This window comes from Coregonus clupeaformis, chromosome 1 (genome assembly GCF_020615455.1).
Source record: "Coregonus clupeaformis isolate EN_2021a chromosome 1, ASM2061545v1, whole genome shotgun sequence".
NCBI lineage: Eukaryota > Metazoa > Chordata > Actinopteri > Salmoniformes > Salmonidae > Coregonus > Coregonus clupeaformis.
The window spans coordinates 70,762,999-70,907,177 of record NC_059192.1 but is presented as its reverse complement, the minus strand read 5'-3'; the positions used below and the strand labels follow the sequence as shown (position 1 = coordinate 70,907,177).

The window sequence follows — 144,179 nt, the reverse complement described above, 5'->3', positions numbered from 1 at the left end:
TTGGTCTAGATTAGAGTCTAGATGGATATCTCCATTCATAATTTCTCTGGCGAGGCTGTGACATGGGTCTCTTGGCAGACGGATCTCTCCCTGCTGAATGGGGAGGTGGGATGTGGCCCGGCTGGCGGCCGGGACACGGAGCCCGATGTCCGGATTAATGGTACTGGTGAGACGGCCTGATCCATGGTCTGTGGTCCGTCTACCGCTGCCCACAGACAATCCCATGCTGACGCATATAGCGGAGCCCTGGCACCAATACCAATCTCCTGCCATCTGCAGTTATTAGCTATGTTTCCATTAACTTTTCCAGTGATTTTTTTTGTACAAAGTTCGCATAGAAACTAGATTCGACAACTGCTACGGTTCCATTTAACAATCTTGTGTCAATTAAAAACAACTGGACGTAATGACGTCACACACACACAAAAAAAAACACTTTCGCAAAATCCTACAGTGTCGAATAAAAATAAAGTGGTTGTTTCCATTGCCCACTTAGGCAAATTGTGCATTAATAAATTGGCAACAGCCTGTATGCCCTCCCACTATCTGTTTTATGTCTCTGGTAGCTCAAAAAAGCCAGCATGGATAGAATGCAAGAATTGACTCATATTTGCCATATTCTAATAATTCTCATGTGCCAACGTATCGCCACGGTCCATGCCATGGTGAAACTTGCACTCTGCACTTCTGTATATCTGAAATAATTGGATGGTGAAACGTGCATCCAGCCAACCAGAAAAGCAAGACGAAGCAATTCAGCCATTCTTGAAAGTCAAGACAAGGATCCTGCAAAGAAACATTATTTTTATAGTTGAAAAATAGATTTAGCAGTCAGTAGGCATTTAGAATTAAATGTAAATGGAGCTTCACGTTTTTGTGGAGTGGAGCTTCATAGTTTGGCCTTCGTGTTGACATGTATCATCAAAATTATTCGGCAATCCTCATTTATTTCAAAAAATATAGTTTCCATCATCATTTGTCGCAATAAAGACAGTTATACAAAATAAAAATCCACCCCTGTTGAATGGATAAAAAATTATGTCAGTAACCACGTTTCCATCCAACCTTTTTATGTGCGTAAAGTAGCCTACATTTCGGCAAAAAAATTTAATGACAGCCTGATGGAAACAGAACATTTGGCGGTAAACTTTCCAAATGTCGACAAAAACAAAGGTGTGATCTTTTTGTTTCGGTCAAATGTATTATCATTATTATTATTATTTTTATTTTTTTGTCATTTTAGCAGACGCTCTTATCCAGAGCGACTTACAGTTAGTGAGTGCATATATTTTCAAACTTTTCATTATGTGTGAGAAATGTCAGTGGAAACGCTTTTATGCGCAAATCTTGATATAACAACCATCATATCGAAGTAAACTTGGAGTCACGCGATGTTATGTTGTGAGGAACACGTTTTCGTAAAAACCTAGTGTCGAACATAAATGTAGTGGTTGAAGTGTTTCCATTACCCATTTAGGTAAATTGCCCATTAATAAATTGGCGAAAGCATGTACAGTTGAAGTCGGAAGTTTACATACACCTTAGCCAAATACATTTAAACTCAGTTTTTCACAATTCCTGACATTTAATCCTAGTAAAAATTCCCTGTCAGTTAGGATCACCACTTTATTTTAAGAATGTGAAATGTCAGAATAATAGTAGAGAGAATTATTTCTTTCAGCTTTTATTTCTTTCATCACATTCCCAGTGGGTCAGAAGTTGACATACACTCAATTAGTATTTGGTAGCATTGTCTTTAAATTGTTTAACTTGGGTCAAACGGTTCGGGTAGCCTTCCACAAGCTTCCCACAATAAGTTGGGTGAATTTTGGCCCATTCCTCCTGACAGAGCTGGTGTAACTGAATCAGGTTTGTAGGCCTCCTTGCTCACACACACTTTTTTCAGTTCTAACCACACATTTTCTATAGGATTGAGGTCAGGGCTTTGTGATGGCCACTCCAATACCTTGACTTTGTTGTTCTTAAGCCATTTTGCCACAATATGCTTGGGGTCATTGTCCATTTGGAAGACCCATTTGCGACCTAGCTTTAACTTCCTGACTGATGTCATGAGATGTTGCTTCAATATATCCACATAATTTTCCTTCCTCATGATGCCATCTATTTTGTGAAGTGCACCAGTCCCTCCTGCAGCAAAGCACCCCCACAGCATGATGCTGCCACCCCGTGCTTCACGGTTGGGATGGTGTTCTTCGGCTTGCAAGCCCCCCATTTTGCCTCCAAACATAACAATGGTCATTATGGCCAAACAGTTCTATTTTTTATTTCATCAGACTAGAGGACATTTTTCCAAAAAGTAAGATCTTTGTCCCCATGTGCAGTTGCAAACCGTAGTCTGGCTTTTTTATGGCGGTTTTGGAGCAGTGGCTTCATCCTTGCTGAGCAGCCTTTCAGGTTATGTCGATATAGGACTTGTTTTACTGTGGATATAGATACTTTTGTACCTGTTTCCTCCAGCATCTTCACAAGTTCCTTTGCTGTTGTTCTGGGATTGATTTGCACTTGTCACACCAAAGTACGTTCATCTCTAGGAGACAGAACGCTTCTCCTTCCTGAGCGGTATGACGGCTGCGTGGTCCCATGGTGTTTATACTTGCGTACTATTGTTTGTACAGATGAACGTGGTACCTTCAGGCATTTGGAAATTGCTCCCAAGGATGAACCATACTTGTGGAGGTCTACAATTTTTCTTCTGAGGTCTTGGCTGATTTCTTTTGATTTTCCCATGATGTCACGCAAAGAGGCACTGAGTTTGAAGGTAGGCCTTGAAATACATCCACAGGTACACCTCCAATTGACTCAAATGATGTCAATTATGTAAACTTCAGACTTCAACTGTATGTATGCCTATCTGTTTCATGTCCCAGGTAACCTGCGAAAGCCAGCATGGATAGAATGCAATAATTGACTAATATTTGCCATATTCTAATAACTCTTATGTGCCAACGTATTGCCACAGTTTGTGCCATGGTGAAACTTGCACTCCTGTAGATCTGAAATAATTGGATGGTGAAACTTGACAGCCAATCAGAAAAGCAAGGCCAAGCAATTCAGGCATTCTTGAAAGTCAGGACAATCCTTGTCCTGCAAAGCGACATTATTTTTATAGTTGAAAAAATGGATTTAGCAAGCAGTAGGTTTTTATAATTAAATGTGAAGTGGAGTTTCATAGTGACGGGATGACATCACGTGCCCCGCGTACCTTCAAAAGTATTCAGCGTTCCTAATATATTCTAAAAACACAGTTTCCATCATCATTTGTCGCAATAAAGAAAATCCACCCCTGTCTAACAGATAACAAAGTTGTCAATCTTTAGAACATTTCTCCTATATCTGTCATTTCCATTACACGTGTAGCGATGTAATTTTTTTTTGCGACATTAGGTTGGTCGATTAAACCTAGGTCAATGGAAGCCTGCCTCGTTGCCACTGATTTACTACTCCATAACGCAGATGTGGCGGTTATCGTTTAATCCTGATTGCGTCAACATTTTCCAAGACGATTACGCCATCTGGTGGGTATTATCATCGTAACAATTTAATCCTGCAATTTTAACTGACTAAGGGCGATTGACAGTATCTATTTGACAATCATTCAGAAAAAATGAAATAAAGTATTTAATTTCCTCTTTACCACAGCAAATCTATTATGGCAATGTAGCCTACCCTACACATTTTATTAATGGCAAAATCATGGAGAAGGATACATTTTTATTTTCCAATTTATGTAATCGATTAATGCTTTTACTTGTCTTAAAGGTCAAAATAATGTTTTTCCATGAAATGTGATATTTCGATGAAAACAGATCAAAGTATGATGACCAAAGTATGAAAAATGACTGTTGCTTCTACATTGATAAAGTTTGATCCTAAAGTTACTGGTCCCATACCCCTTGTCAAACACTTGGATTCAGGCGGGATTATTAAGGGGATAAGGTGACATCAACTGACATTCATTTTAATACAACAATGGTAACATGATATTTATTCTCTTACCTAATTTAAATAAGTACCGCCTTGTAACCAACATCAGAGAAGGCACGTTTGCAGAGGGGTGTGGTTTATATAGCTAGGTAGCTACTCTGCTGGTTCCACAATTTGACTGTAGGGTGTCAGCAAATATAATAAAAAGTTTACCCTATTAATCTATGGCAAATATACTTATATATTTCCCCTTTCATTTGTGTCTAGTGTTAACTAGTCACTGGCTAGCTAGGTCTTCATCTGTGTCTGGTGTTAGCTAGTTACTGGCTAGCTACGTCTTCAGCCAGCATGATACTAAAGGAAGGTGAGAGGGTCGTTCAAAACTCTGACGCAGCTGTCATATCAACACATCCATCAGTGCTGCTGTGAACAGCATCACAAAAGAGATGTATAAACATTGTTACATCATTGATGCAATTTTAATGTTCTTTGAGTTGACTTTTTTTGTGTATCACCAAATTTGCTTGAGATAATTTTACTTCAACACTGCTCACTGCATCCAAGTTTCTTGACATAGTCGTTTCAAAGAGCTGTCAGGCAAGGCGAGCTCATGAATATAAGCTCCACGTGCACTCAGCTTGTCTTTTCAAACTTCCTGGTAGTTAACCTGGTAGTCACTCAAAAGGCTTTTTTACATGGGAATCAGAATGACTGTTTGGGACCTTTAATAAAATATGGCCCTTTACATTTTAGTCATTTAGCAGACGCTCTTATCCAGAGCAACTTACAGTTAGTGAGTGCATACATTTTTCATACTGGCCCCCCGTGGGAATCAAACCCACAACCCTGGCGTTGCAAGCGCCATGCTCTACCAACTGGGCTACAGGAGGCCCTTTCTGATCAAGAGGGTAAAAGGAAATGTTCCTTAATTGTAGGCTACACATTTGACATTTGAAACTAAATCATGATTGTGTTGTAGGCTATTTTAGATTTAACTATTGGACAATCATTCATTACAACTAAAATTAAGTATTTAATTTCCTCGTTTACCATGGCAAATGTACTGTGGCAATTTATCCTACACATTTTATTAATGGAAAACTCATGTTGGTGCAGGCTCTTTTACACTGAACTAAAATATAAACGCAACATGTAAAGTGTTGGTCCCATGTTTCATGAGCTGAAATAAAAGATCCTGGACATTTTCCATATGCACAAAAAGTGTATTTCTCTCAAATGTTGTGTACAAATTTGTTTACACCCCTGTTAGTGAGCATTTCTCCTTTGCCAAGATAATCCATCCACCTGACAGGTGTGGCATATCAAGAAGCTGATTAAACAGCATGATCATTACACAGGTTCACCTTGTGCTGCGGATGATAAAAGGCAACTCTAAAATGTGCAGTTTTGTCATACAACACAATGCCACAGATCTCTCAAGTTTTGAGGAAGCGTGCAACTGGCATGCTGACTGCAGGAATTTCCACCAGAGCTGTTGCCACAGAATTGAATTTTCATTTCTGTACCATAAGCCGCCTCCAATGTTGTTTTAGAGAATTTGGCAGTACGTCAACCGGCCTCACAACCGCAGACCACGTGTAACCAGGCCAGCCCAGGACCTTCACATCTGGCTTCTTCACCTGCGGAATTGTCTGAGACCAGCCACCCGGACTGCTGATGAAATTGTGGGTTTGCATACCGAAGAAGTTGTCCTCACCAGGGTCTTGACCTGACTGCAGTTTGGCCACTGGCACGCTGGAAAAGTGTGCTCTTCACAGATTAATCCCGGTTTCAACTGTACTGGGCTGTGGTTGAGCGGTTTGCTGATGTCACGTAAACTGATGTGGATGCAGTGGTGGAGTCAAGCGCAGGACAAGGAGGCTAAGTCCAAAATGACTTTACTTAGAATGCACAAAGTCAAAACAAAAGGCCTCTAAACAAAGGAGGCGAACGATTACGCACACACGCGTACAACACTAAACATCTTACGAGACACCAATCGGACAGGCGGACAATTACACACAACTGCAAACAAACCAAAAGGGAAACTTATAGGTGACATAATCAATACTCAATACGAAACAGGTGCACACACAAGACCAGACCAAACAACTATCGAGAACATCCAGCGGTGGCAGCTAGTACTCCGGGGACGACGAACGCCGAAGCCTGCCCGAGCAAGGAGGAGGAGCAGCCTCGGCAGAATCCGTGACAGTACCCCCCCCTTGACGCGCGGTACCAGCCGTGCGCCGACCCCGGCCTCGGGGACGACCAGGAGGACGCGGAGCAGGGCGCGTGGGATGACTACGGTGGAACTCAGTCAGGAGGGATGGATCTAGAATGTCACTCCTAGGCACCCAGCACCGTTCCTCCGGGCAGTACCCCTCCCACTCCACGAGATATTGTAGACCCCCCATCCGACGTCTCGAATCCACGATGGACCGGACTGAGTACGCCGGAGCCCCCTCGATGTCCAGTGGGGGCGGAGGAGTCTCTCTTATCTCACTGTCCTGGAGTGGACCAGCTACCACCGGCCTGAGGAGAGACACATGGAACGAGGGGTTAATGTGGTAATCAATAGGCAGTTGTAACTTGTAACAAACCTCGTTCAATCTCCTCAGGACTTTAAATGGCCCCACAAACCGCCGACCCAGCTTCCGGCAGGGCAGGCGAAGGGGCAGGTTTCGAGTCGAGAGCCAGACTCGATCTCCAGGTGCGTACACTGGACCCTCACTGCGGTGGAGATCGGCGCTCGCCTTCTGTCTACGGATGGCCCGCTGCAGATGGACGTGTGCAGCGTTCCACGTCTCCTCTGAGCGCCGAAACCACTCATCCACCGCAGGAGCCTCGATCTGGCTCTGATGCCATGGTGCCAGAACCGGCTGATACCCTAACACACACTGGAAAGGGGTTAGGTTAGTAGAGGAGTGGCGAAGCGAGTTCTGGGCCATCTCTGCCCAGGGGATATACCCCGACCACTCCTCCTGCCGGCCCTGGCAATAGGACCTCAGAAACCTACCCACATCCTGGTTCACTCTTTCCACCTGCCCATTACTCTCTGGGTGGTAACCCGAGGTAAGGCTCACCGAGACCCCCAAGCGTTCCATGAACGCTCTCCAGACTCTAGAGGTGAACTGGGGACCCCGATCAGACACTATATCCTCGAGCACCCCGTAGTGCCGGAAGACGTGGGTAAACAAAGCCTCAGCGGTCTGTAGGGCAGTAGGGAGGCCCGGCATTGGGATGAGACGACAGTCCTTAGAGAACCGATCCACAACGACCAGAATAGTGGTATTTCCCTGAGAGGGGGGAAGGTCCGTGACAAAGTCCACCGAGAGGTGAGACCACGGCCATTGTGGAACGGGCAGGGGTTGTAACTTCCCCCTGGGCAGGTGTCTAGGCGCCTTACACTGAGCGCACACCGAGCAGGAGGAGACATAAACCCTCACATCCTTAGCTAAAGTTGGCCACCAGTACTTAGCGCTAAGGCAGTGCACTGTCCGGCCAATACCTGGATGTCCAGAGGAGGGTGACGTATGAGCCCAATAAATGAGACGATCACGGACCTCGAGCGGCACGTACGTCCGACTCACTGGACACTCTGGGGGAGTAGGGTCGGTACGTAACGCCCGCTCGATTTCCGTATCGACCTCCCACACCACCGGTGCCACCAGACAAGACTCCGGCAGTATGGGAGTGGGCTCAATGGACCTCTCCTCTGTGTCATACCGCCGGGACAGGGCGTCTGCCTTACCGTTCTGGGACCCTGGGATGTACGTTATCTTAAACACGAACCGGGTCAGAAACATGTTCCACCTAGCCTGACGAGGGTTCAATCTCCTAGCTGCCCGGATGTACTCCAGGTTACGGTGGTCAGTCAGAATGAGAAAAGGGTGTTGAGCCCCCTCAAGCCAATGCCTCCACACCTTTAGGGCTTGAACTACGGCTAACAGCTCCCTGTCCCCTACGTCATAATTTCGCTCCGCCGGGCTGAGCTTCTTAGAATAGAAAGCACAGGGGCGGAGTTTAGGTGGCGTGCCTGACCGTTGTGACAGCACTGCCCCAATACCGGCCTCTGACGCGTCCACCTCTACCTGGAACGGTAAAGCGGGGTCCGGGTGCGCCAGCACCGGAGCCGAAGTGAACAGGTCCTTCAGTTTACCAAATACCCTGTCCGCTTCAGCCGACCACTGCAAACGCACCGGGCCCCCCTTCAGCAGGGAAGTAATGGGAGCTGCCACCTGTCCAAAACCCCGGATAAACCTCCGGTAGTAATTGGCAAAACCCCAAAACTGCTGCACCTCTTTAACAGTGGTTGGGGTTTGCCAATTACGCACGGCTGACACACGGTCAACCTCCATCTTCACCCATGACACGGACAACCGATGACCCAAGAAGGAGAGTGACTCCTGGAAAAACAGACATTTCTCTGCCTTGACATACAAATCATGCTCCAACAGCCTACCCAACACTCGGCGCACCAGTGCTACATGCTCGGCCCATGTAGCAGAGTACACTAGGATGTCGTCAATGTACACTACTACACCCTGCCCATGCATGTCCCGGAAGATCTCGTCCACAAAGGATTGGAAGACCGAAGGAGCATTCATTAACCCGTATGGCATGACGAGATACTCATAACGACCCGAGGTGGTACTAAATGCTGTCTTCCATTCATCTCCCTCCCTAATGCGCACCAAGTTGTAGGCGCTCCTGAGATCCAGTTTTGTGAAGAAACGCGCTCCGCGTAATGATTCAGTCATACTCGCAATCAGAGGAAGAGGATAACTGTATTTAACAGTGATCTGATTGAGACTACGGTAATCAATACACGGGCGCAACCCTCCATCTTTCTTCTTCACAAAAAGAAACTTGAGGACGCAGGGGAAGTGGAGGTCCGTATGTATCCTTGTCTCAGGGACTCGGCTATGTATGTCTCCATAGCCGCCGTCTCCTCTTGAGACAGAGGATACACATGGCTCCGCGGGAGTGCTGCCCCTGTCTGGAGGTCTATCGCACAATCTCCCTGTCTATGAGGTGGCAACCGCGTCGCCCTAGTCTTGCTGAACACGAGTGCCAAATCCTCATACTCAGGGGGAATGTGCATTGCGGGCACTTGGTTCGGACTCTCCACCGTGGTCGCCCCTACGGAAACACCTAGACATCGCCCAACACACTGGGCAGACCACTCCTTGAGAGCCCTCTGTTGCCACGAAATGGTGGGATCATGGGCGATTAACCAAGGAAGCCCCAGCACCATGGGATACGCAGGAGAGTCGATCAGATATAACTGAATGATCTCCTCATGACCCCCCTGCGTATTCATCTTTAGTGGTGCTGTGACCTCTCTAATCAACCCAGATCCCAACGGACGGCTATCTAGGGAATGGACAGGGAAGGGAGCATCAACGGGCAGGAGAGGAATCCCTAACTTAACACAAAATTTCCGATCAATAAAATTCCCAGCTGTGCCTGAATCGACTAGCGCCTTATGCTGGGAAAGAGATGCAACCTGGGGAAATATTACAGGTATACATAAGTGAACAACAGAGAGCTCTGGGTAAGTGGGGCGCCTACTCACCTGGAATGACTCCCCAGTGCGGGACCTGTTGCCCCGACTCCCTGGAGACCCTCCCCAGCACCTAGCCGCAGTGTGTCCTCTACGACTACAGTTGGTGCAGGGGACGGCCTCCCTCGGGCTCTCTCTCCTCCTCTCTCTAGCGCCAGCACCCCCAAGCTCCATAGGGCTCGGCTCGGAGGTGCTGAAGGATGGAATGGACGGCCCCAACTCGGGACGTCCGCGGGTGGCCAGCAGGGTATCTAGATGGATGGACATGTCCACCAACTGGTTGAAGGATAGATTGGTGTCCCTGCAGGCCAGCTCTCGACGAACGTCCTCACGCAGGCTACACCGATAGTGGTCGATGAGGGCCCTCTCATTCCACCCCGCATCCGCCGCTAGAATCCGGAAATCCAGGGCGAACTCCTGTGCGCTCCTCTTCCCCTGTCGGAGGTGGAACAGACGCTCCTCCGCCGATTTACCCTCAGGTGGATGATCGAAAACCGCCCTGAAGCGGCGGGAGAACTCCGCGTAGGTGATGGTGGCGGCGTCTATTCCCCTCCATTCGGCGTTGGCCCACTCCAACGCCTTGCCGGAGAGACAGGAGATGAGGGCGGAAACGCTCTCGTATCCCGAGGGCGCCGGGTGTATGGTAGCCAGGTAGAGTTCCACCTGCAGGAGGAACCCCTGACACCTGGCTGCGGTGCCATCATACGCCCTCGGGAGCGAGAGCCGAATCCCACTGGACTCCGGTGCTGGTATGGGAGGACTGGCCGATGGTGGTGGTAAGGTAGGAGGAGGTGTGGGCACGCCTCCTCTCTCCCATCGGCGCAGGGTGTTCATCACCTCTTGCATGGCGGACCCGAGTTGCTGGATCCTGGCGTCCTGGCAGCTGACCCGATCCTCCAGCGACTCGGGCGCCGCCGCTGCTCCTGCTGACTCCATAGAATGGTGTGTAATTCTGTCACGTAAACTGATGTGGATGCAGTGGTGGAGTCAAGCGCAGGACAAGGAGGCTAAGTCCAAAATGACTTTACTTAGAATGCACAAAGTCAAAACAAAAGGCCTCTAAACAAAGGAGGCGAACGATTACGCACACACGCGTAAAACACTAAACATCTAACGAGACACCAATCGGACAGGCGGACAATTACACACAACTGCAAACACACCAAAAGGGAAACTTATAGGTGACATAATCAATACTCAATACGAAACAGGTGCACACACAAGACCAGACCAAACAACTATCGAGAACATCCAGCGGTGGCAGCTAGTACTCCGGGGACGACGAACGCCGAAGCCTGCCCGAGCACGGAGGAGGAGCAGCCTCGGCAGAATCCGTGACAGCTGATGTAAACGTTGTGAACAGAGTGCCCCATGGTGGCGTTGGGGTTATGGTATGGGCAGGCAAAAGCTACGGATAACGAACACAATTACATTTTATCAATGGCAATTTGAATGAACAGAGATAACATGACGAGATCCTGAGGCCCATTGTCGTTCCATTCGTCTTCCGTCATCACCTCATGTTTCAGCATGGTAATTCATGGTCCCATGTCGCAAGAATCTGTACACAATTCCTGGAAGCTGACAATGTCTCAGTTCTTCCATGGTCTGCATACTCATCAGACATTGAGCATGTTTGGGATGCTCTGGATCAACGTGTATGACAACGTGTTCCAATTCCCGCCAATATCCAGCAACTTTGCACAACCACTGAAGAGGAGTGGGACAACATTCTACCGGCCGTAATCAACAGCCTGATCATCTCTATGTGAAAGAGATGTGTCGCGTTGCATGAGGCAAATGGTGGTCACACCAGATACTAACTGGTTTTCTGATCCACACCCCTACCTTTTTTATTTAGGGGTCTGTGACCAACAGATGCATATCTGTATTCCTAGTCATGTGAAAGCCATATATTAGGGCCTAATTTATTTATTTAAATTGACTGATTTCCTTGTATGAACTGTAACTCAGCAAAATCTTTGAAATTGTTGCATGTTGCGTTTATATTTTTGAACAGTCGAAGTCGGAAGTTTACATAAACTTAGATTGGAGTCATTAAAACTTGTTTTTCCACCTCTCCACACATTTCTTGTTAACAAACTATAGTTTTGGCAAGTCGGTTAGGACATCTACTTTGTGCATGACACAAGTAGTTTTTCCAACAATTGTTTACAGACAGATTATTTCACTTATAATTCACTGTATCACAATTCTAGTGGGTCAAAAGTTTACATACAGTAAGTTGACTGTGCATTTAAACAGCTTGGAAAATTCCAGAAAATGATGTCATGGCTTTAGAAGATTCTGATAGGCTAATTGACATAATTTGAGTCAATTGGAGGTGTACCTGTGGATGTATTTCAAGGCCTACCTTCAAACTCAGTGCCTCTTTGCTTGACATCATGGGAAAATCCAAAAGAAGTCAGCCAAGACCTCAGAAAACAATTTAAAGACCTCCACAAGTCTGGTTCATCCTTGGGAGCAATTTCCGAACGCCTGAAGGTACCACGTTCATCTGTACAAACAATAGTACGCAAGTATGAACACCATGGGACCATGCAGCCGTCATACCGCTCAGGAAGGAGACGCGTTCTGTCTCCTAGAGATTAATGTACTTTGGTGCGAAAAGTGCAAATCAATCCCAGAACAACAGCAAAGGACCTTGTGAAGATGCTGGAGGAAACAGGTACAAAAGTATCTATATCCACAGTAAAACAAGTCCTATACCGACATAACCTGAAAGGCCGCTCAGCAAGGAAGAAGCCACTGCTCCAAAACCGCCATAAAAAAGACAGACTACTGTTTGCAACTGTACATGGAGACAAAGATCGTACTTTTTGGAGAAATATCCTCTGGTCTGATGAAACAAAAATAGAACTGTTTGGCCATAATGACCATCGTTATGTTTGGAGGAAAAAGGGGAAAGCTTGCAAGCCGAAGAACACCATCCCAACCGTGAAGCACGGGGGTGGCAGCGTCATGCTGTGGGGGTGCTTTACTGCAGGAGGGACTGGTGCATTTCACAAAATAGATGGCATCATGAGGAAGGAAAATTATGTCGATATATTGAAGCAACATCTCAAGACATCAGTCAGGAAGTTAAAGCTTGGTCGCAAATGGTTCTTCCAAATGGACAATGACCCCAAGCATACTTCCAAAGTTGTGGCAAAATGGCTTAAGGACAACAAAGTCAAGGTATTGGAGTGGCCATCACAAAGCCCTGACCTCACACTATAGAAATGTGTGGGCAGAACTGAAAAAGCGTGTGCGAGCAAGGGGAGGCCTACAAACCTGACTCAGTTACACCAGCTCTGTCAGGAGGAATGGGCCAAAATTCACCCAACTTATTGTGGGAAGCTTGTGGAAGGCTACCCGAACCGTTTGACCCAAGTTAAACAATTTAAAGGCAATGCTACCAAATACTAATTGAGTGTATATAAACTTCTGGGAACGTGATGAAATAAATAAAAGCTGAAATAAGTCATTATCTCTACTATTATTCTGACATTTCACATTCTTAAAATAAAGTGGTGATCCTAACTGACCTAAGACAGGGAATTGTTACTAGGATTAAATGTCAAGAATTGTGAAAAACTGAGTTTAAATATATTTGGCTAAGGTGTATGTAAACTTCCGACTTCAACTGTATCTACCTCAATTACCTCATACCCCTGCACATAGACTCAGTACTGGCCAAGTTATCATTACTCATTGTGTATTTATTTATTCCTTGAGTTTTTTTTTTTTTCGCTCTGCATTGTTGGGAAGGGCCCGTAAGTAAGCATTTCACTGTTAGTCTACACCTGTTGTTTACAAAGCATCTGACAAATACATTTTGATTTGAAGAGACAAAGACATTTTTACGTCTTATATATTGTTTTATGTACAGTGGGGAGAACAAGTATTTGATACACTGCCGATGTTGCAGGTTTTCCTACTTACAAAGCATGTAGAGGTAGAGAGACAGAATCTAAAAAAAATTCTCCAGAAAATCACATTGTATGATTTTTAAGTAATTAATTTGCATTTTATTGCATGACATACAGTGGGGAAAAAAAGTATTTAGTCAGCCGCCAATTGTGCAAGTTCTCCCACTTAAAAAGATGAGAGATGCCTGTAATTTTCATCATAGGTACACGTCAACTATGACAGACAAAGTGAGAGAAAAAAAATCCAGAAAATCACATTGTAGGATTTTTTATGAATTTATTTGCAAATGATGGTGGAAAATAAGTATTTGGTTACCTACAAACAAGCAAGATTTCTGGCTCTCACAGACCTGTAACTTCTTCTTTAAGAGGCTCCTCTGTCCTCCACTCGTTACCTGTATTAATGGCACCTGTTTGAACTTGTTATCAGTATAAAAGACACCTGTCCACAACCTCAAACAGTCACACTCCAAACTCCACTATGGCCAAGACCAAAGAGCTGTCAAAGGACACCAGAAACAAAATTGTAGACCTGCACCAGGCTGGGAAGACTGAATCTGCAATAGGTAAGCAGCTTGGTTTGAAGAAATCAACTGTATGTACAGATGAAGTCGGAAGTTTACATACACCTTAGCCAAATACATTTAAACCTAGCCAAAACCCCAACCATCACCTTAACACTAACCCTATATCCATCAAACCGTTGCAGTAGATAGTTTGTTGAACATTTGAGCATCTACACATCACAGGAGGCTGGTGGCACCTTAATTGGGGAGGACGGGCTTGTGGTAATGGCTGGAGCGGTTTGATGCCATTCCATTTACTCCGTTCCAGCCATTATTATGAGCCGTCCTCCCCTCAGCAGCCTCCACTGCTACACATCATCTATAGGGGACTCTCCAAATAAAATGTGACCAAATGTTTTTTAAATCTGTGAATAAAAGCAGGCCCAGCATGTTGCTATGGTTTACAGCCTCCATTCATCCAGCCAGTATACTCTTAGTATAATTACTGATAATTGTCTGTAATGGTTTTGACGGAGACATGAGAGAGAGAGAAGGGAACTCAGAGTCTCTCACAACCCTTCAAGCTTCTCTGCCTCAGCGTCTTCTGTGAACTTGGACCACTGCAAGATAATGGAGTTGTGATTAATTTAGCCAAGCGGGTCTTTCAATTCAGACATTTGAATAACTTTATTTTGATGAATGCATGTGAGATATACCACTAGCAGCGTTCCCTTAAAAATATGAATCATATCTCAATGGCACTAATGGTCTGGATAAACAAAAGGAGAAATAAAAAGAAATGCCATTCTGCACGATGTTACATGATAGGCCTACAACACAGTATAACTACTAGGCCTGGATACCTGACGATTTCTGTATTCAACAACGCTACAGCACATGTTTTTCTGTCCAAAGACAAGTTGGTTGGAGCAGAACCAGACTTGGCACCCAGGCTAACAAGGGAGATTTCAAAGCTTTTCTCCTCCTCACTGTGTTCTCTCCATGGTGGATACTGCAGGTACAAAACAGTCTAGGATCAGATTAATTTCAAAAAACCTTAACCATTAGGTGGGGAAATACATCACTAACTTCAGATCCAGAGTCCAGGGGAAACTTCCTCCTACTTGCCCCTGGACACAGACAGTGGTTAGTGAGTGGGATTCATTATACTCATGCAACAGTGTTTGATTTGTGAGTTGGATTATATGCATTCAAAGTGTGTCTACTCTAGAAGCCTAGCTTGGCACGTACGACTAGACTCATTATGACTTCTCATCATGCTATTTATTCTCAGGCTGGAAAAGTGAAAACGGGGCTGGATGGGAAACACTCAACTGGCCTGGTATGCCAACCCACAGCTTTCATTACCTGTCTGCTCTCTCTGCCCCCCCTCTCACACACACACACACCCTCTCGCTCTCTTTTTCTCCCTGACTGTCTGTTTCTATGTCTCTCTCCAAGTCTATCTGTCTCTCGTCAGTCTCTCTTTCTGTCTCTTTCATACAGCTTCAACTCATGGTATTACCTTGTCCACATCACTTTCCAGCCAGCAGACAGCTACTCCTACAAGTCCTGCTATACTTTAATTACATTGTTTACCATCTTAAACCTAACTCCATCTCTCAGAGGTATCTCCTACTTCCCAGAACTTTTTATGTAAGTTTCCACATGAATAAAACCAAAGCATAGAATAATGAAACCAGCATAATATTCTTTATTGTTATGCTGGTGGTGAAGCTGAGTGCTGCCCACTTTCTTTCCACCATACTGGCCTGCATAGTTCTCTCTCTCTCTCTCTCTCTCTCTCTCTCTCTCTCTCTCTCTCTCTCTCTCTCTCTCTCTCTCTCTCTCTCTCTCTCTCTCTCTCTCTCTCTCTCTCTCTCTCTCTCTCTCTCTCTCTCTCTCTCTCTCTCTCTCTCTCTCTCTCTCTCTCTCTCTCTCTCTCTCTCTCTCTCTCTCTCTCTCTCTCTCTCTCTCTCTCTCTCTCTCTCTCTCTCTCTCTCTCTCTCTCTCTCTCTCTCTCTCTCTCTCTCTCTCTCTCTCTCTCTCTCTCTCTCTCTCTCAACACAACTCATTTCCATGTGAAGTGCTCAGGGAAAAAACAAACAAATTGAAAATGTGGGCGGGGGCAGCAATCAATGCTTTAACGCTTTATTCTCAAGGCAGGTCAGAACAAGTTTGATTGCTACAATAACAACTGTATGTAATATTTTTATGCTTTATCTGCTATTTGGCTTCCCATGGTCTCGGGAGTAATTCAAACCCCAAAAATATAAGAGCAGGTGTTATTATGAAAAATGATATATAATTCTGCCCATCCTACTTTACATGAATACGAGAACAACAACTTTATTTTCTACTCTGGGCAAACTAATGGTTGAGATATTCAGACGTGTGCACGACCCAGTGGCCACAGAGTTTAGATCTCTTTTTATAGTTTCCATCTTTCTAGAGTTTAAACGTCAACTGCCCCTTAGAACCAACTTCTCTGGTTTTAAACGCCCTATGTGGCATCGATATGAGTCAGAAAGATTACTTATAGTGTCAAAATTGACTACAAAGTGATCATTGTGGTCATAAAGTCAGTCTTGTCCAAAACTTTTGTAAGTGAGTTCATCACGATTTACTGGAAGGTTGGGATTAGGATCATGCCTGGAGGGTTGGGTATGGATTAGGATCATGCATGAAGGGTTGGGTATGGATTAGGATAATGACTGGAGGGTTGGGTCTGGATTAGGATCATGTCTGGAGGGTTGGGTCTGGATTAGGATCATGCCTGGAGGGTTGGGTCTGGATTAGGATCATGCCTGGAGGGTTGGGTCTGGATTAGGATCATGCCTGGAGGGTTGGGTATGGATTAGGATCATGCCTGGAGGGTTGGGTATGGATTAGGATCATGACTGGAGGGTTGGGTATGGATTAGGATCATGACTGGAGGGTTGGGTCTGGATTAGGATAATGCCTAGAGGGTTGGGTATGGATTAGGATCATGCCTGTAGGGTTGGGTATGGAATAGGATAATTCCTGGAGGGTTGGGTATGGATTAGGATCATGCCTGGAGGGTTGGGTATAGATTAGGATCATGCCTGGAGGGTTGGGTATGGATTTATTAAGTCAAATGACACCGCTGGTCCTGCTCACACTGCCCTACCCTATGCTTTGACTTCTTAATCCCCTCTCTCTCCAGATCATTTCCGGAGACCTTCTCCCTTACCTCACCTCATCCTTGACCGCTGGCTATGTCCCTTCCGTCTTCAGGAGAGCAAGAGTTGCACCCCTCCTCAAAAAACCTACAGACCAGTATCCCTTCTTTCTTTTCTCTCCAGAACTCTTGAGCGTGCCGTCTCTAGCCAACTCTCCTGCTATCTCTCTCAGAATGACCTTCTTGATCCAAACCAGTCAGGTTTCAAGACCTGGTCCTCTGTAGCTCAACTGGTAGAGCACGGCGCTTGTAACGCCAAGGTAGTGGGTTCGATCCCCGGGACCACCCATACACAAAAATGTATGCACGCATGACTGTAAGTCGCTTTGGATAAAAGCGTCTGCTAAATGGCATATTATTATTATTATTATAAGACTGGTCATTCAACTGAGACTGCTCTTCTCTGTGTCACAGAGGCTCTCTGCACTGCTAAAGCTAACTCTCGCTCCTCTGCTCTTATCCTTCTAGACCTATCTGCTGCCTTTGATACTGTGAACCATCAGATCCTCCTCTCCACCCTCTCCGAGTTGGGAATCTCCGGCGCTGCTCACTCTTGGATTGCGTCCTACCTGACAGATCGCTCCTACCAGGTGATGTGGCGAGAATCTGTCTCCGCACCACGTGCTTTCACCACTGGTGTCCCCCAGGGCTCAGTTCTAGGCCCTCTCCTATTCTCTCTATACACCAAGTCATTTGTCTCTGTCATATCCTCACATGGTCTCTCCTATCATTGCTACGCAGACGACACACAATTAATTTTCTCCTAACCCCCTTCTGATAACCAGGTGGCGAATCACATCTCTGCATGTCTGGCAGACATATCAGTGTGGATGTCGGATCACCACCTCAAGCTGAGCTTCGGCAAGACAGAGCTGCTCTTCCTCCCGGGGAAGGACTGCCCGCTCCATGATCTCGCCATCACGGTTGACAACTCTATTGTGTCCTCCTCCCAGAGTGCAAAGAACCTTGGCGTGACCCTGGACAACACCCTGTCATTCTCCGCTAACATCAAAGCGGTGACCCAATCCTGCAGGTTCATGCTCTACAACATTCTCAGAGTATGACCCTACCTTACACAGAAAGCGGCACAGGTCCTAATCCAGGCACTTTTCATCTCCCGTCTGGATTACTGCAACTCGCTGTTGTCTGGGCTCCCTGCCTGTGCCATTACACCCCTACAACTTATCCAGAACGCTGCAGCCCGTCTGGTGTTCAACCTTCCCAAGTTCTCTCATGTAACCCCACTCGTCCGCATACTCCACTGGCTTCCAGTTGAAGCTTGCATCTACTACAAGACCATGGTGCTTGCCTACGGAGCTGTGAGGGGAACGGCACCTCCTTACCTTCAGGCTCTGATCAGACCCTACACCCAAACGAGGACACTACGTTCATCCACCTCTGGCCTGCTAGCCCCCCTACCTCTACGGAAGCACAGTTCCCGCTCAGCCCAGTCAAAGCTATTCGCTGCTCTGGCACCCCAATGGTAGAACAAGCTCCCCCACGACGCCAGGACAGCGGAGTCACTGACCACCTTCCGGAGACACTTAAAACCCTACCTCTTTAAGGAATACCTGGAATAGTATAACAGTAATCCTTCTACACCCCCCCCAGTGGTGGTTGTCCCACTGGCTATCCTAAGTTGAATGCACCAATTTGTAAGTCGCTCTGGATAAGAGCGTCTGCTAAATGACTTAAATGTAAAACGTAAAAATTAGGATCATGCCTGGAGGGTTGGATCTGGATTAGGATCATGCCCACTTGTACAGTGCTCACTAACACGAGAGAAGCTGTGCTGAATGATTGCACTCTTTCAGCTGTGCATGCTCTATCCAAATAAAGCAGCCAGAACCGAGAAGGGTGTAATTGCAGATTGCAATTAGGGTCGTTTAGTGATATCGGGCGTTTCTTGATATCAAGTTACACCCATTGATGCTTGCCATTGGTCTGTGGACGTTTCTTTTGCGTTGAGGACAACAGTTGTTGACAACTGTAGCACTGTAGCTAAGCCTAACCCTTTTCCTAACCTTAACCTCAGTCTCCTAACCTGCCACGCTAGTTATCCTAACCTGCTATATAAACAAATAATCTGTGTCGAGAAACCATCAATCTCATAACTCCGGAACTGAACAATGGCAGGTATCAATCAATCAAGAAACGTCCTGAACTGTGGTCTGTAATTACACCATATTCCCAGAACCTCCAGACAGTGAGACCGGATCCACAGCAAAGGTTAGAGAGGATGATTATGAGATTGAGTTAAGACGGGAAACCGGGTCGCGAGAAGATGAGTATTGGAACAGGAACGGGAACAGGGACAGGGACAGGTGGATTTAGGAGAAGGAATGGAGGAGGAAAAAGAGGAAGAAGAGGTTGAAGGGAGTGAGGAAAGCAGAGGATGAAGGGAGTGAGGAAAGCAGAGGATGAAGGGAGTGAGGAAAGCAGAGGATGAAGGGAGTGAGGAAAGCAGAGGTTGAAGGGAGTGAGGAAAGCAGAGGTTGAAGGGAGTGAGGAAAGCAGAGGTTGAAGGGAGTGAGGAAAGCAGAGGTTGAAGGGAGTGAGGAAAGCAGAGGTTGAAGGGAGTGAGGAAAGCAGAGGTTGAAGGGAGTGAGGAAAGCAGAGGTTGAGTTTCAATCTGATGGGGATGGTGATAGAGCGGGAGACTGGGGTCAAGTACAAACAGAAGAAGAAGACTGAGGTCAAGTACAAACAGAGTGAGCCGTGCGCCAGACCAAGTTCTGGAAGTGAAATGGAAGTGCGATTTAAGTGAGGTGCAAGGTTTGGTGAGGAGCTGGGAGCCTGAGCCTTGCATCGACGGACATGATTATGATAAAGATGAGTTTGGCCCAGTGGGAGTGAGATTCTTGGAGAAAGCGGATCCAGGCCTTTTGGCTGATCCATTTGTGGGATCAGGTTGGATGGAAAAGATGTTGGCTACTGTTGAGTCAGTGAAGGTAACCTGAAGTGGACTTGTGATGTTTGTTTGTTTCTTCCGCCTAGAGGGAGTGGGCGCTCTGTGCAATGCAACTTGGGTCAAGATCTGTATCTTGCTCTTAGGAACAGGGCACCGTTGAAGGGAGTGATTTCTGGGGTAGTGTTAAGTGTGGAAGTGGAGCAATTGAAGTTCAAGATTCCTGGTGTTTGTGAAGCCCGCCATTTGGTGCGGTGAAACAGAGGTGGCACCTTTTTGTTCTTTTGAGTTTTGAATCAAAGTCTTTACACGACAAAGTCATGTTAGGATATATTTGTCCTGTTAGAGCTTTTATGCCGAACCCATTGCGATGTTTCAGGTGCCACATTTATGGTCATGTTGCAGCAGTGTGTAGGAGGGAGATTCCAAGATGTGGGAAGCGTGCAAGAGGGCATGGGACAGAGGAATGTGTAGTTTCAGTGGAAAAAGTTGTGTGTGTCAACTGTAGGAGTGCCCATGTTACTGGGGATCGGAGGTGTCCGGTGCTAGAGAGGCAGGTTGAGGTGCCAGAGTAGTGCAGAAGGTGTCGTATGCCGAGGCATTGAAGAAAGTAGAGGACGATGGGTCAGGGGTGAGGGATAGGGTTAAATAGTGGAATATGGTGGTGGGTTTTTAATGAGTGTAGGGCAGCGGTTCCCAAACTAGGGGTCGCGACCCCATGTGGGGTCGCCTGATATGAAAATGACATGACAATTATTGTAATGTGGTTAACCTTCAAAATGAAAATGAAAATGATTGAAATCTAAAAGACACAATTCAACCCGAGAGCGCCCTTAGTAGATCGTTGGAAAAGGCCACACTTGATGTTGCACTTGAACCGGAATGATTCAAGTGTGGCCTTTTGAGCTGTCATGTGACCGAATACTGCATTCACGGGTTACTTCGGAGGAGTTTTGGTTCCTGCCTCCAAGGGAATACCCTGCTGTCTCCCTCAGAGCATTAAAACTCATGGTACCCTTAGCCAGCTCATATCTGTGTGAAACTGGATTCAGTGCTCTCGTCTGCTTTAAAACCAAATATCGATCCAGGTTGGATGTGACAGCAGAGATAAGGTTCGCACTGTTGACCACGCCCCCTGACTTTGAGAAGCTCCGACACGACATGCATCAAGCCACACCCATCTCATTAGTGGTGGTGAGATAAGAGACATTATGTCAGACTAATTTGTAATTGACTGTCATAGCCCAAATAAAAAAAGTTTACATTGGCTGTTCATTTTTTTCACATGGTTGGGGTAGTGAGAATTTTCAAAAATATCAAAATGGCGTCGTGGACGAAAAAAGTTAGGGAACCCCTGGTGTAGGGTTACAAAGTATAATGGATTCATACTCCAGTCTAGTTGGTGGCGGTAATGCAACATATATTGGGTGCCAACCATCGTTAAACCCCATCGAAGAAGAAGACAGTGAGACAGACCTGCCCATTAAGCAGCACCTCAGACTTGTTTACATAAGACAACACATCGCCAATGTTGGCCCTAAGCCCCTTTATGGCTCTAAGCCCCTTTATGGAGTGGCCAATTGCTGATGTATTTGATAGTGTCAATCACTCGAGTCTGACAATTTTTTGGGCAAAATGAGAATTCAGACGATCAGAGTGCACTTGTAGGCTATCCCAACTGCAACTTCCAAAACCCATTCGTGAGCATCATGTGTTCCCCGCTACCAGTTTAAGAACATGATTCCCTACGAAACATTGCCAGACACACTCTGGTAATAGATAGTGAGAAAGTAGTAAAAAACAAAATGTCACCAAAGCATACAAGTCTCCACCAATAATGTATATAAACCCTGGATTGCTGATACTACACTATATATACAAAAGTATGTGGACACCCCTTTACTTTTTCCACATTTTGTTATGTTACAGCCTTATTCTAAAACTGATTAAATCGTTTGTTTCCCTCATCAATCTACACACACATTTTTGCAAATGTATAACTAAATAAAAACTGAAATATCACATTTACATAAGTATGCAGACCCTTTACTCAATATTCTGTTGAAGCACCTTTGGCAGCGATTACAGTCTCGAGTCTTCATGAGTATGATGCTACAAGCTTGGCACACCTGTATTTGGGGAGTTTCTCCCATTATTCTCTGCAAATCAGGTCTCTCCAGAGATGTTAGGTCGGGTTCAAGTCCGGGCTCTGGCTGGGCCACTCAAGGACATTCAGAGAGTTGTCCCAAAGCCACTCCTGTGTTGTCTTGGCTGTGTGCTTAGGGTCGTTGTGCTGTTGGAAGGTGAACCTTCGCCCCAGTCTGAGGTCCTGAGCACTCTGGAGCAGGTTTTCATCAAGGATCTCTCTGTACTTTTCTCCATTAATCTTTCCCCCGATCCTGACTACTCTCCCAGTCCCTGCCGCTGAAAAACATTCCCATAGCATGATGTTGCCACCACCATGCTTCACCGTAGAGGTGGTATTGGCCAGGTGATAAGTGGTGCCTGGTTTCCTCCAGACGTGACACTTTGCATTCAGGCCAAAGATTCAATCTGTGTTTCATCAGACCAGAGAATCTTGTTTTTCATGGTCTGAGAGTCCTTCAGGTGCCTTTTGGCAAACTCCAAGCGGGCTGTCATGTGCCGTTTACTGAGGAGTGATTTCCGTCTGGCCACTCTACCATAAAGGCCTGATTAGTGGAGTAATGCAGAGATGGTTGTCCTTCTGGAAGGTTCTACCATCTCCACAGAGGAACTCTGGAGCTCTGTCAGAGTGACCATCGGGTTCTTGGTCACCTCCCTGACCAAGGCCCTTCTCCCCCGATTGCTCAGTTTGGCTGGGAGGCCAGCTCTAGGAAGAGTCTTGGTGGTTCCAAACCTCTTCCATCCTCAGTGACTTTCAACATGGCACTGTCATAGGATGCCATCTTTCCAACAAGTCAGTTCGTAACATTTCTGCCCTGCTAGAGTTGCCCCAGTGAACTGCAATTGCTGTTATTGTGAAGTGGAAATGTCTAGGAGCAACAACAGCTCAGTCGTGAAGTGGTAGGCCACACAAGCTCACAGAACGGGCAAGAGTTTCATGAAATGGGTTTCCAAGGCCGAGCAGCCGCACACAAGCCCAAGATCACCATGCACAATGCCAAGCGTCGACTGGAGTGGTGTAAAGCTTGCCGCCATTGGACTCTGGAGCAGTGGAAACACGTTCTTTCGAGTGATGAATGACACTTCACCATCTGGCAGGCCGATGGACGAATCTGGGTTGGTGGATCCCAGGAGAACGCTACCTGCCCCAATGCATAGTGTCAACTGTAAAGTTTGGTGGAGGAGAAATAATGGTCTGGGGCATTTTTTCATGGTTCAGGCTTAGTTCCAGTGACAGGAAATCTTAACGCTACAGCATACAATGACATTCTAGACGTTTCTGTGCTTCCAACTTTGTGGCAACAGTTTAGGGAAGGTCCTTTCCTGTTTCAGCATGACAATGCCCCTGTGCACAAAGCGATGTCCATAGAGAAATGGTTTGTCGAGATCGGTGTGGAAGAACTTGACTGGCCTGCACAGAGCCCTGACCTCAACCCCATCGAACACCTTTGGGATGAATTGGAACGCTGACTGTGAGCCAAGCCAAATCGCCCAACATCAGTGGCCGACCTCACTAATGCTCCAACATCTAATGGAAAGCCTTCCCAGAAAAGTGGAGGCTGTTATAGCGGGGGGACCAACTCCATATTAATGCCCATGATTTTGGAATGAGATGTTCGATGAGCAGGTGTCCACATACTTTTGGTCATGTAGTTTATGTATTGGCCATTGAGAGGCTTTGAATCCACCGGTCAGCCATATTGGCACTCCCCAGTAGGAGCAGTTCTCCATAGGAATGGTGCGGCAGGTAGCTTAGCGGTTAAGAGCGTTGGGCCAGTAACCGAAAGGTGTGTATTTGTATTTGTATTTATTATGGATCCCCAAGGCAGCAGCTACTCTTCCTGGGGTCCATCAAAATTAAGGGAGTTATACAATTTTAAAAACATTATAATATATTCACAACAGATTTCACAACACAATAAATGTGTGCCCTCAGGCCCCTACTCCACTACCACAATTCTACAACACAAAATCCATGTGTACGTGTGTGTATAGTGCGCATGTTATCGTGTGTGTGTATGCATGTGTCTGTGCCCATGTTTGTGTTGCTTCACAGTCCACGCATTTCCATAAGGTGTATTTGTATCTGTTTTTTAAATCACATTTTACTGCTTGCATGAGTTACTTGATGTGGAATAGAGTTCCATGTAGACATGGCTCTATGTAGTACTGTGCACCTCCCATAGTTTGTTCTGTACTTGGGGACTGTGAAGAGACATCTGGTGGCATGTCTTGTGTTGCAGTCATTTCAGTCGCTGTAGTAGCTGACGTGTATAGTGTTGAGTCATCCGCATACATAGACACACTGGCTTTACTCATAGCCAGTGGCATGTCGTTAGTAAAGATTTAAAAAGTAAAGAGCCTAGACAGCTGCCCTGGGGAATTCCTGATTCTACCTGGATTATGTTGGAGAGGCTTCCATTAAAGAACACCCTCTGTGTTCTGTTAGACAGGTAACTCTTTATCCACAATATAGCAGGGGGTGTAAAGCCATAACGCATATAGTTTTTCCAGCAGCAGACTATGATCGATAATGTCAAAAGCCGCACTGATGTCTAACAAAACAGCCAATCATCAGTCATTTGTGTAAGTCCTGTGCTTGTTGAATGTCCTTCCCTATAAGCGTGCTGAAAGTCTGTTGTCTTCAGCAGAGAGGAAGAGGCAAAACGAGAGGTTTCACTCTCGCCAAAATAAGCCCAATTCGTTTCTATGGGCTTATTTTGTAGCTAAGCTTGTCACCTGCCTTCCCGCCTTTGGGACAACAACTCCTATTGTTAGGGAGGAGACATGAGCATCTCGTCATTATATAGAAATCTCTGGCTTCAGTCATGGCCAGTTGCATTTCACTAGCAATCCAATCTTCAAAACGAGGCCAAATCAGGAAGTGCGATGATAAACTCTAGCCTGGGTTTCAGACTGTTTCTGTATTTCAACAATGTTACCTCACCTTGACAAATAAGACATCTTGACCTGACCGCTAAAAAACTATGTTAAAACAGAGACAGACAGGCACGGTAGCCTTGATAATGTTGAATAAAACAAAACACGAGGGAGACAAAAAATCAATGCACTGAAAACAAACAGGCAATACACAGACTGGACAAAACATTAGGGACACCAGCTCTTTCCATGACATAGACTGACCAGGTGAAAGCTATGATCCCTTATTGATGTCACTTGTTAAATCCACTTCAAATCAGTGTAGATTAAGGGGAGGAGACAGGTTAAAGAAGGATTTTTAAGCTTAGAGACAATTGAGACATGGATCGTGAATGTGTGCCATTCAGAGGGTGAATGGGCAAGATAACAGGGTATGGTAGTAGATGACAGGCGCACCGGTTTGAGTGTGTCAAGAACTGCAACGCTGCTGGGTTTTTCACGCTCAACAGTTTCTGGTGTGTATCAAGAATGGTCCACCACCCAAAGGACAACCAGCCAACGACACAACTGTGGGAAGCATTGGAGTCAACATGGGACACCATCCCTGTGGAACGCTTTCGACACCTTGTAGAGTCCATGCTCTAGGTGTTCCTAATGTTTTGTACACAGTGTATGGTACATACAAAATACACATTTTACACAAACATTACAAAAAACTATAAATTCAATAAATTGTGTTGTCGTGAAAAATTACACAATTGTTATGCTTTTATATAATCCAGTATTTGTGGTTTACAGTCTATAGGTGATGTGTAATCCTTTTAGATGTCTCCCTTGTAAAATAGTTATTCTGACCTCATTGGGACTTCCTGGATAAATAAAGGTTAAATAAGAAATAAAAATAAATGATTCTGACAACCACATTAATCTTTAGACCTCTCCCCTGTCTGGAAGGAGAGTTGTCCTTAAATGTAACCATGATTATGATCCATTTCTGAGGAGAGGCATTAATATGGACCTGACCCTATAAAAGGCTCTGTGGTTTGGACAGAAAAATACATGTCCCAAACAAATCAATAATGTCCTGGGAGGACAAGAGCATAACGTTGCGTTTCTAACCATTTACAAGAGCATAATGTTGCGTTTCTAACCATTTACAATAGCATAACGTTGCGTTTCTAAACATTTACAAGAGCATAACGTTGCATTTCTAAACACTTACAAGAGCATAACGTTGCGTTTCTAACCATTTACAAGAGCATAATGTTGCGTTTCTAAACATTTACAAGAGCATAACGTTGCGTTTTTAACCATTTACAAGAGCATAACGTTGCGTTTCTAAACATTTACAAGAGCATAACGTTGCGTTTCTAAACATTTACAAGAGCACAACGTTGCGTTTCTAAACATTTTATGGGTCAGTGGTAGTTCTGGACAGGTCAATAACTCAGTCCCCTAGATGTTTTATTATGACTCTGCAGTCATTTGTGGCAGAAACAGATCAGTTAAGAGGGACAGGTAGAGGGAGATACTAGAAGACTGACAAACAGACGAAAGAGGGGCGGCACAGACAGACAGACAGGAGGGATGAAAAGAGACCAGAAAGAGCGAGTACCAGATAGACAGTGTTAAGTTGTGTCAATTCAAATCTGGTATTGGAACAAAAAGAGGTCAATACACTTCTAAAATAGACTAGTATTTTAATTAATGCAATACACTTCAATGGTAAATATGATGTTCGTATATACTGGTCCACTGAAATACCACGCAGGGCAGACGGAGAACTGGTCCATTGTTATAAGTTCTTCTTTAAATACTCTGACAGAGATAGTTCCTGCTCCAAGCAGGCCTATCAGAGTAGAGACTGAGCGTGGTTTAGACTTACTCAGCCTATCGTTGGCGCACAGGCTGGTCCCAGACTCTTGGCGCTTCACTGTTGCCAGGTGTTTAGTTGTTTTGCAACTTGTCCAGAGAGTCAGCACTTTTGCAGTACACATGTCCTTGAGTGGTCTAACAAAGAGGCTGTGTGTGTGTATGAAAGTCACAAGTCTTATCTCGGCCTACCCCCTAATGGTTCCTCACATTAATCACAGTTTGTTATGTTAAACAGTCTATATCAGTACAGCACAAACCTATTATGTTTAATCATTAATGCTTTCTTATTAAGCTAACAGCACATCTAAAATATAAGAGAATAATTTCCCACAACAGACAAACCTCCCACACACACATACAAACGCTTTCACAGACATTGAAATTCAGTATTTCTAAAGCTAACCATGGTAATTTTCCAACAAGTCTAACTAATCATTTCCTATCTGTTTTGGTATTCAGTATACCAGTGGGGAAAAGCTCTCCCTCGCTGAGTACCACGTGGATCGCGTCAGCCAGGCTATACAAATACACCTGTTGTTACAGATCAATAGCGATAAACTAAGCTGACAAACTAATTGGATCCCCAGTATCTCTCTCATACATTCGAATCATTAAAACAAGTGTACGTCATCAGTTGTCAGAGATCAGTGCATTTGTACGCGAGGTTTTGATGTGGGAGATATAACAAAGCGCAGGAATAAGTTTACATCACAATCGAAGAGAAAAAGAAATCAGATCAAACTAGTTTCCTCATCATCAAAATGTGGCCTTTTTATTTCATGCAATTCTACATAATTTTACATGACTGGAGACTTAGGAAGAATCCATTTTAATACCGCACAAGTGATCGAAATGACAGGCTACTTTGACACCGACAACCTGAGATCAATAAAAACGACCTTGAATCCATCAATAGCATAGGCCTAGGTGTGGAGACATACTGTCGGCTACAATATGAGGAAATTATAGTCCTAAACACTGACTCACCTGATGATGCGCAGCTCACTCGCCGGTGATAACAGATGTGTTCGTGCCAAAAGCCTCTATCTCGGTCTTGTTTTACTTTGTAAAACATTATTTGGAAGTTGATAAAATATTTTGTTAACCTACAGCAGACAGGTTAAGAGTATTCTCTTTTCAGCAGGAGCCATTTGGTTTCCAACCTGTGTTTTCCCGCGATTGTATTTGAAATATTGCGAAAGGCCTTGTTTTGTCACCGTGCTGTTCACTGAGATATTTGCCGCGCGTTCCCGACTGTAGGCTAGGCCTTGTTATTGGGCTACACACAATCCACAGCTAGGCAGTTTAAAATAAACTTGATCCTCTGTGGCTAAATTATGGGCATTTTAATGGTGTTGTAGGACATTCTGAATTATTTCATTTTTTTTTCTGAACAGACAGCAGTTATTCTACAACTTTGGCAAATGTATTTCAATTCATCAGGGATCAGGGATGCTGCAGCTATGATTCTATAAATAAATAAATTATGAATTGCAACGCTGGAGATGAGAGTTGCAGGCTCATGTCTATCAGAGCAGAGATCATAGAAAGTGAAGCTCATTCTAGTTCTGTGAGAGATACATGCGCGCTACTCACACAGCCATGGCCACACATTGGTCTCAAACATAGGTTACAATGTCACGCCAACCGGAATCAACTCATAGAATATCAGGCACGGGTTGAAAATCTACTTTTTCACATATATTTTTTAACGAATTAACTAAGAGGCAACTCGAATGAACTTTGATCGCTTTTGTTAGAATTTTTACATTGAAAAAAGTGAACATATTTTTCAAACCACGAGAGGTACCGGATCCGGCCAAATAGGTCCCGGAACAAAACAGTCCAAAACGGAGAGGTGCCATCCGGCTCAAATTAAGCACTGGTAACTGATAGATGCACACACACTACATGTTAATGTTTTTGAATGTATGTACATTGTAAAGTATTTTGTCTGTAATATATTTTTCGTTATATGTCAAACCCCAGTAAGACTAGGCGTCACCATGGGGATCCGAATAAATCCAATCAAAATCATAACATTAAAATTCAATACAATCTTCCGCAAAAAATTGTTTTTATTAGTATCAGCATTCTGTGCTTTAGTGGTCATAAATAAACCTAATGTTAAGGAGGGGTCTGTGTGTGTGAGAAATCGGCTAATTGTGCAACTGGTTTAAAAAAAAAAGGCATATTGAGAGAAGACAACAAGAAAAGTCCTGAACAAGCTTCTGATTATCATACATATTTATTTTAAAATCTGATCTTGTGGACATTGGTTCTTAGGTGTGTGTGTGTGTGTGTTTTGTTGAATCCTCAGTGGGTTCAAAGTCTGTCATCATGAGAAAGAAAAAATGAAAGCAAGGGAAAAGTGCATCTTAAAAGGAAACACACGGACACACACGGACACACACAGCCTTCCCACTACAACATTAACACACTCCAGTTGATCATCAGGTCTTCAGTCTACACAGACGATCATAGTCCTAGGTTGCGTCCAAAACCGCACCCTTATTCACTATTTAGTGCACTATGGTTGACCAGAGCTCTATTGGTCAAACATGGAGCACTATATAGTGAATAAGGGTGCCATTTGAGTCGTAACCTATTAAAGTTGACGTCTCAGTATGTTTGTATGTTTCTTTCAGCAGGCAGATGCAGCACTGAGTCGGAGGAGGATCCTCCGAGATGGAGGGATGGGGGTGGAGGGGTGCTAGGTCCCCCTGGCGGAACCCCCTGACATGGTAACTTCCTGTAAGACGGAGATCTCATGGGAATGTTCACATGTTGGTGCTCATTCGTGATTGGCTGTTGGCAGAGTTGAGTTCGCCTTGGCTGCCCTCTCTGGGAGGAGACTGGAGAGAGAGAGAGAGAGGGGGGGGGAGGGAAAAACAAGGTTGAGTGGTGGACATTCTCTATCAGCAAAGATAGGGAAAAAGAGATCTTAATTCTCATCTGCATGCTGATCTGTTTACCAGTCTTCAGACGTAAGAACATATACAGGTAACTGCCAAAATAATGGAAACACTTGAGGAAATGAGGGATACAGAGTATATTGAAAGCAGGTGCTTCCACACAGGTGTGATTCCTGATTTAATTAAGCAATTAACATCCCATCATGCTAAGGGTCATGTATAAAAATGCTGGGCAGGCCATTATTTTGGCTACCATGGTTATTAGGCTTGGGCGGTATACTGTGGTATTTGAAAATAGCCACAGGATGGTTTTTCAATACCGTCAAAAACGCGGAAACTTTTTCTTTGAAGTTTTCCCAAAAAAACAATGATATTCGTAGCTACTTTTTAAGTAAATACCTGCAGTCAACTTGTGCAATATGTTAGGAGATAAAGCAGATCGCGTTCTTCATTTCTCTAATATCAAATTCGACCTGCCACCTTCCAGCTAACCACAGCTAGCCAGAGGCTGTAAGCTGTTTTTGTTGTTTCTATAAATACCTTACATTTGTGATTTTAATTTGATGAAATGTATTTGCCAATTTAATATAGTATACAGTGAGGGAAAAAAGTATTTGATCCCCTGCTGATTTTGTACGTTTGCCCACTGACAAAGAAATGATCAGTCTATAATTTTAATGGTAGGTTTATTTGAACAGTGAGAGACAGAATAACAACAACAAAATCCAGAAAAACGCATGTCAAAAATGTTATAAATTGATTTGAATTTTAATGAGGGAAATAAGTATTTGAGCCCCCTCTCAATCAGAAAGATTTCTGGCTCCCAGGTGTCTTTTATACAGGTAACGAGCTGAGATTAGGAGCACACTCTTAAAGGGAGTGCTCCTAATCTCAGTTTGTTACCTGTATAAAAGACACCTGTCCACAGAAGCAATCAATCAATCAGATTCCAAACTCTCCACCATGGCCAAGACCAAAGAGCTCTCCAAGGATGTCAGGAACAAGATTGCAGGCTGGAATGGGCTACAAGACCATCACCAAGCAGCTTGGTGAGAAGGTGACAACAGTTGGTGCGATTATTCGCAAATGGAAGAAACACAAAATAACTGTCAATCTCCCTCGGCCTGGGGCTCCATGCAAGATCTCACCTCGTGGAGTTGCAACGATCATGAGAACGGTGAGGAATCAGCCCAGAACTACACGGGAGGATCTTGTCAATGATCTCAAGGCAGCTGGGACCATAGTCACCAAGAAAACAATTGGTAACACACTACGCCGTGAACAACTGAAATCCTGTAGCGCCCGCGAGGTCCCCCTGTTCAAGAAAGCACATATACATGCCCGTCTGAAGTTTGCCAATGAACATCTGAATGATTCAGAGGAGAACTGGGTGAAAGTGTTGTGGTCAGATGAGACCAAAATGGAGCTCTTTGGCATCAACTCAACTCGCCGTGTTTGGAGGAGGAGGAATGCTGCCTATGACCCCAAGAACACCATCCCCACCGTCAAACACGAAGGTGGAAACATTATGCTTTGGGGGTGTTTTTCTGCTAAGGGGACAGGACAACTTCACCGCATCAAAGGGACGATGGACAGGGCCATGTACCGTCAATTCTTGGGTGAGAACCTGTTTCCCTCAGCCAGGGCATTGAAAATGGGTCGTGGATGGGTATTCCAGCATGACAATGACCCAAAACACACGACCAAGGCAACAAAGGAGTGGCTCAAGAAGAAGCACATTAAGGTCCTGGAGTGTCCTAGCCAGTCTCCAGACCTTAATCCCATAGAAAATCTGTGGAGGGAGCTGAAGGTTTGAGTTGCCAAACGTCAGCCTCGAAACCTTAATGACTTGGAGAAGATCTGCAAAGAGGAGTGGGACAAAATCCCTCCTGAGATGTGCGCAAACCTGGTGGCCAACTACAAGAAACGTCTGACCTCTGTGATTGCCAACAAGGGTTTTGCCACCAAGTCATGTTTTGCAGAGGGGTCAAATACTTATTTCCCTCATTAAAATGCAAATCAATTTATAAAATTTTTTACATGCATTTTTCTGCATTTTTTTGTTGTTTTTCTGTCTCTCACTGTTCAAATAAACATACCATTAAAATGATAGACTGATCATGTCTTTGTCAGTGGGCAAACGTACAAAATCAGCAGGGGATCAAATATTTTTTTCCCTCACTGTATATCTGAGGAGATCCAAACGGTTCCTATGTAGTGATAAATGCCACTCCCTAAACCCTCACCCACTAGAAGTGTTGGTCACCCTGTACATCAGGTGGCAGCTGATAGAATGTCCGTTCGTGAATTCTCAGAGTGGAGAAGTGCAACTGAAGCACAAAATTAGTCTAATCCCGAGCAGAAATTACAATAAACATTTTAGATCTGCGTTTACAAAACGCAGCAAGATATTTCTTACGAGTCTTTTTTTTTTCTGCGTGGGAAATGCTGAATTCTGCTTTGACGCGACCCCTAAATGTAACTTGCTAGTTATCTCAGTAAGTAGCTGAATTAATAAGTAGACGGGCATCATATTGTGTTAGCTTTCTGCCGTGTTTGAGAAATCTGTACAACTGCCTGCTACAGTGATTTCCTTGCTTTTTCCCCCTCTACATTCCCAGCCAGTCTGCTCCTCCCCCATCTTCTCCGAGCAGAACAGGCGGGCCCGTTGCCCTAGCGACTCCACACAGACACAGCGTGTACACATGCTGCTCCAGAGCCAGTACTGTTCTTCCTTCAGACAAGCATGCGTCAAAACTATGTTCATTTGCACAATGTCTCTCGTTCATATTAGCTTGTAAGTGTTCTAACTCACCCAAAATGACATTCGGTAGATCCTACCTATGTAGAACTTTATGACCTGGATTGCCTGTGTTTGCAATTTGTTTATTTTTGTTTGCGCTCAGTAGCATATTTAGCTAGCAGCCTGGATGGAAGTTGACTATTACTTGTGCACATTTTGGTAGCAAATGGCCTTTTTTAGCGCCCCCTTGTATACTAAGACGGTAATACTGTAAATCTCAGGATGAGAGAAGGACATTATTACGATATGAAAATCTGGATACCGCCCAACGCTAATGGCTATGCCCCCATAGAACGACAATGCCCCCATCCACAGGGCATGACTGGTCAATTCATGGTTTGATAAGCATGAAAATGATGTAAACCATATGCCATCTCAGTCACCAGATCTCAACCCAATTGAACACTTATGGGAGATCCTGTATGACAATGTATGTACTCACTACTGTAAGTCACTCTGGATAAGAGCGTCTGCTAAATGACTAAAATGTAAATGATGGTGCAACACCCTATAGACGGGTTGGTTGTTTAGCAACAAACCCGACACGTACAAACTATGGGGCAAAACAGACGGGGTTGGCTTAGATTGTTGACAAGTCAACTATATTTAGTAATTTGCACAATGAGTGCTTGTTGTCTCTCAAATACATCGTTACAGTTGTTGGTTAGCTAGCTAGCAAATTTTTCCAATATTAGCATTGACCTGAAATCAGTCAAAACACCTCAAAACAAAGACATGGTATCAATAACAAGATAAAACTAGCTAAACGAGCCACCTACGATTCCCCACATGGCAGCTTCTTGTCATTGTTGCTAGCTATCTGGCCATCCAGAATCACAACACACAGCCTTCTGCCCCAAATGGAGCTTTGTTTTGGTGACATTGTCAGCTACCCAGTCTATTAAAACACTTAGTTTTGGCAGTTACCTGGATGTGTGAAAGCAAAATGTACAAAGCATACAATATTAAAGTGTTCGAGTTGGCAACTCGACAGAGGGAGCGGCGACTCTGAATCTAAGGTATTTTATTTCAGAACCCCTGATGTGTGGAAATGAGCTGTGGTGGGTGGCTGAGAGGAGGAGAGGAGAGGGGTTGGACGGCCTGGAGAGAGGACGGGGTGGACCAGAGGGCAACGAGAGAGAGGGAGAGAGAGCAAATGAAAGGAAGACAAAGCAAAGATGGTAAAAAGGGAAAGAGAGAAAGAAGAGAGAGATCTTTATACACTGAAAGGGAGGCTGATTGAGGCATGGATGTCAAAGAAAGAAAGGCTGTTGTGAGGGTTGTCCATATCCCAGAGGAAAAAGAGTAGAGAAGGAAGCCAGAAAACCCCTGGGAGACCCCGTGCACAGCGGTACCTTGACGTGTATCTGGTTGCGCAGCACGGCAGCTCGTAGGATCATGGCTTTGGCTCGCCTCTGGAACTCTTTGCCCATGTGGATCGACTTCTCAAAAGTGTGGCTCCGCTGATCGACATCCCGCGCATACAGGATCTGAGATGAGGAGAGAGAGATTGCTTCAGTCTGTCTGTAGAGAAACATGCTTGGCATCTCAAAGAGAGAAGGGAGGAGAGAGACAGGCTAGGGATAAGAGCGCTGTGACAAACCATTTGGGTCACTGTCAAATCAACATACCGTGTTGCATTATAAGACGGGAAGCAGTTAGACAATGATAGATTGATCTGAGCTCATCTTGTGTGTGTGTGTGTGTGAGAAAGATGGGGGGGGGGGGATATGTGTCTTGACTCTTGAGTGTGTGTTACCTTGCTGTGTGAGTCTATACGTGCGTTGATGAGTCCCTCCAGTATGAGCTGGGTCAGTTCATCCTCCAGAGCTAACACTGTGGTGTTGAAGGACTGGGACATCTTAGTCATGTCTGCAGACACGTACGGGCTGAAGTACTGACTCACACACACATTAACATCTTAGTCATACATCAGCATGAAAAGTAGAGGAACTGTCTGCACGCGCCCGCCCCCACACACACACACACAAAACAACAGTGTAGATTAGAGCAGACCTTACGGAAAACACACCCACTAATACTGGCCATGGGAGCAGGGGACAGAACCTGCTCTGAATGTTTCAAGGTCATTTTACAACCTTCTAAATAACACAACACCAGCGTAGCTCACACCCTCATCCCAACCCGCATCCCAACCCGCATTCCAACCCGCATCCCAACCCGCATCCCAACCCGCATCCCAACCCGCATTCCAACCCGCATCCCAACCCGCATCCCAACCCGCATCCCAATCCGCATCCCACTGTGGTAAAATGGAAAATGCACACCAAAATGTCAAGCAGAACTAATTTTGATTAAACAGCGTTAGCAGAACCACCATTTTGGTGCCATCCACTACCTGCTAGTCCAGTTAACCCAGGTTGTCCATCCACTACCTGCTAGTCCAGTTAACCCAGGTTGTCCATCCACTACCTGCTAGTCCAGTTAACCCAGGTTGTCCCAAGTGGCAGCCAATTGACACCCTAGGGCTCTGGTCATAAATAGTGCACTTTATAGGGAATAGGGTGCCGTTTGGGACTCATCTCCTGTAGATATTTGCCCCCAGGGGTCAGAGTCATTCAGAGTCCTCAGCTAAATGAAGTTTTGATCTGCCTGAGCTAGAAGTATTGTATCGGATTCTTTCCCTCCAGACGCATCCATTGCCTATTTTCTAAGTCGATGGGGGAGCCCTTGATTGACAAATTGATTATTAGAACTCACCCGTGAGTGTACAAGAAAGACAACAGAATACTCCATGGTGATGTTCAGTATTATATGGAGTATTGGAGGAAAAGTGTTCCTGTCCTGTCCGTCTCACCCGTCCCGTCCGTCTCACCCGTCCAGTCCGGTCTGTCTCATCTGTCCCGTCCGTCTCACTCGTCCTGTCTGTCTCACCTGTCCCGTCCCGTCTGTCTGTCTGTCTCACCCGTCCAATCTGTCTCACCTGTATGAGGGCTCTGTTCCTGATCAGTGTGTAGAGGGTCTGTACGTGGGGGGCCAGGTACATGTCTAACAGCAGGTTATCCTGAGAGAAAAGAGAGGCAGTCTGCATTTAGGACAGCTTTCAAACACGTGTTATCAACATCATCATCAACATAATGAAAATACATCATAGTTTTCAATGTATCAAATCATGTTACCTGCTTTAGTTACTTTGTTTCATTCCCGTTTTCAACTTCTACACTACCTGTTTGTATTATTCACATCAATGCATCATTAAAATACATCAATCTCACCTTGATCTGGTCCAGCATTTTGAGACAGGAAGCGTACTTTGACTCGTAGAATTTAAAGATGATGTCACGGACCTGAGGTTCCAACTCTAGGAATAATTTAAAGGAGCTGGGAGGACATAAAGACATGAATCGTAGGACATCTAAATTACTATACATGAACATCTCAATTACTATACATGAACACACAGGGTGGGTTGCACCAACATGGTTTAAATTAATCTAGGATTAGAGCTAATCTAGGTTTATAATTAATCAGAGATGTTTTGCGCCACTTAATTTTAAATTTGGATTAATTTTAAATTTGGATCAGTAAATCTATGATTAACGGTTTTAAACTATGATTAGTGACACGTTACACAAATGAGGTATTTCGTGAGTTGCTAGCCTACTTGACAAAAGAGGCCACAAAGTTGCTGTTCCTTGATAAAATAAAAACAATGTAACGTTAGAACTACTGCAACTCCATCGTGAAAGGTTCTCATTGGTTGGCTGATTTGAAATAAAATCCGTTATTTACCAGTACTAGACAGAAAACTCATTCGTTAGCTAACGTTAGCTACTGGTCCTCTGTAGCTCAGCTGGTAGAGCACGGCGCTTGTAACGCCAAGGTAATGGGTTCGATCCCCGGGACCACCCATACACAAAATGTATGCACGCATGACTGTAAGTCGCTTTGGATAAAAGCGTCTGCTAAATGGCATATTATTATTATTATTATTACTGTAGCTAGCTAGTTTATAAACCTAGCTAGCTAGCATAAAATATAATATATTATTGTCATTACTTAACGTTAATTAGCCGTTTATTATTTGTCAGCTCGCCACCTGATCATGGCACGTCAAAGAAGTTCACATTTCTCCGCTTACGAAAAAGACCTCTTGTCGGAGCTGATGGAGGAATTTAGTAACGTACAGGAGGATGAAAAGACAACACGACGGTCAAAAAGAAGGAAGACACCTGGGCTGTTTACGCCACAGATTTAATGGATCGACACGGATTAAAGAGAAGAGGGACCCAAATCGGATGAAGGCGTGCTGGAAAAACTTACAAACGAAAGTCAAAAAGGATGCGGCAGAGGAGAGGCGGGGGGCTATTTTAGACCGGAGGGGGGCCTCCGTCCAAGGGAATTGATCCTCTCTCCCAGAAGATATGCGAGATGATTCCCCAGCAGTTTTCCCCTCTCCTTAACCCTTATGATGACGACGGACAACTCGACCTACCAATATTTAGTAAGGATAAATAACTGGTAACTATCAATGACTATAATGCACGTTAAAACTAACGTTAATGCTACTTCACTACAATGTTACCGTTATCAGGCCCATTACAGCATGTTGCATAACATCATCATTCGTAGCCTACTAATAATGAGTAAATGTTTTTCCCTTTCCTTTAGTTGAACTGACACCCTGTGCCGTGGAGAAACAGCAGTGCCTGGATCTTGCACCAGCAGCAAAAACACCAGACAGGCCAAGCAAACGCCCCAGAACTGACATAAACCAAGCTCATATTGATGTTTTGGAGCTGGAGAGAGAAAAATCTACTGCAGATTGAGATCCTGAATTTACATAAAGAGCTACTGCAAATTCAGAAACAGAAACTCCTTCAGGGAAACAAATGCCCACTGTGTAAAGAATGCTGATCGTTTTATTTATTTAAGCAATTATTTATTAAAACAATTATTTATTAAAACAATTATTTATTAAAACAATGCTTTCCCAAGCAATTTGGTGTCCTCCAGTCTTGTCCCCACTCTTGTGTTCTGGTGCTTCCAGATCCACCCTGTATGGTATTGAGAATAAAGTCTAAATAATACATTTGAATACAGATAGCCTAATTAGGAATTGTATGTGTCGATCAAAATATAATATTGCTTTTTACATGTTACCAATGTTACATTATATACACCTTAGGCTGCAAAATGGTTCTCAATCAAGGTTCTCCTCACAACATTCCCATTTGCATTGGCAGCATGTTGCACCTGGCCATCTTCTGCATTCTCCTCAGGTAGCTCGTCTCCTTGTCTCTTGCCAAAGTTATACAGAACTGCCACTGCAATAATGATTGTCAGTGTAGTATCCATCTTCGTGCGGAGCCCCTCCGTTAGGCACAGGAATCTTTTTTTCCACACTCCAAAAACTCTATGAGACCTCTTGCCAGGATATGAGAGGTGTTGTATTCTCTCTCTTCAGGTGTCTGGGGGGTTTAAAAGAGGAGTCACAAGGTATCCATGACAGGCATATCCATTGTCACCTAGTAGGTGGCCTTCATATGCCCCCCTTTCCAGCATTGCACACAGACTACTATTGTCAAAGATTCTGCTGTCATGGGTGGATCCTGGCCGTCTAGCTACGATGTTGGTGAGCTGACCTTTGTCGTCACAGACAGCCTGCACGTTGATGGAGCAGTAACCTTTCCGATTACGGAACAGTTCTCCATTCTCACCTTGACTTGTGGAGTCCAAAAAGGTCCCCATCCACCATCTGGAATCATCCAGTTGCATAGAACCGTAGGGTCACCAAGAGCTGAAGTCGTGGGGGTACAGGTCTCCCGAGTGGCGCAGTGGTCTAAGGCACTGCATCGCAGTGCTAGCTGTGCCACTAGAGATCCTGGTTCGAATCCAGGCTCTGTCGTAGCCGGCCGTGACCGGGAGACCCATGCGACGGCGCACAATTGGCCCAGCGTCGTCCAGGGTAGGGGAGGGAATGGCCGGCAGGGATGTAGCTCAGTTGGTAGAGCATGGCGTTTGCAACGCCAGGGTTGTGGGTTCGATTCCCACGGGGGGCCAGTATGAAAAAATATATATATATTAAAAAATAAACAATAAATAAAAATAAAAAACATAATGAATGCACTCACTAACTGTAAGTCGCTCTGGATAAGAGCGTCTGCTAAATGACTAAAAATGTAATGTAATGTACAGCCGCATTCCTATCACTCCCATGCTTAATGGTTGGTCCAACCTTTCTTTCCAGTTGCAGTCTTTGTAGAAGCGGTATCGCCTTGAACTCATCATTATCATAAAACTCAACAGGATTTAACCTGTCTCTAATTATTCTCTGAGGAACTCTGTCGTTTTGGTCTCTCCACAGTAGATATACCTGCCATTATATCAGTTAAACCACCTCACATGGCAGTTTAGAATTAATCTCCAATCTAAATATATTGATATTACGTATTTTATACAGTATTTGTTCATGTTTGGAATATTGAGAGCTGCATAAGGATTTGGAGGATGAGGACATTCCATGTATTTATTTCTGTCACTGGTGGGTGCCAGAAGGTATGCAGGCCAAGATAGCTGGGGGGGCCACTGGTGCTAATCTTGGAAGGAGTACGTGATGGGATATCCTGACTAGGGTGCAACACGATACCATATAGGGTGATCCTATATGTGGCGAGGAGTGACACTCAATAATGGTTGGCACCTGTTGGATAGAATTAGCTTGCAAACAAGCATATAAGCTAAGAGATTTCCTTTGTTCAGTTAGTTCATATAGCAATGGGCCACCCACGGGCCATTTGCCATGTGAACCCGGTACCGCAATATGAAATACTTTGAATCAACTCTCCATGTAAGTGTTTAACTATTCTCTTGCATCCTGAATTACTCAATACCAGAAAACTCATCATAACAGATTGGCGTCACGAACAGATGCAGTTTACGGCCGAACTAACAGGTAAGCAGACTTTCATTTTTTTGATTATGTCAAATTCTGCTTATCTGTGGTAAAGCTGAGCTGTAACGAACGTTTAAAATGCAATATTTTTTTTAGGGTAATAGATGAGTGGTATTCAAGTATGTAAACAGATGTAAGGAGAAATATCAAATTAGACAATGACATGGTGCTATGATTCTAAACAGGGTTTGTTCAGAGTAATAAGTAAAACATTACAGAGGAGAAGGACATTATAAAGATAGAGAGTTGAGAGGTTTGAGTCCTTTGGTGTTGAATCATCATAAAGTGTGATAAAGTGAGGTTTGGGTCCTGTGGTGTGTAAGAATCATCATAAAGTGTTAGATTTGTTAAGAGGTTCAAGTCCTCAACAATGTTTGTTAACGGTTAGAGTCCTTTGTAAAAGCCCTATGAGAGAATGAGTCCTTTGTGAATTACTCAAAATGGTCAGGAGAGAGAGAGAGAACAATAACTCATACTGCATAAAGAATCAGAGCCGATACAATTAAGCATGTTGAATCATGACACCAATGACAAAATAGGCAAACAACATTTTAATAAAGATCAAGTTGGGGATTTGATTCACGTATTTGATTACTAATATTGCATGAACTAATAGAAGCAATGGATAGCCAACTTAGTAGACTGGTATCTGGAAAGACTAAATCAGAGCTTCAATTACCTCGAAGGGAGCGAATGGAAATTACGAAATTATTACAAACAAATACGCATTTAAAACAAGTCCCTTTTTAAAGTATGAAATCAGACAATGTGCGAATGGATGTTAAGTACATTAGGGTTTTTCTATGTGGAACCATATATCAGTGATTTATCAGCATGGACAGATGAGTATCCTCAAGAAGGTATTTTTAAAGGGAATAAGTTAAAGATAGCGCGAAAATATATCATTGACAATATCACCGTAAGCAACACGAAATGGGATTTAGATTATATGAAAGAGGCGAATAAAGCATGCGATTTAATGAGCGCACGATGGCCTGGAAATATAATTAATAAGGAGCAAAAGTCAGCTAACGAAGTTAAATAATTGAATGGAACAACATAGGCTACCTTATGAACAAAGAGCAGAAAGTAATTTTAATCTGAAGGGTGCATAATAAGTTATATAAGTTTTGATAATTTGATATACATTTGGATAATAAGCTTTGATATAATGTTATCTTGTGGTTCCGTACATCAATGCCCATCATAGTATATCACGAAGTGGTATGACAGTGGGATGTAGTTACAGAACCGGTGAGGATCCCATGACAGGAAGGTCAGTGTCCGGGAAGAGAAAGTTGTTGTTGTTTTTTTGGGGGGGGGTTTGGTTCCGCTGGGAGTATGTTTGAAGAAGCTGATTTGTGTCGATTGAGAATCGTTAAAAAAACACGAAGGGATTGTTTGATGTGAGTACCTAGGAGTTTCTAACGTTCTTTATTGGATTATGTGAAGATATGAAAATAGGATGCATTTTATGTGTGTAATCGATTACTAGAGAGGTGATAAAGTAATAATTAGAATAATATTTATATATTAACTTGCTTACCCAAACGTAGACGTAACGTCAGGGGTGGGAAATAATAATTAAAGGTTTTCTGAGTTGGTGCCGTTGATGGATCATTTGATGGAGATAAGGTTTAAGAAATAAACTGCCCATAAGGAGTGGAATTTATAGACGTAACTTATAACATAGTACAAAGCTAATTTAGGGTTTACATTAAACTAATTATAATTGCGGAGCTAAGGTGATGAAGTGAAGGAATTTCATTTTGTATCAGATGTTAAGACGACCAACCATTGTAATTGGGCTATTTGCGGGATTTCTTTGTCATTTCAATAGCATTGGGTATATGGCTATTTGCGGGATTTCTTTGTCATTTCAATAGCATTGGGAATATGGCATAGACTAAAATCTGGGTTTCTGAGTGTAATTCAACTGTTGGTATGTGTTGCTTAGACAGATACTGCAGACAGTATTTGGTTTGGTGATGTAGAATGGACGATTTAACAGCGTGCTTGGTTCATATTGAAAGACTCACTTATGCAATCGGAATAGCGAGACGATTTCGAGGTAGTCATTTTCTGAGTTACTAGCTTAAACTACTGTGAATGGGGTCGTAATATCAATCAATAGATTGAATATTAATAATATGGATATAAATTGAATGTATGATCATACAAAAACAGTAGATGTTTGTTTTACTACCTGTAGCCAAATCAGAAAGGCCAGTTACCTAGATCTGCTGACTTCTAATAATGGCGGATTGGTGGTTTCATAAGAGCTGTGGCTATGATCTTAGTTGATAACAGGGGAAAATAAGGGTATAGTGCCTAAGCACAGGGAAGCGAGTGTCTTATGTTAATGGGAAGTGAAGCACGGAGACAAGAGAATCAAGAGTATTAAAAACACCAGGGATAAAAAAAAAAGCATTTTTGGAAAGAAGCAGTGTATGAAAAGATAACATTAACTGAGGAATATAGAAACTTTTAGCTGAGATCACTACAGAAATATTACTGACCCAATATCGTAACAGAGACACTGAACCAAAACATGAAGAAACCACAGCAATCTAGGATTGTGAAAGTTGTCAAGTTAGTTTTTTAACCCTATGATAGAGGTAAATGCAGAACACTGTTTGAGAATGGTTTTATTTTTTTGTCTGCTAGTAAGAATAGGAGAGTTTCCAGGTGTTGGTCTGCGGGTGTTAGCAACTGGGGCTCGCTGAACGTGAGAGAGCTATAAGGGACATAATGGGTTCAGTTTGGTCTAGTGGGATCACTGGTTGCTGCGGAAAAGGAGGAAGTCAAAGTGTTACCGGTGTGAAAAGGAGGTGAGTGTTACCGGTGTGAAATGGCTAGCTACTTAGCGGTGCGAAATAGTAGCATTTTGATTGGTGACGTAACTCGCTCTGAGACCTTGAAGTAGTTGTTTACCTTGCTCTGCAAGGGACGCAGCTTTTGTGGAGCGATGGGTAACGGTGCTTCGAGGGTGACTGTTGTCGATATGTGCAGAGGGTCCCTGGTTCAAGCCCATGTAGGGACGGAAGCAAAACTGTTACAGTGATGATGTTGACATGGATCACTGGTTGCATTGATTAGATTATACGAAATCTAATTAAAGTGGCCTCCCTGTGAATAGATGTTTTGTTTGTTTTGACTATAACTTAACAATAATTTGTCACCTGCTAAAGTAACATTGGATGGAAAGACAGAGGTAGAGGATAATAGAGATTGTAGAGGGTTTTCTGTGTTAAAAGGAAAGTAGGTTAATTGGGAAATGAGAAATGTCAAATTGGATTGTTTGAGTAGACTGGTATTAAAATAATGCTTTCTAGTAATGTGAATGCAAATATGTTATTAGGTAGTACGGGTTTGTGGATAGAATTGACTAATGCCATGATTTAGTCAGCGGGTGAAAGAGTCGTGCTGGCTGGGCTATATCGGGATGTAAAGGATGCAGGGGGTAATGTGAAGCAGGGATCTGAATAGTTGAATAGGCAACGTTCTTTTACAATTTTGTATTATTATTATTCAATTCTATAGTTTGCGTAACTCCAGTGAGTTATGTAGACAGTTAATTAATTCTAAAACGATAATCTGTTTCTGATACGTTGAACAATGGGAGGTAGTTTTGACTATTACACTCATGGGGAAGTACCAATTATTTTTAGGTTCTGGATTTATTAAACAATAGGTTTGTATTTTAATACATCAATGCAACAGGTTGTGATGATTACATTACCGGAAAGGGGTTATAGGTTTATATTACAAGGTGTCTAGTCAACTTAATGAAACGTGGCATTATCTGATGTGTTTTAGGTAGGATTATTTCTTATAGGATTGGTGGAAGTACCCTACAGTATATATGTTAAGGAAGACGTAGGAGATCACATCTCAAACACCTTTTTGATAGATGCCTGGGATCAAATACCTTTATGCGTAGTAATTGATTATATTTGCGAATGACTAAAATATTACATTTAGAGGGGTGACAGGAACAATCTAAGGAGAAACAGATATTACCTATGTCGTTGGACAGTGATCCAGTAACGATACCATGATGATTTGATATGGGATCAAATGGAGCCGATTTTGGGGTTGAATAATCATTGTGAGAATTATAGATAATGAAGTCTAAAGGGTAATCAATTCAAAAATACTCACTGTAAACGCAAAGAACCTTGAGTGGTTTTCATATTTTGAGAGATTTTATGTAATCTTCTTCTGGAGTAGTTATGAGGAATTATATTGAAACAAACGATTATTGATGTGAGGTAGGACAGTGTATATCTGCATCATGTTTTGTGTGTAATTACTACTTTTGGATTGCTGATAATAACTGAATGTTAACGAAATGTATACTTTCTCTTCCAGGAAAATTTTGGATTTCCTTATCTCTCATTGGAATGTTTCCCAAGTCTGTGGGCTGGGGGGAGCAGTTAGTCAAATTCGGCAGGCTTATAATTAGGCCGTAAGAGGGAGCTACCAAATTAAATAAGGCCTGGCCATTTTTGTTTGTTGTTTTCCAATATGCTTTTTCAAATAACCATACACAACCCACATATTATTATGGTTATATAGGGTTTTATTTTGATTTTAAGGGGTTTTAACAGGTTAGAGATGATAAGTCTTAAACGGGCACACACATGGAATTTTCTGAAGTTTTATGAGTTCGTTTTGGGTAAACACATGATTTCTTTTGAGAATAAATGTAATTTTACATTAACATTTTAGTCATTTAGTAGACGCTCTTATCCAGAGCGACTTACAGTTAGTGAGTGCATACATTTTCATACTAATGAGGACTTCCTGTACACTTGAGATACAAAATGTATGAAATATTTTGACTGTTGTTGATGATTAGTCTACTATAGAATTAAACACTTCTTTGAAGGGTATGAATGACTTCTGACCTCTGTCCTGACTTTCTAGTGTGATTTGATCACCCACACTGGAAAACCGAGAGACATAGGATGATGAATCCTATATATGATTCGGACCATGACATGGACAGAGTGAGAGAGCTAGTCCTGAATGAGGGACACCTGTCGCTAGTCAATTTTACTATACCTTGAATTACCTTATGGGATACAATTAAGTTAAGGTATTATCAAAGGTTGTCATTTTAATTTAATTTATTATTTTGGTTTAACAGGCAATGTTGTTGTTTTGTTTTTTGAACGCCTGAATCACGATGTGAGTCATGTGTCCAAAGGGGGGAAGTACTGGTCGCATGGGGCTTTTTGGTAAATATGCTAATTGTATTAAGAATATGAGCAGTAGTAATTAATGTGTTATGGGTTAGATTAAATATTTTAGGTGCAAGTGTATTTGTGGCAGGAGGCAGGGTGTAGAGGAGGCCTGTCTATGAAACTAGTGGACTGCAACAAGCTGCAAGAATATGCACTTCCTAATCTAAAGGCGTCTCCTGACTGATAAGAAGACAGGGTATAGTAGCATACGGTGTCTCACCTAACAATGTTCTTAAGACTTTCTTCCCACGGGTGAAGGCTTCTCTGCCCAACCTAGCAGGAGAATCTGAGCATTGTCTGCGCCCTGGAGACTGGCGGTAAAGGATTACAGAAGTAAGAGATGGACAAACCCTAGGTGGGGAGGTCAGTACTAGGTGTTGCTGGCTACCTCGATGGAGGGGAAAGTAGCAGAGAGAGATAACTGCATCCATGTGTCCCACTGTAGGCGTGTTCAAACCCAGAGGAGGAAGATGGCACCGCCAATGCGGAGCATTGTTTCCTTTTGTGTTGGTCTGTGTCTGTGTGTCTTTGCAGCAGGGACTCTTAACTTCCCTATTGGTACACTGCCGGAAGGACACACTCCACAGAACAATGTTGGTGGATTGAGAGGGACTCTGCATGATCCGAGACCCTAGTGACGGAAGAAGGTTCAGTGCTAAATGGATCATACATCGTCACCCAGGCTACACCAACGGCTGTACGGATAGAGGGGAGATCGACATGGTATCATCTAAACCACTGCAACAGAGTACTACGAGGAAACCGATGACCTAGAGATGAGGGAGCTGAGGACGCTGGAGCTGACCAGAATCAGGTGATGGGAGACGATGGCAATGGGAATGCTACAGATGAGCTACGCACTCTGGCTGATTCCCTCGGCGGAGGGTCAGACCTCCGAGAACATCCATGAACTTCAAGATCTTCCAGAAGTTCAAGAATCACCTGACTTTCACACCATTCATTTCTCTGTCTTTGGAGGGTTTCCCTAACAGAAATTGAGGTCTAACTTCGATCTTGTGAATCTGCGGTGTAGTTGATAGGGTGATAAGGGGAGTATATTAGAAATTGGTATTGAGAATAATTGGTCAAACATAATAATTTGTCATATAGTCAATGCTTATATGGATTTCTTGGATTAGAAATGAACTCAACTAAACTGTTATGTTCTGTCTTCTCTTGAGGTAAATACAGATGGTGTCTTGATGCATAGCAGGGATAATTCGGCCTAGAATGGTGCAAACCAAAAAAATCATAATATCTAAACCGGCTGAAGATGAACATCAGAGGCGTTGAAGACGTTCCTGTACAGCACTACTTCTACCTGCACCCGGTGTACAACAGCCAATCAAAGCCATCAACTGCTTTTATCTCTTGCTTTTCTCGGGAGTGGGACAGGAGTCCACGAGGAGTGAGAATTGAGAGAGATCTGTTCAAATACAACATTTCTCATGTTGGTATACTGCTTGGCAAATGGACAAGACAGAATGGGATGTAGAGATGGTGGTAACTCGGATGAGACATTGAAGTTGGGACATTGTCATGGGCAATTCATTTTGAACTATGAAGCTGTCTGAAGAAGATAATGAACAGAAGCCAGAAGATTGATTGCCGGTGAAGGAAGGGGTTGGTTAGCTGTGTCGATAATACATTTGGATTTATCTAAATTTGCTAATTTGGGTAGGAGGTACAGTGAGGGAAAAAAGTATTTGATCCCCTGCTGATTTTGTGCGTTTGCCCACTGACAAAGAAATGATCAGTCTATAATTTTAATGGTAGGTTTATTTGAACAGTGAGAGACAGAATAACAACAAAAAAATCCAGAAAAACGCATGTCGAAAATGTTATAAATTGATTTGCATTTTAATGAGGGAAATAAGTATTTGACCCCTCTGCAAAACATGACTTAGTACTTGGTGGCAAAACCCTTTTTGGCAATCACAGAGGTCAGACGTTTCTTGTAGTTGGCCACCAGGTTTGCACACATCACGGGAGGGATTTTGTTCCATTCCTCTTTGCAGATCTTCTCCAAGTCATTAAGGTTTCGAGGCTGACGTTTGGCAACTCGAACCTTCAGCTCCCTCCACAGATTTTCTATGGGATTAAGGTCTGGAGACTGGCTAGGCCACTCCAGGACCTTAATGTGCTTCTTCTTGAGCCACTCCTTGGTTGCCTTGGCCGTGTGTTTTGGGTCATTGTCATGCTGGAATACCCACCCACGACCCAGTTTCAATGCCCTGGCTGAGGGAAGGAGGTTCTCACCCAAGATTTGACGGTACATGACCCCGTCCATCGTCCCTTTGATGCGGTGAAGTTGTCCTGTCCCCTTAGCAGAAAAACACCCCCAAAGCATAATGTTTCCACCTCCATGTTTGACGGTGGGGGTGGTATTCTTGGGGTCATAGGCAGCATTCCTCCTCCTCCAAACACGGTAAGTTGAGTTGATGCCAAAGAGCTCGATTTTGGTCTCATCTGACCACAACACTTTCACCCAGTTCTCCTCTGAATCATTCAGATGTTCATTGGCAAACTTCAGACGGGCATGTATATGTGCCTTCTTGAGCAGGGGGACCTTGCGAGCGCTGCAGGATTTCAGTCCTTCACGGCGTAGTGTGTTACCAATTGTTTTCTTTGGTGACGATGGTCCCAGCTGCCTTGAGACATTGACAAGATCCTCCCGTGTAGTTCTGGGCTGATTCCTCACCGTTCTCATGATCATTGCAACTCCACAAGGTGAGATCTTGCACGGAGCCCCAGGCCGAGGGAGATTGACAGTTCTTTTGTGTTTCTTCCATTTGCGAATAATCACACCAACTGTTGTCACCTTCTCACCAAGCTGCTTGGCGATGGTCTTGTAGCCCATTCCAGCCTTGTGTAGGTCTACAATCTTGTCCCTGACATCCTTGGAGAGCTCTTTGGTCTTGGCCATGGTGGAGAGTTTGGAATCTGATTGATAGATTGCTTCTGTGGACATGTGTCTTTTATACAGGCAACAAACTGAGATTAGGAGCACTCCCTTTAAGAGTGTGCTCCTAATCTCAGCTCGTTACCTATATAAAAAGACACCTGGGAGCCAGAAATCTTTCTGATTGAGAGGGGGTAAAATACTTATTTCCTTCATTAAAATGCAAATCAATTTATAACATTTTTGACATGCGTTTTTCAGGATTTTTGTTGTTGTTATTCTGTCTCTCACTGTTCAAATAAACATACCATTAAAATTATAGACTGATCATTTCTTTGTGGGTGGGCAAACGTACAAAATCAGCAGGGGATCAAAAACTTTTTTCCCCTCACTGTATATACACTGCTAAATTAATAGTACTAAGAATGCATTGAGATAATGATCTGTAGTTATTCTCAGGATGAGGAAGGTCATAATATAGTTATGGATATGTATACTGTATGTTAATATGTGTACATTCTGACAGTTGTAATGTGTGATAAAGTTGAGGGTTTTCATTTTGAGTGATAGGACCAATGTGAATCACTAAGAATTGTCATTCTAAATTTGGTTGAGATAACTAATTTGGTTTTGGTTATGATTCATAAGATGACAGTGATTTATATAAATCATTAGTATATATTAGTAACTAAAGATGTTGAAACTATTTTCAGCATGACTGGTATTGCTTGTACAATCGCGAGATAACTGTCTTAATTCGATATTATTGTTAAAACAGCGATACATTATTTTAATGTGTTAGGATACACTTATAAGATTTCTTTTGAGTAGAAATGTTTGAATCTTACTGTTTGAAACATAGAGTTAATGCAAGGATTGTGCCTGATATCATGAACATGTTGATTATTAGGTTACCATATTCACATATTAGTCACTATATACAGTGGGGGAAAAAAGTATTTAGTCAGCCACCAATTGTGCATGTTCTCCCACTTAAAAAGATGAGAGAGGCCTGTAATTTTCATCATAGGTACACGTCAACTATGACAGACAAATTGTGGGAAAAAAATCCAGAAAGTCACATTGTAGGATTTTTAATTAATTTATTTGCAAATTATGGTGGAAAATAAGTATTTGGTCACCTACAAACAAGCAAGATTTCTGGCTCTCACAGACCTGTAACTACTTCTTTAAGAGGCTCCTCTGTCCTCCACTCGTTACCTGTATTAATGGCACCTGTTTGAACTTGTTATCAGTATAAAAGACACCTGTCCACAACCTCAAACAGTCACACTCCAAACTCCACTATGGCCAAGACCAAAGAGCTGTCAAAGGACACCAGAAACAAAATTGTAGACCTGCACCAGGCTGGGAAGACTGAATCTGCAATAGGTAAGCAGCTTGGTTTGAAGAAATCAACTGTGGGAGCAATTATTAGGAAATGGAAGACATACAAAACCACTGATAATCTCCCTTGATCTGGGGCTCCATGCAAGATCTCACCCCGTGGGGTCAAAATGATCACAAGAACGGTGAGCAAAAATCCCAGAACCACACGGGGGGACCTAGTGAATGACCTGCAGAGAGCTGGGACCAAAGTAACAAAGCCTACCATCAGTAACACACTACGCCGCCAGGGACTCAAATCCTGCAGTGCCAGACGTGTCCCCCTGCTTAAGACAGTACATGTCCAGGCCCGTCTGAAGTTTGCTAGAGTGCATTTGGATGATCCAGAAGAGGATTGGGAGAATGTCATTTGGTCAGATGAAACCAAAATAGAACTTTCTGGTAAAAACTCAACTCGTCGTGTTTGGAGGACAAAGAATGCTGAGTTGCATCCAAAGAACACCATACCTTCTGTGAAGCATGGGGGTGGAAACATCATGCTTTGGGGCTGTTTTTCTGCAAAGGGACCAGGACGACTGATCCGTGTAAAGGAAAGAATGAATGGGGCCATGTATCGTGAGATTTTGAGTGAAAACCTCCTTCCATCAGCAAGAGCATTGAAGATGAAACGTGGCTGGGTCTTTCAGCATGACAATGATCCCAAACACACCGCCCGGGCAACGAAGGAGTGGCTTCGTAAGAAGCATTTCAAGGTCCTGGAGTGGCCTAGCCAGTCTCCAGATCTCAACCCCATAGAAAATCTTTGGAGGGAGTTGAAAGTCCGTGTTGCCCAGCGACAGCCCCAAAACATCACTGCTCTAGAGGAGATCTGCATGGAGGAATGGGCCAAAATACCAGCAACAGTGTGTGAAAACCTTGAAGACTTACAGAAAACGTTTGACCTGTGTCATTGCCAACAAAGGGTATATAACAAAGTATTGAGAAACTTTTGTTATTGACCAAATACTTATTTTCCACCATAATTTGCAAATAAATTCATTAAAAATCCTACAATGTGATTTTCTGGATTTTCTTTTCTCATTTTGTCTGTCATAGTTGACGTGTACCTATGAGTAAAATTACAGGCCTCTCATCTTTTTAAGTGGGAGAACTTGCACAATTGGTGGCTGACTAAATACCTTTTTCCCCACTGTACATATGAAGTATTTGGAGGTGTTGATATGGGACTATTAATTCCCAAAGGGGGGGATTGATGTGGATTTTTAGAGTGGTACATATCTCTGTTGCTAGGCAAAAATGTAATTGGTTCCTATCATGGGGTTTGGTGTGTGTGACATAGGAATGTTTATACTATTTTCATCTGATCTGACCTTTGGTTGAATTCCTCAATCCTAACTAGTCCAAGGCTGTACTGATTTATCAGTGATTGAAACCAGAGTGTTATCCTTGGTATCTCTCCTCAGGCATATTATGGGAACAGAGTCAGGGTTGAACAGAGTTGAACATGGTACCTATTAACAGTCTGAAATGTCACTCATTGAACAATATGCAATTGATAATCGCATAGCATTGGATGCTATTACAGTAGATAAAGGGGGAATGTATGCGATTATAGGGGGAGATGCATGTTGTACATCAGAATAGGAAGGTTTTGGGAATTTAACTAAAGCTATGGGAAATATTAGAGAAATACAGGATGGGATTAGTGATTACAGCTAGAGATGTATCATTCAATATTAACGCAAGGAGGGAAAGTACAAATTAATCTATATCATGATATTCAAGTGTAGAGTCCATTGATAATGTTGATTGAGGAGTGGGGAATGTGATGTTGGAACTGTATAACGGTGGATATAAGGTTTACAGGATTGGAAATGTGGAAACAATACTACCTCAGTCGATCAGATAGTGCCCCAAGTGGCCAGAGAAAAGCTTGGGGGTCCTCTGAATGAAGAAATTGATAATGTATTTGAAGTTATTTTTATTGTGATATATTAATCTACCTATATTGTAGTCTACATGTAACGTAGAAATTGTCATGAATCAATGTATTTTCTGGGATGATGTCATGAGGTTAGGAATTCATTTGTATGTTTTGTTTGTTTGGTTCAAGTAATGTTATATCTGTGGAATTTTACTTACAACAGAAAAAGAATGGAAATGGGGGATTGATATTACGTATTTTATACAGTATTAGCTCATGTTTGGAATATTGAGAGCTGCATAAGGATTTGGAGGATGAGGACATTCCATGTATTTATATCTGTCACTGGTGGGTGCCAGAAGGTATGCGGGCCAAGATAGCTGGGGGGGCCACTGGTGCTAATCTTGGAAGGAGTACGTGATGGGATATCCTGACTAGGGTGCAACACGATACCATATAGGATGATCCTATATGTGGCGAGGAGTGACACTCAATAATGGTTGGCACCTGTTGGATAGAATTAGCTTGCAAACAAGTATATAAGCTAAGAGATTTCCTTTGTTCAGTTAGTTCATATAGCAATGGGCCACCCACGGGCCGTTTGCCATGTGAACCCGGTACAGCAATATTAAATACTTTTAATCAACTCTCCATGTAAGTGTTTAACTATTCTATTGCGTCCTGAATTACTCGATACCAGAAAATTCATCATAACATTTGTTCATTTTTTTTTTTTCATTCACTTTTTTTTTATTGCGCAACAGGCTTAAAATTAATCTAGGTTTAAAGTGAAAACTAAACTTAGATTAGAGGAAGGATTTAATTTAACTAGGATTATTTTAAAACCTAGGTTTAAAATTTGGTGCAACAAGATTAATAGATAAACCTTGATTTCACCAAGTTTAACAGTTCATCCATGTTGGTGCAACCCACCCACACAGTTTATACACACACACCTGCTTGAGATGACGTTGTTCTGCAGCTCCTGTCTGTCGAAGGTGGCGAGGGCACACATCCCACCGTACACCGCTACATTACTCGGGGACAGGAGCTGGACACACAATCAATACCGCCATGCAGTACAGGAGGTTGGCACATCAACAGAAACAATCATTAGCATTTGTCTAGTAGCAATTGTTGATAAACAACAACACATTATGGAAAACTCTCCCCATTCATCAACAGCAACATTTTGTTTTCTATGTATGTTCTTCCTTTCTCCGGCCACAGGGGACAGCGAAAGTACAGAGTTCACCTTTAAAAAGGCAGACTGAGACAACTCAGGGAAGTCACAGACTTCACCTTTAAGGTACTACACAGACAGAAAGACAAGCAGACAGGCAAGCAGACAAGCAGACAGGCAGACAGGCAAGCAGACCGGCAAGCAGACAGACCTCAGTGAAGTCACAGACAGGCAGACTAACCTCAGCAAAGTCACAGTGGTCGAAGGAGGCCAGCAGGAAGCACTTGGCTGCTTGTTTGTACTTTCTGGAGGCCAGCTCAGCAAGGCCTGGGGGACAGACAGACAGACAGATGGGGAGGAGGAGGAACAATGAGAAAGAAGGAGAGGTCTAATTAACCTGTTAGAGTGTGTGGGGAGAAAACCCAGTAAAAGCACAATGGATTAGTCAGTTTAAAACTAAATCATTAGCATGAGCGTCTGCACCCTTTGAAGGTTGGCATCTGTTGTTAGTGTGTTTGTTGAAGGTTGGCATCTGTTGTTAGTGTGGTTTTATACTTTCTAGAGAACAACAGGTGAAAACACTTAGTACACAGCAAATTGGCCATTGTTACCTAGTGTTGATTTTTCAGTGTGTTAAATTAATACTCATTGGTGTAAAAGAACACCCATCATTGTCATATTTCCCAGCATGCTCTATTGCAGGTATATTTTTAGAATTGTTTGTTTCAAAATCTATGTTTTTGCACATTGATTGATTAATTAATCTTATGCTATTCAAATATAAGGACATACATTTTCTAAACTAATCCAATATATTACTTGGATTATTTGCATCCATTACAGAAATGGTTGTTCCAGTTTAGATACTTTAGGTAGTCTCATATCTTACTCTTCCCAACCCTGGCAGTCGTTGTGAATGCAGGTTGCGGCTGATAAAAAATGCCAAAGTTTGAATATCCCCACTCTGGCTGGATTCCAATAGGAATTACACATCAATTTGCAAACCAGCATTATGTGACTTGCAGGCATGCAGTGGCCTGTAAGACACAAGTTTCAGGCCCTAAAAGTAAGGCCTTATGAAATAAGTATTCTATTGTGTTAAAGGCCCAGTGCAGTCAAAATTCAGTTTTTCCTGTGTTTTTTATCCTATAGTAGCACAGCTAGTGAAACTAACACTTTAAACGTGTTGAAAGATTAGATCAGTGTTATTTACTGATAGTTGCTGGTTGAAAATACAATTTACAAAGAACCTTCTAATCAGCCTGTTTGCATGGGCAGGAGTTTCGGCTTGCATGGTGACATCACCAGGCGGTAAATTGATTAATAAATGGAAGATGTAATATGTTATTATTCAAATGAAAATAAAGCTACTGAATTAGTCGTTATTTTCTTCACTCTCTCTGGTAAATTTTACATACACAAAAACAAACATTTGAAATCTGTCCCGAAATGTAATATATGTTTACTTGAAATAAAATATTTAGTAAAATCTCTAGAATGAGTCAATAACAAAACATAACTACGTATTCTTCCAACTCTATAATTGGTTTATACCACTATAACCCCCTGACCTTATTCAATTTATTTTATTTGAGGTACTGTGATTTTTATTTATTTGTTTTACTTTAATGTTATTGTATGTTTCTTAAGAAAAAATATATACTTGTAGTGATGTCCTATTTTTATTTGCTATTGTATTGTAATTTGAAATGCAATAAAAAATTAAAATTAAACTATAGAAGAGTTCCAAACCTCTCTCCCAATAACAGCTAGTTAAGTTTTCCCTTCCCCACCTCAGACCACTCCCAGACAGTCCTAGCAAGATTCTTGCTTGAGAAATAGTTTTTGTGCTAACAAGCTATTTTTGTCCATTTTAATGGAGAACTATTACAGTAAGGTACATAATTGTTACCCAGAAATTATTTGATATAAAAATGGCTGCATTGGGCCTTTAAATAATTTAATTTTAATGTTGACATATTCGCTTAGAATCGGACTTGGTGAAGTCCACAGGACTGAAAATGTATGAATGCAACAACCATGTCTAGGTCACTAACAAAAACGGTAATGGGTGGTAACTCTACAATTCACTCGAAAGGCAAGGCACTCTGGGGAATATGCAAATAAGGCATTACACTAAGCAGTGTGTTAATTTAACACTGTCCCTCTGTCTATACGGGTCCACACTTTCAGAAATAGTTTTGGCCTCAGTGGCCAATCAGAATGTGCACCATGGCTAAATATTTGGTTGCTACATTTACAGTCTTATGTATCGAGTTGTCATCAACTCCAATTCGAATGTTAGTCCGTTATAGCCTAGTTCGTTAAATAAGATCCAATATAAAGAGAAAGGGGGTATGTCCACTCACCGTTGTACTGCTATAAATGTAATGTTTTATAAACATCATGGAACCATCTTGGAGATCTTATTTGCACTTCTCCAGAAATAGCATTGCATTCGAGCCATGTACGTTCTCACCATAAACCCATGGATGGTAAATCTTTCTAATAAATTCATCAAATTAAACAAAAACACTCAATCTGTCTTTTAAACCAACAACAATATTTCTAAATAGGATTGGGTCAGAAGCATGATATCATAAATCACATCTCTCATTCCATGAGCATAAGGCACTGTGTGCACACGTAGGCAAAAGGGCTCTATGGCAGGAGGCATGGTTGTTTGTCCTATCCATTGAAAATAGTTTGTTAAATAGTATTCACTAACCCTACAATAGACCTAGTTATAACAAACATGTAGCCAACTGGCTTCAACATGGAAATATTTGTTTACACACATTGCATTCGCATTTTGAAAATGCACTGCATGTTCGAGCCATGGACAATTGGACATTGCCCAAATGTTATAATAAGATTAGCCTACGATAGCCGTTGATATGGCCTGTTATTGACTTTGCCACGTGAAAGGTAAACAAACGAACAGGCTAATAGCCATGGCTACAAGTGGATTCAGCACCAATGACAGTGATCGGAATTCCTGCGATTTGACAGTTTAGGTGCAACAGATGAAAGTGGAAGACTAGGCTACCGTGCGCCTCCGCTGGCAAAATCGATGCCATAACCAATTGCGTTACAGCTAAGACCAGCTTTTGGTGAGTCTTACATTTTACCAGTAGCGCTGCTTGAAATGTGCACATTGGCGCACATTTAAAGAAACACCTCAAATATCTCCACCCCTCCAACCTCAGTGCAAGCGAGCTGATATGACTGGTGACTTACCAACCCTGGCGCCAGAGTTGGAAAGTAGCAGACTGCTGGCTTTTACAAGTCAAAATTGCCAAAGAGCGTGCATTTGAAAATAGAGCCCTCATTGTTGATTTAACACTGGAAAATGTGATCTGTACATCTCTTTGTAGCACAACAAAGACAGAGTGAATTACCTGCAGCACATTTTAATTTGGTGAGGACTGACTGACTCTGGCAATCTCTCTCCCCTCGTTGCTGAAACAAAAATAACAAAGATATTCCCTCAGTAAAGAAGAAGATATTCCCTCAGAAAAGAAGAACACTTCTGGGTTTGTCTTTTAGAAGACAGTAGAAGACTTAAAGTTGTCTCTCTCAGAGGAACCCATGACTTACCTCTGCTATCTCTGGAGTGGATTCGGCTTTGCTCACATAACTAAGGACGTGGGACCAGTTCTGGAGGTAGACACTAACCTGATGGATGAAAACACACTCACTTCAGTAAGAAACCCTATAGGACACAAATATCAAGACTGCCCTCTAGTGTTAGTCACTGGAGTTAATCAGATCACAGAGAAAGCGAGAGTTTGAGCGAGTGAGGGAGAGAACGAGAGAGGAATATCTCCCTTCTGCCCTCTGGACAAAGAATAATACATCAGAACATTGACCACTAACTATAATGATGACATACCTTGATGACATTAAGACACATGTTTATTACATGCTTGGCGCTAGTGCAGTAGTCTCGGGCTCGGGAGTAGCACTTGAGGGCGTTGCTGAGGTCACCGCAGTCCAAGTAGTGGTCCCCAAGATCATCATGACCCCGCCTGAAGTGAAAATAAATAGTATTAAGAGGGTTCGGGTCAGAACCAGAGGGGCAGCAGGTAGCTTAGCGCTTAAGAGGGCTGGGCCAGTAACCGACTAGGTGAAAAATCTGTCAATGTGCACTTGAGCAAGGTACTTAACCCTAATTGCTCCAGTAAATCGCTCTGGATTAGAGCATCTGCTAAATGACTAAAATGTCAAATGTAGGAAGAGAAGGCAGGAAAGGAAAATGTATGTTTCTCCCCCTTTGGCCTGAACAAAACACTACGCAGAATGACTGATCTACAAATTTACTTTACAACTTTTCATTGCAAATGACCTTACATTAAAAACTACTACTACTAGTCAACTACTCAGTGATTACTTCTAAGTGATCAAGATTTACAAATCAATCCAGCACCTTACTCAGGCCGATCCTCTCGGAGGTGAGGATTAGATTTACAAATCAATCCAGCGCCTAACTTAGGCCGATCCTCTCGGCGGTGAGGATTATTCAAATCTAAATATAAAGCCAGGTTTATTATCTACTTGCAAACAACCATAGCTTCTCCCACCCACCTGATGCTCTCTTTGATGGAGTTGCCTTTGTAGTTCTTCAGGTCAGTGTCCAGTTTCTCCAGTTTGAGCAGAGCCTTTTTCCTGGTCGACTCGGCCCACGCTGTGTCCAGAGGAGGGGGGTCCACTGCCCCGCCCTCCACAACAGCATCTGGAGCCACCTGGACCTCTCTGAACACACCTCAAATGAATAAAACACTAAAAGAAAATCACAAAATACACTTTCCAACAACAGGCTAAGCTAGGGTTGTCCTCCAGCTACACCAACAACAGGCTAAGCTAGGGTTGTCCTCCAGCTACACCAACAACAGGCTAAGCTAGGGTTGTCCTCCAGCTACACCAACAACAGGCTAAGCTAGGGTTGTCCTCCAGCTACACCAACAACAGGCTAATCTAGGGTTGTCCTCCAGCTACACCAACAACAGGCTAAGCTAGGGTTGTCCTCCAGCTACACCAACAACAGGCTAATCTAGGGTTGTCCTCCAGCTACACCAACAACAGGCTAAGCTAGGGTTGTCCTCCAGCTACACCAACAACAGGCTAAGCTAGGGTTGTCCTCCAGCTACACCAACATTTTACATTTTAGTCATTTAGCAGACGCTCTTATCCAGAGCGACTTACAGGAGCAATTAGGGTTAAGTGCCTTGCTCAAGGGCACAGACAGATTTTTCACCTAGTCGGCTCGGGGATTAGAACCAGCGACCTTTCGGTTACAGGCACAATGCTCTTAACCACTAAGCTACCTGCCGCCCAACAACAGGCTAAGCTAGGGTTGTCCTCCAGCTACACCAACAACAGGCTAAGCTAGGGTTGTCCTCCAGCTACACCAACAACAGGCTAAGTTAGGGTTGTCCTCCAGCTACACCAACAACAGGCTAAGCTAAGGTTGTCCTCCAGCTACACCAACAACAGGCTAAGCTAAGGTTGTCCTCCAGCTACACCAACAACAGGCTAAGCTAGTGTTGTCCTACAGCTGCACCAACAACAGGCTAAGCTAGGGTTGTCCTCCAGCTACACCAACAACAGGCTAAGCTAGGGTTGTCCTCCAGCTACACCAACAACAGGCTAAGCTAAGGTTGTCCTCCAGCTACACCAACAACAGGCTAAGCTAAGGTTGTCCTCCAGCTACACCAACAACCGGCTAAGCTAGGGTTGTCCTCCAGCTACACCAACAACAGGCTAAGCTAGGGTTGTCCTCCAGCTACACCAACAACAGGCTAACTAGGGTTGTCCTCCAGCTACACCAACAACAGGCTAAGCTAAGGTTGTCCTCCAGCTACACCAACAACAGGCTAAGCTAGGGTTGTCCTCCAGCTACACCAACAACATGCTAAGCTAAGGTTGTCCTCCAGCTACACCAACAACAGGCTAAGCTAAGGTTGTCCTCCAGCAACACCAACAACAGGCTAAGCTAGGGTTGTCCTCCAGCTACACCAACAACAGGCTAAGCTAGGGTTGTCCTCCAGCTACACCAACAACAGGCTAAGCTAGGTTTGTCCTCTAGCTACAACAACAACAACAGGCTAAGCTAGGGTTGTCCTCCAGCTACAACAACAACAGGCTAAGCTAGGGTTGTCCTCCAGCTACAACAACAGGCTAAGCTACGGTTGTCCTCCAGCTACACGTACCTGGTGGCCTCTGTGAGTTTGCGGTGGATCTCCTCGTACACGTCAACGTTGAAGGTCCTGTGGACGAAGGACAGTGCCATCTTCAAGGCTTCGGCCCGGAGCTGGGGACAGTGCTCTGCTATGAACTGCAGCCTCTCAATGCGCATCAGTCCACTGTAGCTGGACACATACTGCTCCAGGTCCTACAGAGAGAGAAAGACCGAGACACACACACCTCAGTGAGACAAATGCCTAAAAAGGTAGATTTTTCACTCAATAGTCTACATACCCATTGTATAGATTCATTTGATCTCAGTAGAAACGTGTCATTTGTATGGTATTGGAGTCCAGTCTACATGAAATAAGTGGGCCTTTACAATGTTAGTAGGGGGAAACCCTGGATAGATTCATACCAGCGTGGGGTTTTCCACCACATAGTTGACATCTGGTGCATTCTGCTGGTCCTCCTGTGGGTCAGCATCTATCTGCATGGGCTCCACAACCCCCTGAAGAAGAGAGGACATACACTGATAAGTGTCATATAACAGTGTGGAACAATCAATGAAGGGAATACTGACTGTCTGCAATAGGGCTGTCCCCGACCCAAAAAAATATTGGTCGACCTAGAGGGAGTCCGACCAGTAATTGATTTGATTGTGCCGGTCCAGGCTCAGACTTGCTGCGCAGTGTTAAAAAAAAAAAAGACAGCGAGTGACTGTGTGACTAGCACCCATTGTCTCTCTCTCTTTCCTGCTGCAGGAAAAACATGACCTATTCCTTCAACCTTTGTTCTCTTTACGTGACACATGTATGTATTGCATGCACGTGACCAATAGGGCCTGACCTATAGCATATCATAATCACATCAATAAATAGGTTATAACAAACGGCGAACACCGTAACAGCAAAACGGATGCAGAGGATGTGACAAACTCGAAAAACGGGGGAATATTTACTGGTTGCTCAGGAGGTAAAGGGGAATTCAGATGTGTGGAATAAATGTGACTAGTTGTGGAACATACTGGAGATCAAGAAACAGAAGGTAAGAAGCTTTGCTGCATATTATGTGAGCCAAACAGGTGCTGGTAGATTACAATATAATGTTTCTGACCGCTTAGAACAATGTAAACAACACTAAATAAATTATAAGCGTACCAGAGAGTCTGTTGTAATGTTTTTTTGGTAAGCCTTTATTAAAGCAAAGACTAAAAACAGTCGCATTCATTCGTGAATGCAATTTCCGAAATGGAACGATTTATTTATAGTTTAAGCTAATTATTCAAGGCTCGTTTTATTTTATTTAAAAACTAAAATGTTTGATTGCATTTACATTTTAGTCATTTAGCAGACGCTCTTATCCGGAGCGACTTACAGTTAGTGAGTGCATACATTTTCATACTGGTCCCCCGTGGGAATCAAACCCACAACCCTGGCGTTGCAAGCGCCATGCTCTACCAACTGAGCTACACAGGACTACATTTCAAATCATGAATGACTTGTTTGCTGTGTGATGACATGAACGAATGAATGATTGATACAGTAGTATTGAAATATAGGCCTAAGTAAGTTACAGTATTAAGACTAATCAGGATGCGCTCTTAGACAAACAGCTCGATGGTGGTTATACAAGGCTGCTATACTAAGCCTACTAATGATAATGACATCACTTATTACAAAAAGTAAAAGTAGTGTTATTATTATTAGTATTATTATTATAAATATTATTTTTTAGACAATTTGGAACAGTGTAAACACTAAATAAATTATAAATAATACCAGAGAGGCTGTTCTTTTTCTTTTACCCCCTTTTTCTCCCCAATTTCGTGATATCCCATTTCGATCTTGTCTCACCGCTGCAACTCCCCAATGGGCTTGGGAGAGGCGAAGGTCGAGTCATGCATCCTTCGAAACATGACCCGCCAAACCGCGCTTCTTAACACCCGCCCGCTTAACCCTGGAAGCCAGCCGCACCAATGTGTCGGAGGAAACAACATTCAACTGACAACCGAAGTCAGGCCCGCCACAAGGAGTCGCTAGAGCAAGCCCCCCCTAGCCAAACCCTCCCCTAACCCATGGCCAGTGATTTCAATAGGCAGCAGCAGTCTCTAATGTGCTAGTGATGGCTATTTAACAGTTTGATGGCCTTGAGATAGAAGCTGTTTTTCATTCTCTCGGTCCCAGCTTTGATGCACCTGTACTGACCTCGCCTTCTGGATGATAGCGGGGTGAACAGGCAGTGGCTCGGGTGGTTGATGTCCTCGATTATCTTTTTGGCCTTCCTGTGACATCAGGTGCTGTAGGTGTCTTGGAGGATGGGTAGTTTGCCCCCGGTAATGCGTTCGGCAGACCGCACCACCCTCTGGAGAGCCCTGCGGTTGCGTGCGGTGCAGTGCCCTTACCAGGCAGTGATACAGCCCGACAGGATGCTCTCAATTGTGCATCTGTAAAAGTTTGTGAGGGTTTTAGGTGCCAAGCCCAATTTCTTCAGCCTCCTGAGGTTGAAGAGGCTCTGTTGCGCCTTGTTCACCACTTTCTCCACTGCGGTCCCGTCGATGTGGATAGGGTGGTGAACCCTCTGCTGTTTCCTGAAGTCCACGACCATCTCCTTTGTTTTGTTGACGTTGAGTGAGAGGTTATTTTCCTAGCACCACACTCCCAGAGCCCTCACCTCCTCCCTGTAGGCGGTCTCGTCATTGTTGGTAATCAAGCCTACTACTGCGGTGTCATCTGCAAACTTGATGATTGAGTTGGAGGCGTGCTTGGCCACGCAGTCATGGGTGAACAGGGAGTACAGGAGGGGGCTGAGCACACACCTTTGTGGGGCCCCAGTGTTGAGGATCAGCGAAGTGGAGATGTTTCTTACCTTCACCACCTGGGGGCGGCCCGTCAGGAAGTCCAGGACCCAGTTGCACAGGGCGGGGTTCAGACCCAGGGCCTCAAGCTTAATGATGAGCTTGGAGGGTACTATGGTGTTGAATGCTGAGCTATAGTCAATGAACAGCATTCTTACATAGGTATTCCTCTTGTCCAGATGGGATAGGGCAGTTTGATGGCGATTGCATCGTCTGTGGATCTATTGGGGTGGTTAGCAAATTGAAGTGGGTCTAGGGTGACAGGTAAGGCAGAGGTGATATGATCCTTGACTAGTCTCTCAAAGCACTTCATGATGACAGAGGTGAGTGCTACAGGGCGATAGTCATTTAGTTCAGTTACCTTTGCTTTCTTTGGTACAGGAACAATGGTGGCCATCTTGAAGCATGTGGGAACAGCAGACTGGGAATGGGAGAGATTGAATATGTCCGTAAACACAACAGCCAGCTGGCCTGCGCATGCTCTGAGGACACGGCTAGGGATGCCGTCTGGGCCGGCAGCCTTGTGGGGGTTAACATGCTTAAATGTCCATGTTGGCCATGGAGAAGGAGAGGCCACAGTCCTTGCCACAGACCTTGTTAGTGGGCCTCGTCAGTGGCACTGTGTTATCCTCAAAGTGGGCGAAGAAGGTGTTTAGCTTGTCTGGAAGCGAGACGTCGGTGTCGGCGACATGGCTGGTTTTCCTTTTGTAGTCCGTGATTGTCTGTAGACCCTGCCACATACGTCTCGTGTCTGAGACGTTGAATTGCGACTCCACTGTCTCTATACTGATGTTTTGCCAGTTAATTGCCTTGCGGCGTGAGTAGCTACACTGTTTGTATTCTGCCATATTCCCAGTCACCTTGCCATGGTTAAATGCGGTGGTTCGCGCTTTCAGTTTTGCGCAAATGCTGCCATCTATCCATAGTTTCTGGTTAGGGTAGGTTTTAATAGTCACAGTTGGCACAACGTCACCTATACACTTCCTGATAAACTCACTCACCTTTTCAGTGTATTCATCTAAATTATTTTCGCAAGCTACCCGGAACATATCCCAGTCCGCGTGATCAAAACAATCTTGAAGTGTGGATTCCTATTGGTCAGACCAGCATTGAATAGTCCTTAGCACAGGTACTTCCTGTTTGAGTTTCTGCCTATAGGAAGGGAGGAGAAAAATGTAGTCGTGGTCAGATTTGCCGAAATGAGGGCTGGGGAGGGCCTTATAACCATCCCGGAAGTTCGAAAAGCAATGGTTGAGGATTTTGTCAGCGCGAGTACAACAGTCGATATGTTGATAGAACTTCGGCAGCCTAGTCCTCAAATTTGCTTTGTTAAAATCCCCGGCTACAATAAATGCAGCCTCAGGATGTGGTTTCCAGTTTGAATAAAGTCTAGTGAAATTCTTTGAGGGCCGTCGTGGTATCGGCTTGAGGGGGGATATACACGGCCGTGACTATAACCGAAGAAAATTATCTTGGGAGATAATACGGTCTGCATTTGATTGTGAGATATTCTAGGTCGGGTGAACAGAAGGACTTGAGTTCCTGTATGTTACTACAATTACACCATGAGTCGTTAATCATGAAACACACACCTCCGCCCTTCTGCTTCCCGGAGAGATCTTTATTCCTGTCTGCGCGATAAACTGAGAACCCATCTGGCTGGACCGATTTTGACAGAATATCCCCAGAGAGCCATGTTTCCGTGAAACAAAGTATGTTACAGGCCTTGATGTCTCTCTGGAAAGAAATCCTTTCCCGGAGCTCGTCGAGCTTGTTAACCTGAGACTGAACATTAGCGAGTAGTATACTTGGAAGCGGTGGGTGGTGTGCCCGCCTCCTAAGTCGAACCAGCAGGCCGCTCCGAGTGCCTCTCCTCCGCCGGCGATGTTTTGGGTCAGCCGCTGGAATCAGTTCAATTGCCCTGGGGAGAGCAAACAAAGAATCTGCTTCGGAAAACTCATATTCCTGGTCGTAATGCTGGTGAGCTCTGATATCCAATAGTTTTTCCCGGCTGTATGTAATGATACAAAACACTTTCTGAGCTAATAATGTAAAAAATAATACATAAAAAAACAAAATACTGCAAAGTTTCCTAAGAGCTAGTCGCGAGGCCGCCATCCTCGTCGGCGCCAGGCATAGTAAATTCGATCAGACGTATCCCTTGAACAAACAAGATTAACCAACTCAAATCCCAATATGAGAGGTCCACCAAAGTCCTTGTCAATTCCCTGACAGCCCAACAATGTGCAATGGAGTGTTCACTGAGGATAGCTTGGGTTTTGGGAAAACACAAAAAAACATTTTCAGATGCTGAGATGGTAAAATAATGCATGTGTGAAGTTGCTAGCACCTTGCTTGAAGGTAAACTAAAAGATGAGCTCAGGGAAAAGATCAAACAGATCCCACTATCAGATTCCACAGCAATGAGGAGAACTGAAATATTAGCTGAAGATTTAACTTCACAACTTGATGAGGCCATTCAGAATGCACCACGCATTTCATTAGCTGTGGATGAAGCAACAGATAACACTGATAATGCCCAGCTTCTGGTGTTAGATTTTATAACGAAACAAATAAGTAATTCTGTGCGGAGCTGTAGCGCTTAACTAATCTAGAAGTACACACATGGGGAGAGGATATCCATGAGGCCATCAAAGGGATGCTGACAAAATGGGGATAGATCTGAAGTCTGTGGTCTCCATCACCACAGATGGAGCTCCAGCCATGATAGGAAGAGGGAGGGGACTGGTTGCACATTTGAAAGAGAACCACCCTAACCTGACGACATATCAATGCATCATCCATCAATCTGTCCTGTGTGCCAGTCTGGGAAAATAGTATTCTGAGGTCATGACAAAGATGATGAAACTGAACAGCTTTTTGAGAGCAACATCATCCCTACAACACTGCCTGCTACGAGGCATTCTGACAGAGGCCAATGCCAGTTTTGATGACTTACTACTGCACAACAATGTCAGATGGCTCAGCAAAGGCAAGGTTTAGGAACGCTTTTGGGCCATTCAGGAGGAAATCAAAGCTTTCTTATCAGAGCAAAAGAGTGACAAGGCAACTCAATTTTCTGAGTTTTTGGAAGATGAGGGGAAGATGGAAACAGTTGCATTTTTTTTACAGACATTACATCACACCTTAATCAACTGAATGTTAAGCTGCAGGGACGGGACAACACAGTGTGTGATATGATAACAGCAGTCGGGCTTTCCAGAATACCTTTGAGCTTTTCAAGAATGATCTCCAGGGAGAACTTGTCCACTTCCCCAATCTTCTGGTGCAAATGCAGGGAGACAAAGATGTTCTCAACCATGTTGATTTCATCCAGAAGCTGATGGATAACTTCAAGGTTCCCACAGGGGCCAGTATGAAAAATGTATGCACTCACTAATTGTAAGTCGCTCTGGATAAGAGCGTCTGCTAAATGACTAAAATGTCAATTGGATCACTAAAAAAATACAACTTTGTAGTCCCGTGTAGCTCAGTTGGTATAGCATGGCGCTTCCAACGCCAGGGTTGTGGGTTCGATCCCCACGGAGGACCAGTATGAAAAAATGTATGCACTCTAACTGTAAGTCGCTCTGGATAAGAGCGTCTGCTAAATGCCTAAAAATGTAAAAAGGTTCGCTTTGATGACTTCACTGTTGGAAGAGAACTGCTGCTGCTCATCCAGAACCCCTTCTTGGTCACAAATGTGACAAAATTGTCAGAAGAAGCAAAACAGATCTTCAGATGGGTAGCTGTTGCATCACTGCAAATGGAGTTGATCGAGCTGCAAGAAAATGTGGCCTTGAAGGAGCAGGCTGGTGATTGTGACCCTGTCCCTTTCTGGGGAAAGATGGTGCCTGCAGCTGATGTCCCTGTTCTCAGGAAACTGGCACCATACATCCTGACCATGTTTGGCTCCACAAACAGCTGTGAATCAGACTTCTCCACAATGAACTTTATTAAAAACAAGGCCCATGTACAATGGTTCACAGTGCACTTTTTGCATAGACAATTATGCAACCACTTTCGTTCTTCAGCAATGTTGCACAGCCTTTATTATTATTATTATTATTATTATTATTGTAATTAATTCAAATTCTTAATCTCATTTCATGTATTTAATGTACATTTTATATAACAAAATGTTTCCTAAGTCGTAGACGACTATGTTTGTTACTATGCTGTACCACAGCGCCGATAAAGGACGATATCCATCCGGACCTTTGCCACCTAGGAAATGTGTGTTACTGGACCTTCTCAAATAGTAGTTGAGTAACACTGGTCTAGGAAAAGGCGCCAATTCAACAGCACACTAATGTGTTTCAGAACCATGGGCAGCGAACACTATCCAACGCAGGAGAAAGCGCATTGGTTATAAAATAATAATATTTTTATTAGTGTTGCACCATTGTTCTTATGTAATATAACCATATACAATTTCAGTAACACATGTCTTAGAGTGATGGACTGTGCCATCCCCACATTGGATTAGTCAAATCAGAAAGGCGCTAATCAGACAGGTGGCTTAGTGGGTAAGAGCGTTGTGCCAGTAACCGAAAGGTCGCTGGTTCTAATCCCCGAGCCGACTAGGTTGAAAAAATCTGTCGATGTGCCCTTAAGCAAGGCACTTAACCCTAATTGCTCATGTAAGTCGCTCTGGATAAGAGCGTCTGCTAAATGACTAAAAATAAAAAAATAAAATATATATATTATGATACGACCAACAGCCTATCGACCAAACAATCGACCAGTCGACTAAATGGGGTCAGCCCTAGTCTGCAACCAGGTTAGCAAGGTAATCAATAATAATACACTAACGTTACACTCCCACAATTGGCAGATCGCTCACGTCCTACTGGATATTTACATTGGAGACACATTGTGCAATTTAAAAAAGGGCTTGCTAAACGAACGTTACTAGCTGACTAACAAGTCAGCTACCTAGCTAGCTACAATAACAAAGTTAGCTAGCTACGTCAGCTAGTTAACTAACGTTACCGCATGACTGTCAAAGTGCCTGAAGCCATAATTACCAGCGAACAACTTCCTGAGCTACATAGGCACCTTTCTCAAAAACGAGTAGATAATTCTAACACCTAGTTGGTACAGAATAACAGTGAATGGAAATATAACGATGTAGAGTTAGCTATATGAACTTGCGAAAGTTAGCCTAGCTTGCCAGTACTGCTAGCGGCCCAAGCTAACTAGCTAGCTAGCTACCCAATTTATGCAAGGAGGCTCTCGTGCTTATCGGATTTTCCATGCTCCCAGGTAAACGCCGGCACAGCCTTCTCCGCGTGCATCCCCGCCACACTGTTGTTGTGCATTCAAATCGATGATTAATTACCTGAAAGTTGAATACTTGCACAGGCAAAGGCATCTTTTCCCGTTGCTGTCGTTCTGCAGCAACAGCGTCTATCACATCCGGCGCATGGGTTCACAGCAGGGATCGTTACGTAATGACGTCTGCTCTGCTCCAGATGTGTCGGATGCAGAAGAAAAAAATATTATACATGGTCGCAAACTGATTGGTATGCACATTTGTAACCGTAAAGATACTACTTAGTTCATAAAGGAAAACATGAATAACTTAAATTGTAAATAAGAACATTTTGAGATCAACCTTGCGATGAATACATGTTTTACTTTGTCACACTACTTTAGGGTTTGTTGTCGTTTTGTCGCGAGTTTTTGGTCTGACAACTTTTCAATTGTCAGCACAAAATAGTTTACGACAGCCTTCCATACAGAGCGAAAATAGCAACACAGTGGCAACAGCTGTAGCCTGGGGTGTAATCATTTGTCCAAACAGTTGGCAACTAAAACGAGAGTTTCTAATGGACAAATTCAGGTACTGTAAATCCATCCCCGATTCGTTCCGTTTGCTTCTGTTTAAGAAACGTTTTGCAACATAATTGGTGTAATGAATATGCCCCTAGGATACTACGCTACAGGGACAGATGCACTATGCTCCGCCATTATCTGGTTGCTAAAATTCTAATAGTACGCCTAATTTCAGTTTGTGGCAAAACAAGCAGTAATTGTGCAGAGAATGACCGCTGTGAAATATATTTTCCATAACCAACAATATTGTGTATTCCGCTGTTTGAAGCTGGTGTACAAAACCGAAAGTAAAATACGCAAAAACGAAACTGCATAGAAATATCACACATAGAACATATCTACCGCTTCTTAGACTTGCTTTCAACGGGAATGAAATATCTATAACTCATATTTCTATGTGAATTTGGTCGGGTATCCCAAAAAGTTACATATTGTAGCAAGGGCCAAGTCAGCATCACCAGCCAGAGGGCGCTCAGTTTCAGATGTTGGAGAGGAAGAAGCACCGGGTTAATAGTAGGTGGTTTTGAGAGGTGTCCGAGAAACAGAAGTCGTTTATAATCGCAATGGAACCCAATGATGTTGTTTGATTCACTTGCGGTTGACTGGCGGAGTGCACAGCTTGGCTACTTTGAATCACGGTCGTATAAACGAGCTGCTGAAAGCGATGGTTAAAGTTTGAGTCGAATCAAAGTCAGGACGAGGAGACAAAAAATAGACGATCTTTGAAGAGGATTAAAAAAGCGCCTGGAAAACCTTTATTAATCTCTTCATTGATCCGATTCTGCTCACTTCATTCAATTTCGGTGACCAGTTCCCTGGTGTTTTGTTGTTGCAGTTGGGAGGAAGCACATCGGAGGAAGGTGTAAAACCACAGCCATGTGGTTTATTTTTTTCCATGTAAGTATTAGCCCTACGCTGTAGCTATTTTCTTTATCACAGAAGAAGTGTTTTAAGTAAATCGGCATACTCAGGGTTATTGTACATTACTGCCACAAGATCGACTAGGAAGTGCTACATTTTCATATCATGTAGCCTAATTCAAAATAATTGATTAGACCACAGACTCTAGCCTCTCTTTTGTTTACCGTAGCACAGCCTATGGACACGAGATAGACACGAAACAACTCCTAAACATCCCTTTAAACTTTAAATTGACCCTTTTAAGAGCCAATAATGTTGCTTAATCGCGTTGTTTTTGTAGTCATACGTTTGTTATGAACTCTACAGTTGAATCACAGAGCCAACACCAGTCAGACATGTTTCTATTGGCAGTGCCCCAATCTGGCAGATTTGCATTGCCTAATCTTCAGAGAAAAAAAGCTATATTTCTATTTTTGATAATCCCGAACCAGGCACATTAACATTTATTTTATGAATTAGGATTATTTATTTACATCCCTCTTGTTCATGCTATATCCACATATCTATATGTGCTAAGAGCTCATATTTCACTAAGGAGACACATTTTAGTAAAGAAAAAAGGGTTGGATTACATCCCTGTGCTTCCTACAACTGACATCTGTTACTGGTTGAAGTATCAATCCCTCTGAAAATAGCAGCAAACAGGAAATTGCTCACACACTGAAAATAAGTCTGGCTATTAAATGTGACACTATAAACCGACTGGCAAATTGCAGGGCATGAGTGACTATGTGCCAAGAGGAGAACTTCCTGTCTTTGCCAATTCAGCAAAAGTTAGTGGTCAGACTGAGAAGAAATAGCATTTGCCAATTGAGAGGGACTCAGTCAGAATATGTATAGAGTTGTACAGCGAAATCTTGGTTATTTTACGCAGAAACAGACTGGTCTGTCTGGCAACCAGGCTACATTAAATCCAGTGCAGGAGCCAGTCTCCATACACTCAACTAGATTATGTTCTCAAGTGTGTCACTGTCATCTTATGATGAGGATGATGATGATGATGTGTGTCGAAGTCTCTTCAGGTTCCCGTGTGAGGTCATAAAGATGGGACGCGGCGGTCCAGGGAGCAAAGCTGGCGCTGGCGGCTGACTGGCCCCTCCAGCAGCCAATCAGGATGCATGTCTCCTCGATGGGTGTCAGCAAGCTATGCTTCCTGTTCTCCCTGGCTCTCTGTGCCCTGCTGCTCCTCCTCCCCACCCTCCAGCCCTCACAGCACCAGGGGGACCTGCCCCAGCCCCGGGCCCACAACAAGCCTGCCCGGCGCCCTGGACGTCTGGTGGTTCCTCTCCAGGCAGATATGGGGAACGGGACAGTGACAGTGGGGCGTAAAGGGATTGATGGTGTCTCTATGGAGCAGAGCACACCCAGAGAGACCAAGAGGACTGGGGATGGGGACTGGGTGTATACAGCTGGTCGAGGTGACACCCAGGGCACTGGGAAGTATACACACTCTCAGATACGGTCGGAGGGGAACTTCCTCCACAGAGCTGGGGGTGTGGCGGGGGCTGGAGGGTCTCGGTCCAGGAACCCTCTGGAGCTGAAAGACATTTTCATAGCGGTGAAGACCACCAGGAAGTACCACAAGTCCAGATTGGATCTGTTGTTCCAGACCTGGGTGTCCAAAGCCAAAGAACAGGTAGGGAGGAACACACACGCAGGCATACACACATGTTTTGTCTACAGGGTAGATCATCTCCTTTGTCTTGTACTGTTACCAAGTCCTCCAGACAGCATGTTTCCAAAGTACACAATGACCTCTCTCTCTCCCCCCCCCCCCCCCCCCTCCTCCCCCCCCCTCTCTCTCTCTCTCTCTCTCTCTCCTCTCTCTCTCTCTCTCTCTCCCCCCCTCTCTCTCTCTCTCTCTCTCTCTCTCTCTCTCTCTCTCTCTCTCTCTCTCTCTCTCTCTCTCTCTCTCTCTCTCTCTCTCTCTCTCTCTCTCTCTCTCTCTCTCTCTCTCTCTCTCTCTCTCTCTCTCTCTCTCTCTCTCTCTCTCTCTCTCTCTCTCTCTCTCTCTCTCTCTCTCTCTCCTCTCTCTCTCTCTCTCTCTCCTCTCTCTCTCTCTCTCTCTCTCTCTCTCCTCTCTCTCTCTCTCTCTCTCTCTCTCTCTCTCTCTCTCTCTCTCTCTCTCTCTCTCTCTCTCTCTCTCTCTCTCTCTCTCTCTCTCTCTCTCTCTCTCTCTCTCTCTCTCTCTCTCTCTCTCTCTCTCTCTCTCTCTCTCTCTCCTCTCTCTCTCTCTCTCTCTCTCTCTCTCTCTCTCTCTCTCTCTCTCTCTCTCTCTCTCTCTCTCTCTCTCCAGCAGCTGTAGTAACATTACAGTGGCATGGGCTGCATCTCACTGAACTACACTGCAGGTCCATTTCTCTGAACACTTTACTGTACTCCTTCAACGAGGGTTTGATATCATATAGAACACATCATATACAACATACTCTATCATATAGAACACATCATATAGAATATACTGTATCATATAGAACATACTGTATAATATAGAACATACTGTATCATATAGAACATATCATATAGAACATACTGTATGATTTAGAACACATCATACAGCATAGAACATCATATAGAATGCATCATATAGAATATACTGTATCATATAGAATATACTGTATCATATAGAACACATCATATAGAACATACTGTATCATATAGAACTCATCATATAGAACATACTGTATCATATAGAACTCATCATATAGAACATACTGTATAATATAGAACATACTGTATCATATAGAACACATCATATAGAACATACTATATCATATAAAACTCATCATATAGAACATACTGTATCATATAGACCATGTCATATAGAACATATCATATATATTCACTCATCCATTTATATGCATATGATACAGTCTTACACTCAGCTGGCCCCTCCCCGGATTTTGTGTTAAACATTCTACAACAGCTTTCTTACTGTCCAACAAGCTTTCTCTGCCCTTAACTGTCTCCCGAGTGGCGCAGTGGTCTAAGGCACTGCATCGCAGTGCTAGCTGTGCCACTAGAGATCCTGGTTCGTATCCAGACTCTGTCGTAGCCGGCCGCGACCGGGAGACCCATGGGGCGGTGCACAATTGGCCCAGCGTTGTCCAGGGTAGGGGAGGGAATGGCCGGCAGGGATGTAGCTCGGTTGGTAGAGCATGGCGTTTGCAACGCCAGGGTTGTGGGTTCGATTCCCACGGGGGGCCAGTATGAACATTTTTTACAAAAATAATGTAAGTCGCTCTGGATAAAAGCGTCTGCTAAATGACTAAAATGTAATGTAAATGTTAACATTGTTCTGAACACCTCCAAAACAAAGGTCTTCTGGTTTGGTAAGAAGAACGTCCCTCTCTCCACCGGTGTGATTACTCTGTAGCTCAATTGGTAGAGCATGGTGCTTGTAACGCCAGGGTAGTGGGTTTGATCCCCGGGACCACCCATACGTAAAAATGTATGCGCACATCTGCTAAATGGCATATTATTATTACTACCTCTGAGGGTTTAGATCTTGAGGTAGTCACCTCATACAAGTACTTGGGAGTATGGGTGGTTGGTACACTGTCCTTCTCTCAGCACATATTCAAGCTGCAGGCTAAGTTTAAATCTAGACTTGGTTTCCTCTATCGTAAATCGCTCCTCTTTCACCCCAGCTGCCAAACTAACCCTGATTCAGATGACCATCCTACCCATGCTAGATTACGGAGACGTCATTTATACACTGCTCAAAAAAATAAAGGGAACACTTAAACAACACAATGTAACTCCAAGTCAATCACACTTCTGTGAAATCAAACTGTCCACTTAGGAAGCAACACTGATTGACAATACATTTCACATGCTGTTGTGCAAATGGAATAGACATTATAGGCAATTAGCAAGACACCCCCAATAAAGAAGTGGTTCTGCAGGTGGTGACCACAGACCACTTCTCAGTTCCTATGCTTCCTGGCTGATGTTTTGGTCACTTTTGAATGCTGGCGGTGCTTTCACTCTAGTGGTAGCATGAGACGGAGTCTACAACCCACACAAGTGGCTCAGGTAGTGCAGCTCATCCAGGATGGCACATCAATGCGAGCTGTGGCAAGAAGGTTTGCTGTGTCCGTCAGCATAGTGTCCAGAGCATGGAGGCGCTACCAGGAGACAGGCCAGTACATCAGGAGACGTGGAGGAGGCCGTCGGAGGGCAACAACCCAGCAGCAGGACCGCTACCTCCGCCTTTGTGCAAGGAGGAGCAGGAGGAGCACTGCCAGAGCCCTGCAAAATGACCTCCAGCAGGCCACAAATGTGCATGTGTCTGCTCAAACGGTCAGAAACAGACTCCATGAGGGTGGTATGAGGGCCCGACGTCCACAGGTGGGGGTTGTGCTTACAGCCCAACACCGTGCAGGACGTTTGGCATTTGCCAGAGAACACCAAGATTGGCAAATTCGCCACTGGCGCCCTGTGCTCTTCACAGATAAAAGCAGGTTCACACTGAGCACATGTGACAGACGTGACAGAGTCTGGAGACGCCGTGGAGAACGTTCTGCTGCCTGCAACATCCTCCAGCATGACCAGTTTGGCGGTGGGTCAGTCATGGTGTGGGGTGGCATTTCTTTTGGGGGCCGCACAGCCCTCCATGTGCTTGCCAGAGGTAGCCTGACTGCCATTAGGTACCGAGATGAGATCCTCAGACCCCTTGTGAGACCATATGCTGCTGCGGTTAGCCCTGGGTTCCTCCTAATGCAAGACAATGCTAGACCTCATGTGGCTGGAGTGTGTCAGCAGTTCCTGCAAGAGGAAGGCATTGATGCTATGGACCGCCCGTTCCCCAGACCTGAATCCAATTGAGCACATCTGGGACATCATGTCTCGCTCCATCCACCAACGCCACGTTGCACCACAGACTGTCCAGGAGTTGGCGGATGCTTTAGTCCAGGTCTGGGAGGAGATCCCTCAGGAGACCATCCGCCACCTCATCAGGAGCATGCCCAGGCATTGTAGGGAGGTCATACAGGCACGTGGAGGCCACACACACTACTGAGCCTCATTTTGACTTGTTTTAAGGACATTACATCAAAGTTGGATCAGCCTGTAGTGTGGTTTTCCACTTTAATTTTGAGGGTGACTCCAAATCCAGACCTCCATGGGTTGATACATTTGATTTCCATTGATAATTTTTGTGTGATTTTGTTGTCAGCACATTCAACTATGTAAAGAAAAAAGTATTTAATACGATTATTTCATTCATTCAGATCTAGGATGTGTTGTTTAAGTGTTCCCTTTATTTTTTTGAGCAGTGTAGATCGGCAGATAAGGGTGCTCTCGAGCGGCTAGATGTTCTTTACCATTCGGCCATCAGATTTGCCACCAATGCTCCTTATAGGACACATCACTGCACTCTATACTCCTCTGTAAACTGGTCTTCTCTGTATACCCGTCGCAAGACCCACTGGTTGATGCTTATTTTTAAAACCCTCTTAGGCCTCACTCCCCCTATCTGAGATACCTACTGCAGCCCTCAACCTCCACATACAACACCTGTTCTGCCAGTCACTTTCTGTTAAAGGTCCCCAAAGCACACACATCCCTGGGTCGCTCCTCTTTTCAGTTCGCTGCAGCTAGCGACTGGAATGAGCTGCAAAAAACACTCAAACTGGACAGTTATCTCCATCTCTTAATTCAAAGACTCAATCATGGACACTCTTACTGACAGTTGTGGCTGCTTCGCGTGATGTATTGTTGTCTCTACCTTCTTGCCCTTTGTGCTGTTGTCTGTGCCCAATAATGTTTGTACCATGTTTTGTGCTGCTATCATGTTGTGCTGCTGTCATGTTGTGTTGCTACCATTATGTTGTCATGTTGTGTTACTATCATGCTGTGTTGTCATGTGTTGCTGCCATGCTATGTTATGTTATGTAGTGTTGTGGTGTCTCTCTTGTCATGATGTGTGTTTTGTCCTATATTTTTATTAGATTTTTTACTTTTAGTCCCCGCAGGAGGCCTTTTGCCTTTTGGTAGGCCGTCATTGTAAATAATAATTTGTTCTTAACTGACTTGCCTAGTTAACTAAAGGTTAAATAAAAATAAATATAGAACACATCATATAGAATATACTGTATCATATAGAACACACTATCATATAGAACATACTGTATCATATAGAACACACTGTATCATATAGAACATACTGTATCATATAGAACACACTATCATATAGAACATACTGTATCATATAGAACATCATATATAACATACTGTATCATATAGAACACACTATCATATATAACATACTGTATCATATAGAACACATCATATAGAACATACTGTATCATATAGAACATATCCTATAGAACATACTGTATCATATAGAACACACTGTATAATATAGAACATGTTATTTTTGTTTCATATACATTTTAAAGTGAAAAATATGAGTCAGCATAATTATGTTGCCATGGAATTGCCCATTGCCAAGAGTATCAGCTCATGTGGTTCAGAATGAAAAGAAGTGCGTCAAGAGCACAGAGGCCATTTGGAATCAATTGACTCCTTGGATCTGGTTCTATAACTCTTCTAGCAAACCACATGCGGAACTCATCTCCATGAATTGGCACCAAGCCATCTTATTGGCTCTTACACCAGTCTCTGTTGTTCTTATGGTAGTTTGGTGCGTTATTGGGTGTTCCCATATAACAGTTAGAATCCTTCGATGATGTTCTGTGGAGCCATAAACTTAAAATACATTTCCTGAGAAGAGAACTCCATGTCTTCTCCACCCCTCTTAACCTCAGTCACTAGGGCCCAATCCCCAATCCTAACACATTGTCCCATCAATGCATGATTTATGCTTAAGTTTGAGTTACCTGTATCTCATGTTAGGATTCAGTGATCTGTATATACAGGACCATAATGAGACACAGATGTTGGAGTAGAGATGGTATAGAAGGACAGAACAGATGTTCTACTGAACAGTGGCCGTAGGTTCTGAAGTGTGTGTGTGTGTGTGTGTGAGGACTCATGGCATGGACATGGAAAGGTTAAGCACATGACAGCGTGTGTGTAGGAATGGTGGAAAGGCATGGCAGCTGCTGGTTGCATGCCCTGTGTGTGCCTCGGGATGTGCAGGGTTGGGAAGCGTGTGTGTATGGTGGTAGACCCTGGGACCCCAGAGGGAGGATATTCCTGAGAGAGGAGAGCAGGAGACGTGAGTAGGAGGAACACAGTGCTGTGTTTGTTCTCTCTCTCTCTCTGCAGGAATCTGCCCCCTCCACCTGCTCCACCACCACCCCTTTAAAAGGCTGGGGGTGCATGGGGAATCTGTGGGAGCAGGGTTGGTTTTGTGAACTGGGAAGGAAGTGGGAGTGGGTGCTGGGTGGGTTGGGGAGAGGAGATTGTCTTTAGGTAAAGGGGTTGGGATAGGGGGCAGGAGGAATGTGTTTAGGGGATAAGTCAGGGTGAATAGTGAGGCAGGGAGAAAGGGGGAGAATTCTCTGGTGTAATCCCTCTCCAAACACAGGGATCTATAGGAGGCTGTAGAATATATTATATATCAACAGTCCCCACCCAGGGATCTATAGGAGGCTGTAGAATATATTATATATCAACAGGCTAAAGAGCACAGCTGGGGATAACTGTGTTATAGGGTAGAACCAGAACTGTGTTATAGGGTAGAACCAGAACTGTGTTATAGGGTAGAACCAGAACTGTGTTATAGGGTAGAACCAGAACTGTGTTATAGGGTAGAACCAGAACTGTGTTATAGGGTAGAACCATAACTGTGTTATAGGGTAGAACCATAACTGTGTTATAGGGTAGAACCATAACTGTGTTATAGGGTAGAACCAGAACTGTGTCATAGGGTAGAGCCAGAACTGTGTCATAGGGTAGAACCAGAACTGTGTCATAGGGTAGAACCAGGACTGTGTCATAGGGTAGAACCAGAACTGTGTCATAGGGTAGAACCAGGACTGTGTCATAGGTTAGAACCAGAACTGCGTCATAGGGTAGAACCAGGACTGCGTCATAGGGTAGAACCAGAACTGTGTCATAGGGTAGAACCAGGACTGTGTCATAGGGTAGAACCAGGACTGTGTCATAGGTTAGAACCAGAACTGCGTCATAGGGTAGAACCAGGACTGCGTCATAGGGTAGAACCAGAACTGTGTCATAGGGTAGAACCAGAACTGTGTCATAGGGTAGAACCAGGACTGTGTCATAGGGTAGAACCAGAACTGTGTCATAGGGTAGAACCAGAACTGCGTCATAGGGTAGAACCAGGACTGTGTCATAGGGTAGAACCAGGACTGTGTCATAGGGTAGAACCAGAACTGCGTCATAGGGTAGAACCAGAACTGCGTCATAGGGTAGAACCAGACCTGCGTCATAGGGTAGAACCAGACCTGCGTCATAGGGTAGAACCAGAACTGTGTCATAGGGTAGAACCAAGACTGTTTCATAGGGTAGAACCAGAACTGTTTCATAGGGTAGAGCCAGAACTGCGTCATAGGGTAGAACCAGAACTGTGTCATAGGGTAGAACCAGAACTGTGTCATAGGGTAGAACCAGAACTGTGTCATAGGGTAGAACCAGAACTGCGTCATAGGGTAGAACCAGGACTGTGTCATAGGGTAGAACCAGGACTGTGTCATAGGGTAGAACCAGAACTGTGTCATAGGGTAGAACCAAGACTGTTTCATAGGGTAGAGCCAGAACTGCGTCATAGGGTAGAACCAAGACTGTGTCATAGGGTAGAACCAGAACTGTGTCATAGGGTAGAACCAGAACTGTGTCATAGGGTAGAACCAGAACTGTGTCATAGGGTAGAACCAGGACTGTGTCATAGGGTAGAACCAGAACTGCGTCATAGGGTAGAACCAGGACTGCGTCATAGGGTAGAACCAGGACTGCGTCATAGGGTAGAACCAGGACTGTGTCATAGGGTAGAACCAGAACTGTGTCATAGGGTAGAACCAGAACTATTCTATTATTGAAAGATTCCCATGTGTTAAATAGTATGTAGCGTAGAATTGTGTTTAAAGTTGGAATGGGTTCCCATTTGGCAGTTCTGAGTAACTTGAAGAGAAAGGAGTGAAGGGATAGGCTACTTCATACTCTTTTCCATAGCCAACATACGTCACACTAAAACACACTTTCACACCTATGCTTATTTCACACCCAGAACACTTTAAACACACTGCATCTTGAAACACACATAAAGTACACTACTTCACACCTATGCTACCTTTTTATGCCAGCACATATTTGCACTGCTTGAGTAAACAGCAGGGGTGTTAGCACAGCTGCTGAAGTTTAGGGACCAACCAGAAACCGATGCGCGTCCCAAATAGCACCGTATGGACCCTGATGTACAACATGTGCACTATATAGGGAATAGGGGGCCATTTCAGTCAGAGAGTATGTGACTGTGGTTAATATCCGCGGTCTGTTCCGGGCCTATAAAACAGACCAGCAGTGAGGCCCTTCAACAAAGAGTTCCATTGTTCAGCTGCACATTAACAGGACCAAACACACTGGCCCACTTTGCTCACTAACTAACGTCACTGACGTTGGATCACCGTCAGGTCTCTAACCAGCTCCTTTTGTGTTGACATAAAAATATTCTACCTTCCAGGCAGCTCCAGCGGTGTTCCAAATAGCCCATAAGATGACTGTTCAAAGACTGCATTGTGCTGGAGGCCCACTGTGTGTCTACTGTCCACCTGCACAACTAGCGACTAAAAGACTAGCCTTGTTGTCCAAGTGTGACAACCTACCAACCGTTTTGACTGTTGGCTCAGACTGGTGTAGCTCTAATAGCCTTTAGGTCAACAAGGTCAAGCCACTCAACAGACAATTTTAGGAGCATCCGTAAAGAGCAGCAGCTGGGTAGTTCCACTAATTTATAGATAATGTGGATGTGTCAGGCTCATCAGTTGTTTTACTGTTTGTGAACCCAGATGGTTTGAAGAGTAGTGGGATCTACAGAAGGGCAGGGCTCTGATTGGTGTCTGGGGTCCGATGGAATGGAACTTTTAACAGTCAGTCTGGCTCATGCAGGGTTTATGAAGTAGTATGAAGTTGCTACAAGACACTGATCTAAGGTCTGTTTTGTGTTTCTTCTCACTAATGGTTAAGGTTAGGATTATGGTGGGTAAGCTGATCCTAGATCTGTGACTACGGGCAATGTCTACCTAGAGCGAGTTTAAAGGATGCCTGCTGGGTTTATTTGGGCCTGTTAAAACCCTATGAGAGAGCAGCTATCTCTCTTCAGCCCCCATCTTGCTGAGTGAACACAATCTCAAGGCTAACCTTCTCTCCGTATACGTTTCTCTGAAGAAAAAAGAGAAATGGAAGACACTGAGTCACAGCTTTAGTCTCTGGGTCTTTCAAATGTGGAAACTTTTCTAGGAATCCTTCTACAGTGTTCATAATAAAGTTGGTGGAAAATGACTTGAGGGAAGGAGGAAAGTTACTGAAGGGATTGGAAGCTTTCTCCTGCACGGTATAGCAACTTTGAAAGAACTAGAGTAGAACCATGGGTATTTTGAAATGTTTATACAAGATGTTAATCACTTTTGTCATGGGTGCGTTGTTTCAATAGCCTGTCAGAGAATGTACAGTGCCTTCAGAAAGTATTCATACCCCTTGACTTATTACACATTTTGTTAAAGCCTGAATTCAAAATGGATTTTAAAAAATGTATATCACCCATCTACACACAATACCCCATAAGGATAGTTTACATTTTTTATTTCAATTTTATGTGGGAACATTCACTGTCTTCTTGCTAAGCAACGCCAGTGTAGATTTGGCCTTGTGTTTTAGGTTATTGTCCTGCTGAAAGGTGAATTAATCTCCCAGTGTCTGGTGGAAAGCAGACAACCAGGTTTTCCTCTAGGATTTTACCTGTGCTTAGCTCCATTCCGTTTCTTTTTTTATCCTGAAAAACTCCCCAGTCCTTAACCTTTTCACACGTACCAACAAACGGGTGTGATCATTCTACAGTGCTCCCTGCTGCGTACGCTCAAACCGGTGTGATTAGAACGCTTATTTAGAATGTCCAGTTTCGATTGACGCAACAGTCAGCATTTGAGCTAGCAACAGTGTTTTTTCACAGAAACATTTTGCACAAACACAGTCCTTACAAAGTTATGTCCTGAATGTGACCAGTACATTTTTTGGATGCATGTTACGACAGCATACACAATCATCTAAATCGAAAAATGTAGGTTACATTAGTCCTAGCGCTAACTGAGGAAAGATTGACTAACACAAGCGGTCATATTTAGATATTTAGATAACTCTCAGCTTTCAGAAACCACAATATGAAATAGCTAATAGCAATTACTATTTATAATACATCACATCACGGGTGAGCTCACCATTGATCAAAATAATTGAGTAAAACACTTTCTAGAAATCGAAAGTAATCCGACGATGGGTAGTTTGTGCGCGCCGCCTTGTTAATTTTTTTCGCCTCAACCAAAGATAATAAGAGGAGACAAGACGAGTTTGGTCTGTTTGCAGTATGCATGTTGACAGACATTTACGTGACACCCAGAATGCATTGTATAATGTCAACAAACATGGCGCCACACATAGCTGGCAAATAGCTTAGCATTAGCTCATTAAAAATCAATAGAACCTTCAAAAAAGTATTTTACACACATCATAGGTGTCCATTACAATTTATGCAATAATTGGAATGCATTATTTGTCACCAGTACTTGTGAATAAAACTGTAAATACATTATGCTCCATACATACAAAACATACAAACTGTATGCTATAGTAGAAACGACAACACGGTATACAGAAAATAAGGCACTAACTTTGATAGGAACGCACACATGTCCAAAGTTATTATTTGTAAGGAAAACAACAAGGCAATGCGAGCGCCAGCCAGAAAATGTTCCAATTCGAGCAAGACTGCGCAAATGTCTGCATACCTGATCTGCGGAAGCATTGATGAAGACGTGCTTGGGCTCTCCTCGAAGAAATAAGTTTGTCCGGCTCAGTAAAGCCTCAAACATAAATTGTCCGCAACAGTGAAATGGGCTACTTCTATGTGAATTAATGAGGAGGCGGAACACACCTCAATTCAAACTGTTAGAAAATAAAACTTGTTAGAAAATAATTTGAAATTGAGAAGTTGAAACAGCCTATAACCGGTGCCCCCGCACATTGACTCTGCACCGGTACCCCCCTGTATATAGCCTCCCTACTGTTATTTTACAGCTGCTCTTTAGTTATTTGCTTTTATTCTTTAAAAAATAAAAAATGCATTGTTGGTTAAGGGCTTGTTGGTTAATGTGGCAAATTTGATTTGATTTGATAATTAGCAGGCAGCGCGTGTTAACTGTCCTGTTGCGTAACAATCACATTTTGGAACAGTGAGTGCATTCTGACATCACGTCCATAAAACAACTCACGCTGGGGCGACCGTTAGAGGTATTTGGAACTCACGTGTGAAAAGGTTAACGATTACAAGCATACCCATAACATGATGCAGCCACCACTATGCTTGAAAACATGGAGTGGTACTCAGTTATGTGTTGTATTGGATTTGCCCCAAACATATCACTTTGTATTCAGGACCAAAGGTTAATTGCTTTGCCACATTTTCTGAGCAGTATTATTTTAGTGCCTTCTTGCAAACAGGATGCATTTTTTTGAATATTTTTATTCTGTACAGGTTTCCTTCTTTTCACTCTGTCAATTAGGTCAGTATTGTGGAGTAACTACAATATTGTTGATCCATCCTCAGTTTTCTCCTATCACAGCCATTAAACTCTGTAACTGTTTTAAAGTCACCATTGGCCTCATGGTGAAATCCCTGAGCGGTTTCATTTTACATTTACATTTTAGTCATTTAGCAGATACAGGTTTCCTTCCTCTCCGGCAACTGAGTTAGGAAGGACGCCCATATCTTTGTAGTGACTGGGTGTATTGCTACACCATCCAAGTGTAATTAATAACTTCACCATGCTCAAAGGGATATTCAATGTCTGTTTTTTAAATGTTTTACCTATCTACGAATAGGTGCCCTTCTTTGCGAGGCATTGGAAAACCTCCCTGGTCTTGTGGTTGAATTTGTGTTCGGAATTCACTACTCGACTGAGGGACCTTACAATTTTCTGTATGTATGGGGTACAAATCATGTTCAACACTATTATTGCACACTGAGTGAGTCCATGCAACCTATTATGTGACTTGTTAAGCACATTTTTACTAAGGGAAGGTATTTGTTTGCCTGGCATGGTCTGACTCGGCCTGGTGGGCTATTTGTGTGTGTGCGTCACCTGCCTGTGGTGTCCTGTGTAGTTTTTTGCCAGTTCTGGCGGGGATGCCCGGCGTCTCCCAGGGCACACAGGAAAAAGAGGGAATGCCTCCGGGCCGAGGCTGGGATGAGATGACTGCCGGATAAAAGAAGGGAGAACGAAAGAGCATGGACAGGATGGAGGGAGGAGGACTGAGGGAAGAATAAATGACAGGAGGAAAGAGAGAGAGGGAGGAGGAAAGGAAAGAGGAACCATGATTGAGGTAAAGGAGAGGGAGAACGGGGCCAATGTTGAGGCGAGCAGGGAAAAGGAGAGAGAGAATGGGGCCAGTGTTGAGGCGAGCAGGGTAAAGTAGAGAGAGAATGGGGCCAGTGTTGAGGCGAGCAGGGTAAAGTAGAGAGAGAACGGGGCCAGTGAGGCGAGCAGGGTAAAGGAGAGAGAGAATGGGGCCAGTGTTGAGGCGAGCAGGGTAAAGGAGAGAGAGAACGGGGCCAGTGTTGAGGCGAGCAGGGTAAAGGAGAGAGAGAACGGGGCCAGTGAGGCGAGCAGGGTAAAGGAGAGAGAGAATGGGGCCAGTGTTGAGGCGAGCAGGGTAAAGGAGAGAGAGAATGGGGCCAGTGTTGAGGCGAGCAGGGTAAAGGAGAGAGAGAACGGGGCCAGTGTTGTCTGAGTTAGAGTATGGTCATACATTTGGCAGGAGGTTAGGAATTGCAGCTCAGTTTCCACCTCATTTTGTGGGCAGTGTGCACATAGCCTGTCTTCTCTTGAGAGCCAGGTCTACCTACAGCGGCCTTTCTCAATAGCAATGCTCACTGAGTCTGTACATAATCAAAGCATTCCTTAATTTTGGGTCAGTCACAATGGTCAGGTATTCTGCCACTGTGTACACTCTGTTTAGGGCCAAATAGCATACCAATTTGCTCTGTTTTTTAAAATTATTTCCAGTGTGTCAAATAGTTGTCTTTTTGTTTTCTCATAATTTGGTTGGGTCTAATTGTGTTGTTGTCTTGGGGCTCTGTGGGGTCTGTTTGTGGACAGAGCCCCAGAACCAGTTGACTGAGGGGACTGTTCTCTAGGTTCATCACTCTGTAGGTGATGGCTTTGTGGTGAAATGTGTGTGCATCGTTTCCTTTTAGGTGTTTGTAGAATTGAACGTCTCTTTTCTGGATTTTGATAACTAGCGGGTATAGTCCTAATTCTGCTCTGCATGCATTTGGGGTTTTACATTATACACAAAGTATATTTTTGCAGAATTCTGCATGCAGAGTCTCAATTGGGTGTTTGTCCCATTTTGTGAATTCTTGGTTGGTGAGTGGACCCCAGACCTCACAACCATACAGGGATTGATGGTTTCTATAACTGACTGAAGTAATCTTTAGACAGATCCTAATTGGGATGTCGAGTTTTATGTTCCTTTTGATGGCATAGAAGGCTCTTCTTGCCTTGTCTCTTAGATCGTTCACAGCCTTGTGGAAGTTACCTGTGGTGTTGATGTTTAGGTTGAGGTAGGTATAATTCTTTGTGTGCTCTAGGGCAACGGTGTCTCGTTATAATTTGTATTTGATGTCCTGGCAACTGGACCTTTTTTGGAACACCATTATTTTTGTCTTACTTAGATTCATTGTCAGGGCCCAAGTCTGACAGAATCTGTGAAGAAGATCTAGGTGCTGCTGTAGGCCCTCCTTGGTTGGGGACAGAAGCACTAGTTCATCTGCAAACAGTAGACATTTGATTTCAGAGTCCAGTAGGGTGAGGCCGGGTGCTGTAGACTATTCTAGTGCCCTTGCCAATTCATTGATATACACTGAGTTTACAAAACATGACATAGACTGACCAGGTGAATGCTATGATCCCTCATTGAGGTCACCAGTTAAATCCACTTCAATCAGTGTAGATGAAGGGGAGGAGACAGGTTAAAGAAGGATTTTTAAGCCTTGAGACATGCATTGTGTATGAGTGCCTTTCAGAGGGTGAATGGGCAAGACAAAAGTGCCTTTGAATGGGGTATGGTAGTAGGTGCCAGGCGCACCGGTTTCAGTGTGTCAAGAACTGCAACGCTGCTGAGTTTTTCATGCTCAACAGTTTCCTGTGTGTATCAAGAATGGTCCACCACCCAAAAGACATCCAGCCAACTTGACACAACTGTGGGAAGCATTGGAGTCAACATGGGCCAGCATCCCTGTGGAACGCTTTCAACACCTTGTAGTCCATGCCCCGATGAATTGAGGCTATTCTGAGGGCAAAAGTGGGTGCAACTCAATATTAGGAAGGTGTTCCTAATGTTTTGTACACACAGTGTATATGTTGAAGGTGGGGCTCAAGCTGTGTCCCTGTCTCACCCCCCTGAGGAACAAAATATGTGTGTTTATTGCCAATTTTAACTGCTCACTTGTTGTTTGTGTCAATTTGTATAACAGACCAAACCTTTTTTTGAAATCAACAGAGCATGAGAAGACTTTGCTTTTGTTTGTTTGTCAATAAGGGTGTGCAGGGTGTATACGTGGTCTGTCGTACAGTGTGAGGTTGGTGTTTGGATTGGAACAGTGAGGAGGCAATATGAGGAAGATGTGTTTTTTTCTTGCCCAGAGTGAGGCTTCTATTAGCAAACGTGAAGATAAGCCGGCGACTGTACAAGTATTAAAAAAAACAAATAAATAGGACGATGAACAAAAAGTAGGCCTAATCAACTCAAAAGAAAATCCAGGCTCAATAATTACACTGGATGAGCTACAGGACAAAATACAAACCCTCCAACCCAAAAAGGCCTGTGGTGTTGATGGTAACCTAAATTAAATGAGAAAATATACAGACCACAAATTCAAAACAAAAGTGGAGAAAAATGTTACCCCAATAATGACAGTGGAATCTGTGTCAACAGCAATCTCGGAAGACTCCTCTGCAGTATCATCAATAGCAGACTCCAACATTTCCTCAGTGAAAACAATGTCCTGTAATTATTGCCTGTTAACCTGGCAGCATGCTGATCTGACCCTGTTTGTCTGTCTCTCAAACAAAGTAATCACATGCTTCTTGTAACAACACCCATTACCCAGAATGCATCACAAACCCTACCAATTACATAATTGACAATCAACTTCAATAAAGGCATGAAAAGGTATACAAACACATTCAGGTAGTATATTCCACACGATAAATATCCCCACATTATTATCAATAAATAAATGTTATTCTCATCAACCGTAAATCATCAGTGTCTGGTTATTCAAATAGGCATGTCTTTAGATTAGGTGACGGAGATCACATACGGTATTTTGGTTAAAAGCCTATTTGACATTTGCTCAGGATGTTGTTTTCACCTAGGAAATGTTGGAGTCTGCAGAGGATTCTTTCTGAGATTGCTGTTGACACAGATTCCACTGTCATTATTGGGATCAAATTTGTCTCCACTTTGTGGATTGGGGTGACCAGACCTTGGTCCCAAATATTGGGGAAGATGCCAGAGCTGAGGATAATGTTGAAGAGTTTAAGAATAGCCAATTTGAATTTGTGGTCTGTATATATTCTCATTTTGTTTTAGTTACCATCAACACCACAGGCCTTTTTGGGTTGGAGGGATTGTATTTTGTCCTGTAGTTCATCCAATGTAATTGGAGAATCCAATGGGTTCTGGTGGTCTTTAATAAATTATTCTAAGTTTAGTAAATTATCATGTATATGTTTTTGTTCTTGGTTCTTAGTTATATGGCCGAAAAGGTTGGAGAAGTGGTTTATCCATACATCTCCATTTTGGATAGATAACTCTTTGTGTTGTTGTTTGTTTCCCAGAAGTGATTTGATTCTATGGATTCTTCAATCACATTGAGCTGTTTTCTAACATGCTGTTCCTTTTTTTTTTCTTAGTGTATTTCTGTATTGTTTTAGTGTTTCACCATAGTGAAGGAGTAAGCTAAGTTTTTCTGGGTCTGTGTTTTTGGTTGGATTGTTTTCTCAATTTCTTTCTAAGGTTTTTGCATTCTTCATCAAACCATTTCTCATTGTTGTTAGTTTTCTTAGGTTTTCTGCTTGAATATTTAAATGTGATATGTTAGCTGAGAGGTCAAATATACTGTTCATGCTTCCTACTGCTAAGTTTCCACCTTCACTATAGCTGGGCAACATTTTGTCCAGGAAGTTGTCTAGGAGGGATTGGATTTGTTGTTGGCCAATAGTTTTTCGGTAGGTTGTGATTTTGCTGTGGTCTGATAGGTGTGTCAGTTGGCTGACTGTGAACGCTCTGAGAGACTCTGGGTTGAGGTCAGTGATGAAGTAGTCTACAGTACTACTGCCAAGAGATGAACTGTAGGCTGGTGTACCTACCGTATGAGTACCATTGACTATGTACAGACCCAGTTTGCAACAGCTGCTGGAATTGTGACCCTCATTTTTGCCTCATATGACATTACAGTAGGCTACCGGTAGCCTGTATCAATTACGCTTTTCAGACAATGGAATGTGGCCCCTTGAAAGCTCTACAACCTCCATAGAGGATGACCTTTCCTCACAGGAAGCGGTGCAGGTCCTAATCCAGGCACTTGTCATCTCCCATCTAGACTACTGCAACTCTCTGTTAGCTTGTCTCCCCGCTTGTGACATCAAACCCCTGCAACTTATCCAGAATGCTGCAGCCCACCTGGTGTTCAATCTTCCCAAGTTCTGGGAGGACCTATATAGGGTGTGGCCAGGGTTGGTTTGGAAGGGGTGTCAACTGGTTGGAGTGGGGATGTGGATAGTGATTAGGTTTAGGTCTAGGAGGGAGTCTGGCAGGTCTGGGTCAGGTGCTCATCTCTCTATTGCTCCTGTGTGAGGTGCTGGGGCTGCGGTTGAGTTCGATGTCTTGGCCTTGTAGAGGTGTACCTGGTCGTAGAGGCTGTCCAAATCCAGGGTGGGGTGATGGGCCAGGTAAACATTGGTTTTGAGGCACAGTCACGGGAAATGCTTGTATTCACCCGCTGTATGATGACAGGGTGAAAGTATTTTCGTGGAGGGTGGAGATGACCACTCGTGTGGTAGAGAAAGTGGAAGAAGCTTTTTCAATCACTCCCTTGAGTGCTGTGGCCACCCTTTCCTGCTGGGCCCTCAGGTCGTTTGTGCCTGTGTGAATTATGATGTGGCTGGGGGACCCTAGTCGGTCCTCTGACCGCAGCTCCAGGGCGTGCCACGTGTTTGGAGACCACAGTTTAGCCACTTTGTGTAGGAAAGAGTTTATTTTCCTTAGCAAATTTCCTGTTTAAGTCTATTAGGAGACTGAAAAGATTTGGCATGGGTCCCCAAAAAGTTATACAGCTGCACTATCGAGAGCATCTTGATCGTTAGCATCACCGCCTGTTGTGGCAACTGCTAGGCATTCGACCGTAAGGCGCTACAGAGGGTAGTGCGTACGGCCCAGTACATCACTGGGGCCAAGCTTCCTGCCATTCAGGACCTCTATACCAGGCGGTGTCAGAGGAAGGCCCAAAAAAGTGTCAAAGAATCCAGTCACCCAAGTCATAGACTGTTTTCTCTGCTACCGCACGGCAAGCGGTACCGGAGCACCAAGTCTAGGTCCAAAAGGCTCCTTAACAGCATCTATCCCCAAGCCATAAGACTGCTGAACAATTAATCAAATGGCCACCCGGACTAATTACATTGACACCCCCCCCTTTGTTTTTACACTGCTGTCCTTGGCAGCCTTTATCTGCTGGTTGTTGTGTTGCTGGGTAGTCCTTGGCAGTCTTTATCTGCTGGTTGTTGTGTTGCTGGGTAGTCCTTGGCAGTCTTTATCTGCTGGTTGTTGTGTTGCTGGGTAGTCCTTGGCAGTCTTTATCTGCTTGTTGTTTTGTTGCTGCGTGGTCCTTGGCAGTCTTTATCTGCTGGTTCTTGTGTTGCTGGGTAGTCCTTGGCAGTCTTTATCTGCTAGTTGTTGTGTTGCTGGGTAGTCCTTGGCAGTCTTTATCTGCTGGTTGTTGTGTTGCTGGGTAGTCCTTGGCAGTCTTTATCTGCTATTTGTTGTGTTGCTGGGTAGTCCTTGGCAGTCTTTTTCTGCTAGTTGTTGTGTTGCTGGGTAGTCCTTGGCAGTCTTTAACAGTAAGAGTCCTTTCCAGGTATTTTTGTCCAAATTCAAGGTTGTACGCTTGAGTTCCGTTAACACCATCTCTCTCTCTCTCTGTGTGTTTGTGTCCTCTAGACCTTTATATTGAGTTCTGTTAACACCATCTCTCTCTCTCTCTGTGTTTGCGCCTTCAAGACCTTTTATATTGAGTTCTGTTAACACCATTTCTCTCGCTCTCTCTCGCTGTTTGTGTCCTCTATACCTTTATATTGAGTTCCGTTAACACCATCTCTCTCTCTCTCTCTCTCTCTCTCTCTCTGTGTTTGTGTCCTCAAGACCTTTATATTCACAGATGGGGAGGATCAGGAGCTGAGGAGGAGAGCAGGTAAAACAATACACTCTTCAGGTGGACAATGGAAGTACAAATAGGAGAGCAATTATTGTGTCACTGTACCTTTGTGATTGATGTTCTTAGAGAGACTTATAATATGTTATCAGGCATATGTGTATTTGATACTCCGTTATAAAGGTCTCAGTAGTAAGATAAGTGGGCTCAGCACCGTTTCTCTTTCTCTCTGTCAGGTGCTAACGTCGTCAACACCAACTGTTCAGCAGTACACACGCGGCAGGCCCTGTGCTGTAAGATGTCTGTGGAATACGACAAGTTCATCGAGTCACAGAGGAAGTGAGTGTTCAGTCACACTTTACCTTACTGCCTGTGTAATCGGTGGGATTTGAACCTAGGTCTCCCACGGGAGAAACCCACGTCTTGACCATTACACCAAAAGGAAATTCCCTCTTGGGACGACCACTGATTTTGATGTCGCTGGCGGGGCTACCTCATCACGTGACCATGAGCAACCATGTCTGCTACACCTGCTATTCCCCATCACATTGCATGCTAAGATAAGAACTTAACTATAGATGAAGTCATTTATTATAATCGGCCAATAAGTAGCCAATTCAGAAGAAGTGAATGTTTTCTCCTGCCCTGATCAGAGACCTGAAGTAGTCCCACTTGCTTGGTGTTTAAAGCCCAGTGCAGTCAAAACTGGATTTTCTGGTGTTTTATATATACTGTATTTCCCATACTATGAGGTTGGAATAATACTGTGAAATTGTAAAATGTTTGAAAAGACTGCCTGAAATTTCAGCCTGTTTTGGTGGGATGGAGTTTTGGCCTGACTGGTGACATCACCAAGCGGTAAATTAGTTAATAGACCAATAAAAAGAGTTCCAAACCTCTCTGCCAAAAACAGATCGTTTTCAGTTCCCCTCCCAACTCGGACCACTCCTAGACAGTCCTAGCAACATTCTTGCTTGTGAAATGGCTCTTTGGTAAGAAGCTATTCTGGTTTCCCTTTGACCTTTTTAATTGAAAACAATCACAGTAAGGTACTTAATAGTTACCCAGAAATTATTTTATATTGAGATAAAAACGGCTGCATCGGACCTTTAACCCTGCTGCCTTTGTCAAGAGTACTGAGCCCCACAGTTTCAGCAGACTGCCTGTCTTATGTAAAGAAATACAGCTATTTCTTTACTGCTGAGATGAGGCCTTTTTTGAGAGTACATCTCACACATAGACATACATTGTATATACAAAAGTATGTGGACACCCCTTCAAATTAGTGGATTCGGCTATTTCAGCCACACCCATTGCTGACAGGTGTATAAAATCGAGCACCCACTGCTAGAGCTGCCCCGGTCAACTGTAAGTGCTGTTATTGTGAAGTGGAAACGTCTAGGAGCAACAACGGCTCAGCCGCAAAGTGGTAGGCCACACAAGCTCACAGAACAGGACCGCCGAGTGCTGAAGCGCTTAGCTCGTAAAAATAATCTGTCCTCGGTTGCAACACTCACTACCGAGTTCCAAACTGCCTCTGGAAGCAACATCAGCACAATCATTGTTTGTTGGGAGCTTCATGAAATGGGTTTCCATGGCCGAGCAGCCGCACACAAGTCTAAGATCACCATGCGCAATGCTAAGTGTCGGCTAGAGTGGTGTAAAGCTCGCCGCCATTGGACTTTGGAGCAGTGGAAACATGATCTCTGGAGTGATGAATCACACTTCACCATCTAGCAATCCGACGGACGAATCTGGGTTTGGTGGATGCCAGGAGAATGCTACGTGCCCCAATGCATAGTGCCGACTGTAGAGTTTGGTGGAGGAGGAATAATGGTCTGGGGCTGTTTTTCATTGTTCGGGCTAGGCCCCTTAGTTCCAGTGAAGGGAAATCTTAATGCTACAGCATACAATTACATTTTAGACGATTCTGTGCTGTCACGCTTGTTGAATGACGGGTCAGACCAAGGCGCAGCGTGATATGCATACATGTTTATTTTAACTGAATAAACACCACGACAAAACAATAAATGAAACGAAACGTGAAGTCCAAGGTAGTACAGAAAACAAACCTTACACGGAACAACATCCCACAACTAGACAGTGCCAATAGGCTGCTTAAGTATGGGCCCCAATCAGAGACAACGAGCGACAGCTGCCTCTGATTGAGAACCACACCGGCCAACATAGAACTAGACATACTAGATCCTCATACATAGAACAAGCACAACAAGGAATATACACACCCTGACTCAACATATAAGCGTCCCCTGAGTCAGGGCGTGACGTGCTTCCAACTTTGTGGCAACAGTTTGGGGAAGGCCCTTTCCTGTTTCAGCAAGACAATGCCCCCGTGCACAAAGCGAGGTCCATACAGAAATGGTTTGTCGAGATCGGTGTGGAAGAACTTGACTGGCCTGCACTGAGCCCTGACCTCAACCCCATTGAACACCTTTGGGAAGAATTGGAACGCCGACTGCGAGCCAGGCCTAATCGCCCAACATCAGTGCCCAACCTCACTAATGCTCTTGTGGCTGAATGGAAGCAAGTCCCTGCAACAATGTTTCAACATCTAGTGGAAAGCCTTCCCAGAAGAGTGGAGGCTGTTATAGCAGCAAAGGAGGGACTAACTCCATATTAAAGCCCATGATTTTGAAATGAGATGTTCGATGAGCAGGTGTCCACATACTTTTGGTCATGTAGTGTATGTCTTAGATTCTCTGTGTGTTTGGTTAAGGAGGTCAACAGTTGAATAGGACTGTATGTCTCCACATACCTCTGCCAATCACAGGCCTATTTGAAAACATGGACACATTCGTTCCAGTCCCATGTCCTGTATTTGTTCCAGTCCCATGTCCTGTATTTGTTCCAGTCCCATGTCCTGTATTTGTTCCATTCCCATGTCCTGTATTTGTTCCAGTCCCATGTCCTGTATTTGTTCCAGTCCCATGTCCTGTATTTGTTCCAGTCCCATGTCCTGTATTTGTTCCAGTCCCATGTCCTGTATTTGTTCCAGTCACATGTACTGTATTTATTCCAGTCCCATGTCCTGTATTTGTTCCAGTCCCATGTCCTGTATTTGTTCCAGTCACATGTACTGTATTTATTCCAGTCCCATGTCCTGTATTTATTCCAGTATTTGTCTCCACATACCTCTGCCAATGACAGGCCTATTTGAAAACATGGACACATTCGTTCCAGTCCCATGTCCTGTATTTGTTCCAGTCCCATGTCCTGTATTTGTTCCAGTCCCATGTCCTGTATTTGTTCCAGTCCCATGTCCTGTATTTGTTCCAGTCACATGTACTATATTTATTCCAGTCACATGTACTGTATTTATTCCAGTATTTGTTACTTCTATACATTGATGAACACCATCACTGTTGTGATAATGTGATGTTAACAACTTAACATGTCAGTAACACTTTATAACATTTATCGATAACAACTTTATAGTAACTGTATTTATGTAATAGCTTGCATCTCCCCCCCCCCCCCCAGGTGGTTCTGCCATATGGATGATGATAACTATGTGATTGTACCCAGTCTGCTGAAGCTGCTGTCCTCCTACCACCACACCCAGGATGTTTACCTGGGCCGGCCCAGCCTCGACCACCCCATAGAGGCCGCAGAGAGGGTCAAGAGTGACGGATCTGTGAGTACATCCAGTGTCTGTATGTCTGTCTGTCTCTCTCTTTCTCCATCCCTTCTGTCGTTCTGTCTATACCTCCCTTCCTGTCTCTCTCTTTCTCCATTCCTTCTATCTGTCATTCTGTCTATACCTCCCTTCCTGTCTCTCTTTCTCCATTCCTTCTATCTGTCGTTCTGTCTATACCTCCCTTCCTGTCTCTCTCTTTCTCCATTCCTTCTATCTGTCGTTCTGTCTATACCTCCCTTCCTGTCTCTCTCTTTCTCCATTCCTTCTATCTGTCGTTCTGTCTATACCTCCCTTCCTGTCTCTCTCTTTCTCCATTCCTTCTATCTGTCGTTCTGTCTATACCTCCCTTACTGTCTCTCTCTTTCTCCATTCCTTCTATCTGTCGTTCTGTCAATACCTCCCTTCCTGTCTCTTTCTTTCTCTCTATCCCTCTCTTGTTCTCTTACTTCTGACCTCTGACCCTTGTTTTCTTCTCCCAGGTGTCAGTGAGGTTCTGGTTCGCTACAGGAGGAGCAGGGTTCTGTATCAGTCGTGGTCTGGCCCTCAAGATGAGTCCATGGGCTAGGTGAGTTTGAACAGTTCAACATTTTCAATGTTCTTCAGATGCACATATTATTGTGGCTGTTTAAAGGGTAATTTAAATGTAAAGGCAGAAATGTAGATTTCCGCCTAAATAGACACACCCAAAAATAACTACTTTTAATGAACAGTTATATGATAAGGACATACATAAACTTGGTATCACACCTGGGAGATAAGGAAATGGTCAGAACATAGGAATGGCACAGTTCAGATCACACAAGATCAAACACACACAAAGTAACCTTTTTTTAAAATGTAATCTTTCATGGACAAGCTATAAGTAAATGATCGATGAATAGAGCTGGAAACTCCTCAGATGGCTTCCACAACAACTCAAAAACTTATGTGGAAAAAATGTGATTGATAGACACAACAGCTATAACTTTATAAACGTTTTAGTAAGGGGTATAAAAACAAAATGTCTACAATATCAACTTCTCTCAAACATTGTGGTTGTGTCAGGGGACATCCAAGTGTCCTTTCAACCTCCCAAACATCATCATCCTCCTCATCCTCCTCATCATCCTCTCTGTGGGGAATAAAATACAGGAATATAAAGGGATCAGTATTGCAGTTGACAAATCTTACAAAACTACATTATTCAAATATAAAAGCAATATGCTAAAGGCTAACACCCAGCCTAAACTGTGTTACAAATTCCCTGCTGGTGACTTTTAGCATCTCACAGCCCTCTCTCAGAGACTAACTCTGTACATGTCTAACTCCTTCAGTAGGTTCCCCTCCCCCACTGGACATAGCAGGCCAGGGGGGTGGTAGACTGGCCCTTCACAACTTGCCAGGTGAGAGAGCAGCAAGCTCACCTGTCCACAAAGCATCTCAGAGTAAGAGTGCTGATCTAGGATCAGTTTGGCTTTTTAGATCATAATGAATAAGATTATTTGGACACTGTCTGGAGAGTGGCTCACACAGAGGTGTGAAACACAGACGCACACACACACACACACACACACAAAGCCACAATGCAAACAGTGGGACACATAAGAGACAAGGGTGGGTGGGGGGTGCTGAGTAGTATTTTTGTTGTAATAATGTGTTGTTTTTGCTCAATCTGATTGGGTGGGCCTGGCAGGGCCTGGCTCCCCAGTGGGTGGGCCTCTGTCCACCCAGGCCCACCCATGCCTACGCCCCTGCTTCCCAATGGAAAACTAATTTGAAATATATTGCACAAACAGGACACAGTTACATAGGCCTATACTGTGTGTAAGCTATACATACAGTTGTGGTCAAAAGTTTTGAGAATGACACAAATTCTAATTTTCACAAAGTCTGCTGCCTCAGTTTTGATTATGGCAATTTGCATATACTCCAGAATGTCATGAAGAGTGATCAGATGAATTGCAATTAATTGCAAAGTCCCTCTTTGCCATGAAAATGAACTTAATCCCAAAAAAAACATTTCCACTGCATTTCAGCCCTGCCACAAAAGGACCAGCTGCCATCATGTCAGTGATTCTCTCGTTAACACAGGTGAGAGTGTTGACGAAGACAAGGCTGGAGATCACTCTGTCATGCTGATTGAGTTAGAATAACAGACTGGAAGCTTTAAAAGGAGGGTGGTGCTTGAAATCATTGTTCTTCCTCTGTTAACCATGGTTACCTGCAAGGAAACACGTGCCGTCATCATTGCTTTGCACAAAAAGGGCTTCACAGGCCAGGACCGTCTCCTAAAGTTGATTCAGCTGCGGGATCGGGGCACCACCAGTGCAGAGCTTGCTCAGGAATGGCAGTAGGCAGGTGTGAGTGCATCTGCACGCACAGTGAGGCGAAGACTTTTGGAGGATGGCCTGGAGTTAAGAAGGGCAGCAAAGAAGCCACTTCTCTCCAGGAAAAACATCAGGGACAGACTGATATTCTGCAAAAGGTACAGGGATTGGACTGCTGAGGACTGGGGTAAAGTCATTTTCTCTGATGAATCCCCTTTCCGATTGTTTGGGGCATCCGGAAAACACCTTGTCCGGAGAAGACAAGGTGAGCGCTACCATCAGTCGTGTGTCATGCCAACAGTAAAGCATCCTGAGACCATTCATGTGTGTGGTTGCTTCTCAACCAAGGGAGTGGGCTCGCTCACAATTTTGCCTAAGAACACAGCCATGAATAAAGAATGGTACCAACACATCCTCCGAGAGCAACTTCTCCCAACCATCCAAGAACAGTTTGGTGACTACCAATGCCTTTTCCAGCATGATGGAGCACCTTGCCATAAGGCAAAAGTGATAACTAAGTGGCTCGGGGAACAAAACATCTGAATTTTGGGTCCATGGCCAGGAAACTCCCCAGACCTTAATCCCATTGGTCAATCCTCAAGAGGCAGGTGGACAAACAAAAACCCACATATTCTGACAAACTCCAAGCATTGATTATGCAAGAATGGGCTGCCATCAGTCAGGATGTGGCCTAGAAGTTAATTGACAGCATGCCAGGGTGGATTGCAGAGGTCTTGAAAAAGTAGGGTCAACACTGCAAATATTGACTCTTTGCATAAACTTAATGTAATTGTCAATAAAAGCCTTTGACACTTATGGAATGCTTGCAATTATACTTCAGTATACCATAGTATCATCTGACAAAAATATCTCATAACCCTGAAGCAGCGAACTTTGTGAAGACCAATACTCAAAACCTTTGACCACGACTATTCAGTCCACAAAAAAGCAGACCACAACTATAACAAAACAACATTACTGTAATGTAAAAGCTATACTAGCCTAAACAAAGCAAACAGTGGGACACAGGTAGCCTACCTTTTAGAGACAAAGTAACAATGGCCATGAGAATCTGGTGGCCTCTCCAAAGTTAAACAGAATATATCCAACTTTTAGCAGCAAACTAATGTGAAATATATACAATATGTAAGTACTTTGGAATGATAGACAGGATATAGGCTACACAGGAAAGGACACCGCTATTCTAGAAATACAAAGCACAAAGGAGCAGACCACAACTAGATAAAACATACTAAATACACTGCTCTAAAAAACAAAGGGAACACTAAAATAACACATCCTAGATCTGAATGAATGAAATAATCTTATTAAATACTTTTTTCTTTACATAGTTGAATGTGCTGACAACAAAATCACACAAAAATTATCAATGGAAATCAAATTTATCAACCCATGGAGGTCTGTATTTGGAGTCACCCTCAAAATTTAAGTGGAAAACCACACTACAGGCTGATCCAACTTTGATGTAATGTCCTTAAAACAAGTCAAAATGAGGCTCAATAGTGTGTGTGGCCTCCACGTGCCTGTATGACCTCCCTACAACGCCTGGGCATGCTCCTGATGAGGTGGCGGATGGTCTCCTGAGGGATCTCCTCCCAGACCTGGACTAAAGCATCCGCCAACTCCTGGACAGTCTGTGGTGCAACATGGCGTTGGTGGATGGAGCGAGACAGGATGTCCCAGATGTGCTCAATTGGATTCAGGTCTGGGGAACGGGCGGGCCAGTCCATAGCATCAATGCCTTCCTCTTGCAGGAACTGCTGACACACTCCAGCCACATGAGGTCTAGCATTGTCTTGCATTAGGAGGAACCCAGGGCCAACCGCACCAGCATATGGTCTCACAAGGGGTCTGAGGATCTCATCTCGGTACCTAATGGCAGTCAGGCTACCTCTGGCGAGCACATGGAGGTCTGTGCGGCCCCCCAAAGAAATGCCAACCCACAACATGACTGACCCACCGCCAAACCAGTCATGCTGGAGGATGTTGCAGGCAGCAGAACGTTCTCCACGGCGTCTCCAGACTCTGTCACGTCTGTCACATGTGCTCAGTGTGAACCTGCTTTCGTCTGTGAAGAGCACAAGGCGCCAGTGGCGAATTTGCCAATCTTGGTGTTCTCTGGCAAATGCCAAACGTCCTGCACGGTGTTGGGCTGTAAGCACAACCCCCACCTGTGGACGTCGGGCCCTCATACTACCCTCATGGAGTCTGTTTCTGACCGTTTGAGCAGACACATGCACATTTGTGGCCTGCTGGAGGTCATTTTGCAGGGCTCTGGCAGTGCTCCTCCTGCTCCTGCTTGTACAAAGGCGGAGGTAGCAGTCCTGCTGCTGGGTTGTTGCCCTCCTACGGCCTCCTCCACGTCTCCTGATGTACTGGCCTGTCTCCTGGTAGCGCCTCCATGCTCTGGACACTACGCTGACAGACACAGCAAACCTTCTTGCCACAGCTCGCATTGATGTGCCATCCTGGATGAGCTGCACTACCTGAGCCACTTGTGTGGGTTGTAGACTCCGTCTCATGCTACCACTAAAGTGAAAGCACCGCCAGCATTCAAAAGTGACCAAAACATCAGCCAGGAAGCATAGGAACTGAGAAGTGGTCTGTGGTCACCACCTGCAAAACCAGTCCTTTATTGGGGGTGTCTTGCTAATTGCCTATAATTTCCACCTGTTGTCTATTCCATTTGCACAACAGCATGTGAAATGTATTGTCAATCAGTGTTGCTTCCTAAGTGGACAGTTTGATTTCACAGAAGTGTGATTGACTTGGAGTTACATTGTGTTGTTTAAGTGTACCCTTTATTTTTTTGAGCAGTGTACATACAGTAAAGAAAGTTATACAAAATAATTTACTTACAGATCTAAAACGGAATCTAATCCTTCTAGAAAACATTTTTCTAAGCCCAAGTCATAGTCATCTTGGTCCAGGTTGCTCTCAGCATCTGTGTCTGACTCACGAAACAGTTCCTTCAAAGCCTCTTTCTCTGTATACCTGGTTTTGTCATATTTTTACCCCCCTGTTGGGTAGTTTCCAACTGTTGCATTCGTTAGAATTGTTGTTAAAACCTTTAAAAAATGTTGATGACCGTTGCTACATATACTGTAGATACAGTACACATGAAAACATGAAATGACCTCGGGAATCGATAGAACATCGCTCAGAGATACATAAATACGATATAACATTCAAAATGGGGGAATCTTACCTTTAAGCTATTAAGCCAAACTGTTTTGAGCAGTTCACTCACTACCTCACCTCTTCCCTCCCCTTTCTTCTCTCTCCCTCCCTCCTTTCTCTCCCTCTCACCCTCTCCACTCCTCCTCCTCCTCCCTCCCCCCAGTCTGGGGAACTTCATCAGCACGGCGGAGAAGATCCGTCTCCCTGACGACTGCACCATCGGTTACATCATCGAGGCGCTGCTGGAGGTGAAGCTGACACATACACAGCTCTTCCACTCCCACCTGGAGAACCTGCAGAGGCTGCCCACAGACACCATTCTGGAGCAGGTAGGGGTGGAGGAAGAGAGAGAGAGAGGGAGACAGAGGGAGAGAAAGAGACAACCCTCCTTTGTCTTTTTGTCTGTGATGCATACAACAGCTTCCAATTGTTTTCAGCCATCAAAGACAAACTGTGTGTGTGTGTGTATGTGTCTAGGTCACTTTGAGCTACGGGGGTTTTGAGAACAGGAGGAATGTGATCAGCATTGGCGGAGCCTTCTCTCTGGTGGAGGACCCGTCACGGTAAACAGACAAACATTACCCCAACATTCACCCAACATTGTCAGGCACAAGGAAATTACATGACACTGGTTTGCTAAACCTCTGCCTCAGTGCATTTTGCTCTAGCTGAATTGTGAATGACATGTAAATGGTTATCCTCTCTCTCTCCCCCCTCTCTCCCCTCTCTCTCTCTCCCCTCTCTCCCTCCCCTCTCCCTCCCCTCTCTCCCCCCTCTCTCCCCCCTCTCTCTCCCCCAACTCTTTTCTCTTTGTCTTACCATCTTCCTCTCTCTCCCCCTCTCTCTCTCTCTCCCCTCTCCCCCCTCTCTCTCCCCCAACTCTTTTCTCTTTGTCTTACCATCTTCCTCTCTCTCTCTCCTCTCTCTCCCCCCTCTTTTCTCTTTGTCTTACCATCTTCCTCTCTCTCCCCCCTCTCTCTCTCTCCTCTCTCTCCCCCCTCTTTTCTCTTTGTCTTACCATCTCCCTCTCTCTCCCTCTCTCCCCCTCCATCTCTCCTCTCTCCCTTTCTACCCCTCCATCTCTCCTCTCTCCCTCCATCTCTCCTCTCGGCCTCTCTCTCTAGATTTAAGACTGTCCACTGCCTCCTCTACCCAGAGACTGACTGGTGTCCTAGTAAGGGTCACCATTGATGGCCACTACAGTACAGCATATCTACAATACTTCCTACCAGCCTGGTTGACTGGTGTCCCCATGTATGCTAGCTATGGCAAAATAATGACAAGGCCAAAACAGGTTCACTGGCACCCAGGCTAACCCTACAGAACCACTTCACTCAGACGCTTGTAACGCCAAGGTAGTGGGTTCGATCCCCGGGACCACCCATACACAAAAATGTATGCACGCATGACTGTAAGTCGCTTTGGATAAAAGCGTCTGCTAAATGGCATATTATTATTATATATAAAACAGGTTCACTGGCACCCAGGCTAACCCTACAGAACCACTTCACTCAGATAAAACAGGTTCATTGGCACCCAGGCTAACCCTACAGAACCACTTCACTCAGATAAAACAGGTTCACTGGCACCCAGGCTAACCCTACAGAACCACTTCACTCAGATAAAGCAGGTTCACTGGCACCCAGGCTAACCCTACAGAACCACTTCACTCAGATAAAACATGTTCACTGGCACCCAGGCTAACCCTACAGAACCACTTCACTCAGATAAAACAGGTTCACTGGCACCCAGGCTAACCCTACAGAACCACTTCACTCAGATAAAACAGGTTCACTGGCACCCAGGCTAACCCTACAGAACCACTTAACTCAGATAAAATGGCTAGACGTCTGTGGGTCTTTGAGAGGACATGAGGCGAGACAAGACGAGGTAACTGGAGTGAGGATCACTTTGGTCATGGTGAGATGATGACGAAACATCCCACTACCGTTAGCGGTTGCTGTGGCGATGTTTCACCACTCGTTGCTTTGATTGTAGCTTTAAATCCCAAACGTACTATTGTGGTCCAGAGATGTCTTTTGAAGGAGTGTTAGTTAATGTACTTAAATGACTGTTGAAAAGGTACCTTAAGATGCTGAACAGGGTGAAATGTAAATGTATTTGTTTTTAGGTCTCAAAAATGTACTGGACTGGTGTTTTATTATACAAGGGCTCATGACCAGAATTAATCAGAGATGAATATCTGATATCAGTGTTACAGGAAGACAAAGTTAAAGTAATGCGTGAGAGCCGTTTGTGATTGTTTAACGGAGTTAAGAACATAGCGTAAGCTCACTCCACAGCTAGCTTGAAATGTTGCAGATGGAGCCATCCCATTGGATACTTTTGTATAGGTAAATCGATTGGTACGTTGTCAAGGAGAGCGGTCACGTGTGTTTGCGAGCAGAGGATCACTAGTCCCCCGGTGTGGGGACAGGGACAGTGGAGGAAGCCATACTGTTAGCAGCATACTGACGTCAGTTTCACTTTACAGAGCCTTGTTGTGCCCCTCATGTCCTGAAGTTAATTTCTTACCAGAAGAGGTTTCAAACTGGTGTGTGCACATGTGTGTGTGCAACCTAACCACAATCAGAATGATTTTAACATCTTAACAGCCAAAGATGATGCCAGTCAACTAGACTTTGGAAATGCATATGACACATTTATTACAGGAATGAAACTGTGATAGTACTGTATGAATAAAAATGAGTGTGCACCACACACACACACACACACACACACACACACACACACACACACAGCCCTGCAGTGAACAAAACCGAATCATTAGAACTCTTTCTTTTTTTTTTGCCTCTAAGTGTTTCCCCCAATGCATGTTGCATGTTATTTCTCTGTCAGAAACACTACACGTTTTGCACTCATCTCAATTCCTGTGTATAATATTTAGTTGTATTAAAAGTTCCAGTAGTGTTGTAATGTGTGAGCTTGAGCTGGAAGTACAACATGTATTTTCCTGATGTCTCACGTTCTCCTTTTTTGCACAAAAACACTAGAATCCAAATGCAGAATCTCTCCCCGCTGCAGGTCAGTGGCAGAGAGAGAGAAGAGTCTGACTCAGACTCGAGTCAGGATGTGATTTTTCCTCTCATCTTCTCCTGTCCTCCTTTTTACCATTTATGTATTATTTTGCTCTGTGTTGAATAAAGAATGTTTTGCAGCATTACCAAACAACTCCACTCCTCTCTCGTCCCTTTGCTTCAGATTCATAGTTGATTTTATCAGTCTAATTATTAAGACAATCAAGTACAAACACAGTGATGTACAATAGGATAGTGGACCAATGCTGGTATACTTACTGTTCTTATTACAGAAAATACTAATTAAAGCGGCAGATGTGTTTGAGGTAACATAATCTGCTTGGTTCTCACCCTTTGGAACAACATGTGCTTGGCCCATGAAGTTTGTCAGTGAGCTAATGCAGTGTTTCCCAACTCCCCAACAGTACACATTAACATTGTAACCCTGGACAAACACACCTGATTCAACTTGTCAATCAATCATCAAGCCTTACCCCTATACATATCTACCTCTATCACTCCAGTATCCCTGCACATTGTAAATATGGTACTGGAACTGACCCTGTATATAGTCACCTTACCCCTATACAGTGAGGGGAAAAAAGTATTTGATCCGCTGCTGATTTTGTACGTTTGCCCACTGACAAAGACATGATCAGTCTATAATTTTAATGGTAGGTTTATTTGAACAGTGAAAGACAGAATAACAACAAAGAAATCCAGAAAAACGCATGTCAAAAATGTTATAAATTGATTTGCATTTTAATGAGGGAAGTAAGTATTTGACCCCCTCTCAATCGGAAAGATTTCTGGCTCCCAGGTGTCTTTTATACAGGTAACGAGCTGAGATTAGGAGCACACTCTTAAAGGGAGTGCTCCTAATCTCAGTTTGTTACCTGTATAAAAGACACCTGTCCACAGAAGCAATCAATCAATCTGATTCCAAACTGTCCACCATGGCCAAGACCAAAGAGCTCTCCAAGGATGTCAGGGACAAGATTGTAGACCTACACAAGGCTGGAATGGGCTACAAGACCATCGCCAAGCAGCTTGGTGAGAAGGTGACAACAGTTGCTGCGATTATTCGCAAATGGAAGAAACACAAAATAACTGTCAATCTTCCTCGGCCTGGGGCTCCATGCAAGATTTCACCTCGTGGAGTTGCAATGATCATGAGAACAGTGAGGAATCAGCCCAGAACTACACGGGAGGATCTTGTCAATGATCTCAAGGCAGCTGGGACCATAGTCACCAAGAAAACAATTGGTAACGCACTACGCTGTGAAGGACTGAAATCCTGCAGCGCCCGCAAGGTCCCCCTGCTCAAGAAAGCACATATACAAACATGGAGGTGGAAACATTATGCTTTGGGGGTGTTTTTTGCTAAGGGGACAGGACAACTTCACCGCATCAAAGGGATGATGGACGGGGCCATGTACTGTCAAATCTTGGGTGAGAACCTCCTTCCCTCAGCCAGGGCATTGAAAATGGGTCGTGGATGGGTATTCCAGCATGACAATGATCCAAAACACACGGCCAAGGCAACAAAGGAGTGGCTCAAGAAGAAGCACATTAAGGTCCTGGAGTGGCCTAGCCAGTCTCCAGACCTTAATCCCATAGGAAATCTGTGGAGGGAGCTGAAGGTTCAAGTTGCCAAACGTCAGCCTCGAAACCTTAATGACTTGGAGAAGATCTGCAAAGAGGAGTGGAACAAAATCCCTCCTGAGATGTGTGCAAACCTGGTGGCCAACTACAAGAAACGTCTGACCTCTGTGATTGCCAACAAGGGTTTTGCCACCAAGTACTAAGTAATGTTTTGCAGAGGGGTCAAATACTTATTTCCCTCATTAAAATGCAAATCAATTTATAACATTTTTGACATGCGTTTTTCTGGATTTTTGTTGTTGTTATTCTGTCTCTCACTGTTCAAATAAACCTACCATTAAAATTATAGACTGATCATTTCTTTGTCAGTGGGCAAACGTACAAAATCAGCAGGGGATCAAATACTTTTTTCCCTCACTGTATCTACCTCAATCACTCCAGTATCCTTGCACATTGTAAATATGGTACTGGAACTGACCCTGTATATAGTATGCTTACTTACTTTCTTGTGTTCTTCCTATTTTTATTTATTGTGTGTTTTTGTTCTACCTTATGTAATTTCTGGTATTACATTTATTGATTACTGCATTGTTGGGTTTAGAGCTTGAATGAAAGGCATTCACTGTACTTGTGCACATGACATTAAAACTTGAAACTTGATTCAACTCAAGGGATTCAAGTGTGCTTGTCCAGGGCCACACCAAAAAAAAGTGTTTTGTTGGGTGTTCTTAAGAACTGGAGTTGGGAAACACTGAGTTAATGCATCGAGGCCTATGTAATGTTTGTTTGACTGGAACATAATGGCCCAGATGGCATTAGATTAATGCCTGATTACATCACTCTCCCTTTTACCCTATCACAAACTGCCATCAATCCAACCTCATTTTCAGCAGTGTGGAACGATTACTCTGAGATAATTACTTTATGCACTGGGGTAGTAATTTCTCTCTCACGAGCTAGGTTTCCATCCAATTGGCCACAGATTTTCATGTGAATATTCTAAAATTGGCATAAAGACAATATGCACATTTCCATCAAATTGACTTGCTGCGGGTGAACGTTTGTGCGTGATGACGTAGTGCACATAAAAATACCCTTTGCAGTTACATTTCCATGTACTGAATAAAAAATAGAAGTGAAATATACTTCCATCGCGTTTTCTACTGGTGGTTTTCTCACAAAAAAATTTGGGTTCTATAGCGAGTGCTCCCACTCACATGGCACATGCGCTGTTGCCAACAACTGGCAGATGCAGTGTGGGTATAGCCTACAGGATGATGTTATTATGGACAAAAGAGCGAGGTTATTGTTATTTGTTAAACGGCAGCCAAACATTAATGATAATATCACCAAAATAAAACCACCCATAGTTATTGGAAAGGAGCATCAAGCACCTTGCACTTTCACCACCCTGTGAAGTTCATAATGTATTTAATCTGTAGCCTAATAAACTGCGTGGTTTCCCGAGTCTTACTTGGAGGACTAAAAACCATATCATCTTGTGACTCCCAAATGTACTTTGTTATGATGGTTATTATATCAATATTTGCGCATTAATGCATTTCCACCACCATTTCTCGCATAATTAAATTTACAGACAAAAAAAGATCCCATCATGTCGATCAAACAAATTATCTGTCTGCATTTATAAAATTGTACCGAAACTTTTCCATAAAATAAAAGCTGTGGTGATTTTTTTTATAACTGTGGATGAAAATGTAATTAGTGAGACGATTGCTCATGGCCCGTTTTCATAAATCATGTCAGAGTAGGATTGCTGATCTAGGATCAGTTTAGCCTGAATAATTAATAAAACAGGTGGGGACCTGATCCTAGATCAGCATTTCTATTCTAAGAGATACAGCTCGTTTTAGCATAGATGTTGCCATGCTTCTGCCATTTTAAAGGTCATGAACAGTCAAAATCATGTTTTTCATGAAATTTGATGATATTTGAATAAACTAGATCAAAGTATGATGACCAAAGTATGAAAAATGACTGTTGCTTCTACATTGATAAAGGTTGATCATAAAGTTACTGGTCCCATCCCCCATGTCAAACACTTGGATTCATTATTAATAAGGTGATATCACCCTAACTCTAACTAATACACCAATGGTAAAATGATATTCTCTTACCTAATTGAAATAAGTACCGCCTTGTAACCAACATCGGAGAAGGCGTGTTTGCAGAGGGGCGTGGTTTATATAGCTAGATAGCTACTCTACTGCTGGCAAAATTTGACTGTAGGGTGTCAGCAAATATTTACTGAACAAAAATATAAACGCAACATGTAAAGTGTTGGTCCCATGTTTCATGAGCTGAAATAAAAGATCCCAGAAATCTTCCATACGCACAAAAATCAAATATATCTCAAATTTTGGGCACAAATTTGTTTACATCCCTGTTAGTGAGCATTTCTCCTTTGCCAAGATAATCCATCCACCTGACAGGTGTGGCATATCAAGAAGTTGATTAAACAGCATAATCATTACACAGGTTCACCTTGTGCTGGGGACAATAAAGGCCACTCTAAAATGTGCAGTTTTGTCACACAACACAATGCTACAAATGTCTGAAGTTTTGAAGGAGCATGCAATTGGCATGCTGACTGCAGGAATGTCCACCAGAGCTGTTGCCAAAGAAGTGAATGTTAATTTCTCTACCATAAGCCGCCTCCAACGTTGTTTTAGAGAATTTGGCAGTACGTCCAACCGGCCTCACAACCGCAGACCACGTGTAACTACGCCAGCCCAGGACCACCACATCCGGCTTCTTCACCTCAGCTTCTTCACCTTTGGGATCGTCTGAGACCAGCCACCCGGACAGCTGATGAAACTGAGGAGTATTTCTGTCTGTAATAAAGCCCTTTCGTGGGGAAAAACAAATTCTGATTGTCTGGGCCTTGCTTCCCAGTGCCCTCCCAGGCCCACCCATGGCTGCGCCCCTGCCCAGTCATGTGAAATCCATAGATTAGGGCCTAATTTATTTATTTAAATTGACTGATTTCCTTATAAGAACTGTAACTCAGTTAAATTGTTGAAATGGTTGCATGTTGCGTTTATATTTTTGATCAGTACAATTAAAAGTTTACCCTATTAATCTATGGCAAAGATACTTATATGTTTCCCCTTTCATCTGTGTTTGGTGTTAGCTAGTTACGGCTAGCTAGGTCTTCATCTGTGTCTGGTGTTAGCTAGTCACTGGCTAGCTAGGTCTTCATCTGTGTCTGGTGTTAGCTAGAACCTGGCTAGCTAGGTCTTCATCTGTGTCTGGTGTTAGTCTCCCGAGTGGCACAGTGGTCTAAGGCTGTGCCACTAGAGATCCTGGTTCGAATCCAGGCTCTGTCGTAGCCGGCCGCGACCGGGAGACCCATGGGGCGGTGCACAATTGGCCCAGCGTCGTCCAGGGTAGGGGAGGGAATGGCCGGCAGGGATGTAGCTCAGTTGGTAGAGCATGGCGTTTGCAACGCCAGGGTTGTGGGTTCGATTCCCACGGGGGGCCAGTATGAATAAAATAATAATGTATGCACTCACTAACTGTAAGTCGCTCTGGATAAGAGCGTCTGCTAAATGACTAAAATGTAAATGTAAAAAAATGTAAATGGTGTTAGCTAGTCACTGGCTAGCTAGGTCTTCATCTGTGTCTGGTGTTAGCTAGTCACTGGCTAGCTAGGTCTTCATCTGTGTCTGGTGTTAGCTAGTCACTGGCTAGCTAGGTCTTCATCTGTGTCTGGTGTTAGCTAGTTACCGGCTAGCTAGGTCTTCATCTGTGTCTGGTGTTAGCTAGTTACCGGCTAGCTAGGTCTTCATCTGTGTCTGGTGTTAGCTAGTTACCGGCTAGCTAGGTCTTCATCTGTGTCTGGTGTTAGCTAGTTACCGGCTAGCTAGGTCTTCATCTGTGTCTGGTGTTAGCTAGTCACTGGCTAGCTAGGTCTTCAGCCAGCATGGAACTAAATGGGGGGAACATCAGTGATGCTTTGAACCACATCACAAGAGACATGCCAAACTGGAGATAATACAATATGTCATTGATGCAATTTCAATGTTGTTTGAGTTGCTTTGTGTATCACCACATTTGCTTGAGATGATTATACTCCAACACTGCCACTACATTTCTTGACATAGGCGTTTCAAAGAGCTGTCAGTCAAGGCGAGCTCATGAATATAAGCTTCCCGCCCACTCAGCCTGTCTTTTCCAACTTCCTGGTAGTTAGCCAGAATTACTGTTCAGGACCTTCAAAATAGTAAACTGGGTGGGGATTCCTATGGGTTGTAGTCTCAATGGTGCTGCCCATGCTGTCACATGCGCTATAATGGCACAGATATAAATATGTCCAATATCTATCTCTATGACGTAGACCCCAGCACAACAATGACTCAACTGGCTGCTAGTGCATGATCCCTGCCTGCCTTGAAGAGACTGGGGAAATTAAATGATATGTGGAGCAGCATGCATCATTATCATCAGTGTCTTCTTCCGCTAGCTAGATTATTAAATATAGAAGAAAAAAAATATTTGTATCTAAAATCTAACCCCCCCCCTCCCAAAAAAAAACAAAATGTGGGTTAATCTTAGAATAGATTTACAACATTGCAAAGTCTATACACATGAAAAATATTTCTATAATGTATTGTAATATTTAGTGAATTTGATGTTGGTTGTTGAATAATCTGTTCTATGATGTAAGAACTTTAACTTGGAACAGTTACATTTTTGTCCATTATCTTTTTGTGTAACTTTGTTTCCTGCGAGAGGAGCAGTCCTAAACTGAATTTCTCCCTACATACCACATCCGCAAGGAAAGACGGAATAAATTACTTTATAGACCTCAATAATGTTGCACTGTTCATACAACAATTCGATTGAAGAAGATTTACTTTAACGCGACATTTCTAACGATTTGAAAGTGAGGAGGGCCTGTAGTATCGATTTCACTGTTGGGAGATTGTCTCTTTTGTTGCACGATACATTGTGTCTCGCTCCCTTCTGTGCAACATTTAGCTGAGTTCAGAGGACTCGGGCCGTAAATTCGCCTTGAAGGTCTGAAGAACCATGGAAATATATTTTGCAGGCAAGCGGGTCCTAGTCACCGGAGAAGGAAAAAGACAACTACCACCATATTTAAAGATACAGTGACACCGTCTGGTTTGCAGCAACAACACATCCAAATGCACTTACAACAAGTAAACCAAACTTCTCCATCTCGTTTTGAGCACAAACTAAGAGTCATCCATTGTGTCCTGAAAGACCCACTGCCTTCATTACAGTGTGTGTGTGTGTGTCTGTGTGACCGAAGAGCCTAAACAAGAAACGGAATGTGTGTGTCAGGTTGGCCGTCACACTGAGAACTCTGGTGAATAATGAGCATTGTGTTTATGAATATTTTCACACAGGCATCGGTGGGCCCCAGCACTCGCTCTGGCGTGCTGCAGGGCAGAGGTCATGGCTGTCACAAGCACGCAGGCTGACCTGGAAAGCATTCTGCTGGAGGTACCCCTCCCCCTGCACCACCCGTTGCTTGCTCTATTGTCCCTCTTTAGGACCTCTCCTCTCCACCAGCCCTATACACATACCATCAGAGGCTGACTAGTTTCCCCGCTGCTCTCTTCATCTCCCATTGTTTCTGCTCCACTACATGATGAGAGATGATGAGAGATTCGTTGTGGTGATTCTCCTCTCTGTGTGATTGGTTCTGGTGGTCCGTTCTCTCTGTGTGATTGGTTCTGGTTGTCCGTTCTCTCTGTGTGATTGGTTCTGGTGTCTGGTGCTGGTTGTTCCCTGCGGTGTCCGTCAATCAGGCCGGTGTGTGTGGACCTAGGGGACTGGGGGGCCACAGAGGAGGCGCTACGGGAGGCTGGTGGTAACCTGAATCTCCTGGTGAATAACGTGGCCTGCGTCATGCTGGAGCCCTTCCTAGAGGTCACCCCCGACCAGTTTGACATGTAAAGAAGCTCTCTTCGCTGTCCTTTGATTCATTTATTGATTCATATTCATTAAAGTGAAACACAAGTGTCACGCCCTGGCTCTGGGGACTCTAATATGTTGAGCCAGGGTGTGTAAAGTCTATGTGTTTTGTTCTAGGTTTCACATTCTAGTATTGTTGTTCTATGTTGGCCAGTGTGGTTCTCAATCAGAGGCAACGTGATTCAGCTGTTGCTTGTTGTCTCTGATTGAGAACCATACTTTAGCAGCCTGTTTCCCCACAGAGTTTGTGGGATCTTGTTTCTAGTCTGTTGTGTTAGACCGTGAACTGTCACGTTTTCGTTTTGTTGGTTTTGATCGTGTCTCTAATAAAGAGTATGTTTGCCTGCAACGCTGCGCCTTGGTCCTCCTCTGTTCCCGACGAGCGTGACAGAAGATCCCACCTGAACTGGACCAAGCAGCGGGTCGAGGAGCCATCGCCAGGGAAATCCCTAGCGGATATCCAGCGCCTCCTCGACTGGGTCAAGCCGGGTGAGGAAGAGAGGGGCCTGACGTGGAGGCAGAAGGGCGAAAGGCTGGCGAGAAGCATGGAGACCTGGTCCACGGGTAGGAGTGAAGCCCATACATTTTTTAGGGGGGGGGCTAACGCCGTGGACGACGGGGCAGCAGGAGGCCGCCAGGTTACGGGAGTCACTGGTTACCAGGGGGAAGGAGGATGTAGAGGCACGGCGAGAGGTACTGGCGTGTGTTGCCAGTCCGGTCCGGCCTGTTCCTGATCCCCACGTAGGGCCAGTGGTGTGTGTTCCCAGTACGGTCCGGCCTGTTCCTGCCACTCGCACCAAGTCTGTGGTGCGCGTCGCCAGCCCAGTCCGGCCCATTCCTGCTCCCCGCACCAAGTCAGTGGTGCGTTTCGTCAGCCCTGTCCGGCCCGTTCCTGCTCCCCGCACCAAGTCAGTGGTGCGCGTCGTCAGCCCGGTCCGGCCCATTCCTGCTCCCCGCACCAAGTCAGTGGTGCGTTTCGTCAGCCCAGCTCGGCCCGTTCCTGCTTGGTGCGCTTCGTCAGCCCGGCACGGCCCGTTCCTGCTCCCCGCACCAAGTCAGTGGTGCGCTTCGTCAGCCCGGTCCGGCCCGCTCCTGCTCCCCGCACCAAGTCAGTGGTGCGTTTCGTCAGCCCGGCTCGGCCCGGCTCCTGCTCCCCACACCAAGCCAGTGGTGTGCGTCGTCAGTCCGGCACGGCCCGTGCCTGTTCCACCGGTGGCTGGTCCGCACCGGTCAGATGCTTCACGCCGGAGCTAGAGCAATCCGCTCCACCAGTGTGCAGTCCAGCTCCGGCCAGCGGGGCCAGACCGGACCAGGGGTACTTTGGGGGGTTGGAGAGGAGCGGGGATCAGGCCCGAGCCGGATCCGCCGCCTAAGCGGAGTGCCCACCCGGTCCCTCCCTGTGGTATTTGGTGGGCGCGGTCGGAGTCCGCGCCTTTAGGGGGGGGGTACTGTCACGCCCTGGCTCTGGGGACTCTAATATGTTGAGCCAGGGTGTGTAAAGTCTGTGTTTTGTTCTAGGTTTCACATTCTAGTATTGTTGTTCTATGTTGGCCAGTGTGGTTCTCAATCAGAGGCAACGTGATTCAGCTGTTGCTTGTTGTCTCTGATTGAGAACCATACTTTAGCAGCCTGTTTCCCCACAGAGTTTGTGGGATCTTGTTTCTAGTCTGTTGTGTTAGACCGTGAACTGTCACGTTTTCGTTTTGATCGTGTCTCTAATAAAGAGTATGTTTGCCTGCAACGCTGCGCCTTGGTCCTCATCTCTGTTCGACGATCGTGACAACAAGTCACTCAAGACAAGGTATAAGGACTTTGATTTAGACCTACAGTGGCTTGTGAAAGTATTCACCCCCCTTGGCATTTTTCCTATTTTGTTGCCTTACAACCTGGAATTAAAATGGATTTTTGGGGGGTTTGTATCATTTGATTTACACAACATGCCTAATACTTTGAAGATGCAAAATATTTTTTTTGTGAAACAAACAAGAAATAATACAGAAAAACAGAAAACTACAGCGTGCATAACTAATCACCCCCCAAAGCCACCTTTTGCAGCAATTACAGCTGCAAGTCTCTTGGGGGTATGTCTCCATAAGCTTGACACATCTAGCCACTGGGTCTTTTGCCCATTCTTCAAGGCAAAACTGCTCCAGCTCCTTCAAGTTGGATGGGTTCCGCTGGTGTACAACAATCTTTAAGTCATACCACAGATTCTCAATTGGATTGAGGTCTGGGCTTTGACTAGGCCATTCCAAGACATTTAAATGTTTCCCCTTAAACCACTCGAGTGTTGATTTAGCAGTATGCTAAAGGTCTCTTTGTTGCCTCTCTGATTATTGCCCTCCTTGCATGGTCCATGAGTTTTTGGCAGGTTTGTTGTGGTGCCATATTCTTAAAAAATTTTAATAATTGATTTAATGGTGCTCCATGGGATGTTCAAAGTTTCGGATATTTTTTATAACCCAACCCTGATCTTTTGATTGGTACTGTATATGCATGTATTAGACCTACAGTACATGTATTAGACCTGTATTTTAGACCTACAGTTGAAGTCGGAAGTTTATTTACACCTTAGCCAAATACATTTAAACTCTGTTTTTCACAATTCCTGACATTTAATCCTCGTAGAACTTCCCTGTCTTAGGTCAGTTAGGATCACCACTTTATTTTAAGAACGTGAAATGTCAGAATAATAGTAGAGAGAATGATTTATTTCAGCTTTTATTTATTTAATCACGTTCCCAGAAGTTTATATACACTCAATTAGTATTTGGTAGCATTGCCTTTTAATTGTTTAACTTGGGTCAAACGTTTCGGGTATCCTTCCACAAGCTTCCCACAATAAGTTGGGTGAATTTTGGCCTATTCTTCCTGACAGAGCTGGTGTAACTGAGTCAGGTTTGTAGGCCTCCTTGCTCGCACACGCTTTTTCAGTTCTGCCCACACATTTCTATAGGATTGAGGTCAGGGCTTTGTGATGGCCACTCCAATACCTTGACTTTGTTGTCATTAAGCCATTTTGCCACAACTTTGGAAGTATGCTTGGGGTCATTGTCCATTTGGAAGACCCATTTGCGACCAAGTTTTAACTTCCTGACTGATGTCTTGAGATGTTGTTTCAATATATCCTCATAATTTTCCTTCCTCATGATCCCATCTATTTTGTGAAGTGCACCAGTCCCTCCTGCAGAAAAGCACCCCCACAGCATGATGCTGCCACCCCTGTACTTCACGGTTGGGATGGTGTTCTTCGGCTCGCAAGTACCCCCTTTTTCCTCCAAACATAACAATGGTCATTATGGCCAAACAGTTCTATTTTTGCAAACCGTAGTCTAGCTTTTTTATGGCGGTTTTGGAGCAGTGGCTTCTTCCTTGCTGAGCGGCCTTTCAGGTAATGTCGATATAGGACTCGTTTTACTGTGGATATAGATACTTTTGTACCTGTTTCCTCCAGCATCTTCACAAGGTCATTTGCTGTTGTTTTGGGATTGATTTGCACTTTTCGTACCAAAGTACGTTCATCTCTAGGACACAGAACGCGTCTCCTTCCTGAGCGGTATGACGGCTGCATGGTCCCATTGTGTTTATACTTGCGTACTATTGTTTGTACAGATGAACGTGGTACCTTCAGGCGTTTGGAAATTGCTCCCAAGGATGAACCAGAATTGTGGAGGTCTACAATTTTTTTTCTGAGGTCTTGGCTGATTTCTTTTGATTTTCCCATGATGTCAAGCAAAGAGGCACTGAGTTTGAAGGTAGGCTTTGAAATACATCCACAGGTACACCTCCAATTGACTCAAATGATGTCAATTAGCCTATCAGAAGCTTCTAAAGCCATGACATCATTTTCTGGAATTTTCCAAGCTGTTTAAAGGCACAGTCAACTTACTGTATGTAAACTTTTGACCCACTGGAATTGTGATACAGTGAATTATAAGTGAAATAATCTGTCTGTAAACAGTTGTTGGAAAAATTACTTGTGTCATGCACAAAGTAAATGTCCTAACCGACTTGCCAAAACTATAGTTTGTTAACAAGAAATTTGTGGAGTGGTTGAAAAACAAGTTTTAATGACTCCAACCTAAGTGTATGTAAACCTCCGACTTTAACTGTATCAGGTACATGTGTTAGACCTGTGTATTTACAATGGTTTAAATAAACAATCTTTAAACTAGGTTCTATCTAGCGGTACGTCTGTGTTACCTCCAGGTGGCTGTTACACAGCATACATTTTCCAAGCTTAGCCTTGTATCTGGACATTAATATGAATGTCTCATAAATCCCACTAAAATATAGGGAATCCTTCTCCTTCCCAGATCCTTCAACATCAATGTGAAGGTAGCCCTCCATGTCTCTCAGGTAAGAGGAGGCCATCTGAAATGTAATTTGTGCTCTGTAACATAGTTTCTTCATACTCACTGTGCCTTTGTGTGTGTGTGTGTGTGTGTGTGTGTCTGTTTGTGTGTGTGTGTGTGTGTGGGTGTGTGGGTGCGTGCGTGGGTGGGTGTGTGGGTGCATGTATGCGTGCGCACAAACGCATGTGTGTGTGTAGATCATGTGTGTCTGTAAATCATGGCCCGGGGTCTGAAGGCCAGAGGAAAAGGAGGCTCCAAAGTGAACATCTCCAGCCATGTGTCTCAATGTGCTCTCAGAGAACACATTCTCTACTGTGAGTTATTAACAGACAGAGACACATACGTACTATTGATAAGACTTACAAAGCAGGGTTTTAATTCCCATAACAAGCCAGGATACTCTAATACAGGCCAGGGTTCGACAGAGTACTGCACCTTTTCTTACCAAAAGAGACAACAGAATCCCATCAAAACTCACAGCAGCTCCATTATATCAATTAACTCTAGATATAGTTGCACCTAGATATAGTTATTTGAAAGCCTATGTCTATCATAATGGCATGTTTGTCATTAAGGTGTGTGTGCAGGTGCCACTAAAGGAGCTCTGGACATGCTGACTAAGGTTATGGCCCTGGAGCTGGGACCCTATCAGGTAACTAGCTGGGACCCTATCAGGTAACTAGCTGGGACCCTATCAGGTAACTAGCTGGGACCCTATCAGGTAACTAGCTGGGACTCTATCAGGTAACTAACTGGGATCCTATCAGGTAACTAACTGGGACCCTATCAGGTAACTAGCTGGGACTCTATCAGGTAACTAACTGGGACCCTATCAGGTAACTAGCTGGGACCCTATCAGGTAACTAGCTGGGACCCTTTCAGGTAACTAGCTGGGACCCTATCAGGTAACTAGCTGGGACCCTATCAGGTAACTAGCTGGGACTCTATCAGGTAACTAACTGGGATCATATCAGGTAACTAACTGGGACCCTATCAGGTAACTAGCTGGGACTCTATCAGGTAACTAACTGGGACCCTATCAGGTAACTAGCTGGGACTCTATCAGGTAACTAGCTGGGACCCTATCAGGTAACTAACTGGGACCCTATCAGGTAACTAACTGGGACCCTATCAGGTAATAATAATAAAATAATAATAATATGCCATTTAGCAGACGCTTTTATCCAAAGCGACTTACAGTCATGTGTGCATACATTTTTACATATGGGTGGTCCCGGGGATCGAACCCACTACCCTGGCGTTACAAGCGCCATGCTCTACCATGGCTCTAACTGGGACCCTATCAGGTAACTAACTGTGACCCTATCAGGTAACTAGCTGGGACCCTATCAGGTAACTAGCTGGGACCCTATCAGGTAACTAACTGGGACCCTATCAGGTAACTAACTGGGACCCTATCAGGTAACTAGCTGGGACCCTATCAGGTAACTAACTGGAACCCTATCAGGTAACTAGCTGGGACCCTATCAGGTAACTAACTGGGACCCTATCAGGTAACTAACTGGGACCCTATCAGGTAATAATAATAAAATAATAATAATATGCCATTTAGCAGACGCTTTTATCCAAAGCGACTTACAGTCATGTGTGCATACATTTTTACATATGGGTGGTCCCGGGGATCGAACCCACTACCCTGGCGTTACAAGCGCCATGCTCTACCATGGCTCTAACTGGGACCCTATCAGGTAACTAACTGTGACCCTATCAGGTAACTAGCTGGGACCCTATCAGGTAACTAGCTGGGACCCTATCAGGTAACTAACTGGGACCCTATCAGGTAACTAACTGGGACCCTATCAGGTAACTAACTGGGACCCTATCAGGTAACTAGCTGGGACCCTATCAGGTAACTAACTGGAACCCTATCAGGTAACTAGCTGGGACCCTATCAGGTAACTAACTGGGACCCTATCAGGTAACTAACTGGGACCCTATCAGGTAACTAGCTGGGACCCTATCAGGTAACTAACTGGGACCCTATCAGGTAACTAACTGGGACCCTATCAGGTAACTAACTGGGACCCTATCGGGTAACTAACTGGGACCCTATCAGGTAACTAACTGGGACCCTATCAGGTAACTAACTGGGACCCTATCAGGTAACTAGTGGATGGAGCCAGTAGCAGAGAGCGCACATCCAGACACACATGGTTCTGCTCGTCAGACTAGTACATTACATCTCTGTCTGCAACATTTTGAATGCTGCTGATCTGTGTTGATTGATTGACTAGTGTACTAATTGATTTATTGATGTGGTGTACAGGTTGATTAATGTATTGATTGATTAATGTATTGATTGATTTGTATATTGATTGGTTTATTAATTGATGTGGTGTTCTGGTTGCTCGCTTGATCCGTGTGAACAGTGTAAACCCCACAGTGGTGTTGACTGAGATGGGGAGGCTGGGCTGGCGCAACCCTGACAAGGCCAATACCATGACCTCACGCATCCCTCTAGTACTAGATGTACTACTCTTTAATAACACAGAATATCTGATCACCCATAGACTACTCAACACAACTCTTTATCATATGATAGCGGCACATGGTGATTACTTTACATGGTGTTACTTTATGCTTGTGCAAGTGTATTATTTTATGATGACCTGTGTGTGTGTGTTCCTTCCTGCCGAGGTGGATGGCGTTGTGAACTCTATCCTCCTGTTCCTGCTCAGTGATAAGAGTTCTATGACCAACGGGGTCACTCTGACTGTGGACAGGGGCTTCCTGGCCTGCTGACCTCTCACCTCCTCACTCTGCCTCCTGATTGGCTGGCGTAGTCATATCCTGTGTTCCATGGTGTCCACTAGTACCTTTTTCATTCTACTTCAACCACTGATTATAGTCAGACTGGATTTAGTTTTATGTTACTGATTACATGTATCACCCAGATCAATAAAACCTTTATGAATATTTATGAGATTCTCTGTTTGTTTTTACCAGATTGTGGTTGCAGATTGTTTGTCTGTGTTCACTTCTAGACAAAGCTGCTGGATAAGACTAGTGTAATGTACAGTATGTATGACACAAACAACAATGTTTTTACAAATACACATTTCTATTTATTAGTAGACATCAAAATGTTTCACTGACATGAAGGCATACAAAATCAGATAAACAATTACACCTTCTTATAGTACATTAAAGCTTTCTTCTTAATCAATAACAATGCACTCGAAGCACTTGTTCAGTAGTACTGTATTAATATTTATTTTCAGAATTCAAATCTGACACTGTCAGTATATTAATAACATATATAATTGTAATATTATAACATGGATACTTGAGCATGTCATATAACATGTCTGTGTTCATATCAAAGTTCATCGCTGTATTGGTGTCAGTATCTTCACAGATGACCCATCATTAACATAGAACCCAGCATAGAGGGGCTGAGTGAATGTGGTCTGGACTCTGTGGAGGAGGGTTATAGTGTCAGAGACGCTGTAGAAGGACAGAGTTCCTGCCCTGTGGTCCAGATACACTCCTACTCTGGAGGAGCAGAGGACAGGTATGGCAGTCTGTTTGTTATTATGCCAGAAAGACCAGCCAGAGGGATGACATCTCAAACACCAGGACTGATCACTGCCTCCAAACCTACACTCAGCACCACCTCCTCTCCTGCTGATCCCTTTATATGAGACAGCTATATCAACCAAGAACCCGCTCCACTCTACCTCCCAGTAGCAGGATCCAGACAGACACTCTCTACACAACACCTAGGGGTAGGAGGTAAATCTATCTGGATGATCAGGATAGGACTGGATATTATCACTCCTTGTCACCTTCCTGTTCCCCTCAGACAGACACAGATATGTATTAACTGTGTTGGGATCCAATGAGAGCTGGCAGGAATCTGAGGACAGAGAAAAAACAACAGGTGAAGTGTGTGTGTGTCTGTGTGTGTGTGTGTGTGTGTGTGTGTGTGTGTGTGTGTGCGTGTGTGTGTGTCTGTGTGTGAGTGCGTGTGTGCGTGTGTGAGTGCGTGTGTGCATGTGTGAGTGTGTTTCATCATGTATAGTCCCGTGTAGCTCAGTTGGTAGAGCATGGCGCTTGCAACGCCAGGGTTGTGGATTCGATTCCCACGGGGGGCCAGTATGGAAATGTATGCACTCACTAACTGTAAGTCGCTCTGGATAAGTGCGTCTGCTAAATGACTTAAATGTAAATCATGTGTTTGTGCATGCATGCTTTACTCACATTCCAAGAACTTCTCTCTGGTCTTTGGTTCAGGTGGAATAATGTGAAATCATGTCACTACGGAGACATAACATTAATATCATTGGTCCACAGTGATAATGACATAAACATACAGGAAGTCAAAGAGAGGTTCTCCACTGAGAACAAGCATTCATGTTAGATCACCTACAGTGAGGAAAAAAGTATTTGATCCCCTGCTGATTTTGTACGTTTGCCCACTGACAAAGACATGATCAGTCTATAATTTTAATGGTAGGTTTATTTGAACAGTGAGAGACAGAATAACAACAAAAAAATCCAGAAAAACGCATGTCAAAAATGTTATAAATTGATTTGCATTTTAATGAGGGAAATAAGTATTTGACCCCTCTGCAAAACATGACTTAGTACTTGGTGGCAAAACCCTTGTTGGCAATCACAGAGGTCAAACGTTTCTTGTAGTTGGCCAACAGGTTTGCACAAATCTCAGGAGGGATTTTGTCCCACTCCTCTTTGCAGATCTTCTCCAAGTCCTTAAGGTTTCGAGGCTGACGTTTGGCAACTCGAACCTTCAGCTCCCTCCACAGATTTTCTATGGGATTAAGGTCTGGAGACTGGCTAGGCCACTCCAGGACCTTAATGTGCTTCTTCTTGAGCCACTCCTTTGTTGCCTTGGCCGTGTGTTTTGGGTCATTGTCATGCTGGAATACCCATCCACGACCCATTTTCAATGCCCTGGCTGAGGGAAGGAGGTTATCGCCCAAGATTTGACGGTACATGGCCCCGTCCATCGTCCCTTTGATGCGGTGAAGTTGTCCTGTCCCCTTAGCAGAAAAACACCCCCAAAGCATAATGTTTCCAACTCCATGTTTGACGGTGGGGATGGTGTTCTTGGGGTCATAGGCAGCATTCCTCCTCCTCCTCCAAACACGGCGAGTTGAGTTGATGCCAAAGAGCTCGATGTTGGTCTCATCTGACCACAACACTTTCACCCAGTTCTCCTCTGAATCATTCAGATGTTCATTGGCAAACTTCAGACGGGCCTGTATATGTGCTTTCTTGAGCAGGGGGACCTTGCGGGTGCTGCAGGGTTTCAGTCCTTCACGGCGTAGTGTGTTACCAATTGTTTTCTTGGTGACTATGGTCCCAGCTGCCTTGAGATGATTGACAAGATCCTCCCGTGTAGTTCTGGGCTGATTCCTCACCGTTCTCATGATCATTGCAACTCCATGAGGTGAGATCTTGCATGGAGCCCCAGACCGAGGGAGATTGACAGTTATTTTGTGTTTCTTCCATTTGTGAATAATCGCACCAACTGTTGTCACCTTCTCACCAAGCTGCTTGGCGATGGTCTTGTAGCCCAATCCAGCTTTGTGTAGGTCTACAATCTTGTCCCTGACATCCTTGGAGAGCTCTTTGGTCTTGGCCATGGTGGAGAGTTTGGAATCTGATTGATTGCTTCTGTGGACAGGTGTCTTTTATACAGGTAACTAGCTGAGATTAGGAGCACTCCCTCCTAATCTCAGCTCGTTATCTGTATAAAAGACACCTGGGAGCCAGAAATCTTTCTGATTGAGAGGGGGTCAAATACTTATTTCCCTCATTAAAATGCAAATCAATTTCTAACATTTTTGACATGTGTTTTTCTGGATTTATTTGTTGTTATTCTGTCTCTCACTGTTCCAAATAAACCTACCATTAAAATTATAGACTGATCATTTCTTTGTCAGAGGGCAAACGTACAAAGTCAGCAGGGGATCAAATACTTTTTTCCCTCACTGCACACTGTATGGCTGATTAACTCTCATGGGATAAAGCAGATTTAAAAAAAAATACAAGACATCTTGGAAATGTCCCTACTTTGTGAAGATATCATGACAATTTCCACAGAGCAGATATCTTCCAGTTGTTTTTTCAGCTCAGAAACAGATTTCTTCACACCCTCAAAGGAGACGTGTTGGTTGACAGTGATGCTGGGTAAGTCCTCAGATCCAGGAAGGACACAGAGAGACGGGAGACTCTACAGAGACAGAGAAAAGAGGATGGTTGAGAAAATACTTTCAGTATTGACACCTGCTGCTGTGGACAGAGAGCCAGTGATGTCACCTGGAGGAAGTGGATGTGATCCTCTGTGTGTGAGAGCTGCTCCAGCTCAGCGTCTCTCCTCTTCAACGCAGCCACTTCCTGCTCCAGTCGCTTCAGGAGTCCTTCAGCCCGACTCACTTCAGCCTTCTCCTGGGCTCTGATAATCCCATTCACCTCAGAGTGCCTTCTCTCAATGGAGTGGATCAGCTCAGTAAAGATTCTCTCACTGCCCTCCATTGCTCCCTGTGCAGAGTGCTGTTAGGACACAGAGAGAGGAAGGGTTCCATTTCAACCAGCCCATTCACTCAGCTCTCACCAGGACCCCAGTCAGCCTGTTCCCTAGTAGGGCTCAGTGGGAGAGGAACATGGCCCAGCACTGGGCTCCTCACTGGCTCCAGATTTACAGCACTTTGGAGGAGTAAGTCCTTTTACAGAGGACTATCTGTTAAGTGAATACGTGAAATGGTCAACAACACTCACCTTGAGAGACTTCACAGCCTGTCTCACCTCCTGAATCCCTTTCTCTCTCTTCTGGATTCTCCGTTTGGATTTCTGCTGTGTCTCCCCCAGCTGCCTCTGTAGAGAAACACGTCATTTTAGTTAATTTGTAGAACTGGTTTTATTGAAAGCACTTCATGACTTTATGATAAGCACTTCATGATTTTTTAAAACTGAAAGCACTTTATGATGGGTCAATGACTTTGTGTGTATGTGCATCTGTGTCTATATCTCTGTCTTTATCTGTGTCTGTGTGTCTGGGTTCGTGTGTGTATTTGTGTGTGTGTATTTGTGTGTGTTTGTGTTTGAAAATAAGTAACATTGTGATGATTCACTTCTTTCTTATCTCTCTCTCTCCATACTAGCTGTCATTCCATTGTTAATCTGTTCGTTTTTTAAAGTTGTTGTCATACAGAAATTGACAACTACTTTCAAGACTTTCACAGTGATATTCAGAATGAACAGTTAACAATGAGTTTTGACCTTACCTGTCTGTCAGTCCTTTCTGATTCAGCTGGGACTGTATCATGGCCTTTATGTACACCCATTGTACAAAGATAACAGATAAACTGCTGATCGTTACGGCAGTAACTCTCCAGCAGTTTGTCATGACGAGAGCAGATCTTCTCCTGTAGTTGTGTGGAGGCTTGGACCAGCTTGTGCTTCTTAAAGGCAGGCGATTCATAGTGAGGCTGGAGGTAAGTCTCACAGTAAGAGGCCAGACACACCAGACAGGACTTGACAGCTTTGAGTTTTCTCCCAGTACAGGAGTCACAGGCCACATCTCCAGGTCCAACATAATAAGTGAACAGGAGGAGCAGCTTGGAGTCCTGTCTTCTTCAGATTCTCCAACAATTCAGTCACCAGAGTGTTTCTGTTCAGAACAGGCCTTGGGATGAAGGTCTGTCTGCACTGGGGACAGCTGTAGACACACTTATGATCATCCTGATCAAAGCAGTCCTTAATACAGTCCATACAGTAGGTGTGTCCACAGGGAATACCCACCGGATCCTTCATTAGATCCAGACAGATGGGACAACTGATGGAATCCTTGTATGTTGCCATGTTGGATCTGACACTACAGACTGACCAACAGAGTATAAGAGATACTTTCTGTTTCTCTAGAAGTATATGTGCTTATAAGTGGGAATATTTCCTGGTTGAGTAGGTGTACTCATACCTTTACAAGGTGTGGTGTTGGACTGAGGCCAGGAGGTGATAGCTGTGATTGTGATTGGACAACCAGAGGTGGCTGTGAAAGGGGAAGACTGGAGTATTTGGTCTGGAGTCCTGCCTCCATTCTTCAGAATCAGACAACTGTAAGTATGCAGAAGAACCAGACTTGATTTGGATCATGACAGAAAACTCCCATTGGTCTGGGAACAGGAGACGTGGTTTCTTGCTGAAGATGAAAACCCACACATATCACAAAGATTGATTAAATTAATTAAACACACTAGTTCACTTCAGGACACTTGACACTAAAACTTGTTACATATACATTTGTCTTGTATTTTACAAAATGTAAATATTTCACAACACTGACATGTGAAGTCATAAAAAAAAGACAAAGAATTAAACCATTATACAGGTCATCTTACAGTACATTTCCAGGGCATTAAAAAAGCTTTCTTCTTAATAACAACGAGTTTGAATCACCAGTTCATATCCATGCAGTAGTATTTAGTAGCTTTTCAGAATTCTGATCTACATTACTGAGGAACAGGATGAAGTTACCCCTAGACGCTGATCTAAGATTAGTTTTGCGAATCCCCCCTAATGGTTAAGGTTATTATTGAGGAATGGCTAGCTGCTCCTGGATCTGTGCCTGAGGAAAAATGTCTACCCAGAGCCAGTATTGACAAGTTGGACAGGATCAGAGACTCATTATTCAACCAAACAAAAACGTTATATGCCAAACAAAAACGTCTTGACAGAGAAGAATGCAGTCCTATATCTCACCACCAAATGGAGACTACAACAACCACAGAAACGCACTCGTTAATTAACTACATTGTTTTGCGATATGATACCTGTAGATGCAAAGTGAATTACTAGCTAGGTTTCCATCCAATTGGCGACAGATTTTTATGCACATATTATAAAATCCACATAAAAACAATATGTGCAGTTTCCCATCAGAGATGTGTTTCAATCCAATTGATTTGTGGATAAACGTGTGCGTGATGACGTAGTGCACATAAAAATTACTTTTGCGGTTAAATTCCCATGTACCAAATAAAAAATACAAGTTAAATAGGTTTCCATTACATTATCAACTTGAAACCCTTTTTATTTTTTTATATAGCGAATGTGCCGACTTTGGTATGGGCACGTGCGCTCTAGCCAACAAGTTCACAGATGCAGTGCGGGTATAGCCTACATGATGAGATCATTATGGACAAAAGAGAGATTATTTGTATTTGTCAAAACGGCAGCCAAGCATCGATCATCATGTCACCAGAATAAGACCCTCAATATTTATTGGAAAGGAGTATCAAGCTCATCACCTTGCACGTTCACCACCCTGTGAAGTTCATCATAACTTCTTTCATTCATCTGTAGCCTAATAAACTGCATACTTTCCCGAGTCGTAGTGGGAGAACCACTCAATACGTATATCAATATTTGCGCATAAAAGTGTTTCCACCGCTATTTCTCGCATTATAAATTGTACAGACAAAAAAAGATCCCACCTTGTCTAGCATATTTTGTTTTGTTGACATTTGGAAAGTTTACCGACAAATGTTCTGTTTCCATCAGGCCTGTCATTACATTTTTTATCCGACATGAACTTTACTCGCATAAAAAGTTTGGATGGAAACCTGGTTATTATTATCATCCTTCTATTTTGAATTGTGTGGAATTAAAGAGCTAAATATTCAGGTCCATAATAAATAGATATATCCATAATGCATTCCTCCTCTAAGTGTTATTTTGTACATCATCACTAGACTTAGTTTGTGTAACACCTAAAACAGACCACGGTTGTGATCATCCATTTACCTTTTATTTTATTTTGTTGAGTCAACAGTTTGTAGCAAAGTCTTGTGTGTCACTACAATACAGTAATAGTACCAGAAACTTGAAACTGCTTGAAACCTTACTCTCTCACACATACAGTGACATGCATGAACGAGCACACACACACACACACACACACACACACACACACACACACACACACACACACACACACACACACGCACACACAAACACACACACACACACACACAAGGAAGTAGATTAAAAAAATTGGAAAATAAAGACAGATTGTTTAAACCGATGCAAGCACCTCCATCAGAGGCATTCCTCAGGTAGCCAGGTTGTACAGCTCCCATGTTTGACATGCTTGTTTGTTTGTCACATTATTCACTTCACAGAGTAGGGTGAAATTGCCCCTAATCACTGATCTAAGGTCATGTGTTTTTTCCCCCTAATGGTCAAGGTTAGGATTTGAGGCGGGAATGCTGATCATAGATCTGTACCTAAGGGCAATTTCAACCTAGAGCCACATATTCACAATACAGGCTGTTTTGAGTCCTGTATCAACTCAAGCAAACAGGACTGAGAGGGATGAGGGTTGTATAAGTGAGAGTAGACACCTTAACTGTCCACAGAAGAGTGATTTCCTCTGTGTAAAACAAACAAATGGCAACTTGACGACGCATATCTTTACACCTGATCAAATGGTTTTCCTATTGTAAAAAAAAATCCAGTATTTATTTTTCTCTTAGGGCCGAATCCTAACTTGAGATCAAATATTCCATTGACATGAATCCATTATTTACACAAACGTCAGTTAAATTGCCGTTACGTGGTGTCTCAAGTTAGGACTCGTCCCAAAGAGAAGTAGTGGTTGTTATGGTGATGTTTTAGTGTACCAGACGTATCGTTATGACAACGGCCACCATGTTGGAGGTTTCTCCTGAGCCCTCAGAACACTGTGCACCTCTTGCCCCTCTTCTTGACGGGCGGGGGGCACAGCACAGCACGGATGGCCTCGTCAAACACCGTCTTCAACCCTCGCTGGGTCAGGGCCGAGCACTCCAGGTACTTCACAGCACCTGACCACCACACACAAACAAACAAACAACAACATCTTTATTACACATCTATAAACATTGAAAAAAACTATTTTATCCATTACTTCATCTGACTCTTGGTATGTAGATGAACGGCTTAAATGCCAACATCTCGCACTATCCCTTTAAAGGTACAGACTCAGAAATATGACATTTATACTTTCGTATCATGTCCCCTAATCTTTTAATGGGCTTCACGATTATATCATCAAATTCACTATTATATATTATTATATTATTATATTATTATATTATATTATATTATATATTATATTATATATATAGTATATTATATATATTATATTATATATTATTATTATATTATATTATTATTATATTCACGATTATATCATCAAATTTGTTCCGAATGTGGGCATGGATGGGCAGACACCCACACAGACTGACCTATCTCCCGTGCCATGGCCAGGCCCTGGGGGTAGGTGATGGGGGACAGCTTCTTGTCCCTCAGCCTCTCCATGGTGTCCTTGTCATCTCTCAGATCCAGTTTGGTGCCCACCAGGATGATGGGGGTGTTGGGGCAGTGGTGTCTCACCTCTGGGTACCACTGAGACACGACACACACAGAGGATAAAGGTCATTATGTCAAATATGGAGATCAAGGCTGGGTGGAACAGAGCTATAGAAATAAAACCTCTAATCTGATCTAGGGACATAGATGGCTGATAGGACTATTATGGCTAGAGTAGAACAGAATATCAGAACACAGTAGAATAGAATAGAACACCATTAGACACTGCTAAAAAAAAACACCCATCCTTTAAAAACACTAAATCACCTTTATGAATCATCACTTTGAAACAGAGTCATATAGTGCCTTCGGAAAATATTCAGACCCCTTGACTATTTCCACATTTTGTTACATTACAGCCTTATTCTAAAATTGATTTAAACAAAAAATCCTCAGCAATCTACACACAATACCCCATAATGACAAAGCGAAAACAGTTTAGATGTTTTAGCAAATGAGATGTTTCTACAACTTCATGGGAGTCCACCTGTGGTAAATTAAATTGATTGGACATGATTTGGAAAGGCACACACCTGTCTATATAAGCTTCCACAGTTGACAGCGCATGTCAAAGCAAAAACCAAGCCATGAGGTCGAAGGAATTGTCCATAGAGCTCAGAGACAGGATTGTGTCGAAGCACAGATCTGGCGAAGGGTACCAACAAATTTCTGCAGAATTGAAGGTCCCCAAGAACACAGTGGCCTCCATCATTCTTAAATGGAAGAAGTTTGGAACCACCAAGACTCTTCCTAGAGCTGGCCTCCTGGCCAAACTGACCAATCGGGGGAGAAGGGCCTTGGTCAGGGAGGTGACCAAGAACCCGATGGTCACTCTGACAGAGCTCTAGAGTTCCAGAAGGACAACTGTCTCTGCAGCCCTCCACCAACCAGGCCTTTATGATAGAGTGGCCAGACAGAACCACTCCTCAGTAAAAGGCACATGACAGCCCGCTTGAAGTTTGCCAAAAGGCACCTAAAGACTCTCAGACCATAAGAAACAAGATTCTCTGGTCTGATGAAACCAAGATTGAACTCTTTGGCCTGAATGCCAAGCGTCACGGTGAAGCATGGTGGTGGTAGCATCATGCTGTGGGGATGTTTTTCAGCGGCAGGGATTGGGAGACTAGTCAGGATTGAGGCAAAGATGAATGAAGCAAAGTACAGAGAGATCCTTGATGAAAACCTGCTCCAGAGCGCTCAGGACCTCAGACTGGGGTGAAGGTTCACCTTCCAACAGGACAACGACCCTAAGCACACAGTCAAGACAATGCAGGAGTGGCTTCGGAACAAGTCTCTGAATGTCCTTGAGTGGCCCAGCCAGAGCCCAGACTTGAACCCGATCGAACATCTCTGGAGAGACCTGAAAAGACCTGTCCAGCAACACTCCCCATCCAACCTGACAGAGCTTGAGAGAATCTGCAGAGAAGAATGGTAGAAACTCCCCAAATACATGTGTGCCAAGCTTGTAGCGTCACACCCAAGAAGAATCAAGGCTGTAATCGCTGCCAAAGGTGCTTCAACAAAATACTGAGTAAAGGGTCTGTATACTTCTGTAAATGTGATATTTTCAGTTTTTTTTTTATACATTTGCTAAAATGTCTAAAAAACTGTTTTTGCTTTGTCATTATGGGGTATTGTGTGTAGTTTGATGAGGGGAAAAAACAATTTAATCCATTTTAGAATAACGTAAACAAAATGTGGAAAAAGTCAAGGGGTCTGAATACTTTCCAAATGCACTGTATGTATAGAGAGAGTTTGACACACAGAAAGGTGTGTGATGTCATCTAAGAGCATCGTAATGCTTTTTTGTTGAAACCACAATGGCCAAACTCTCTCTCTATATAACAGGACTGTAGCTATAGAATATGAACCAGGGAGAGCTATAGATGTGCTTCTTTAGGTCAGGCTCGGCAGCTCCCCTGTTCCTGTGTCTATGAGGAGGTAGGTTCAGTACTGACCTTAGCTCTGACGTTCTCAAAGGAGGCGGGGCTGACCAAGGAGAAGCATATCAAGAACACATCCTGGGGAGAACCATAGAGAGACAGACCTTAGAGTGAAACCACTGAGACCAACCAACCATGGGGGAAACCACTGAGACCAACCTACCACGGAATCACCTGACTCCACATGGGACAGACTGGAGAATAGCTCTGCTGCAGATTAGTAGATAGGAAATCAATCCTTCACAGAAAGGTCATGGGTTAGAAGCTGTGTGTGTGTGTGTGTGTGTGTGTGTGTGTGTGTGTGTGTGTGTGTGTGTGTGTGTGTGTGTGTGTGTGTGTGTGTGTTACCGTCTGTGGATAGGACAGTGGTCGGAGCCTGTCGTAGTCTTCCTGTCCTGCTGTATCCCATAGACCCAGATTCACTGGTTTCCCATCTACCATCACATTGGCAGAGTAGTTGTCAAAGCTGCAGGGAGAGGAAACCCTCTCTTTATATCTGGATGCCAGCTTTGTGTATAGTATAATCTAAAATACAGCTCTGTGTATAGTATAATCTAAAATACAGCTCTGTGTATAGAATACATCTAAAATACAGCTCTGTGTATAGTATAATCTAAAATACAGCTCTGTGTATAGTATAATCTAAAATACAGCTCTGTGTATAGTATAATCTAAAATACAGCTCTGTGTATAGAATACATCTAAAATACAGCTCTGTGTATAGTATAATCTAAAATACAGCTCTGTGTATAGAATACATCTAAAATACAGCTCTGTGTATAGTATGAATCTAAAATACAGCTCTGTGTATAGTATGATCTAAAATACAGCTCTGTGTATAGAATACATCTAAAATACAGCTCTGTGTATAGTATAATCTAAAATACAGCTCTGTGTATAGTATAATCTAAAATACAGCTCTGTGTATAGAATACATCTAAAATACAGCTCTGTGTATAGTATAATCTAAAATACAGCTCTGTGTATAGTATAATCTAAAATACAGCTCTGTGTATAGTATAATCTAAAATACAGCTCTGTGTATAGAATACATCTAAAATACAGCTCTGTGTATAGTATAATCTAAAATACAGCTCTGTGTATAGTATAATCTAAAATACAGCTCTGTGTATAGAATACATCTAAAATACAGCTCTGTGTATAGTATAATCTAAAATACAGCTCTGTGTATAGTATAATCTAAAATACAGCTCTGTGTATAGAATACATCTAAAATACAGCTCTGTGTATAGTATAATCTAAAATACAGCTCTGTGTATAGTATAATCTAAAATACAGCTCTGTGTATAGAATACATCTAAAATACAGCTCTGTGTATAGTATAATCTAAAAATACAGCTCTGTGTATAGAATTCATCTAAAATACAGCTCTGTGTATAGTATAATCTAAAATACAGCTCTGTGTATAGTATAATCTAAAATACAGCTCTGTGTATAGAATACATCTAAAATACAGCTCTGTGTATAGTATAATCTAAAATACAGCTCTGTGTATAGAATACATCTAAAATACAGCTCTGTGTATAGTATAATCTAAAATACAGCTCTGTGTATAGAATACATCTAAAATACAGCTCTGTGTATAGTATAATCTAAAATACAGCTCTGTGTATAGAATACATCTAAAATACAGCTCTGTGTATAGTATAATCTAAAATACAGCTCTGTGTATAGAATACATCTAAAATACAGCTCTGTGTATAGTATAATCTAAAATACACCTCTGTGTATAGTATAATCTAAAAATACAGCTCTGTGTATAGAATACATCTAAAATACAGCTCTGTGTATAGTATAATCTAAAATACAGCTCTGTGTATAGTATAATCTAAAATACAGCTCTGTGTATAGAATACATCTAAAATACAGCTCTGTGTATAGTATAATCTAAAATACAGCTCTGTGTATAGTATAATCTAAAATACAGCTCTGTGTATAGAATACATCTAAAATACAGCTCTGTGTATAGTATAATCTAAAATACAGCTCTGTGTATAGAATACATCTAAAATACAGCTCTGTGTATAGTATAATCTAAAATACAGCTCTGTGTATAGTATAATCTAAAATACAGCTCTGTGTATAGAATACATCTAAAATACAGCTCTGTGTATAGTATAATCTAAAATACAGCTCTGTGTATAGTATAATCTAAAATACAGCTCTGTGTATAGAATACATCTAAAATACAGCTCTGTGTATAGTATAATCTAAAATACAGCTCTGTGTATAGTATAATCTAAAATACAGCTCTGTGTATAGAATACATCTAAAATACAGCTCTGTGTATAGTATAATCTAAAATACAGCTCTGTGTATAGTATAATCTAAAATACAGCTCTGTGTATAGAATACATCTAAAATACAGCTCTGTGTATAGTATAATCTAAAATACAGCTCTGTGTATAGTATAATCTAAAAATACAGCTCTGTGTATAGAATACATCTAAAATACAGCTCTGTGTATAGTATAATCTAAAATACAGCTCTGTGTATAGTATAATCTAAAATACAGCTCTGTGTATAGAATACATCTAAAATACAGCTCTGTGTATAGTATAAATCTAAAATACAGCTCGGTGTATAGTATAATCTAAAATACAGCTCTGTGTATAGTATAATCTAAAATACAGCTCTGTGTATAGAATACATCTAAAATACAGCTCTGTGTATAGTATAAATCTAAAATACAGCTCGGTGTATAGTATAATCTAAAATACAGCTCTGTGTATAGTATAATCTAAAATTCAGCTCTGTGTATAGTATAATCTAAAATACAGCTCGGTGTATAGTATAATCTAAAATACAGCTCTGTGTATAGTATAATCTAAAATACAGCTCGGTGTATAGTATAATCTAAAATACAGCTCTGTGTATAGTATAATCTAAAATACAGCTCTGTGTATAGTATAATCTAAAATACAGCTCTGTGTATAGTATAATCTAAAATAAAGCTCGGTGTATAGTATAATCTAAAATACAGCTCTGTGTATAGTATAATCTAAAATACAGCTCTGTGTATAGTATAAATCTAAAATACAGCTCGGTGTATAGTATAATCTAAAATACAGCTCTGTGTGTAGAATACATCTAAAACACAGCTCTGTGTATAGTATAATCTAAAATACAGCTCTGTGTATAGTATGATATAAAATACAGCTCTGTGTATAGTATGATATAAAATACAGCTCTGTATATAGTATACATCTCAAATACAGCTCTGTGTGTAGTATAAATCTAAAACACAGCTCTGTGTATAGTATAATCTAAAATAAAGCTCTGTGTATAGTATAATCTAAAATACAGCTCTGTGTATAGTATAATCTAAAATACAGCTCTGTGTATAGTATAATCAAAAATACAGCTCTGTGTATAGTATAATCTAAAATACAACTCTGTGTATAGTATAATCTAAAATACAGCTCTGTGTATAGTATACATCTAAAATACAGCTCTGTGTGTAGTATACATCTCAAATACAGCTATGTGTGTAGTATAAATCTAAAACACAGCTCTGTGTATAGTATAATCTAAAATACAGCTCTGTGTATAGTATAATATAAAATACAGCTCTGTGTATAGTATAATATAAAATTCAGCTCTGTGTATAGTATACATCTCAAATAAAGCTCTGTGTGTAGTATACATCTAAAACACAGCTCTGTGTATAGTATAATCTAAAATACAGCTCTGTGTATAGTATAATCTAAAATACAGCTCTGTGTATAGTATAATCTAAAATAAAGCTCGTGTATAGTATAATCTAAAATACAGCTCTGTGTATAGTATAATCTAAAATACAGCTCTGTGTATAGTATAAATCTCAAATACAGCTCGGTGTATAGTATAAATCTAAAATACAGCTCTGTGTATAGTATAATCTAAAATACAGCTCTGTGTATAGTATAATCTAAAATACAGCTCTGTGTATAGTATAATCTAAAATACAGCTCGGTGTATAGTATAATCTAAAATACAGCTCTGTGTATAGTATAATCTAAAATACAGCTCTGTGTATAGTATAAATCTAAAATACAGCTCGGTGTATAGTATAAATCTAAAATACAGCTCTGATTATAGTATAATCTAAAATACAGCTCTTTGTATAGTATAATCTAAAATACAGCTCTGTGTATAGTATGATCTAAAATACAGCTCTGTGTATAGTATAAATCTAAAATACAGCTCAGTGTATAGTATAAATCTAAAATACAGCTCTGTGTATAGTATAAATCTAAAATACAGCTCTCTGTATAGTATAAATCTAAAATACAGCTCTGTGTATAGTATAATCTAAAATACAGCTCTGTGTATAGTATAATCTAAAATACAGCTCTGTGTATAGTATACATCTAAAATACAGCTCTGTGTGTAGAATACATCTAAAACACAGCTCTGTGTATAGTATAATCTAAAATACAGCTCTGTGTATAGTATGATATAAAATACAGCTCTGTGTATAGTATGATATAAAATACAGCTCTGTATATAGTATACATCTCAAATACAGCTATGTGTGTAGTATAAATCTAAAAACACAGCTCTGTGTATAGTATAATCTAAAATAAAGCTCTGTGTATAGTATAATCTAAAATACAGCTCTGTGTATAGTATAATCTAAAATACAGCTCTGTGTATAGTATAATCAAAAATACAGCTCTGTGTATAGTATAATCTAAAATACAGCTCTGTGTATAGTATAATCTAAAATACAGCTCTGTGTATAGTATACATCTAAAATACAGCTCTGTGTGTAGTATACATCTCAAATACAGCTATGTGTGTAGTATAAATCTAAAACACAGCTCTGTGTATAGTATAATCTAAAATACAGCTCTGTGTATAGTATAATATAAAATACAGCTCTGTGTATAGTATAATATAAAATTCAGCTCTGTGTATAGTATACATCTCAAATACAGCTCTGTGTGTAGTATACATCTAAAACACAGCTCTGTGTATAGTATAATCTAAAATACAGCTATGTGTATAGTATAATCTAAAATACAGCTCTGTGTATAGAATACATCTAAAATACAGCTCTGTGTATAGTATAAATATAAAATACAGCTCTGTGTATAGTATAAATATAAAATACAGCTCTGTGTATAGTATACATCTCAAATACAGCTCTGTGTGTAGTATACATCTAAAACACAGCTCTGTGTATAGTATAATCTAAAATACAGCTCTGTGTATAGTGTAATCTAAAATACAGCTCTGTGTATAGTATACATCTAAAATACAGCTCTGTGTATAGTATACATCTAAAATACAGCTCTGTGTATAGTATACATCTAAAATACAGCTCTGTGTATAGTATAATCAAAAATACAGCTCTGTGTATAGTATAATCAAAAATACAGCTCTGTGTATATTATGAATCTAAAATACAGCTCTGTGTATAGTATAATCTAAAATACAGCTCTGTGTATAGTATAAATCTAAAATACAGCTCTGTGTATAGTATGAATCTAAAATACAGCTCTGTGTATAGTATAATCTAAAATACAGCTCAGTGTATAGTATAATCTAAAATACAGCTCTTTGTATAGTATACATCTAAAATACAGCTCTGTGTATAGTATAATCTAAAATACAGCTCTGTGTATAGTATAAATCTAAAATACAGCTCGGTGTATAGTATAAATCTAAAATACAGCTCTGATTATAGTATAATCTAAAATACAGCTCTTTGTATAGTATAATCTAAAATACAGCTCTGTGTATAGTATGATCTAAAATACAGCTCTGTGTATAGTATAAATCTAAAATACAGCTCAGTGTATAGTATAAATCTAAAATACAGCTCTGTGTATAGTATAAATCTAAAATACAGCTCTCTGTATAGTATAAATCTAAAATACAGCTCTGTGTATAGTATAATCTAAAATACAGCTCTGTGTATAGTATAATCTAAAATACAGCTCTGTGTATAGTATACATCTAAAATACAGCTCTGTGTGTAGAATACATCTAAAACACAGCTCTGTGTATAGTATAATCTAAAATACAGCTCTGTGTATAGTATGATATAAAATACAGCTCTGTGTATAGTATGATATAAAATACAGCTCTGTATATAGTATACATCTCAAATACAGCTATGTGTGTAGTATAAATCTAAAACACAGCTCTGTGTATAGTATAATCTAAAATAAAGCTCTGTGTATAGTATAATCTAAAATACAGCTCTGTGTATAGTATAATCTAAAATACAGCTCTGTGTATAGTATAATCAAAAATACAGCTCTGTGTATAGTATAATTTAAAATACAGCTCTGTGTATAGTATAATCTAAAATACAGCTCTGTGTATAGTATACATCTAAAATACAGCTCTGTGTGTAGTATACATCTCAAATACAGCTATGTGTGTAGTATAAATCTAAAACACAGCTCTGTGTATAGTATAATCTAAAATACAGCTCTGTGTATAGTATAATATAAAATACAGCTCTGTGTATAGTATAATATAAAATTCAGCTCTGTGTATAGTATACATCTCAAATACAGCTCTGTGTGTAGTATACATCTAAAACACAGCTCTGTGTATAGTATAATCTAAAAATACAGCTATGTGTATAGTATAATCTAAAATACAGCTCTGTGTATAGAATACATCTAAAATACAGCTCTGTGTATAGTATAAATATAAAATACAGCTCTGTGTATAGTATAAATATAAAATACAGCTCTGTGTATAGTATACATCTCAAATACAGCTCTGTGTGTAGTATACATCTAAAACACAGCTCTGTGTATAGTATAATCTAAAATACAGCTCTGTGTATAGTGTAATCTAAAATACAGCTCTGTGTATAGTATACATCTAAAATACAGCTCTGTGTATAGTATACATCTAAAATACAGCTCTGTGTATAGTATACATCTAAAATACAGCTCTGTGTATAGTATAATCAAAAATACAGCTCTGTGTATAGTATAATCAAAAATACAGCTCTGTGTATATTATGAATCTAAAATACAGCTCTGTGTATAGTATAATCTAAAATACAGCTCTGTGTATAGTATAAATCTAAAATACAGCTCTGTGTATAGTATGAATCTAAAATACAGCTCTGTGTATAGTATAATCTAAAATACAGCTCAGTGTATAGTATAATCTAAAATACAGCTCTTTGTATAGTATACATCTAAAATACAGCTCTGTGTATAGTATAATCAAAAATACAGCTCTGTGTATAGTATAATCAAAAATACAGCTCTGTGTTTAGTATAATCTAAAATACAGCTCTGTGAATAGTATAAATCTAAAATACAGCTCTGTGTATAGTATGAATCTAAAATACAGCTCTGTGTATAGTATGAATCTAAAATACAGCTCTGTGTATAGTATAATCTAAAATACAGCTCTGTGTATAGTACAATCACAAATACAGCTCTGTGTATAGTATAATCTAAAATACAGCTCTGTGTATAGTATAATCTAAAATACAGCTCTGTGTATAGTATAATCTAAAATATAGCTCTGTGTATAGTATACATCTCAAATACAGCTCTGTGTGTAGTATACATCTCAAATACAGCTCTGTGTGTAGTATAAATCTAAAACACAGCTCTTTGTATAGTATAATCTAAAATACAGCTCTGTGTATAGTATAATATAAAATACAGCTCTGTCTATAGTATACATCTCAAATACAGCTCTGTGTGTAGTATAAATCTAAAACACAGCTCTGTGTATAGTATAATCTAAAATACAGCTCTGTGTATAGTATAATCTAAAATACAGCTATGTGTATAGTATACATCTAAAATACAGCTCTGTGTATAGTATAATTAAAATACAGCTCGGTGTATAGTATAAATATAAAATACAGCTCTGTGTATAATATGAATCTAAAATACAGCTCTGTGTATAGTATAATCTAAAATACAGCTCTGTGTATAGTATAAATATAAAATAAAGCTCTGTTTATAGTACGAATCTAAAATACAGCTCTGTGTATAATATAATCTAAAATACAGCTCTGTGTATAGTATAATCTAAAATACAGGTCTGTGTATAGTATAATCTCAGATACAGCTCTGCGTGTAGTATAAATATAAAATACAGCTCTGTGTATAGTATAATCTAAAATACAGCTCTGTGTATAGTATAATCTAAAATACAGCTCTGTGTATAGTATAATCTAAAATACAGCTCTGTGTATAGTATAATCTAAAATACAGCTCTGTGTATAGTATACATCTCAAATACAGCTCTGTGTGTAGTATACATCTCAAATACAGCTATGTGTATAGTATAATCTAAAATACAGCTCTGTGTATAGTATAAATCTAAAATACAGCTCTGTGTATAGTATGAATCTAAAATACAGCTCTGTGTATAGTATGAATCTAAAATACAGCTCTGTGTATAGTATACATCTCAAATACAGCTCTGTGTGTAGTATACATCTAAAATACAGCTCTGTGTGTAGTATACATCTCAAATACAGCTATGTGTATAGTATAATCGAAAATACAGCTCGGTGTATAGTATAAATCTAAAATACAGCTCTGTGTATAGTATAATCTAAAATACAGCTCTGTGTGAAGTATACATCTAAAATACTGCTCTGTGTATAGTATACATCTAAAATACAGCTCTGTGTATAGTATGAATCTAAAATACAGCTCTGTGTATATTATAAATCTAAAATACAGCTCTGTGTATAGTATAATCTAAAATACAGCTCTGTGTATAGTATAAATCTAAAATACAGCTCTGTGTATAGTATGAATCCAAAATACAGCTCTGTGTATAGTATAATCTAAAATACAGCTCTGTGTATAGTATAATCAAAAATACAGCTCTGTGTATAGTATAATCAAAAATACAGCTCTGTGTATATTATGAATCTAAAATACAGCTCTGTGTATAGTATAATCAAAAATACAGCTCTGTGTATAGTATAATCTAAAATACAGCTCTTTGTATAGTATACATCTAAAATACAGCTCTGTGTATAGTATAATCAAAAATACAGCTCTGTGTATAGTATAATCAAAAATACAGCTCTGTGTTTAGTATAATCTAAAATACAGCTCTGTGTATAGTATAAATCTAAAATACAGCTCTGTGTATAGTATGAATCTAAAATACAGCTCTGTGTATAGTATGAATCTAAAATACAGCTCTGTGTATAGTATAATCTAAAATACAGCTCTGTGTATAGTACAATCACAAATACAGCTCTGTGTATAGTATAATCTAAAATACAGCTCTGTGTATAGTATAATCTAAAAATACAGCTCTGTGTATAGTATAATCTAAAATATAGCTCTGTGTATAGTATACATCTCAAATACAGCTCTGTGTGTAGTATACATCTCAAATACAGCTCTGTGTGTAGTATAAATCTAAAACACAGCTCTTTGTATAGTATAATCTAAAATACAGCTCTGTGTATAGTATAATATAAAATACAGCTCTGTCTATAGTATACATCTCAAATACAGCTCTGTGTGTAGTATAAATCTAAAACACAGCTCTGTGTATAGTATAATCTAAAATACAGCTCTGTGTATAGTATAATCTAAAATACAGCTATGTGTATAGTATACATCTAAAATACAGCTCTGTGTATAGTATAATTAAAATACAGCTCGGTGTATAGTATAAATATAAAATACAGCTCTGTGTATAATATGAATCTAAAATACAGCTCTGTGTATAGTATAATCTAAAATACAGCTCTGTGTATAGTATAAATATAAAATAAAGCTCTGTTTATAGTACGAATCTAAAATACAGCTCTGTGTATAATATAATCTAAAATACAGCTCTGTGTATAGTATAATCTAAAATACAGCTCTGTGTATAGTATACATCTCAAATACAGCTCTGTGTGTAGTATACATCTCAAATACAGCTATGTGTATAGTATAATCTAAAATACAGCTCTGTGTATAGTATAAATCTAAAATACAGCTCTGTGTATAGTATGAATCTAAAATACAGCTCTGTGTATAGTATGAATCTAAAATACAGCTCTGTGTATAGTATACATCTCAAATACAGCTCTGTGTGTAGTATACATCTAAAATACAGCTCTGTGTGTAGTATACATCTCAAATACAGCTATGTGTATAGTATAATCGAAAATACAGCTCGGTGTATAGTATAAATCTAAAATACAGCTCTGTGTATAGTATAATCTAAAATACAGCTCTGTGTGAAGTATACATCTAAAATACTGCTCTGTGTATAGTATACATCTAAAATACAGCTCTGTGTATAGTATGAATCTAAAATACAGCTCTGTGTATATTATAAATCTAAAATACAGCTCTGTGTATAGTATAATCTAAAATACAGCTCTGTGTATAGTATAAATCTAAAATACAGCTCTGTGTATAGTATGAATCCAAAATACAGCTCTGTGTATAGTATAATCTAAAATACAGCTCGGTGTATAGTATAAATCTAAAATACAGCTCTGTGTATAGTATAATCTAAAATACAGCTCGGTGTATAGTATAAATCTAAAATACAGCTCTGTGTATAGTATACATCTAAAATACAGCTCTGTGTATAGTATGAATCTAAAATACAGCTCTGTGTATAGTATAATCTAAAATACAGCTCGGTGTATAGTATAAATCTAAAATACAGCTCTGTGTATAGTATAATCTAAAATACAGCTCTGTGTATAGTATAAATCTAAAATACAAACACTATATAGAGGCAAGCAGACTCACCCATTCACTCACCTGCATCCATGCATTGTGTGTGTGTGTGTGTGTGTGTGTGTGTGTGTGTGTGTGTGTGTGTGTGTGTGTGTGTGTGTGTGTGTGTGTGTGTGTGTGTGTGTGTGTGTGTGTGTGTGTGTGTGTGTGTGTGTACTCACACAGTGGGTATGTACTCTCCGGGGAAGGCATTGGTGGTGTAGCTGATCAGCAAACAGGTCTTACCCACAGCCCTGAGAGAGAGAGAGAGAGAGAGAGAGAGAGAGAGAGAGAGAGAGAGAGAGAGAGAGAGAGAGAGAGAGAGAGAGAGAGAGAGAGAGAGAGAGAGAGAGAGAGAGAGAGAGAGAGAGAGACTTGTTTCTTACTCACTGCTATAGAAATGTAATAATGAGACACTAAAAAAGCTGCTGAGGTAGGTAGGATGATAGGTAGGTAGGCTGGTAGGTAGGTGGGTTGGTAGGTAGATAGCCTGATAGGTAGACTGGTAGGCAGGTAGGTAGGTAGGTAGGTAGGTAGGTAGGAGGGGAGGCAGGGGTGGGTAGGTGGTGGGGCAGCCAGGTAGCTAGGGTAGGTAGGTAGGTAGGTAGGGTGGGTGGGTAGGTGGGCAGGTGGGTAGGTGGGTAGGTAGGGTAGGTAGGGTGGTGAGGCAGGCAGGTAGGTAGGTAGGTTTATAGGCTGGTAGGTAGGTAGGGTAGGTAGGTGGGTGGGAGGTAGGGTGAGGTAGGTAGGTAGGTAGGTATGTAGGTAGGTAGGTAGGTGGCAGGCAGGTAGGTAGGTAGGTAGGTGGGTAGGGTAGGTGGGTAGGCAGGCAGGCAGGCAGGCAGGCAGGTAGGGTGGGTAGGTAGGTAGGGTGGGGGCAGGTAGGCAGGCTGGTGAGGGTAGGTGGGTGGTAGGCAGGTAGGTGGGTAGGTAGGTAGGTAGGTAGGTAGGTAGGTAGGTGGGTAGGTGGGTGGGTGGGGAGGGTGGTGTGAGGGCTGGTGGGCAGGTAGGTAGGTAGGTAGGTAGGTAGGTAGGTTGATAGGTAGGTAGGTAGGTAGGTAGGTAGGTAGGTAGGTAGGTAGGTAGGTAGGTAGGTAGGTAGGTAGGTAGGTAGGTAGGTAGGCTGATACTCAGTGTGTGTGTATGTAGTGTTGTCTTTTTCTCAGTTTAAGTATCACACAGAAACTGGCCCATATTCACTTTGCCTGTGGGACATACTACCCGCTACCCCATCCGTGTTATCCACAAAAACAACACAGGAAAGGTTGGTGACAGCAGTCTGTGTGTGTGTCTATGAGTCTGTGTATCCAGTATGTCAGAATGATATGAACAGATTGATGGTGGCATTGCAGGGTAGGAGGTGAATGGTGTGCGTAAGAATAAGTGTGTGTGTGTGTGTCTGTGTGTGTGTGTGTATGGATGGATGAATGGATGAATGGATGGATGGAGGGAGCAGTAGTGAGACACTGACAGTGTAAGTGCTACTACAAAACAGATTTAGGGTCGTTGAGTTTGCTTTGCTGGGTTGGGGGTAAGGCGTATGAGGGAACTGGGAAAGAGGGGAGAAGGACGGAGGGGTAGTGAAAACTAGTTTTCTTTAGAGCAGGCCACTAAAAGTATATTCTTGGTTGCTCTGGGAGTGACAGATTAACAGATGAAATATTAATACATTATGCTAATGCATGATGTCATTAATTAATTAATGACCCTTATTCATCAGAAAGGTAGGTAGGTAGGTAGGTAGGTAGGTAGGTAGGTAGGTAGGTAGGTAGGTAGGTAGGTAGGTAGGTAGGTAGGTAGGTAGACTGGTAGGCAGGCTGGTAGGTAGGTAGGTAGGTAGGTAGACTGGTCGGTAGGCTGGTAGGTAGGTAGACTAGTAGGTAGGCTGGTAGGTAGGTGGGCTGGTAGGTAGGTAGCCTGATAGGTAGACTGGTGGCAGGTAGGTAGGTAGGTAGGTGGTAGGTGGTAGGTGGGTGGGCAGGTAGGGTAGGTAGGAGGTAGGGTGGGTAGGCAGGGTCAGTGGGTAGGGTGGGTAGGTGGGGGTAGGCAGGTAGGTAGGGTGGGTAGGTAGGTGGCAGGTAGGCAGGTAGGTAGGTAGGGTGGGGGGTAGGTAGGTAGGTAGGTAGGTAGGTAGGTAGTGTAGGTAGGTAGGCAGGCAGGCAGGCAGGCAGGTTGATAGGTAGGTTGACAGGTAGGTGAGGTAGGTAGGTGTGAGGCAGGCAGGAGGTAGGTAGGTAGGTAGGTAGGTAGGTAGGTAGGTAGGTAGGTAGATAGGGTAGGTAGGTAGGTAGGTAGGTAGGTAGGTAGGTAGGTAGGCTGATACTCAGTGTGTGTGTGTATGTAGTGCTGTCTTTTTCTCAGTTTAAGTATCACACAGACACTGGCCCATATTCACTTTGCCTGTGGGACATACTACCCGCTACCCCATCCGTGTTATCCACAAAGACAACACAGGAAATGTTGGTGACAGCAGTCTGTGTGTGTGTCTATGAGTCTGTGTATCCAGTATGTCAGAATGATATGAACAGATTGATGGTGGCATTGCAGGGTAGGAGGTGAATGGTGTGCGTAAGAATAAGTGTGTGTGTGTGTGTGTCTGTGTGTGTGTGTGTATGGATGGATGAATGGATGAATGGATGGATGGAGGGAGCAGTAGTGAGACACTGACAGTGTAAGTGCTACTACAAGACAGATTTAGGGTCGTTGAGTTTGCTTTGCTGGGTTGGGGGTAAGGCGTATGAGGGAACTGGGAAAGAGGGGAGAAGGACGGAGGGGTAGTGAAAACTAGTTTTTTTTAGAGCAGGCCACTAAAAGTATATTTTTGGTTGCTCTGGGAGTGACAGATTAACAGATGAAATATTAATACATTATGCTAATGCATGATGTCATTAATTGATTAATGACCCTTATTCATCAGAAAGGTAGGTATGTAGGTAGGTAGGTAGGTAGGTAGGTAGGTAGGTAGGTAGGTAGGTAGGTAGGTAGGTAGGTAGGTAGGAGGGGGTGGTGGGGGTGGGTAGGTAGGTAGGGAGGGTAGGTAGGCAGACTGGTAGGTGGTAGACTGGTAGGTAGGCAGGGTAGGCAGGAGGGTGGGTGGGTGGTGGGTGGAGGTGGGTGGGTGGGTGGGTAGGCAGGGTGGTAGGTAGGTAGACTGGTAGGTAGACTGGTAGGTAGGCTGGTAGATAGGTAGGTAGGTAGGTAGACTGGTAGGTAGACTGGTCGGTAGGCTGGTAGGTAGGTAGACTAGTAGGTAGGCTGGTAGGTAGGTGGGCTGGTAGGTAGGTAGCCTGATAGGTAGACTGGTAGGCAGGTAGGTGGGTAGGTAGGGTAGGGTGGGAGGCAGGAGGTTGGTAGGAGGAGGTGGTAGGGTAGGTAGGGTGGCTGGTGGTGTGTGCAGGCAGGCTGGTGGGTAGGTAAGTGGTGGGTGGGTGAGGAGGGTGGGAGGGTAGCAGGTGGTAGGGGGTGGGTAGGTAGGGTGGGTGGTAGGGTGGTGGGTAGGTGGGTGGTAGGTAGGTAGGTGGTGGGTAGGTAGGCTAATCCTACTACAGAAATCCTCCAAATGGGATTTGGCGTTAGTAAGGCATTGTAGATATCAACATTTAGCCTAGGCTTAGGGGTTGTTAAGAACAAACTCAGTCATGATCAATGCTTCCTGTATTAACTACATAGACCTGCTGTAACTACATAGACCTGCTGTAACTACATAGACCTGCAGTAACTACATAGACATGCAGTAACTACATAGACCTGCTGTAACTACATAACCTGCTGTAACTACATAGACCTGCTGTAACTACATAGACCTGCTGTCCTACACAGACCTGCTCTAACTACATAGACCTGCTGTACCATCTCGCCTTTTTCATACCAACACCCAAATACTGTAGATTACATGGTAGTAAATGATGGATCATGCATGAAGGAAAATAAAAACGGAATAACTGAATAGATATAAAACATGGGAAGAAAGGGCTGTAAATTGAGATGATTATAAGACACCTAGAGATTCCTTAGTCCGCATCGGCACTGATTAAGCCTGATTCCGATGGCCTACAAGGCGCGTATGTTTCCCATAGCATCGCTACAGCCTGGGCGTTTTCTCTGCGTGAAAATACAGAACTCCACATTTTACACATCCCGACGTCCCGCATGATATTACAATCATTTCACAAATGAACGGAATTTAATTAGCAAGCGAGTGCTTAGAATGAAGACCTCCAAAATAACGGAGCGCCCCAGCCTCTTTTCATACACACTGCATCTCCCATCCATGACCGCATCGCTGGTCACACACACACACACACACACTGGTCACACACACACACACACACACACACACACACACACACACACACACTACACACACACACACAGGATGAGGAAATTATCTCTACGTTTATCAATGAGATTCTTACCCGTCGCCGACCACCACGCATTTAATTGCTTGCATTTGCAAAGGTCCAGGCGGTTTCACAAAGCCGACAGAAGTGGTTGTTATATTTCACAATGAGCGCTAGCAGTGATTTGGATGAGAAGCGGGCCAGTCCGCTCTGCTTTCGAGCCGCAGTGAAAGAGGTCGATGACGAGTGACGCCTGAAAACAACGGAAAAGACCGAGCGTCCTTAAAGGGCCAGTGAGCATCAGATGTCTATTGGTCCCTTTCTCTTGTTTGAGGAGTTCGTCTTTTCCCAGTGTTTTTTTTTTATTGATACCAGCGCACTCACGTAGGAGAATGCACGTTTTGTAAAACACAAAGGGCCAGTGGTGTAGTGGAGGTTATTTGTATTTGTATTTATTAGGGATCCCCATTAGTTCCTGCCAAGGCAGCAGCTACTCTTCCTGGGGTCCAAACATATTAAAGCACTTACATTACATATAAAACAAAATATAAAACAGTACATCTTATGACATTATTACACCACTACCTATCTACAATACAAAATGTTTAATACCACCATACAACAATATCATAATGTGTGCGTATGCATGTGTCTATAGCCTTGTGTGTGTCTCTTCACAGTCCTCGTTCTATAAGGTGTATTTTGACCTGTTTATTAAAATCTGATTCTACTGCTTGCATCAGTTACCTGATGTGGAATAGAGTTCCATGTAGTCATGGCTCTATGTAGTACTGTGCGACTCCCATAGTCTGTTCTGGACTTGAGGACTGTGAAGAGACCTCTGGTGGCATGTCTTTTGGGGTATGCATGGGTTTCCGAGCTGGGTGATAGTAGTTCAAACAGACAGCTCGGTACATTCAGCTTGTCAACACCTCTTACAAAAACAAGCAGTGATGAAGTCAATCTCTCTTCCACTCTGAGCCAGGAGAGACTGACATGCATGTCTGGGGCGGCAGGTAGCTTAGTGGTTAAGAGCGTTGTGCCAGTAACCGAAAGGTCGCTGGTTCTAAACCCCGAGCCGACTAGGTGAAAAATCTGTCGATGTCTCCTTGAGCAAGGCACTTAACCCTAATTGCTCCTGTAAGTCGCTCTGGATAAGAGTGTCTGCTAAATGACTAAAATGTAATTAATGTTAGCTCTCCGTGTACTTTTAAGGGCCAGCCGTGCTGCCCTGTTCTGAGCCAACTGCAATTTTCCCAAGTCCCTCTTTGTGGCACCTGACCACACTACTTAACAGCAGTCTAGGTGCGACAAAACTAGGGCCTTTAATACTTCTCCTCATCTTAGCTACTGTTGTATCAATATGCTTTGACCATGACAGTCTACAATCCAGGGTTACTCCAAGCAGTTTAGTCTACTCAACTTGCTCAATTTCCACATTATTCATTACAAGATGTAGTTGAGGTTTAGGGTTTAGTGAATGATTTGACCCAAATACAATGCTTTTAGTTTTGGAAATATTCAGGACTAACTTATTCCTTGTCACCCATTCCAAAACTAACTGCAACTCTTTGTTAAGTGTTGCAGTTATTTCAGTTGCTGTAGTAGCTGACGTGTATATTGTTGAGTCATCCGCATAGATAGACACACTGGCTTTATCAAAAGCCAGTGGCATGTCATTAGTAAAGATGGAAACAAGTAAGGGGCCTAGACAGCTACCCTGGGGAATTCCTGATTCTACCTGGATTATGTTTGAGAGGAATCCATTTAAGAACACCCTCTGTGTTCTGTTAGACAAGTAACTCTTTATCCACATAATAGAAGGGGGTGTAAAGCCATAACACAAATGTCCGGGTAGCCATGATTAGCTGTTCAGGAGTCTTATGGCTTGGGGGTAGAAGCTGTTAAGAAGCCTTTTGGACCTAGACTTGGCGCTCCGGTACCGCTTGCCATGCGGTAGCAGAGAGAACAGTCTATGACTAGGGTGGCTGGAGTCTTTGACAAGTTTTAGGGCCTTCCTCTGACACTGCCTGGTATAGAGGTCCTGGATGGCAGGAAGCTTGGCCCCAGTGATGTACTGGGCCATATGCACTACCCTCTGTAGTGCCTTGCGGTCGGAGGCCGAGCAGTTGCCATACCAGGCGGTGATGCAACCAGTCAGGTGCTCTCGATGGTGCAGCTGTAGAACTTTTGAGGATCTGAGGACCCATGCCAAATCTTTTCAGTCTCCTGAGGGGGAATAGGCTTTGTCGTGCCCTCTTCACAACTGTCTTGGTGTGTTTGGACCATGATAGTTTTTTGGTGATGTGGACACCAAGGAACTTGAAGCTCTCAACCTGCTCCACTACAGCCCGTCGATGAGAATGGGGGCGTGCTCAGTCCTCTTTTTTTTCCTGTAGTCCACAATCATATCCTTTGTCTTGATCACGTTGAGGGAGAGGTTGTTATCCTGGCACCACACGGCCAGGTCTCTGACCTCCTCCCTATAGGCTGTCTCATCATTGTCGGTGATCAGGCCTACCACTGTTGTGTCGTTGGCAAACTTAATGATGGTGTTGGAGTCGTGCCTGGCCATGCAGTCATTGGTGAACAGGTAGTACAGAAGGGGACTGAGCACGCACCCCTGAGGGGCCCCCGTGTTGAGGATCAGCATGGCAGATGTGTTGTTACCTACCCTTACCACCTGGGGGCGGCCCGTCAGGAAGTCCAGGATCCAGTTGCAGAGGGAGGTGTTTAGTCCCAGGGTCCTTAGCTTAGTGATGAGTTTTGTGGGCACTATGGTGTTGAACGCTGAGCTGTAGTCAATGAATAGCATTCTCACGTAGGTGTTCCTCTTGTCCAGGTGGGAAAGGGCAGTGTGGAGTGCAATAGAGATTGCATCATCAGTGGATCTGTTGGGGCAGTATGCAAATTGGAGTGGGTCTAGGGTTTCTGGGATAATGGTGTTGATGTGAGCCATGACCAGCCTTTCAAAGCACTTCATGACTTTACTATTCTTAGGTAGCGGAATGACTTTTGCTTCCCTCCAAGCCTGGGGGCACACACATTCTAGTAGGCCTAAATTGAAAATATGGCAAATAGGAGTGGCAATATTGTCCGTTATTATCCTCAGCAATTTTCCATCCAAGTTGTCAGACCCCGGTGGCTTGTCATTGTTAATAGACAACAATAATGTTTTCACCTCTTCCTCACTCACTTTACGGAATTCAAAATTACAATGCTTGTCTTTCATAATTTGGTCAGATATACTTGGATGTGTAGTGTCAGCAATTGTTGCTGGCATGTCATGACTAAGTTTCTATCTTTTCTGTAAATGTTATAGCCTTATATTGCTACCACTGTATCATCAAAGGTATTATCTAAGTGAGTTTCAGAGATGGTCAGAATATGAATGTCATCTGTTACTAGCAAATTATTATTGATTTCATGAACCTTGTTTCTTCAGCTACATTTGTTAACGTGGGCTATTTTGAGCACTTTTCTTCTGGGATGCTTACTTGTTTTTATTGCTTTACTGGGAAGCTTAGCAGCAGTAGATGTGTTCATGTTCTTTATGTTAGTGCAGGGTGAGCTGCACACAGTGGACTGCCTCCTCAGGCACACTGGCTCAGTGCTAACAGTATACATCTGGTTCTTAGGCATATTATTACTGCACACAATAGCTGTAGGATCAGCAGAGGCATTCAGGGCAGTTAGAGGGACATAAATTAGGTTACTTATATTGTGTCTACCGACGCCCCTGATGTAATGTACATTTGCTGAAGCATTTTGACAACTCTGCGTCACAATGGTAGGGATTAGCTGAGCTGGGCTTGGGTAATTGCTTAGTCATTGTCTCAACGCAGCCTTATAATGCTGTGAAAGGATCCAGGAACCCAAATGATTTGGGTGGATCCCATCCTCCTTATAAAATGTGTTTTGTTTCCAAAAGGTATCGAAATTGTCAACAAAAGTTACACCCATTGAGCTGCAATAATCACGTAGCCAGTTGTGAAGAGCAAGGTATACGCAGGTACAGTGGCTT

At 43.0% G+C, this 144,179-nt stretch overlaps 4 protein-coding genes and 1 pseudogene across 11 annotated transcripts; 2 read left to right on the top strand and 3 right to left on the bottom strand.

Moving 5' to 3' along the window:
* Positions 1-29,191: 29,191 nt before the first annotated feature.
* LOC121577663 (COP9 signalosome complex subunit 1) lies at positions 29,192-66,694 on the bottom strand. The gene is made up of 14 exons (XM_041891436.1): positions 66,592-66,694; positions 58,809-58,901; positions 58,417-58,598; positions 56,792-56,959; positions 56,100-56,235; positions 55,805-55,882; positions 55,606-55,666; positions 52,446-52,531; positions 51,978-52,072; positions 35,917-36,022; positions 35,625-35,705; positions 34,440-34,577; positions 34,036-34,170; positions 29,192-29,817 (listed from the first exon to the last, which is right to left on the bottom strand). The coding sequence occupies exons 1-14, from the start codon at positions 66,622-66,624 to the stop codon at positions 29,743-29,745; spliced, it is 1,467 nt and encodes a 488-aa protein (XP_041747370.1). The 5' UTR covers positions 66,625-66,694; the 3' UTR covers positions 29,192-29,742.
* Positions 66,695-66,716: 22 nt separating this feature from the next.
* LOC121577674 (beta-1,3-N-acetylglucosaminyltransferase radical fringe-like) lies at positions 66,717-98,225 on the top strand. 4 transcript variants are annotated; one of them, XM_041891447.2, is made up of 10 exons: positions 66,760-66,775; positions 67,924-67,985; positions 69,023-69,645; positions 87,636-87,684; positions 87,882-87,984; positions 91,147-91,300; positions 91,783-91,868; positions 96,974-97,139; positions 97,288-97,373; positions 97,935-98,225. In XM_041891447.2, the coding sequence occupies exons 3-10, from the start codon at positions 69,124-69,126 to the stop codon at positions 97,999-98,001; spliced, it is 1,233 nt and encodes a 410-aa protein (XP_041747381.1). In that variant the 5' UTR covers positions 66,760-66,775; positions 67,924-67,985; positions 69,023-69,123; the 3' UTR covers positions 98,002-98,225. The 4 variants fall into 4 exon arrangements, with proteins under 4 accessions (XP_041747398.1, XP_041747381.1, XP_041747391.1 ...); XM_041891464.2 differs by lacking the exon at positions 69,023-69,645 and having other exon boundaries at positions 66,717-66,775; XM_041891457.2 differs by lacking the exon at positions 66,760-66,775 and having other exon boundaries at positions 67,542-67,985; positions 91,192-91,300.
* Positions 98,226-106,037: 7,812 nt separating this feature from the next.
* On the top strand, positions 106,038-114,680 carry LOC121577591 (L-xylulose reductase-like). Its single transcript, XM_041891324.2, has 8 exons — positions 106,038-106,569; positions 106,858-106,945; positions 107,240-107,398; positions 111,737-111,777; positions 111,988-112,089; positions 112,363-112,426; positions 114,151-114,257; positions 114,414-114,680. The coding sequence occupies exons 1-8, from the start codon at positions 106,509-106,511 to the stop codon at positions 114,536-114,538; spliced, it is 747 nt and encodes a 248-aa protein (XP_041747258.1). The 5' UTR covers positions 106,038-106,508; the 3' UTR covers positions 114,539-114,680.
* A 158-nt stretch (positions 114,681-114,838) lies between these two features.
* Positions 114,839-119,626, bottom strand: LOC121577558 (annotated as a pseudogene).
* A 33-nt stretch (positions 119,627-119,659) lies between these two features.
* On the bottom strand, positions 119,660-140,391 carry LOC121577608 (ras-related C3 botulinum toxin substrate 3-like). Of its 5 annotated transcripts, none has more exons than XR_006002664.2 (7): positions 140,231-140,391; positions 135,998-136,069; positions 125,467-125,584; positions 125,134-125,196; positions 123,052-123,211; positions 122,446-122,628; positions 119,660-119,963 (listed from the first exon to the last, which is right to left on the bottom strand). XR_006002664.2 is itself a non-coding variant. In XM_041891369.2 (6 exons), exons 1-6 carry the CDS (start codon positions 140,263-140,265, stop codon positions 122,568-122,570), a joined length of 513 nt encoding a protein of 170 aa, XP_041747303.1. In that variant the 5' UTR covers positions 140,266-140,391; the 3' UTR covers positions 121,739-122,567. The 5 variants fall into 5 exon arrangements, 3 of the variants coding, with proteins under 3 accessions (XP_041747303.1, XP_041747280.1, XP_041747295.1); XR_006002665.2 differs by having other exon boundaries at positions 119,660-119,878; XM_041891369.2 differs by lacking the exon at positions 119,660-119,963 and having other exon boundaries at positions 121,739-122,628; positions 123,048-123,211.
* Positions 140,392-144,179: the final 3,788 nt, after the last annotated feature.

Excerpts from the sequence above, each read along its gene's own strand:
- LOC121577608 (XM_041891346.2), bottom strand. The coding sequence starts at position 140,265 with ATGCAAGCAATTAAATGCGTGGTGGTCGGCGACGG. Across the intron at positions 125,585-135,997 it reads GGAGAGTACATACCCACTGT|CTTTGACAACTACTCTGCCA; the intron begins GTGAGTACACAC and ends CTCTCCCTGCAG. Across the intron at positions 122,629-123,051 it reads GGCCATGGCACGGGAGATAG|GTGCTGTGAAGTACCTGGAG; the intron begins GTCAGTCTGTGT and ends TGTGGTGGTCAG.
- LOC121577674 (XM_041891447.2), top strand. The coding sequence starts at position 69,124 with ATGCATGTCTCCTCGATGGGTGTCAGCAAGCTATGCTTCCTGTTCTCC. Across the intron at positions 69,646-87,635 it reads TGTCCAAAGCCAAAGAACAG|ACCTTTATATTCACAGATGG; the intron begins GTAGGGAGGAAC and ends TGTGTCCTCAAG. Across the intron at positions 91,869-96,973 it reads AAGATGAGTCCATGGGCTAG|TCTGGGGAACTTCATCAGCA; the intron begins GTGAGTTTGAAC and ends CCCTCCCCCCAG.
- LOC121577663 (XM_041891436.1), bottom strand. The coding sequence starts at position 66,624 with ATGCCTTTGCCTGTGCAAGTATTCAACTTTCAG. Across the intron at positions 58,599-58,808 it reads TGGTGGAAAACCCCACGCTG|GACCTGGAGCAGTATGTGTC; the intron begins GTATGAATCTAT and ends CTCTCTCTGTAG. Across the intron at positions 55,667-55,804 it reads CCACTCCAGAGATAGCAGAG|CAACGAGGGGAGAGAGATTG; the intron begins GTAAGTCATGGG and ends TTTTTGTTTCAG.
- LOC121577591 (XM_041891324.2), top strand. The coding sequence starts at position 106,509 with ATGGAAATATATTTTGCAGGCAAGCGGGTCCTAGTCACCGGAGAAGGA. Across the intron at positions 112,090-112,362 it reads CAGAGAACACATTCTCTACT|GTGCCACTAAAGGAGCTCTG; the intron begins GTGAGTTATTAA and ends GTGTGTGTGCAG. Across the intron at positions 112,427-114,150 it reads CTGGAGCTGGGACCCTATCA|GATCCGTGTGAACAGTGTAA; the intron begins GGTAACTAGCTG and ends GGTTGCTCGCTT.